Source organism: Haliotis rubra, unplaced genomic scaffold (genome assembly GCF_003918875.1).
Source record: "Haliotis rubra isolate DU_JTF1 unplaced genomic scaffold, ASM391887v1 Scf12, whole genome shotgun sequence".
Taxonomy (NCBI): Eukaryota; Metazoa; Mollusca; class Gastropoda; order Lepetellida; family Haliotidae; genus Haliotis; species Haliotis rubra.
In genome coordinates, this window is record NW_025765114.1 from 1556180 (window position 1) to 1658843 (window position 102664).

The 102664-nt window shown below is 40.4% G+C and overlaps 3 protein-coding genes across 6 annotated transcripts; 2 read left to right on the forward strand and 1 right to left on the reverse strand.

Moving 5' to 3' along the window:
- Positions 1-15454: 15454 nt before the first annotated feature.
- On the forward strand, positions 15455-20212 carry LOC124261967 (kelch-like protein 26). Its single transcript, XM_046696331.1, is given in 6 exon segments — positions 15455-15781; positions 16607-16798; positions 17332-17456; positions 17856-18316; positions 18348-18550; positions 18552-20212. Coding segments are annotated over 5 exon segments (1785 nt in total). The 5' UTR covers positions 15455-15781; positions 16607-16619; the 3' UTR covers positions 19369-20212.
- Positions 20213-27111: 6899 nt separating this feature from the next.
- On the reverse strand, positions 27112-42756 carry LOC124262218 (D-aspartate oxidase-like). Of its 4 annotated transcripts, none has more exons than XM_046696706.1 (12): positions 42498-42756; positions 42152-42251; positions 38352-38564; positions 36143-36254; positions 35949-36028; positions 35690-35755; positions 31555-31609; positions 30056-30157; positions 29753-29823; positions 29203-29320; positions 28466-28564; positions 27112-28094 (listed from the first exon to the last, which is right to left on the reverse strand). In XM_046696706.1, exons 3-12 carry the CDS (start codon positions 38546-38548, stop codon positions 27978-27980), a joined length of 1017 nt encoding a protein of 338 aa, XP_046552662.1. In that variant the 5' UTR covers positions 38549-38564; positions 42152-42251; positions 42498-42756; the 3' UTR covers positions 27112-27977. The 4 variants fall into 4 exon arrangements, with proteins under 4 accessions (XP_046552662.1, XP_046552654.1, XP_046552670.1 ...); XM_046696698.1 differs by having other exon boundaries at positions 42152-42255; XM_046696714.1 differs by lacking the exon at positions 42152-42251 and having other exon boundaries at positions 42512-42756.
- A 713-nt stretch (positions 42757-43469) lies between these two features.
- Positions 43470-82790, forward strand: LOC124262239. The gene is given in 6 exon segments (XM_046696724.1): positions 43470-43766; positions 62796-62943; positions 76933-77137; positions 77640-78467; positions 79190-80498; positions 80500-82790. Coding segments are annotated over 5 exon segments (3549 nt in total). The 5' UTR covers positions 43470-43766; positions 62796-62858; the 3' UTR covers positions 81622-82790.
- Positions 82791-102664: the final 19874 nt, after the last annotated feature.

The following is a 102664-nucleotide window of genomic DNA, read 5'->3' on the forward strand; positions in this document are numbered from 1 at the left end:
ATGTCACGATCTGGCGTTCATATAGTCACATGACATTAAAACGTCCATATAGTCATGTCACAATCTAGCGTTCATACAGTCACGTCACGGTAAAACATCCATATACTCATGTCACGATCTGGCGTTCAAACAGTCACGTCACGGTAAAACATCCATATAGTCATGTCACGATCTGGCGTTCATACAGTCACATCACATTAAAACATCCATATACTCATGTCACGATCTTGCGTTCATACAGTCACATCACATTAAAACATCCATATAGTCATGTCACAGTCTGGCGTTCATACAGTCACATCACATTAAAACATCCATATAGTCATGTCACGATCTAGCCTTCATACAGTCACATGACATTAAAACATCCATATAGTCATGTCACGATCTGGCGTTCATATAGTCACATGACATTAAAACATCCATATAGTCATGTCACAATCTAGCGTTCATACAGTCACGTCACGGTAAAACATCCATATACTCATGTCACGATCTGGCGTTCAAACAGTCACGTCACGGTAAAACATCCATATAGTCATGTCACGATCTAGCGTTCATACAGTCACATCACATTAAAACATCCATATAGTCATGTCACGATCTGGCGTTCATACAGTCACATCACATTAAAACATCCATATAGTCATGTCACAGTCTGGCGTTCATACATTCACATCACAGTAAAACATCCATATAGTCATGTCACGATCTAGCGTTCATACAGTCACATCACATTAAAACATCCATATAGTCATGTCACGATCTAGCATTCATACAGTCACGTCATGGTAAAACATCCATATACTCATGTCACGATCTAGCGTTCATACAGTCTCGTCACGGTAAAACATCCATATAGTCATGTCACGATCTAGCGTTCATACAGTCACATCACAGTAAAACATCCATATAGTCATGTCACAATCTATCGTTCATACAGTCACGTCACGGTAAAACATCCATATAGTCATGTCACGATCTGGCGTTCATACAGTCACATCACATTAAAACATCCATATAGTCATGTCACGATCTAGCCTTCATACAGTCACATCGCATTAAAACATCCATATAGTCATGTCACGATCTGGCCTTCATATAGTCACATCACATTAAAACGTCCATATAGTCATGTCACAATCTAGCGTTCATACAGTCACGTCACGGTAAAACATCCATATACTCATGTCACGATCTAGCGTTCAAACAGTCACGTCACGGTAAAACATCCATATAGTCATGTCACGATCTGGCGTTCATACAGTCACATCGCATTAAAACATCCATATAGTCATGTCACGATCTAGCGTTCATACAGTCACGTCACGGTAAAACATCCATATACTAGTAGTCATGTCACAATCTAGCGTTCATACAGTCACATGACATTAAAACAGCCATATATTCATGTCACGATCTAGCGTTCATACAGTCACATCACATTAAAACATTGATATAGTCATGTCACGATCTAGCGTTCATACAGTCACATCACATTAAAACATCCATATAGTCATGTCACAATCTGGCGTTCATACAGTCACATCACATTGAAACGTCCATATAGTCATGTCACAATCTAGCGTTCATACAGTCACGTCACGGTAAAACATCCATATACTCATGTCACGATCTAGCGTTCAAACAGTCACGTCACGGTAAAACATCCATATAGTCATGTCACGATCTGGCGTTCATACAGTCACATCACATTAAAACATCCATATAGTCATGTCACAATCTAGCGTTCATACAGTCACATCACATTAAAACGTCCATATAGTCATGTCACAATCTAGCGTTCATACAGTCACGTCACTGTAAAACATCCATATACTCATGTCACGATCTAGCGTTCAAACAGTCACGTCACGGTAAAACATCCATATAGTCATGTCACGATCTGGCGTTCATACAGTCACATCACATTAAAACGTCCATATAGTCATGTCACAATCTAGCGTTCATACAGTCACGTCACGGTAAAACATCCATATACTCATGTCACAATCTAGCGTTCATACAGTCACGTCACGGTAAAACATCCATATACTCATGTCACGATCTAGCGTTCAAACAGTCACGTCACGGTAAAACATTCATATAGTCATGTCACGATCTAGCGTTCATACAGTCACATCACATTAAAACATCCATATAGTCATGTCACGATCTAGCGTTCATACAGTCACATCACATTAAAACATTCATATAGTCATGTCACGATCTAGCGTTCATACAGTCACATCACATTAAAAAACATCCATATAGTCATGTCACAATCTGGCGTTCATACAGTCACATCACATTAAAACATCAATATATTCATGTGACAATCTGGCGTTCATACAGTCACATCACATTAAAACATCCATATAGTCATGTCACGATCTAGCGTTCATACAGTCACATCACATTAAAACATCCATATAGTCATGTCACGATCTGGCGTTCATACAGTCACGTCACGGTAAAACATCCATATACTCATGTCACCATCTAGCGTTCATACAGTCACATCACATTAAAACATCCATATAGTCATGTCACAATCTATCGTTCATACAGTCACGTCACGGTAAAACATCCATATAGTCATGTCACGATCTGGCGTTCATACAGTCACATCACATTAAAACATCCATATAGTCATGTCACGATCTAGCCTTCATACAGTCACATCGCATTAAAACATCCATATAGTCATGTCACGATCTGGCGTTCATATAGTCACATCACATTAAAACATCCATATAGTCATGTCCATATAGTCATGTCGCAATCTAGCGTTCATACAGTCACGTCACGGTAAAACATCCATATACTCTTGTCACGATCTAGCGTTCAAACAGTCACGTCACGGTAAAACATCCATATAGTCATGTCACGATCTGGCGTTCATACAGTCACATCACATTAAAACATCCATATAGTCATGTCACGATCTAGCGTTCATACAGTCACGTCACGGTAAAACATCCATGTACTAGTAGTCATCTCACAATCTAGCGTTCATACAGTCACATGACATTAAAACAGCCATATATTCATGTCACGATCTAGCGTTCATACAGTCACATCACATTAAAACGTCCATATAGTCATGTCACAATCTAGCGATCATACAGTCACGTCACGGTAAAACATCCTTATACTCAAGTCACGATCTAGCGTTCAAACAGTCACGTCACGGTAAAACATCCATATAGTCATGTCACGATCTAGCGTTCATACAGTCACATCACATTAAAACGTCCATATAGGCATGTCACAATCTAGCGTTCATACAGTCACGTCACGGTAAAACATCCATATACTCATGTCACAATCTAGCGTTCATACAGTCACGTCACGGTAAAACATCCATATACTCATGTCACGATCTAGCTTTCAAACAGTCACGTCACGGTAAAACATTCATATAGTCATGTCACGATCTAGCGTTCATACAGTCACATCACATTAAAACAGCCATATAGTCATGTCACGATCTGGCGTTCATACAGTCACATCACATTAAAACATCCATATAGTCATAATCACGATCTAGCGTTCATACAGTCATTCACATTAAAACATCAATATATTCATATGACTGTCACGATCTGGCGTTCATACAGTCATCACATTAAAACATCCATATAGTCATGTCACGATCTGGCGTTCATACAGTCACATCACATTAAAACATCCATATAGTCATGTCACGATCTTGCGTTCATACAGTCACGTCACGGTAAAACATCCATATACTCATGTCACCATCTAGCGTTCATACAGTCACATCACATTAAAACATCCATATAGTCATGTCACGATCTAGCGTTCATACAGTCACGTCACGGTAAAACGTCCATATAGTCATGTCACAATCTGGCGTTCATACAGTCACATCACATTAAAACATCCATATAGTCATGTCACAATCTGGCGTTCATACAGTCACACCACATTAAAACATCCATATAGTCATGTCACGATCTAGCGTTCGAACAGTCGCATCTCAAGAAATAATTCATAGTCACATCGCAGTAAAGCATCCGTATATAGTCACATCACAGTAAGCTATCATACAGTTAACATCACAGTAAAGTATTCCTAGTCACCTCAGTAAAACATTGATACGGTTGCGTCTCAGAAAAGCATTCATGGTCACCTTACATTAAAGCATTCATACAATCACCTCAGTAAACTATTCATACTATCACCTCACAATAATTCATCCATACAGTCAGCTCTCAGTAAAGCATTCATAGTTACCGCACAGTAAATCATTTACACAGTTAGGTCACAGTAAAGCATTCATAATCAGTATTATTCACCTCACAAAAATTCATCCATACAGTGACCTCACAGTAAAGCATTCATAGTTACCGCACAATAAATCATTTATACAGTTTAGGTCACAGTAAAGCATTCATAATCAGTATTATTCACCTCGCAATAATTCATCCATACAGTCACCTCACGGTAAAGCATTCATTATCGTTACCACAAAATAGAGCATTACGAGCGTACCTTACACTAAATCATTCATACCGAATTTTTACGTCAACTTCACAGAATAATCTGCAACATTCCTCATACCCTGACACCAGGGTGTTATTTAACCCGTGAAGATCCGGGTTAGAATTGATCTTCAGTAACCGATGCTTGTCATAATTACACTTTATTGCTCAAAGGAACCACCAACGGTGGTACACGAGTTACATTTTACACATAGTTATATAGAAGTTACAGCAAGATGGCAGACACAACATTCAGAAATCTTGACAGTTTTTCAGGACATGTATCTTATTATTCCTAACAGGTTGCTTATATTTTGACATGTTAGGCCATTTGTAATTATAATCACTGATAAAAGTGATTCGCCAATGTTTTACATCTAAATAAATAGTGGAATTCGTCGCCAATTTGTTGAGAGTTACACAATGTACAAAATCTCTTCACGAGGAATGTTCGACCAGCGACCCTGTTCTATAGGCAATTTGTGATTACTTGTTCTAAAATATAGTTAAGGTTTATAAATGTTACCTGTGTCGTAATTAGAGGCTACTAACGGGATCGGATGGTCAGGCTTGCTGACTGGGGTTGAGACATATCATCGTATCCCAATTGCGCAGTACGATGCTCATGCTGTGTATCACTGGATTGTCCGGTCCAAACTCGATTGTTTACAGAGCCGCGGCATATAGCTGGAATATTGCTGATTGCGCCGTAAAACTAAACTCACTCACCCAAGGTGTTATTTCATGTAAATTAATTCACTTTCTTTTATTCGGTTAATTCAGTGGCATTTTATGTAAGTATCAGGTGATGTAAATATCATTTGGTACACTCATGGTTATTTTAGGGAAGCTTTAGAAGTGCGACTTGGAACATGGACTTGGTTCTTCAGCTCTGGTTCCCGACGGAAACTGCAAAGTTGACGACGCACATAGAGCTGAGACCAATTTGGCGCTCTCTCGTTGCTGCAACAACAAATAACATGTGGAAACGGAGCCAAGCAAAATCGGTCCCCTGTTGCACCTCCATTTGAAAACAGTCATTTACTGCTAAATATCGGAAATAGTATGCGAGTTGTCTATTTTGGCCTTCTTCAAAAACCAAGGCTCGCTGAAAACAATGTGTATTCTTAATTAATAGACAGTATATTCCACCCCAAAACTCACTCGCTTGATTTGTTTTGGGTGAAAATCTGTTTTATAAAATCATAATTTTAGATAAACGTTGCGAAGTTCAAGAGGAGTTTCATTTGTTGTGATCATTGCCAAACATACACTGAATGTTAGACGCTGTCAGTGAAATGTAACTCATTTGAGGTTTGCTGCACGGTTGATAACGATTAGGAAAAGGTGCAGCTGGTGTGTACCCTTGAATTTGTATTAAAAATGTATCCACTGAAAAATGTATTTCACGTGTTTGAAAAAAAATAAATATTTGTCATATGTTCACAACACTTTTCAATGGTTTTACGTTATGTAGAACTTTACAGATCGTAAGGGAGGTATAGCTATAATTGGAAACAGTCATCAACCATCCATGCAATAATCAAACCATATTACAAACATCAGAATGCATTTCGCAGTGATTTCCATCTCTCCGATGTTGAACTCTGTATTATGATACTTTATTATATGTTAAAACGTGTTGGCATTATTTGTGCGAACTTGTTTCTATTTAACCTATGTCAGTAACATACGTACTAATACACTGCCCCGTCTAAGTAAACTTAGGCTCAGTATTATCCGTTATACTGCTAGCAGTGTAACGAATAATACTGAGCCTAAGTTTGCTAGCAGTGTAACGAATAATACTGAGCCTAAGTTTACTAGCAGTGTAACCAATAATACGCTGCCAGTTTAAGGTTCACCAAACTCGGTCTGCGCACCTGGCGGGTAAGCGAGAAGGGAGATAAAACAGAAACGCGCTGCTTGTGTTAAATCTAGTCAAAATCGACTTTAATCATTTTCACTTTCTCTAAACACATAATAAACAAATATGTACACATAAAGCCTCAACATGTTCATAGTCACAATACAGAATCGAAATACAATTAAACTGTCAGAGATCAGTCTATCCTTCCTAGTATATTATTATCCTATGTATGAATATATATTGAAATTCAGACATGGCTAATACATATTCTATATAGGTAAAAATAAAACCGTATACCACTTGTAAGTGTTTGGTCAAGCAAGTAATCCCATTTCGTAAGAAATGTCACCAAATGGTTTGTAGTCGTTTATTTATCATAAAGCTTTCGTGATCCTTTAATTAGTATTTGACATAAATATTTTACCCAGGACCCTATGCATCGTCATGCTGTGACGTCATGGCTGATACGGTGTGACCATGCCTGAAGTTGTACTCGGTGACGTTGCTGATACGGTGTGACCATGCCTGAAGTTGTACTCGGTGACGTTGCTGATACGGTGTGACCATGCCTGAAGTTGTACTCGGTGAAGTTGCTGATACGGTGTGACCATGCCTGAAGTTGTATTCGGTGACGTGGCTGATACGGTGTGACCATGCCTGAAGTTGTACTCGGTGACGTTGCTGATACGGTGTGACCATGCCTGAAGTTGTACTCGGTGACGTGGCTGATACGGTGTGACCATGCCTGAAGTTGTACTCGGTGACGTTGCTGATACGGTGTGACCATGCCTGAAGTTGTACTCGGTGACGTTGCTGATACGGTGTGACCATGCCTGAAGTTGTACTCGGTGACGTTGCTGATACGGTGTGACCATGCCTGAAGTTGTACTCGGTGAAGTTGCTGATACGGTGTGACCATGCCTGAAATTGTACTCGGTGACGTGGCTGATACGGTGTGACCATGCCTGAAGTTGTACTCGGTGACGTGGCTGATACGGTGTGACCATGCCTGAAGTTGTACTCGGTGACGTTGCTGATACGGTGTGACCATGCCTGAAGTTGTACTCGGTGAAGTTGCTGATACGGTGTGACCATGCCTGAAGTTGTTACTCGGTGAAGTTGCTGATACGGTGTGACCATGCCTGAAGTTGTACTCGGTGACGTTGCTGATACGGTGTGACCATGCCTGAAGTTGTACTCGGTGACGTTGCTGATACGGTGTGACCATGCCTGAAGTTGTACTCGGTGACGTTGCTGATACGGTGTGACCATGCCTGAAGTTGTACTCGGTCCCATCTCGAGTATCTACATGTCACTGTGATGTAGCTGAAATGTTGCTGTCTGTGGCTTTGTCGCTGAAGCCCTAGATGTACATTGTATATCCACGAACCCTACCATGCCTGTCACCAACAACAATATAACAAGAAACTAAGATACTGAGAAAGTGTAATCCCAAATATAACATATGTAACAATATAACAGTTTGTCGACTGGCAGTAATGTTTGCTCGCTAAGCAGCTATGCGTTTACATATAATCTTACCACGTATACATATTGATATTACAACTGGCAAAAACTTGAAAGGCACACGTGATATTTCTAAGTAACAACTATATACGCAGCTGATATTTACAAGAGCCAAATGTGTGAGAGTAGACTACGGTACTAACAAGCCTACAAACTGATGGAAATGCATCCAGCTTCAGAATATTTGCACATAATTAATCAATTTCTGTACAAAGCGTAACCCTCGCAACACCAGGTCAAGTAAACTAAGTGATAAAAGACAGACAATGTTTCTTGTAGTGTAAGTAAGATACAAATGTGCCCAGCAACGTGCCCTTATTGCATTCACCCAAATATTGAATATGTGAGGTAATGTGAACGCGGTGAGCTGGACGGTCGCTGGTTCAAGGTAGGTATTTATGTGTGTAACCGGTATACTAGGAACAGCCGTGTTTCATGTTGTTATGTAAATATAGCAGTTATATTCTGGATTTACATTTAAGTTGAAGGTGAGTGTAAAGTTATACAGGGAAGATACATCTTTGAAAAGCGTCAATATATGTACTGAATTGCACTGTACGGTGTCGTAGGTATTGTTTTACAGCACCGAGTAAGGTTTATGTAATATTGTGTTATAGATATACCAGAGAATTCGATAACAGCATCATGGCTATGTATAAACGTAAGTTGTTGAACTGCCAAACTTAGTGATATATATGTGATACAAGTAATGTCAGTGATCAAGTATGGCGTTTTGTAACACACACAGAAGGGGTGGGTCAAAGCTTTGTTAATTCTTAAGGTTTAGAGGTGTGAGGAGAGGGGTCGGTTCATAGTTTTAGTTTGTAAGAGTCAGTCGGGTGCTATATATATATTCTTTCAGTATCTCATGTCATCTCCGGCTACGGCTGCCTCCATCACAAGCTACATCCTGCTTCACGTTCCACCCGATACAGACAGGTGCGTTACTGACGACCTATCGTCTTTCACTCTCCAGGGCTGGGGATCTATATCCAGGCCTTTGTCCACATACCCAAGTCTTGTTGTAAACGCCCCACAAATCAGGACTGAATGGATACAAAGTTCCACCAATGAAACCTAGCTAGGACAGTTGCTCTTACTGTCAGCCTCCGGTTTGCCTGCATTATTTGGAGTGGTCCTGTGATGTTATACAGTCCACAAAACAAACAACGAAACAACTATAACTTCACCCGAATAGAGTTTCTTGTTGCATATGCAGATTTCTAAAACGATATATAAATATTGCAGTGAAATATGATGCCAAAGTATATATCCCCTGTGATTTATGTCCGGATCTTGGTGCCGGCAGCACACACGTTGTCATGTGACACAGTGCAGTAGCTGCAGGGCGGGGGATATTGACGAGTGTACAGCCAGTGACAGCACCGGGGCTGGTAACGCTTACAACTGCCATCAAGGTATATACATATATATATACTGTCACTATCAGGGTCTTAGTACTATCCTTGTATATACCACCTGTGAGTGACAGTTTATGGATTGCTCTAGCACATGTAAGTAGCACTGACTGATGGGTATATTGATTACAATTAGTCGCTGGTGGAAAATAAAAGCATCATGCACAACGTGGTAGGTAGCAGGAGAATGTATAGTCTCTTGGTTATTCTGTGTGTTTATGTTTTCATGTCCTGCTGTCGAATCAGTTAATGTTATAGCAATGGGATAAGTAACATCACCTAACAGGCCATTCTTTCCGTTATGCACAACACGCACTGTAGCAGCGGTATGAACATTTGGGAATCGATTCCCAGTCTACAGCATGATAGGCGAGACACAGACATCTTTAACAGACAATATGGCAATAGTTTTACAGATATCAACACTATATAAACCAGCTGTGCACGATCCTAACGAACAAAAGGCCACGCTCTTGTGGATCACTAGTCTCTCCTACAGACCCTAAGACAAACAAACCCAATACAGCCAGATAAAGTTTAGTTTATGTGACATGTCCAGATTGTCACAGTTTCTGAAAATGAAGAGAGTCTCTTCACTCCTTTTAGTATGTTTTATACATATCATTTAGGAATCGTTTTATACATATCATTTAGGAATCGTTTTTATGTAAAGTATGTTTTATACATATCATTTGGGAATCGTTTTATACATATCATTTAGGAATCGTTTTATACATATCATTTAGGAATCGTTTTATACATATCAATTAGGAATCGTTTTATACATATCATTTAGGAATCGTTTTATACATATCAATTAGGAATCGTTTTATACATATCAATTAGGAATCGTTTTATACATATCATTTAGGAATCGTTTTATACATATCATTTAGGAATCGTTTTATACATATCATTTAGGAATCGTTTTTATATAAAGTATGTTTTATACATAGCATTTAGGAATCGTTTTGATGTAAAGTATGTTTTATACATATCATTTAGGAATCGTTTTTATGTAAAGTATGTTTATTTCAGAGACGAGATGCTAGTCCAGGTGATCACAGCACAAGGTAAACTACACATATATCTACAGTAATGGTTTATGAGGGGAAAGTGCCAGGAGGACTGTGTGTTCCCTACTGTTCCTCTGATATAGAGCAGAACACGTTGCTCTGTTTGCAAGTAGCTATATTCACACCTGTATTCATATCTCAGGCCTCTGCACAATAACCCTTTCTGCATGGCTTGTGTTGCCGCGGGCATGATCGGTCCTGGTGCTTCCAGTAGATTAATGCTGGTAGCCATAGGGCGGGATGAATCACCGCGCGGCATGAGGAGATTCCTTTCTTTGTATATATTTTTATGTAGGTATAAAAGTGAATGTCTCAACAACCTACCACTTCTACAAACGTACAGAAAAGAGATTTTAGAATGTGTATGTTGTAACATTTTACAAAACGGACCAGTAACACCTCATGCCACAGTTTATAGTGAATCTAGCCTATATCTAATGTGTAGTGTTGAATACTGATGTAAATACTGTCACTGCATGAAGACGCTCCATGTTACTGTATTTACATAATGTTAGGTACACAAATCGAGCTTCTCAGTAAATGTATTGTTAGGGTTGAGAAATAATAAAGGTAAGAGTAAAAAAAACAAATGATATATGCATTAGGAACTGATGTTTACGTGATCGAGGTATAGACTTAGAATATCACAGTTTATATTTTTGATGCAATTAGAATCAAATATCTCCCAAAGACATGCATTACTAATGTAAATATACCCAAGTAAGAACGGTAATACTATACTATACTTCTGCAATCAACCTATTGAATTAGTTGACCCAAGAAAACAGAAGAACTATTACATTTCTTCCGCCCGAAGTAACTTTTATTTCTTAACAATGGTCTTAAGTGCACAGTCGAAGAAGTAATCTTTTTCGTACGCACTTCTTCTCTCTTGAACACGGAAGTACACTTTCTTCTGTTGAGTCACAATAGCGTGTAATGCAGTTACCTAAATGCAGGTCTTTTCAAAGTAGACTTATCTGATACCTTGTCGTTCTCTTGTGGACATTCATATAAAACAAGACAAGATTTATATAAATTGATTTTCTGCGGCAGCTCTTTTCGTTGCTAGGCACAACCAACACCATAACCAAATATTTATTATTCAATCATTTTTCTGAGTGTAATTTTGTCTCAGTATTATTCTTTTCTTGTCGGACTATTTCAAATATGTATCCAGCTATATGACGAGTTGTCCCTACAGCGGATGTTAGATTGCGTTGATAATTGGTGTAAACGTTGGCGTTTAACTATTAATAAGAAGAAAACTAATGTCGTTCATTACCGACCCCGTTGTTTCAATAGATCACAAGTTGTATTCAAAATTGGTGATGTTACTATTGACTATACCAGTGCGTATAAATATCTGGGTGTATGGTTGCAGGAAAACATTGATACGAACTTTACTGCTAAAGAAATCGCTAAATCTGCTAGTCGAGCACTTGGTGTTATCATGTGTAAATTCAGATCTTGTTGTGGTTTGGCTTATAATGTCTTTAATACTTTATACAATAACCTTGTCCAGCCGATCCTATCCTATGGGTCAGCCATATGGGGTACAAAACAATTCAACTGTATAAACGCAGTACAAAACAAGGCCTGTAGATTCTTCCTGGGCGTTGGCAGTAAGACTCCAAATCTAGCGGTCCGGGGAGAGATGGGTTGGACAACTCCATTTTCTAAACAGAAAATTGAAATTATGCGGTTCTGGAGAAAGCTGTGCTCTACTGAGCAGTCGAGAATACCTAGTGCTGTATGCAGATGGTCTAATACTTTTCGAAAATCCTGGAATAAAATTGTTGTAACTATTCTTAACAAATTGGATCTTCCCGTGGTTGACCTAAGTAATATGTCTAAAATGGACTTTTATTATGCCTCACTGTGGATACGATCATTAGATTGTCAGGACTGGAATAAAGAACTTTGGAACGACCGAGGGAAACCTAACGGGAATAAACTCCGTACTTACAGAAAGTTTAAGAAACTATTAACAGCTGAACCATATGTCACTGAGCTTCTGCCTAGATCTCATGGCAGTACACTTAGCAAGTTACGATGTGGCACCTTACCTCTTGAAATAGAGGTCGGTAGGTTTACACGCCCCAAAACACCTTTAGAGGATAGAATTTGTAAATATTGTGATGGCAATTCGATTGAGGACGAAGTTCACTTTTTGGTCAGCTGTCCACTATATTCAGATTTACGATACGATTTGTGGGAAAATGTACTAAATATTAACCCTTTTTTTTCTCTCTTGCCACCTTCCGACCAGGCCATATATATGCTAGGTAATGTTAAATTAATAAAACCCTTAGCTGCATTAGTTACTATAAAATGTTTAATAGACGTAAACGCACTTTGTAGTCATGTAATTAAATATACCACACTCCACTGTTACTTATAGAATTGTGATATTCTATTCTGTTTTAAGTAGAATGTAGTGGCTTGTGTCTCACAGGCCAGATGTTATATTAAGAGTCTTATGGTACAACATGTTAAACACAAATTATAATACTTTCTTCTCGGTAACCATTTGTAAACGTAGTTTGTAGTCATGTACTTAAATATATATACCACATTCCATTGTTGCTTACAAAGCTGTGATATTTTATTTACTACTATCTGTTTTAGATATAATATAGTGCCTTGTGTCTCATAGGCCATATGGCCGGATGTTATATTTTATTGAATGTTTTTAAGTTTATGTATGTTTTATATATAACATGTGACACAAAAATAAAAATATTTTCTTCTTCTCTTCTATATTGGAACCGTGTACTGGAGCGGCGTTTATATAAGCCACTAGGCTTGTTCGCCTATCCAGGTTTCTGCATTGACGGAATAAAAATATGTTTAAACCATATAAAAACGGGAACAGGTCAAAATGGCCACACGACAAAATGGCCACACTGACCCTAGTCAAAATGGCCACACGAAAAATGGCCATAGAAAAAGTCAAAATGGCCACAAATTATTTTTTTATTTTATAATATGACTGACATTTGTATTATCTGAAAACTTGATGTGTGTTACAGTTACACAAATCATATTTTCAACAAATAACAAATATATTATATATATTATCTTTCTTCATGTACATTTACTTGTTAACTATTTACTTTTACATGACATCCATATAGATAAGTTTTAATTTTTAATACTCATAGCAAATTTTGTTTTATTTGATATCAAGGTGTAAAAATGACAAAAGAATATTAATGAATATTGTTCTTGAAATGCTTTCTTATCTAATACTTTGAGCTGTTTAATTACTCTCGCAATGTTTTCTTACTATATACTTTTAGATGTTATTTGACGACCCTTTGATCACCGGGTAGTTTTTTGATAACATAACAATGAGTAACTGACTTACTTACTGGGTATGTCAATTGACACAACTCAGTGTCATGATACTTTACTATATAATGCTGCAAAGAACTTTGCTGGATATCACTCTCCTCTAACATGGCTGTCAAGCGTGTGAGGTGTACGGGTGTCTTGTAAAAGGCAGTATTTAGTATTATTAATACTGTCTATCTGTATTGTAAAAGTAAATAGTTAAAAAGTGCATGTACATGAAAAAAGAACATACATATACACGATGAAGATAATTAGATCTACCATTTCTGATATGCATGTAACAGTATGACGATCATGACATTTAGTAAACATTGATATTTTCACGCAAATACATTAATCCGACAATTTCATTAATCCGACATATTTCTCTGCAACCACAAGTGTCGGATTAACGAGAGCTGACTGTATATTTGTTATTTGTTGAAAATATGATTTGTGTATGTGTAATAAACATCAAGTTTTTGTCTGATATTACTTCTTTTGTCATTATTACACCTTGATATCAAATAATACAAATGTTAGGCATATTAAAGAATAAAAATAATAATGTGTGGCCATTTTGACTTTTTGCTGTGGCCATTTTGACTAGGGGTTTGTGGCCATTTTGACTTTTTTTGGTGGCCATATTGACTTGGACATTTTGTCGTGTGGCCATTTTGTCTAGGACCCTATAAAAACAATATACACCTCTTTCTCGAATTTCTCAAGAACAGACACAAGTCCAACCGCTGAAAGTACACGTACGGCGCAAATTAGTATTAAGTAGCACTCTGTCACTATTAATTGCGATATTAGTGTATACATCACAGGCGTAGATAAAAGAGAGGGGGTAGCCCTACTGTAATGAATTGATTAAAACCAAATGTATACACAGTTTACAGATATAATACAACACAGAACAAATCAAATCACTATGCCTAAAAGTAAATGTTTTTCAAACAGTGTTTAAACTTTGTCTCTAACATTCTTGTAAATTATTAGTATGTGGGTCTGTGTTCCTGTTAATTTATTGACTAACTGAATACATTGTCATTATATTAATTACACTCCTATTCTTTTTTGTTTCATTTTACATAACACCATTATCACACTGATTTATGTATATAAGAGACCCTCTGTCGCCCACCATCCCGATATTTGTCCCGTATCGGTGGTTTTATAAGTCGACCATGCATGGTAATGGTTGTGTTGACCGAACAATGAACCTGCGTCCGGAGATCACATCTCATTTGCATAAAGCTTCAGGCTTCTTCATCATGTTATTGTATGTTTCAGTCCGACCCTGATCTTATACAACCTGCGTCATCATATACTGCGTGAACATTTAGAATGAAACACGAAGGAAAACGAAAACTGATTATGTTCTGTTTGAGTGTGTCTCCACAAAACAAGTTCATAACTCACTGATGTTCGTATAATAGCTGAACATAACATTCACCCGTATGACAGCGGGTGTTTACTAACTAACTGCTTTTCGCTGTGATTTATTGTGTACATTTTCCAATCGTTTTGAGAAGTCCAAATGGATAAAATGCTAAATCATTCTATCTCACACAAAGCCTTTGTTCGGGTTGCGTGGGAATCAATCGGGTATGAAGCCTACAGAATACACTATTCTTCTTGAAGCCAAGATAACCGCCACTTTATGACTAAGGGAGGTAACTCATACCGGTGTGTAGTTTATCAGCTGTTTCGGGTACCCACAAAAGCGGAAGTTTTATATTTAGTAACACAAGTCACGGCTGAAATTGATCGAAAGGCCACGAAAACAAAGACAGTGTTGTTTGTTTAAAGTGATGAACTCCGCTGATAAACAATAGTGATTGACATCTTCCGATTCTCCTCCGTTTGATCGGTCAGCTCGTTAGTACTGATTGATGTACGTACAGCTGAAGAGACGCGAGCTGCAGGAGGAGATATGCCGCCAGCGGACAATGACACCTGTCATTTTCAATATCTGTTGTGATACACGGAAGTGATTGATCCACGGGATTTATCGAGCATATGAAAATAACAGAGGTAAAAATTACATTACTCGTACTATACCAATATTTGATTGATGGGTGAGGTGTTGTCATGTTCATATCCTGCACCACGCCGAAGTGATGTTTAACACTGTTATTGTGTATCCATGGAATAGCTTTAATAACTTCTGTACACATTGTTTGTAGTGGGCTATATACAGCCAGAAAGAGTGTTCACAACTTGTGGCCATGGTGATAGATATGGAGTTTGAAAATGTTGTCCATGAGATTATATACTTCCTTTTTAAACAGGTAAGATTCTCTTTTACATATGGGAAGTAAAACATTGAGCATGGACATCGGTATTTGCCCCTTTACGGACATAATTAGTGAACGTCATAAGCTGTGTCACATGGAATCTGGAGAGTACGCGTTGGTGCTTCTTGGGGTACTAGTATGTTGTTCAAATACTACCGGTAGCTTATTTCAGAGGCTTCTTTGTCCAGTTTAGTGTTACAACCAAGGACGGTCCTCTAGGCGAAGTGTGGTCAGAGACTGTACCACTGCAGGCGAAGTGTGGTCAGAGACTGTACCACTGCATGTGTGTTGCCGAATGTACACTGTAGCAAGTACTGTACAACACCACATGTCACATAACACCACACTGCTGGCAACCTAATGGACAAGAACACTAAGACATAGATCTAGTTTAATTTGTTTATGCTTGAAAGTTATCAAATTATTTTATTTTTAATTGACAAAAAATGTGCATGTGTTGACGAAATGGCTAAAACAGTGTCTCTCCCAAATCTACAGTATACTCTAATGAGTGGTGTTAGTGTCAAGCAAATCTGAGCATGTGTTTTTTCTTCCGGAACAGGGCTGACAAGACCATGGACGTCATGGACCAGGACCAGTTCCAGTTTGAGGCCACAAATCATGGGGATGTTCTGCTTGCAGGGCTGAGGCACCTGCGAGACAAGCACCAACTGTTTGATGTGACTCTAGTTGTGGACAAACTAGAGTTACCTGCACACAGGGTGGTGCTGGCCTCATGCAGTGACTACTTTAGGTACCTTTTCTACTGTGTTAAGGGACTTGCATGAATCCTCCTGTTGTTTTTCATGATGACTACCCATGTCTTGATCCAATTTGCTGTGATCATTCTGTAGAGGTTCCTGTATTCTCTCGTGCTTGGACATGTACAGTCAGGCTTTAAAAACTTTCATTGTCACTTAAATAAATAAATAAATATTTTGTTCAAATGCAGATAAGATTTCAGATTCACATCATGAATATCCTTGGAATAAATATGATAAGGAGAGACAAAGAAGTCTTAAATGTTATTGAATAGTGGATATTATATATATATTTTTAAAATATCTTTAAACCAAGAAATTGAAGAAACCTGAAAATCACTGATCTTAAGTAAACAGATCAAGCATGGAAACTGATAACAGTTCTCAAAGATGGTTAATTTTGTCTCATTCATTTTGGGGTAAATTTAACACCTTATGTCTAAATTTGTCAAACTGACACTGTTTGTTCATTTGATCAATATCTTTTATATTTATGATTACACTTAAAATCTGTTCTGGTTTTCAGAGCCATGTTCACCGATGGCCTGAAGGAATGCAGACAGCAGCAGGTTGTGTTAAATGGGGTAACTGCTCGTGGAATGAAGAATCTCCTGGACTTCGCTTACACATCAAAGAGTAACATTGATAGTGGTGGGTACTTTCAAGATATTTGGCAATCATTTTCATCAAATTAGTAAATATGTTATAAGTGGATATAGAGTATGCTGTTCTGCTTTAGCTGTTTCCAGATTGTCTTGGTTGCCAGGCTGGAACACAGGCAAAATGAAAAAGTGGAATATTTCAGGCTTATCCAGAAATTTGTTTATCTAACAAACAAAACAATTATTAACAATAGTAAAAACAAGCACATCAGTTGAATACATGTAGGAAGACTTTATCTTGAGTTGTCAATATTTCAGGCAGTTCACCCACTTGGTATAGTTGTATGTTTACCGTCTCCTGTGTTTCACACTCAGGTACTAACTGTTACTCCGAATGTAAGTGGAGTTATGACACCAATCATTAATCAAGTTTTTCACCTTGTTTCAGACAATGTGTCTGATGTGCTGGGTGCAGCAACCCATGTCCAGATTCTACCAGTTATTGATGCATGTGAGGATTTCCTGCGGTCACACTTGTCTCTGGACAACTGTGTGGATGTGGCTAGTGTGGCTGACCTGTACTGTCTGAAGCCCCTGCAGCAACACGTGCAGCAGTTTATCTGCAAACACTGGACCACCTTCACAATGTCCTCCTACTTCCACAGTATGGGCCAGCAGGCACTGGTCAATGTGCTGGCCTCAGGCTTCCCGGTTGACTGCTCCGAGCTTGATGTCCTCCTAGCTGTCCTCAGTTGGGTCAAGTACCGACCAGAGGAGAGACTGACTATGGCTGAGAACATCCTTGCACACATTCAGTTCCATAACATCCCGGAAGAGAGTCTGAAGGATGTGCTGGAGGACCAGGAAGGGAAGGAGGTGATTCTGGCAGTTCCCCTGCTTGGGAAAGATGCAAGCTAGCTTTCAGAAGGAGGCCAGGAATCATGGACTTGACATTGGTGGTTCTACAGTAAGACAGTCTATCAGCACACAGGTTCATGGGATTACAAATATGCGAGGTTTCCATAAAACAGTATTGGTGGCTGGCGGGTTCAGTGCTGATTCAGGAATGACCAATAATATTTGGTATTATCGAGAAGGAACTGACTCGGCATCTTTAAAGTATTTGACCAGAATACCTCACGTACCAGTGTAACTTTGGCATGGCTGTTCTCCACAACCAGCTGTATGTCATTGGTGGATGTTTTAATGATCAATTTGATGAAGTTATTCATCCCTATGGCTTCCGTTATGACCCTTCCAAGAGTGAGTGGGACAGTATAGCTCCAATGAATCATGAACGATGCCGATTTTATCTTGGGGTGACAGAAGGCTATCTTTATGCAATAGGGGGTGACCCACAAGCATCTGATCTTACTCTTGATGGAGCACCCTGTGAACGATATGACCCAGAAACTAATTCCTGGCAGGACATTGAGCCAATGCCTGGCAACCGGACCCAACATGCAGGCATTGCAGTAGGACAGTATTTGTATGTGTCAGGAGGCCAGCAGGAAACAGATGGGGAAATACTGAGTGATCTGCTGAGATATGACACCCACAGTAACACCTGGGACAGGTGCGCCTCACTACAGTCTCCACGTGTTGATCACACCATGGTCTGTTTCAGAGGTGAAGTTTATGTGATTGGAGGTTGGACCTATGACCAAACAAACCACCAAAGAGAGATGGTTTCTTCCATCGACTGTTATCATGCAGACTCTGACTCCTGGCTACAAGTGGCAGCTCTAAATGAAACACGTCTCTATGCAACATACACACTTTTTGACAGCTCAGTCTATGTCATTGGGGGATGGCAAGGGGGAGATTACCGCTGCAAAAGTAACTTTGTGGACTGTTTCGATCTGAAAATGAGACAGTGGAAGGACAAGAAGAAGCAGTCTCTGGAGATATGGGAGCATAATTCATGCAGTTTGTACCTGCCCAAACAGGTACAGCCCTGATCCTGTAACTCACTCCTGGTATCACCCTGCAGTCTGTACATGTCAAACTGGTACAGCCCTGACCCTGTAACTCACGCCTGGCATCTCTCTACAGTCTGTACTGGCCCAACTGGTACATCCCTGACCCTGTAACTCACTCCTGGTATCACCCTGCAGTCTGTACATGTCAAACTGGTACAGCCCTGACCCTGTAACTCACGCCTGGCATCTCCCTGCAGTCTGTACTGGCCCAACTGGTACAGCCCTGACCCTGTAACTCACTCCTGGCATCACCCTGCAGTCTGTACCGGCCCCACTGGTACAGCCCTGACCCTGTAACTCACGCATGGCATCTCCCTGCAGTCTGTACTGGCCCAACTGGTACAGCCCTGACCCTGTAACTCACGCCTGGCATCATCCTGCAGTCTGTACTGGCCCAAACTGGTACAGCCCTGACCCTGTAACTCACTCCTGGCATCTCCCTGCAGTCTGTACCAACCCGAACTGGTACAGCACTGACCCTGTAACTCACTCCTGGCATCACCCTGCAGTCTGTACCAACCCGAACTGGTACAGCACTGACCCTGTAACTCACTCCTGGTATCACCCTGCAGTCTGTACATGTCAAACTGGTACAGTACTGACCCTGTAACTCACTCCTGGTATCATCCTGCAGTCTCTACCGACCCGAACTGGTACAGCCCTGACCCTGTAACTCACGCCTGGCATCTCCCTGCAGTCTGTACTGGCCCAACTGGTACAGCCCTGACCCTGTAACTCACTCCTGGCATCACCCTGCAGTCTGTACCGGCCCAACTGGTACAGCCCTGACCCTGTAACTCACTCCTGGCATCACCCTGCAGTCTGTACTCAAACTGGTACAGCCCTGACCCTGTAACTCACTCCTGGTATCACCCTGCAGTCTGTACCGGCCCAACTGGTACAGCCCTGATCCTGTAACTCACTCCTGGTATCACCCTGCAGTCTGTACCGGCCCAAACTGGTACAGCCCTGACCCTGTAACTCACTCCTAACATCACCCTGCAGTCTGTACTGACCCGAACTGGTACAGCACTGACCCTTTAACTCACTCCTGGCATCATCCTGCAATCTGTACCAGCCCAACTGGTACACCCCTGACCCTGTCACTCACTCCTGGCATCACCCTGCAGTCTGTACCGGCCCAACTGGTACATCCCTGACCCTGTAACTCACTCCTGGTATCATCCTGCAATCTGTACCAGCCCAACTGGTACATCCCTGACCCTGTAACTCACTCCTGGTATCACCCTGCAGTCTGTACATGTCAAACTTGTAGAGCCCTGACCCTGTAACTCACTCCTGGCATCATCCTGCAGTCTGTACCGACCCAACTGGTACAGCCCTGACCCTGTAACTCACTCCTGGTATCACCCTGCAGTCTGTACCGGCCCAAACTGGTACAGCCCTGACCCTGTAACTCACTCCTAACATCACCCTGCAGTCTGTACATGCCCAACTGGTACAGCCCTGACCCTGTAACTCACTCCTGGCATCACCCTGCAGTCTGTACCTGTCCCGAACTGGTACATCCCTGACCCTGTAACTCACTCCTGGTATCACCCTGCAGTCTGTACCGGCCGAACTGGTACATCCCTGACCCTGTAACTCACTCCTGGTATCACCCTGCAGTCTGTACCGGCAAACTGGTACAGCCCTGACCCTGTAACTCACTCCTGGGATCACCCTGCAGTCTGTACATGAACTGGTACAGCCCTGACCCTGTAACTCACTCCTGGTATCACCCTGCAGTCTGTACCGTCCCAACTGGTACATCCCTGACCCTGTAACTCACTCCTGGTATCACCCTGCAGTCTGTACATGTCAAACTGGTACAGCCCTGACCCTGTAACTCACTCCTAACATCACCCTGCAGTCTGTACCGCCCCAACTGGTACATCCCTGACCCTGTAACTCACTCCTGGTATCATCCTGCAGTCTGTACCGGCCCAAACTGGTACAGCCCTGACCCTGTAACTCACTCCTAACATCACCCTGCAGTCTGTACCGGCCCAACTGGTACAGCCCTGACCCTGTAACTCACTCCTGGTATCACCCTGCAGTCTGTACATGTCAAACTGGTACAGCCCTGACCCTGTAACTCACTCCTGGTATCACCCTGCAGTCTGTACATGTCAAACTGGTACAGCCCTGACCCTGTAACTCACTCCTGGTATCACCCTGCAGTCTGTACCTGCCCAAACTGGTACAGCCCTGACCCTGTAACTCACTCCTGGTATCACCCTGCAGTCTGTACATGTCAAACTGGTACAGCCCTGACCCTGTAACTCACTCCTGGTATCACCCTGCAGTCTGTACATGTCAAACTGGTACAGCCCTGACCCTGTAACTCACTCCTGGTATCACCCTGCAGTCTGTACATGTCCTGGTACAGCCCTGACCCTGTAACTCACTCCTGGTATCACCCTGCAGTCTGTACTGGGTACAGCCCTGACCCTGTAACTCACTCCTGGTATCATCCTGCAGTCTGTACCGGCCCAACTGGTACAGCCCTGACCCTGTAACTCACTCCTGGCATCACCCTGCAGTCTGTACCTGCCCAACTGGTACAGCCCTGACCCTGTAACTCACTCCTGGTATCACCCTGCAGTCTGTACATGTCAAACTGGTACAGCCCTGACCCTGTAACTCACTCCTGGTATCACCCTGCAGTCTGTACATGTCAAACTGGTACAGCCCTGACCCTGTAACTCACTCCTGGTATCACCCTGCAGTCTGTACCTGCCCAAACTGGTACAGCCCTGACCCTGTAACTCACTCCTGGCATCACCCTGCAGTCTGTACATGTCAAACTGGTACAGCCCTGACCCTGTAACTCACTCCTGGCATCATCCTGCAGTCTGTACATGTCAAACTGGTACAGCCCTGACCCTGTAACTCACTCCTGGTATCACCCTGCAGTCTGTACATGTCAAACTGGTACAACCCTGACCCTGTAACTCACTCCTGGTATCACCCTGCAGTCTGTACATGTCAAACTAGTACAGCCCTGACCCTGTAACTCACTCCTGGTATCACCCTGCAGTCTGTACATGTCAAACTGGTACAGCCCTGACCCTGTAACTCACTCCTGGCATCACCCTGCAGTCTGTACATGTCAAACTGGTACAGCCCTGACCCTGTAACTCACTCCTGGCATCACCCTGCAGTCTGTACATGTCAAACTGGTACAGCCCTGACCCTGTAACTCACTCCTGGTATCACCCTGCAGTCTGTACATGTCAAACTGGTACAGCCCTGACCCTGTAACTCACTCCTGGCATCACCCTGCAGTCTGTACCATGTCAAACTGGTACAGCCCTGACCCTGTAACTCACTCCTGGTATCACCCTGCAGTCTGTACATGTCAAACTGGTACAGCCCTGACCCTGTAACTCACTCCTGGTATCATCCTGCAGTCTGTACCGACCCAACTGGTACAGCCCTGACCCTGTAACTCACTCCTGGCATCATCCTGCAGTCTGTACCGGCCCAACTGGTACAGCCCTGACCCTGTAACTCACTCCTGGTATCACCCTGCAGTCTGTACATGTCAAACTGGTACAGCCCTGACCCTGTAACTCACTCCTGGTATCACCCTGCAGTCTGTACATGTCAAACTGGTACAGCCCTGACCCTGTAACTCACTCCTGGCATCACCCTGCAATCTGTACTGGCCCAACTGGTACAGCACTGACCCTGTAACTCATCCTGGCATCACCCTGCAGTCTGTACCGGACTGAACTGGTACAGCCCTGACCCTGTAACTCACTTTTGGTCTCACCACACAGAATTAGCAGTAGACAATCCAGTGTTCAGAATCATGGGACGATGTTGTTAGTTACTGTTTGTTTATTGTTTAAGTATTTATGTTTTAATTTATGCCTTAACTGATCTGTTACGGTAACTACTCTGCATGAAGTGTTTTCAAGTTGTTGGGGAACTTCACTATGTTCATGGATGACTTGTCTCATTGCCACTCCACTATGGAAGTGTTCCTGTTACCTCAGCATGCAGGGATACAGAGGTCTGCAGGCATGGACACGACTGCCAGCAGGAACAAGTCTCAGTTTTGATACACAGTTTAGTTTGGAATTTTGATAAACGATTGTGAGATTGATATAATTTTTAATGCATTTTATTATTACATTTTACTTAACCCTGTGTTTTAGAAAAAGCTTTTACCTCAAAGGTAAAACTTACATTTTTATATTTAAGAGTTGTTGGACTGGCTGAGTCAGCAGTTGATAAGTGATACACTTGCTCCTGTGTGTAGGACTTCATTGTGTTACCTCGTCTACATAAAAGTGGTAAAGTGCATCAAATAATGCCATATTTATCCTCATAATGCATCCGACTTGGTATGGAAGGACGTATAATAATCAACACCCTTGTATAGGTCTAATACATGCTATAAGTTACAGCATCACATTCCCTTGAACATACAGCACATAGCTTCTGCTTCAGTATGTATGTAGCCTGTATACTTTAGAGATAATATTGTGTTTTGCTTCACCAAAAGTGTTTTGCAGATAGATAGGAATGGTCCCCATATTGTCCACAAATATAAATGCTGAAAAGGGCAAACGTGATTGGTAGAATTCCACCCAATTCTGCAAATATTCTGACATGATTTATTGTCTTTTTCGGAGAAATGATTTTTTGTAAATGTGTACATGACTGTTGGTTGATTATCAACACATCTTAATACAGTTAAGTCTATTCCATTTGGACATGGAAGGGCAGGTGTTAATCAGCAACAGCTTCAGAATGGTCTGTTTCGCCAGTTGTCAGTGTGTCACAGAACCTGCTTACTTTATGATGGCATGAAACATTGCAAAATATGACAAAACACACAATGAGTTTCTTCATCCGTATGTACCTGAGGACAGTTGATGTGAAGCTGTTTGTCTGCTGAAGATGTATTTCAGTACTTGTGGCAATGCAGAGGAAACTTCTTATTTGATCCCTTCTGTTTCATTGAAGTCAATGATTGGTAGAAATATTCCAACACAACATGGAACTTGTATTGGAATATAGCAGATGTATTTATTTCTTGATTCACATGTGTGTTTATACCTAAGTGATTATCTATCTGCATGCTCAGCTAGGAGAGATGTCTTGTAGTGTTAGTGTCCATGATATCCCAACTAAATGAATGTTGTAGTGTTATGGATTCACCCATGATGCAAGTTGTTTGCACATGGCATAAACTGTATTACCAGTTGAATGGCCGGCCACATTATCGCTTCACTGAGTTAAATAAGAAGGTAATGCTCTAATTTTGTTGCACTCTGGTTGTAGACTCTTATACAGCCATCTGTGGGGGAACAGTGCTAGTTACAACAGCCGCCCATACTGGAGACATTGGATATACTGATTCATTATGAAAGTCCAGTTTATAATCTATTAAACGTTGTTGGAGTGGAGGGGTAGCCTAGCGGTAAAAGCATTCGCTTGACACACTGAAGATCCGGGTTCAGTTCCCATTTCTGGTGTCCCCCGCCGTGATATTGCTGGAATATTGCTGCAACTGCGGTAAAACCATACTCATACCATAACATGACAAGCAAACACTTTAACCACTAAGCTACCCCACTGCCCCCTCAGACCATTAAATGTTGAACGTTTCTTGCTATGTTAATGTTCAGGGAGGATCTTTTGCTTCCTGTTTTACTGAAACAATGAAGTGTAATTTATACTTTACCCTTGAATAAACTGTAACTTCATAACCTGACCAAAATACCAGATAGTGTGCCACCTTGACAGTGGTAATATAGATTATGTCATTGTTACTTGTCCACTACAATAGAGCATGGACATTTCTGTTGTGCTTGTGTTCCCTGTTTACAGTGTAGTGGCATCCTGACTTTGTAACTTATTCATCTCTACATAACCAGAAGCCAGACAAGCTGCTTCAACATCTACATCTAGGTTCATAGTGTTGCCCCTCCAGAATCTATACATGACATCTCACAGAATGTGTTCATCTTCCATTGAAATCCTTTTACAGCTATTTTTCATTAAAATATATTCTCAAATAATTGTCCTTTATTATTTTTCATCTCACCTTGACATGCCACGTTGAGCTTATGTCATGTGCTTTATCCCCCTGGCATGTAAAGCGGGGGATATAGTCAACGCCTGGTCCGTCTGTCCGTCCGTCCGTCCGTAATCATTTTGTTTCCAGAGCATAACTCAAAACCGTTAAATATTTTTCAACAAAAATTGGTAGATATATCAAACTGAACCTTAAGTTGTGCCTTTTGCTATTTGCAGATTTTTGGCATTTTTATTTTGCCCGGTTTCCATGGAAACGATTCGGACTTAGTCCCAAAAGGGAGGGGTGTACAGTGGGTGGAGCATCAGTAGTACGGGCGTAAAGTGGGTGGAGCATCTCAGCACGGAGTTTACAGTAGGTGGAGCTTCAGTAGCACGAGCGTAAAGTGGTAGGAGCATCTCAGCACGGAGTTTACAGTAGGTGGAGCTTCAGTAGCACGAGCGTAAAGTGGGTGGAGCATCAGCAGTACGGAGTGTACAGTTGGTGGAGCAACTCAGCACGGAGTTTACTGTAGGTGGAGCTTCAGTAGCACGAGCGTAAAGTGGGTGGAGCATCTCAGCACGGAGTTTACAGTAGGTGGAGCTTCAGTAGCACGAGCGTAAAGTGGGTGGAGCATCAGCAGCACGGAGTGTACAGTCGGTGGAGCATCTCAGCACGGAGTTTACTGTAGGTGGATTCGATTCGGACTTAGTCCCAAAAGGGAGGGGTGTACAGTGGGTGGAGCATCAGTAGTACGGAGTGTAAAGTGTGTGGAGCATCTCAGCACGGAGTTTACAGTAGGTGGAGCTTCAGTAGCACGAGCGTAAAGTGGGTGGAGCATCAGCAGTACGGAGTGTACAGTCGGTGGAGCAACTCAGCACGGAGTTTACTGTAGGTGGAGCTTCGGTAGCACGAGCGTAAAGTGGGTGGAGCATCAGCAGTACGGAGTGTACAGTTGGTGGAGCAACTCAGCACGGAGTTTACAGTAGGTGGAGCTTCAGTAGCACGAGCGTAAAGTGTGTGGAGCATCTCAGCACGGAGTTTACAGTAGGTGGAGCTTCAGTAGCACGAGCGTAAAGTGGGTGGAGCATCAGCAGCACGGAGTGTACAGTCGGTGGAGCATCAGTAGCACGGAGTTTACTGTAGGTGGAGCTTCGGTAGCACGAGCGTAAAGTGGGTGGAGCATCTCAGCACGGAGTTTACAGTAGGTGGAGCTTCAGTAGCACGAGCGTAAAGTGGGTGGAGCATCTCAGCACGGAGTTTACAGTAGGTGGAGCTTCAGTAGCACGAGCGTAAAGTGGGTGGAGCATCAGCAGTACGGAGTGTACAGTCGGTGGAGCATCAGCACGCACAGGAGGAGCTTTACTGTAGGTGGAGCTTCAGTAGCACGAGCGTAAAGTGGGTGGAGCATCAGCAGTACGGAGTTTACAGTAGGTGGAGCTTCAGTAGCACGAGCGTAAAGTGGGTGGAGCATCAGCAGTACGGTAGGTGGAGCTTCAGAGCGTAAAGTGGGTGGAGCATCAGCAGTCGTAGTGGAGCTTCAGTAGCACGAGCGTAAAGTGGGTGGAACATCAGCAGTTCGTAGCGTACAGTCGGTGGAGCGTAATAATAACAGTATGTACACGTTAAGGTAGGCGTAGCGTCAGTAGTACAGCGTATTCTTTTCAAAAATCATCAAAACAAGGTAGTTTTTCTCATTTTACTAGTGAATCAAAATAACCAGTGAAAATATCCTTCTGAAAATACAACTGTTTCCATTACATCGGCCAGATATGAAGGGTGGTACCAAAATCACGCAGGAGACCACCCACAGACAAACTACAACAGCCAGTACTTATCATGATAATCAAAGTGAAAAAGATATTATACGTAATATATATGCAATAGGGTCAGAGTAATAGAAGCTTCCTTCCAGACAGTTTCGCCATACAGCTGTCAAGGCTGATGTGAATAAGGTGACTGTATGCACCTCGTGTGTAGGGAGTTAAACTATTACAGTTCCAACGAGAACAATATCTGGCATGATAATAAGGTATGAGTTAACAATGCATAATGGTTTCAATGTGCACCAACAACTGCCAGTAAAACATATATACACATACACAGGTGGTTTGTGTTTTTTAAACTATTACAATTGGGAAATATGAAGTTCGAAATCCAAACCCCGCATTATAAATAATAATTACATCATGACATGGGGTCATCCATAAAATGTACAAACTTTCTAGGTACAGTGTATACAAATATCATGTCAATATGTATCCAATTATATTATCCTTGCCCCAGCTTTAATGAAGCGTGCACAACAGTTACAAAGGAATTCATGTAGCGACTATCACCAATACTGTCGGGCATACGCGCGATTACACAGCGCCGGAGTATTGGTGTGAAACTGATAATGATGATCCGTGTCGAGGGTTGTTTCTTACGATTTATAGTTACATTGAACAATCGTGCTGTATCAGACAATGCATCGTTACATTGCATGTCGGGAGTTTGTTCTGCCAACATATCATTAGTCCGGAAAGTGGATCGGGTCTCACAACGCTGGTTAAAGTTTGGAGAGAGATGAACTGTCGACCAACTCTTTCACCATCTGTGCGGCGTCGACGCCAGTTGCCCAGCTCAAGCTGATGCCATTGGCACCATGACCGTAGTTGTGTACCACCTGTTGCACACAATAAGAGATAGTACAGTGGGATTTACCTGATTATATTATACTTCATTCAAACTCTTTAAAATTGAGTTCGCACCTGTAAGTATATAACAGTAATTATTCCTGAATACACACGCTTGATATAATGGTGATTGCAAATATGGTGTACCTTACTCATCATGTATGTCGGTTTGCGAGTAAGTCCTATTTGGGTAACCTGCCGGTTAATATTGAATGAATGATACACGTTGCTTACATTAGTTTGTTTGTTGTAGGGTCTGTTGATATCTACTCACATTCCCATCACAACAATAAACTGCTTCAGTGTGCGTCGATCTGTACATCAATGTTTACTACTGAGAAATACTGTCTCCCGTTCTTACCTTCAGCGTCCTCCCGCCAAGCATCATGTTCTCCTTCTCAACCCTGATGGGAATCCTTGTGGGGCGAAGACCGGCCCACTCGTCGATTACTTTGGCTCCCTTGAAGAACAATTGAGAAAACTTGGATACAGCTGGTGATTCAGACCACGTGTCATCAACGTGGTTGTAAACCTGCCTTAACATGTCAGCGATTTTTAGGGTCCACTTTCAGCTCATTCTTCGTTCAGTCAAAGACATAATAGTCACAAATATCAGATATATGTTCTACTAACCACTACTTCACTACCAGCTTGATGGTATGTTCTACTAACCACTACTTCACTACCAGCTTGATGGTATGTTCTACTAACCACTACTTCACTACCAGCTTGATGGTATGTTCTACTAGCCACCACTTCACTACCAGCTTGATGTTATGTTCTACTAGCCACCACTTCACTACCAGTTTGATGGTATATTCTACTAACCACCATTTCACTACCAGCTTGATGGTATGTTCTACTAGCCACCACTTCACTACCAGCTTGATGGTATGTTCTACTAGCCACCACTTCACTACCAGCTTGATGGTATGTTCTACTAGCCACCACTTCACTATCAGCTTGACAATATTTTTTTTAACTAGCCACCAAAAAGGCGCATTTTCTGTTCAGAACCCACATCCATTTACGTTTGGGAGACAAGACAGGTGGAAGGGATATTGTTAGACGGTGTGATGCAGCCTGTCAGCTTGGTACCTCAAGGCCAGGTATCTTCGCCTTGCCCCTTCTAAGGATGTCCTCCGTCAGGGCTGGATCAATTTCCTCGCTGTAATTCCCCTCCTGTCGACACCCGCCAAGCAGCATGTAGTCAGTGCTGGAACACATCCACGTACTCGTATATCACCAATACCTAGAGGTGGAGGAACACACCCACACGTATATTAATATCTCGGTAAGGAGGAACACGCACACATGTATATCAACATCTGGAGGTGGAAGAACAGGCACACTCGTGTATCAATATCTCGGTAAGGAGGAACACGCACACACGGCTATCAACATCCGGAGGTGTAGGAATACGCACACACGTATATCAATACCTACGTAAGGAGGAACCCGCGCACAATACGCAGACAACGGGGTGCGCACGCACACACAGATGTATACTGAGGGGGTTGGGAACACATACACAATCAAATAAGTACATTCCTGAAAGGTCATCTAGCATGGAAACAGAGAGGGAAAGTGGACTGTTACAAGGGGTAAGACATGACAGGCGTATGTTCAGTGGTATTTCTGCACTTACTGTGGTACTGCATATGTGCTGTAGCCATCATGCTCTATGTAATAGAATCCACGTATCCAGGGAGCTCGCATCTGAAGATATCACCACAGTTAGGTTATATCTCCCGTAAGAGGGAGGTTCTGGCACAGACGTATGAGTGCAACTTCCATACAGTCCATTGTTGTAACGCCACCGTACTGCTATATCTAGCGGACATGGAAGTCAATAAGTCAATACTGTTAATCTAGAAGTGGAAGTATTTCTGAAGTAAAGCAGACCAGACAATTCATATAATACTTAGATAGCCAACGAGTGGTTTCTTACACGGATAAGCTGTCCTCTGATGGGATAAATTGACTCGTCACCTATCAAGTACTTGGCGTTCAGGCCGCAGCAGTTGGCCACTACCTCGTACTGGCCACACAACTGAAACATTGAAGCAGTTGAATACTACACATATATTGCATACCGCACAACTGAAACATTGAAACAGTTGAATACTACACATATATTGCATACCGCACAACTGAAACATTGAAGCAGTTGAATACTACACATATATTGCATACAACTGTTGAATACTACACATATATTGCATATTGAAACAGTTGAATACACATTACATTGCACAAACATTGAAACAGTTGAATACTGCACATACATTGCATACCGCTGCTGAAGCAGTTGAATTGAATACTACACATATATTGCATACCGCACAACTGAAACATTGAAAGTTGAATACATATATTGCATACCGCACAACTGAAACATTGAAACAGTTGAATACTACACATATATTGCATACCGCACAACTGAAACATTGAAACAGTTGAATACTACACATATATTGCATACCGCACAACTGAAACATTGAAGCAGTTGAATACTACACATATATTGCATACCACACAACTGAAACATTGAAACAGTTGAATACTACACATTGAAATTGAATACTACACATATATATTGCCCGCCACACTAACTGCAACATTGAAACAGTTGAATACTCACACACATGCCGCACAACTGAAACATTGAAGCAGTTGAATACTACACATATATTGCATACCGCACAACTGAAACATTGAAACAGTTGAATACTACACATATATTGCATACCGCACAACTGAAACATTGAAGCAGTTGAATACTACACATATATTGCATACCGCAATACTTCACTGCAACTGAAACATTGAAGCAGTTGAATACTACACATATATTGCATACCGCACAACTGAAACATTGAAACAGTTGAATACTACACATACATTGCATACCGCACAACTGAAACATTGAAACAGTTGAATACTACACATATATTGCATACCACACAACTGAAACATTGAAACAGTTGAATACTACACATATATTGCATACCGCACAACTGAAACATTGAAGCAGTTGAATACTACACATATATTGCATAACGCACAACTGAAACATTGAAGCAGTTGAATACTACACATATATTGCATACCGCACAACTGAAACATTGAGGCAGTTGAATACTACACATATATTGCATGCCACACAACTGAAACATTGAAGCAGTTGAATACTACACATATATTGCATACCACACCACTGAAACATTGAAGCAGTTCAGTATGACCGAGTCTGTATGGAACTGTATCGTACTAGGAACATGTCGGAGTCAGTTCTGTATGGACATCAACACGTGTATGTTAAGAAAGACGCTGAACTGCTTCTATACATGACTCCCCTACTGTTTACAAAGAAATGAGATACAATAGTGTCCATATGTACAATTTACATGAAGGAATAAATATATCACATCTTCTCTGATATCTCACCTCTTCCAAAGACGTCAATGTTCTAAATACCACCTGCCCGCCGTTTTCTTTATATCTGAAACAAAAGTACTCTGAACTGGACAGTTGCAAGTATGATCCAGCTACATCAATGTGATTTCCTAACGTTATAACATACAGTATACCTAAATATCATCATACAAGGGTTCTAAACCACGCTATACGTCTTGCACTGCCATCAGTAACTGCGAACAATACACCTCTTGCTTTGGCATACACCCCATCCTGATACCTGCACGGTTTGACGATGGACCCTTTCATACACAGTCAGGCGTGAAGATTTGTACTAAACAGCAGGGATATTATATGTATCAACTACTATAATGACCCCCAGTTAGAGTTGTTCAGCGTTAAATGCTACATGCATGTCAATAAGGATATCATACATTTAACTAAGTAATCGGTGTTACTTATGCAACAGATATACTTATGCCTACGTCTGTGAAGAATATTGAATCAGGTTTTGACACATCTAATAGTTGAATCAGCTTATGATCCACTCCTCCACCAAGCCCAATCTATTGTATAAACATCTCATTGTAACTACATCTCTGGCTTCCATTCACTATCCTTTGTGTACTCACTGGCATCATCAGTTTACTGCTTAGCCAATCATGGCAATTATGTTGTTTCCTTTGTCTATAATGTTGTTACATTGTTATATACAGTATATATATGCAGCTCCTACACTTCATGTATCGCTCTTGCTTGACAACGGTACAAGAATCTGTATCGAAACGTCGCACTCACGAAATAAAGAAGTTGTTATCCATAAAAACTTGTTCTATATTGTTGAATCATTATACATGATTATTACAAATTCCCGACTTGTGCAACTTCTGGAGATAATTCATGTCTCAGGTCTTCATACACAAGGAACTGTAGCAATGCAGGTATTTTGTCTTCAGAAATACAGGACATCACCTTTTTCTGGACGCACCCGTCTGGATCTTTGGACGATTTACTTATTTATCTACTCTGTCAATTCATAGTCTCTAAAACCTCTCACTGTGGTACAAGACTCACAAGCTGGTTTACCTGATTCTACAAACGACACAGACATCAAAATGGTGGTACAAGGCTACTGCTTCATGGTTTGCAAAATACTTGTGGTAAATTTTGTGAAACGGTATAAAATTGTTTCCGGCCAAAGATGTTTTTCGAATTTTGGCATGAAAGTGTTGATGGTAATGATCTTACGAGCCGTTTATTATAGAACTCTTTCGCGATTGATAAGGATGACATTTCAACGTTCACTCCGCAGTTGGGGTGTGCCAAAGTATAAACCTGGCGTCAATGAGGCTGCAAATTTAATATTTTGTCCATACAAATTAACCACTGTAAACTGTGTGGATTACTATTAGTCTCAGCAGTACATAGTTCATATAACGTATCAGAAATTGTGGGAGGCGAAGATTGGGAACAGTCTTATGCCCAAACAATATTTTAAAGCTGGGGTTTTAGGGCCTCATAACAACACCTAGATATGTTAAGGAACTTTAAATGAACATGTTTCAAACACAGCGAGATTTTCGTGTCCCTCAGTACATTAGAATGAATGTGACTGAAACAGTAAAATCTAGTAGTGTTATGGTATATTTATACAAGTTATTATTGATGTAAGCAGAACATCTTCACAGAGAAAACAAGTCGCCTGTTGTTTTGAAAATTCTTACCTAGGTTGGTGTAGCCCACATGACACAACAGATAATAAAATCATGAAGGTATTTCTGAAGAGCAGAGTTTACCAAGGCAACTGGGAATTGCAATATAAAATTGGATCAGAAGGGTCCCCTTCTCAGCAATTATTGAGAATTTTAGGAATATGTTTAATTGGATTTCTAGTATAAACAACCTTGACCAGCTATCAAGTGCTTGGTTTCATTCAAGAGAGACAACTCCGTTAATATTTTTTCATTAGTTTGTGAAGAGTTATTCCCCTTTGTTTACTTGCTAGCAGACGACATTTTCAGTGATCCTCAGTATGGATGATTAAGAGAAGAGGAATTTGATTTTAGAGTTTTATAACAAGGACATCAAATCAGCTAAAGTGATTTCAACAGAACAGGCATCCCTTTGTCCACTGTTTATCGTGTTTTGAAAAATAGTGCAAATGGATATGGCATTGAGCACCAGGGAGGCGCAGGTAGGCCCAGAAAATTGACAGTCGGTGACAGTCGGCGGCTTGGTATTCTTGTTTCTAAAAAACAAACGAAGGAGTTTAGAAAACTTAAGGCTTGATATGATTGATAGAGGAACTGTGGCTGTCTGTAAGGAGACAATTAGAACTGAGCTGCATGCAATGGGTTGGCAGAAAAGTCGAGGAATTCCATAACCGATCATGAAACCTGAACAAAAGGAGCGAAGATTGAACTGGTGCTTACAGCATAGACATTTTAACTGGGACAATGTGATTTTCTCAGATGAAAGTTCTTTGTGGCTGTTTCCTAATACACTGAAATTCTGGACCAAACAAACTGAAAAACCTTTGTATCAGCGCCCAAAGTACAGTCCGAAAATTAACGTGTGGGGTGGCATATCTGTGTTAGGGGCAACGCCCCTCTGTGTATTTGAAGGGAATATGAACAGTGAGCGGTACACAGATATTTTCGAGGGACATTTACTTCCATCTGCTCACGTGTTCTATGGAAATGTTTTGATTTTCCAGCAGGACGACGACCCAAAACATCGTTCAAAGCATTCACAGGCCTGGTTTCGGACCCCAAATATGACATTATTAGATTGGCCAAGCTATAGCCCTGACCTAAATCCAATAGAAAATGTTTGGAGACTTATGAAGGAAAGTGTCAATAAGATAAATCTGACAAATATTGCTGAAATGAAAGAAGAGGTGGTCCGATATTGGGACAGCATGGACCACGACTTTCTAACTTCTTTGATCAGTAGTATGCCCCGCCGCATTGAAGCCTGCATTGCTGCCCATGGTGACTTGACAAAATACTAACTGTTCACCTGTCTTTGAATCTGGAGTTATGTTCTGCTAATATTTACATTTAATACGTGAGTAATGAGTGAAAAACATTTAAAAATTACAATCTTTAAATTCTCAATAATTTCTGGTTGTACTGTATATTGGCCTTCATAATGAGGTCCACCTTGGTCTTCTAATACCTCGTTATCATGCTGCCGTCAGTTAGCGGCCAGAAAGAATTTGTATAAAATATTTTAGGTGACGATTGATCTTACTTCTTAATGCTTCACATACGTTTCTGCTATTCTTATTCATATATTTCATCTTCCCTGCTATTTTCAGAGGCAAAAGCTACTGTGACATGTAAGACGTTTACGACGTAAACGATGTCATCCGGATCTTCCAACAACACTGTACGAACTCGGATACGAAGGATCTTACCCAGGACATCCATTGACGTTTAATGGCTTTAGTGAGGCGAAGGTGCAAGGCCGACAATAATGCTCAAGGTGGACACACTCGCTACTGGATGTGTGAACTTGCTTTGAACCTGGTGTTATGACTCATGTGCACTGTTTGATCGTTACCATACCTTGAAACATTTGTCTTTCCATGCAATTAACATTGCATGCTTAACGCCGTTTGTTTGTTTTTATATGTCACAATAACTACTGCCTTTGAATATATGTTTTCTATTTGGGTTACCGGATAGTTCCGAACGTTTAGACCGCCTATTCTAGTGGGCTTATTTACACCATCTTCTTACTCCCATTGCAGATTCTCATTGCATCTTGCTCTGATTGGAAACAAGACGTGGATGGGAATATTACAGTAGATTTTAGTTCACACCCGTTTGTCGTTGATCAGTTACTGCCTTAATCTGGAAGAACGGGGTCTTTCTAAATAACAGTGATGTCCATTGTGTTTGCTTTGTTTGGTGTTTGCAGGACATCGGTCTGTAAATAACCGAGTCTGGACCAGATTTACTGTGACAGGTATTCTGTGCGAAGCCCCAGGCCATCTGGTGCACTCGTCAAACCATAAATATACAAAGTTTCATATCCATTATCGTTGCCTGCTTCAAGCATAAATGGCTGGAGACCTGTTTTAACACGGACTCGGTGCAGAGGTATATATCCTGCTGCAACAGTTCCTATCTAAATTCTTGTGTCTGACTGCACTCACTTCTTCATAAGCCATGGTAGGTACTTCTTGGGCTCCGTCACGACAGTTGTGATGTTATACCCGTGTCTGAAATATACACTGAGTCATGTACAATCAGGGAGTGATTTGCAATAATTAACTTTGAAAATATAACTGAAATTGAATGAAAATATTTTCATCTTTTCATGTGTGTTACAGTGCTCCTTGGTCGGATTGTAACAATGTGTCTAACTTAATTTATTGCAAGAAACTGTTTACCTGTGGAAGACAAAATACTTACTTCTGATTCGAGTTCAAACGCTGAAGTTCATCTCGGGACAGCTTATGGTACGAGAAGATCACCTCGTTCAAAAACTGAGGCTGGAAATGAAAACATCATTAACGATACTGAGTGAAGCTGAAGCGCTGATATAGTTTTTTAAAAGGTTTCCATGACATTTTTAGTGACTATATTGCACAAACGTATTAACATACCTCTTCCGTATCCTGCAGCACGAATCCATTGGTGACGTTGTTTCCAGACGATGATGCCTCCGAAGACAAAGCCAGACTAGAGAAGTGTTTCCAAGAGATCTTTGACCATCGTCTGTCAATGCAATAAAATGTTGTCTATACTACAGACATCCAGTCTACTTGTCCAACAATAAGTGCTTTGTCCATTACATAAGCTAGACACAAGGTCTGACTTCCGGTCTGGGTAATGTTTTCAGGATTTTTTCTGATGTCCTTGAATATGCATCCTGTGCCTCCTTGTTGGTAAGATAAATTGCAAAGGAAATAGGTGAGGGTGAATAACTTCACTGTACACGGAATTACAAAACAAAACATATCATGAGGAATAGTGGTGAATCTAAAAGAATATATATATGTTCATTTCTCGCAGCTCTCGTCTGGCATGTCAGTATCAATATCCATGTATCTACCTACATGTCTTTTATCTTAAAACGTTGAAAACAGATATCATAGCTATATCTCACCTAACATGACCATATTGGTTGTCTTTATACATTCCGGGGCAAAAGAAATGATTTTTAAAATGATAATTTGCGTTTGGACTTTGAGTATTTATGGCTAGAAACATTCAACAAGAACCCAGAAAAGTGAACTTATTCACGATAGTTTCGTGCAAGTGCACACATGACACACGTGACAAACATTCGGTATAAAAGCACGTGAAAATGTTTATGGACATCCACATTTTACGATTACATTTGCGACCAGGCCGAGATTATCGCAAGAAGAGAGAGAAAGGGCAATTGGCATGATCCAGCTTGGCGCTATCCACAATCACGTCCCCAGGATCTTCGGTTGTAGCCGACTTACAATAACCAGGCTGATTACCCGTTACAGACAGACAGGCAGGACACAGGACAGGCCAAGGAATGGCAGACCTCGGGTTACGACCCCAGCTGACGACCGTTACTTGCGTACCCTGCGATTCCTCACTGTGACATCATCAGCATCGACTGCGCTGGGTCATCGTATCAGCCGAAGGACGGTGTCCAGGAGACTTCGTCAGCATGGTATCCGAGCCTACATCGACGTCGACGTCGACGTGTGAGATGGGCACGTATCGTTTAAGGTTGGCAGCGCAGACAATGGGACAGAATCTTGTTTACTGATGAGAGCAGATACCTCCTGAACAGACCTGACGGCAGGACACGAGTGCATCGACGCAGAGGAGAGCGGACGGCACGTTGCTGCGTGCAGGAGGTTGAGCCGTGGTGGCGTTATGGTGTGGGGAGGGATATGTGGTGACAGAAAGACAGATCTGGTCGTGTCGATGGGAATGTGAATGGGCAGCGTTATATCGACCAAGTCCTTCGGCCAGTTGTTCTACCCTTCCTACAACAGAATCCAAGAACCGTATTTCAACAGGACAACGCCCCATGTCACACAGCTCAACGTGTTCAAGGCTTTCTCAACGCCAACAACGTTGTTTGTCCTGCCATGGCCATCACGCACTCCGGATCTTTCAACCATTGAGCATTTGTGGGACCATCTTGAGAGACAGATTCGTGCCAGACAGGTGGTCCCAGTGAACAGACAAACCCTTATCCAAGCTTTGAGGGAGGAGTGAAACAGGATACCTCCTCATTTGATCAGACGTCTCACCTCATCTGTTCGACGTCGTGTTAGAGCCTACATCGATGCCGGTGGTGACCACACTCGCTATTGACTCGCAGGAGTGTCTCTGTGTCACAGACATTGACGTATCTCATCTTACTGAAGTGATCGAATACAGGAATATTATGTGGGTTTTTGCAATTATCTCAAACAGTTATTGACCTCGATTAATGAATTTGATTTTCCATGCTCCTCGCCTATTTGCCTACAACATTGATTTTCTGTTTATCTTTTGTCATCTTTTATTAATTAGCCTCAATAATATGGTATCGTTTCTTTTGCCCCTGAGAGTATATGTTACAGGTCAAACACATGGAGGCAGCAAATCAAAAAAGAAAGAGCTGTTACAATAGCCCGTCTGTTTGGTGAGACAGGGTCATTCAGACATATTCGAGTATGCATTTAAAATGGGTCATTGAAAAGTCTTTATATATCTCTATATTGTTTATACTAAAGGGACATTAAAACTCAAAATTCAGAATATCATTGCTCCCAATGTTGCCTTGAGTGATTAGCTGATAGTAGGACCAAGTGATAAGACACAGCTTATACTCACTTCAACGTATCAACAGGGACGCCTTTGATGTGACCAAGGTTGGGCCTGAAGAGGCCACCAGCTCCGGCGCTGGTTGTATCATTACCAAACTTATTGGCTATGATAGTGATCTGAACAGCCGGAATCAATCTCTGTATGTTAATGGCAGTGGACAATCCAACTATTCCCGCCCCTACGACGCAAACACGAACCATCATGGACGCTTCCGGAGACCTGTATGGGAATTAAATTATCAAGTCATTAAATATTATTTTATCCATATCACTTGTCAGTAATAATCATAATTATACATACACGCGCGCTTCTTTCATTAACGTGTCTTGCCTTGCTTCTTATACTGCTACATGTGTGCGTCAATGGTTCTTATATTCTCTGTCCTTGCTGTCTGGTATTGTGATAAATATCCCCGGCCTTGCGTTTTTGTGTTGCAACATTTGTTCATTATACTTTCTTGTATCGATACATTTGTGTGCGTCAGTGGTTCTCGCATTGCTACATGTGACCATCCTTACTTTCTTGTATTACTACATGTGTCCATCCTTACTTTCTTGTATTACTACGTGTCCCTCCTTATTTTCTTGTATTACTACATGTGTCCATCCTTACTTTCATGTATTACTACGTACATGTGTCAATCCTTACTTTCTTGTATTACTACATGTGTCCATCCTTACTTTCTTGTATTACTACATGTGTCCATTCTTACTTTCTTTTATTGCTACATGTGTCAATTCTTACTTTCTTGTATTACTACATGTGTCCATCCTTACTTTCTTGTATTACTACATGTGTCCATCATTACTTTCTTGTATTACTACGTGTCCCATAACTACATGTGTCCATCCTTACTTGCTTGTAATTCTACATGTGTTCATCCTTACTTTCTTGTATTACTACATGTGTTTATCCTTACTTTATTGGATTACTACACGTGTCCATCCTTACGTTCTTGTATTGCTACATGTGTCCATCCTTACTTTATTAGATTACTACACGTGTCCATCCTTACTTTCTTGTATTACTACATGTGTTCATCCTTACTTTATTGGATTACTACACGTGTCCATCCTTACTTGCTTGTATTACTACATTTGTCCTCCTTACTTTATTGGATTACTACACGTGTCCATCCTTACTTGCTTGTATTACTACATTTGTCCATCCTTACGTTCTTGCATTTCTACATGTGTCCATCCTTACGTTCTTGCATTTCTACATGTGTCCATCCTTACTCTCTTGTATTTCTACAGGTGTCCATCCTTACTTTCTTCTATTGCTAAATGTGTCCATCCTTACTTTCTTGTATTTCTACATGTGTCCATTCTTACTTTCTTGTATTTTTACATGTGTCCATCCTTACCTTCTTGTATTGCAACATTTGTCCCTCCTTACCTTCTTTTATTTCTACATGTGTCCATCCTTACTTTCTTCTATTGCTAAATGTGTCTGTTTCTGCTTTCTTGCTTTTCTACATATGCGCCTGCCCTTGCTTTCTGATATTGCGACATATATGTCTGTCCTTGCTTTCTTGTATTGCAACGTGTGTCCCTGGCTGCGTTCTCGCATTGCTATAAATGTGTTGATCCTTGCTTTTTTGTATTGCAACGTGTGTCCCTGGCTGCGTTCTCGCATTGCTATAAATGTGTTTATATCCTTGCTTTCTTGTATTGCAACATGTGTCCCTGGCTGCGTTCTCGCATTGCTATAAATGTGTAGATCCTTGCTTTCTTGTATTGCAACATGTGTCCCTGGCTCAGTTCTCGCATTGCTGTAAATGTGTTTATATCCTTGCTTTCTTGTATTGCAACACGTGTCCCTGGCTGCGTTCTCGCATTGCTATAAATGTGTAGATCCTTGCTTTCTTGTATTGCAACGTGTGTCCCTGGCTGCGTTCTCGCATTGCTATAAATGTGTTGATCCTTGCTTTCTTGTATTGCAACATGTGTCCCTGGCTGCGTTCTCGCATTGCTATAAATGTGTTGATCCTTTGCAACATGTGCTTTCTTGTAGATCCTTGCTTTCTTGTATTGCAACGGGTGTCCCTGGCTGCGTTGTGTCCTGGCTGTTCTCGCATTGCAACATGTGTCCCTGGCTGCGTTCTCGCATTGCTATACATGTGTAGATCCTTGCTTTCTTGTATTGCAACGGGTGTCCCTGGCTGCGTTCTCGCATTGCTTTAAATGTGTTTATATCCTTGCTTCCTTGTATTGCAACGTGTGTCCCTGGCTGCGTTCTCGCATTGCTATAAATGTGTAGATCCTTGCTTTCTTGTATTGCAACATGTGTCCCTGGCTGCGTTCTCGCATTGCTGCAAATGTGTAGATCCTTGCTTTCTTGTATTGCAACATGTGTCCCTGGCTGCGTTCTCGCATTGCTATAAATGTGTAGATCCTTGCTTTCTTGTATTGCAACGTGTGTCCCTGGCTGCGTTCTCGCATTGCTATAAATGTGTTTATCCTTGCTTTCTTGCATTGCAACGTGTGTCCCTGGCTCAGTTCTCGCATTGCTATAAATGTGTTTATATCCTTGCTTTCTTGTATTGCAACGTGTGTCCCTGGCTGCGTTCTCGCATTGCTATAAATGTGTTTATATCCTTGCTTTCTTGTATTGCAACGTGTGTCCCTGGCTGCGTTCTCGCATTGCTATAATGTGTTTATATCCTTGCTTTCTTGTATTGCAACATGTGTCCCTGGCTGCGTTCTCGCATTGCTATAAATGTGTTGATCCTTGCTTTCTTGTATTGCAACATGTGTCCCTGGCTGCGTTCTCGCATTGCTATAAATGTGTTTATATCCTTGCTTTCTTGTATTGCGAAATATCTGTCTTTCCTTGCTTTGCCAATATGTGTGTGTTGTAACCGAACTGTTTATCCAGGTTTGATTGAACAGATTTTCAATAATGTGACGGCACGTTAGCTTGTAGTGATGCCAGTTTGAGATGCTGCTGGTGATGACAAACCTAGAAACCTGGTGATGCATTAAAACTATGTGATCATTCAGGGATCCCAGTTGTTTCATTGAGCTGTGATTATGTCGTCTTGTGCCAAAAACATTCATTGACTTGTAAACAAATTGTGTCATTTTGCATCGAGGCGGGTTATAAGGGGTTTATTCTCCTGCTCACAAAGCCATGCGCTGCCTGTTTTCTTGTTGGCTGGTTAGAATGGAATCCTTCTCCAACTTGAATTTTATCAAGATCACGTGAACCAATTAAATTTCAAAATTCAGCCACGTAGTTAGGAAAAGTAGTTTGCGGGAGGAAAAACGTCATCCCACTCACATGACGATTCCTAAAATCTACTGTCCCATGGCAGATGTAAATGTTACATGACAGAGCATTTCATGTTGGTGAAACATATATATCCACGGAGACCCCTGGCTGACGTTACTTGAATTGACTTGTTTGTCTGTACACAACGGTTGACCTACATCATCCGGTGGTGGCCTAGTCACCTATATATTGACTTAACTCCACCAGCCCACATCCACAAACATACTCTCTTTCTCTCTCGCTCGCTCTCTCTCTCTCACACACACACACACACATACGCGCGCCCTCACACACACTCACGCACACACACACACATACTAACTAACTAATCACTCATACATACTTCAGTAAAAAAATCATTAAATTTTACAAAGCAGTGTGTTACGGCATATGACATGAAAATATAATCCACAACAGACATAGATTTTTCCAAACAGTGTCTAATGTCATATTTCTTCCGACTAATGTTCGTATCTAAGTTGGGAGAGAGGTGGTAGCTAGGTGGGTGAATCAAGTGCCTCAGTACATACGTGTGGTCCTCCTGACACCGTGCCGGCGAGTGTCGTCATATCACGGGTAAATGCCAGCTGACTGCATGACCTACTTCATGTTTCTGCTTTGAAAGGTCGGCTGTCTTAGAAATACTTTTAGAATTCAGTTTAGTACGGTTTTATTATCATGGAGCGGACACATTAATTAATGATTATGCAATATTAGCAATCAACACTCATAAGGGAAAATCAGCAAAGGGAGATAACTGGAATAGATAACCAGTGGTAACAAAAACTCTCATCACAGTGTCTTAGAGGTACAACATGCAACATTAAGAACACATATAGATGCATTATATGACGACTCCAATCATCCATCACCTACCTGTATCTACATACAGAGTAACTCCACTATCACATCGGACATTCTCACAGACACTGGGCCGTTAGTGGAACTGTTCCTGTAAGAAATGAGGTATCTTTAACCAATGTCATATTTCATGATGGAGCGAACACCAGATCTTCATATGGCTTTATGTATATAGTTTACAACTACGACACACACGCGTTGCCTATGTCAACGTTTGTGACTGGTTGATACAGAAACGGATTGCAGTGAAGCTTTCATTTCCTTGTGGCGTTTAGCAAGGGAGGCAACTGGGGTTAGATCGGAGAGGAAATCAATATCGGCATGGTTTGAAAAATATTAAGTGGCAAACGAGTATGTATATATATACAATCATGTGTTATTACCAGTATATGCCCATGGGAAATACAATCATGTGTCATTGCCAGTATACGCCCATGGGAAATACAATCATATGTGTTATTACCAGTATACACATAGGGGAAATACAATCATGTATTATTACCAGTATACGCCCATATGAAATACAATGATTCGTTATTACCCGTTCACACACGGGGGAAATACAATCACGTGTTATTACCAATATACGCCCATGGGAAATACAAGCATGTGTAAGTACCAGTATATAACCATGCGTATATCGTTGGGCAATATAAACATGTATATATGTTATGGGGGAAATGTATTAAAAGTGTGAACTACGCGTGCTACGTTCAGTAACACTAAAGATACGCAACAGTTGATAATATATAGTTAATGGCCATGTGTCAGTTATAGTTTAACAGTTATTGAAAATGATAGCAGTAGAGATAACTGATATATGCATATGAAATTGCCAGTGCGTGATTTGAAATACATGTGAACTACACAATAACAGCCAGTCACTGGGTCTGCCTCAACACCAGCCATTGTGGACGGTGGGACGTGGAAATCACGAAGTTAAAGGTGGGCCACATTACCATAGAGTCTTATATTCCTTCAACATCGCTGTACTTGTGCTGGGTTTAATTATGAGTAAAGAACGACAGACGGACCATCTGTACACCTGATGGAGGCCAACCTGTTCGTCCGGATGTAGGTGGTCATTCACCTTTAGACGAGATCAATACGTCCACGGTATAATATTGCCTGGACTTATTGACCTAGGTCAAGCGTGAATGTGTGGATCATGGTGTTATTGTCCTCGGATGACTGAAAAGGGGAAAATCGCCCTACACGTATATCAGCAGATCGTTCCTCACATCGGGCAGTCAGCCATGTACCAGATACTTCAAGCATCATTCGGTAAGGGTATCTTAATTATTATCAGTAATAATGTGTCGTACAAATTCTCATTTCAAGCTCCTTCAAACGAGTCGATGTAGTCATCAAATAGCAAGGTGTAAATGTTTCGCTAGGGTGCTACTTTCTAAAGCGATGATTTCGGGGTTCTAATGGCAGTGTGCAGCATACGATCTGAGGATAAAACATAACGTGTTACAATAATCACTGATACCTCATCATTTCCGTTTTCACATGAACCGTCTGTTCCGCCCTTAAAAGTTACACCAGCTGGTTCCTATTCTATGAGAACAAAAACGTATCTTCACATACTAGTATATGGAATGAAGTGAACCTGCTCAGGTCGTTGCTAGGCAACCAGCTCGAGTATCTGCAGCCCATACTCCATGGATGTATATGGGCTAGATGCTACACAGAGTTGTCAGAGCGGCGCCAAGAGTACTGTCCGTTCAGTGAAACTGAAACGTGACTGCATAAACAATTTTACAGAACATGTTTTCCCAAAATAAACTGCCGTCTTAGGATATGACTATTTCTTATTCAATCCATTGTTTAAATCGGTTAGAAAACATTCATTCATGGGCATCTGCCCCGTCCCTCATTAAATCTAGTATTCCCAGAAATTATCGAGAAAGGTGTTCGGCAAATATCTAATACGTGTATATAAACTATAGAAGTTTTACTTAAATGAATATGTTGAGATATGATTCTTACAGTCGAAGTGTCTTTTCAGTACTTGTGAGACGTCCTTGCCCTGCAATAGTTACAGGACAGAATACGCCTATAAGTACACTACCGATCAAAGTTTGTAGGAAATCATGTGACAGCGTATCCCAAAATTCGACCACTTCTTTCTTCATATCTTCAATATTTCTAAGTCCTTTTTGGTTTATTTTGTCCTTCATTAGTCCCAACACATTCTCAATAGGGATAAGATCTGGGCTGTAGCTGGGCCTGTCTAAAACTTGAACATTTTCGTCCCACAACCGCTGTTTTGTGTAACCCGCAGTGTGTTTGGGTCGTTATCATGCTGGAAAATCCAATTATCTTCATTCAGTGTTCGGGCCATTGGAAGGAGGTGATCATTGAAGATGTCAACGTATCGGTCCTACCTCAAAATTCTAGTGAAAATACTCAACGGCATCACTCCACGGGATGATATCCCACCCCACATGTGAAATTTTGGGCTACGTGTATATGGTTTCGGCGTTGGTAGATAGGTTTCACGGTATATTTTGTACACTCTTTTACACAGTTCGGGAAAAGCCAGACACAACTTTCATCAGAAAAGAGAACATTATCCCAATTTTGGTCTTCGTAAGCCCTACACCAGTTTAAACGTCTCTCATTTTGTGCATCTTTCAGCAATGGTGAGGGAATTCCGCGCTTTTTCACCCAATTAAGTCTTTGTAATTCTTGTCTAAGGGTTTCATTATATACCTGAGGACCTCTTCTATTAGTCATCTCATTTCTGATATTCTCAACGCCTTTCAATTTTCCCTACCCACAATCTAACTAAGTCGCCGGCAATCCGTAGTACTGAACTTCCTTGGCCTCCTTGCCCATGTCTTGTGCTCAGTCCCAACTCCTGACTGAATATTCTTCAAAGTTCTGTGTTCTGTAGACAGAGGAATGTCGTGTCCTCCAGCTTTTGCATTAGTCACACACCTTTCAAAATCATCGAGAAGCAGCATTCCTTTCTCTTCTTCTGTCGAGGCTGCCATACAAACAAAATTAAAGACGTCGTCTGCTACAGCAGGGGAGATAACTCTTGATGTAGTAAGGTTCATTCTTAAGCCTACAAGAGTTGTCTCCAATAATGAGTACCTTACTACGTAATTAAATGTAACATCTATTTTAGAATTCTGTTATTGGTATTAGGAAACAAAGATTTATCTCAATAATTTCTGGGAAACTGTGTAGACCTCAATTGCAAAAGCATCGAACGATATACTCAATCTATCTTTTGTACTGTTTGATACAATGGAAGTAAGCTGATGTTTGACCCTTGTTTTTCACCAGCTATTTACCCGTCACCAGCTATTTACAGTATAATTGATTTGCCTTCGTATGTGATTGTGACGGGGGCCACAGGTGGGACAGGAAACACTCACCTTTTCGCGCCGGAACACCTAGTATTATCACTATCTGACCGTAATTCACACACCAATGATAAGTTGGACAGTGTCGACGAATCACATTGAAAGGTCTGCATTAATATAATCAGTCCAATAAGATATTCAACTAATTACTGCTTTTACGCCCAATTACGATTCAATTTGAATGACAAGGTATACGTTTCGTACGACGCACAGGTGTTCGTAAAATCATGATACCTACGTTGTTGACAGTTATAATACCGTTTCATGTATCTCGATCTTCATACATATGCATGAGCATCACTAATCCCACAATAGTAGCACGCGTGATTGTGAATACTGGTCTAACAAGCACAGGCCGTGGTGTCATGTCAGAAACATCCCACCTCATTCGCATACCTAAAACACCAGGTAAGTTTATGTATGCTAGCGGGTTATTTATATGGTCCGAGACTGGATTAGATTGTACAGACTGATTGGACAGATGAGGAAAATGTCTGAATAGCATCATTTCATTTCATCTTGCTAGTGCCGAATGTTGTTGTAGTGCGTTGAACTTAAAAGGGGGTTTCTTTCCAGAACGGGATCCTTCCTGGCGAATCAGTAATTGGGTAGTTAGGCCTACCTCCCTTTTTTAAAACATATCATAAAGCAGCGAGGTTTTGCGATGGACTAGTGCACAGAAAGATGCAGAGAAAACACTTACCCTACTCTTTAATGCTTTTCATAATTAGGATGACCCTCCGCGGGTCATTATACCATTTATTCATGAACCTCCCTCAATAGACAAACTGCAAAAGCACTTGACATTGTACTATAAACATTCAAATTTATCATGACCTTATCATAGCTTCCCACCCGTAACTTAGTCTGAGGTGAAACATATACATGAAGATCGACACGCACTTCACTGATATAGACTCAATAACAAATGACAAAGTAAATAGTTTCTTTTGTTGAGCAGAGTGAAAACGTCCATACGAATGAAATACCGAATACATTACTTTCTCTGATATCGGTTCATATCGTCAAGTATTCAAATATTTGTGTAGGACATACATACATCTATGAATGTATATATTATTTGTAAATATTTTCAAACTACTCTAATACTTTGAAGAGACGTGTCCTCTGTGAACTATCCATGTGATGTTACATGTCAGATCCAGTGGTTCAAATGTTTGGTTGGATGTAGTCGTGACGCACTTGCAGTTGTCGTTAAAGAGGTCGGGGTCAAAGGAGAAATTTGCACTTTGCAGCCATCGTCGCCAAAAGCGATTAACCGTCTCTGTTGACCAGACATGCACGAATGATGCGTCAGACGAATCTACCAATGTCATCTTGTCTCAGGTTGTCCAATTTATTCGTGTGAGCAGCACCGAGGTTAGTGAGAGTCATGACAGGATGTTTAGTTTGACATTCACGTCTGTCAATGACGTCCCAGACATGGTCAATGGATCAAAGGTCAGGCCCAAGTACTTACCATGGCATGACATCGATATCTTGCTGTTGGAGAAATTACTTCACAATCAATGATATTATGTTCCAACCTTTTGGCATAACTACGACCTTAAAGACAGTGAGTGAGTGAGTGAGCGAACGCTTTACCACCAGGCTACCCCACCGCCCCTCCTTAAAGACAGAAGGGTTATTATCAAACATTGGTATGATATGGGTCTGTTCTGTGCAAGTAACCAGTATATTGACATTTTAAGCTCTCAACAGTACCTACAATATTAGTGGAACCTTTTAACACAACCACCGATTGCTTTACTGTATACCTTCCAGTTGGGAATATTGCCTCAATGAAAATTCAGTCATATGGATTAAAAATATATGTGTCACAATCTTGAAAGATCAACCGTTGCCCTGCACGTTGTGCCGATATCCCCACGTGTGGTGCAAGGGACAAGATGGACAGTTAGTCACTCATTGTGAAACCACCCATTCCAGAACTCAAATAGCCATGCTGCACGACGTTAACATTCGTAAAACGATCATTAGCACGTGTCCAAACTCGATTCCTTCGGTCATGAAGGTCGATAATTAACCTTGATTCGAAAGAGAACCCTGACATTAGCCCATCGTCGATATCTCAGTGCTATCGTTCCCATGGCCAATGACGCCTCTGATTCCAATGACGTGTAGTAAGTTGTGGGATTGCATGGCACCAGTGCATATACGTATGCGCGCCGCCTGAGCAGAGGCGTATCCAGGTTTTGGGGGGAAGTCCAAAAGTTCGGGGAAAATGATCCTCAGGGAAAAAACATTCGTCTGCAATCGATTTCTTAATGCTATCGTTCTGACTATTTTGTCCTGGGTGGGAGTTGCTGACTTTGGGCTTTCAGAGCGGCGGCGATCATGGACGTTCTGTATTTTTTGGATAGATAAATGATAGATAAAAAAACAGGCAGCTATGGGGCAACAATGTCCACCTGCAACATGCCTATGGCACATGAACGTCCAGCGGATTGCAAAGGACGGACAATCAATGCTGATCATTCCTTAAATGTGAGAAATAAAGCGTATTTGAGTGTTTGGTTCCAAGAAAAGAACCTAATGTGAGTGACAATGGTAAATCTGACTGACCACCCAGCTGCACGTGATGTCCGGGGTCACATGCTTCATGACTGTCACAATCTCCTAGCTGTTTCTTTGACTGATTTTTTCGGAAATGCCGTATAGTCTTGCCACATAAATAAGGTTCTTTCACCGACAGACTTTGGTGTATGTTCCTGTAGTTTCAACTCAAAACAAAATACCTCGTTTATAAAATATACATGTATTTATCTGTTATTGTGTAAAGATCAGTGAAAATGCTATCAACGACTAATTACCCTGCGCCAAGATAAGACGCCTACAGACATCGATCAAACATTTTACCAAATACATTTACGCAATCGTAACAAGAAATACGTACGTCGTTCCTTAAAATGATAAGATGTAGAATCTTTAGTCGAGATAAACATACAGTCATTAACAAAAGTCATCTCATTTGTTAGTTCTTCCATTAACATTTCCGCAAAGAATTCTCTCCTAACCTGGACGTGTAATCAGTATAATTATCAATCAGCACCTATATGCTTTATCTATCAGCCCCTATATGCTTTATCTATCAGTACCTATATGCTTTATCTATCAGTACCTATATACCTTATCTATCACCACCTATATGCTTTATCTATCAGTACCTATATGCTTTATCTATCAGTACCTATATGCTTTATCTATCAGTACCTATATGCTTTATCAATCAGCACCTATATGCTTTATCTATCAGTACCTATATGCTTTATCTATCAGTACCTATATGCTTTATCTATCAGCACCTATATGCTTTATCAATCAGCACCTATATGCTTTATCTATCAGTACCTATATGCTTTATCTATCAGCACCTATATGCTTTATCTATCAGTACCTATATGCTTTATCTATCAGTACCTATATGCTTTATCTATCAGCACCTATATGCTTTATCTATCAGTACCTATATGCTTTATCAATCAGCACCTATATGCTTTATCTATCAGTACCTATATGCTTTATCTATCAGTACCTATATGCTTTATCTATCAGCACCTATATGCTTTATCAATCAGCACCTATATACTCCATCTATCAGTACCTATATGCTTTATCTATCAGTACATATATACTTTATCTATCAACACCTATATGCTTTATCTATCAGCACCTATATGCTTTATCTACCAGTACCTATATACCTTATCTATCAGTACATATATGCTTTATCTATCACCACCTATATGCTTTATCTATCAGTACCTATATGCTTTATCTATCAGTACCTATATGCTTTATCTATCAGTACCTACATGCTTTATCTATCAGTACCTATATACCTTATCTATCAGTACCTATATACCTTTATCTTTTATCTATCAGTACCTATATGCTTTTATCTATCAGCACCTTATGCTTTATCTATCAGCACCTATATGCTTTATCTATCAGTACCTATATGCTTTATCTATCAGTACCTATATGCTTTATCTATCAGTACCTATATCTATCAGCTTTATGTTTTATCTATCAGCACCCATATGCTTTTATCAATCAGTACCTATATGCTTTATCTATCAGTACCTATATGCTTTATCTATCAGTACCTATATGTTTTATCTATCAGTACCTATATGTTTTATCTATCAGCACCTATATGCTTTTATCTATCAGCACCTATATGCTTTATCTATCAGTACCTATATGCTTTTATCTATCAGTACCTATATGCTTTATCTATCAGTACCTATATGCTTTATCTATCAGTACCTATATGCTTTATCTATCAGCACCTATATGCTTTATCTATCAGTACCTATATGCTTTATCTATCAGTACCTATATGCTTTATCTATCAGTACCTATATGCTTTATCTATCAGTACCTATATGCTTTATCTATCAGTACCTATATGCTTTATCTATCAGTACCTATATGCTTTTATCTATCAGTACCTATATGCTTTATCTATCAGTACCTATATGCTTTATCTATCAGTACCTATATGCTTTTATCTATCAGTACCTATATGCTTTATCTATCAGTACCTATATGCTTTATCTATCAGCACCTATATGCTTTATCTATCAGTACCTATATGCTTTATCTATCAGTACCTATATGCTTTATCTATCAGTACCTATATGCTTTATCTATCAGTACCTATATGCTTTATCTATCAGTACCTATATGCTTTATCTATCAGTACCTATATGCTTTATCTATCAGTACCTATATGCTTTTATCTATCAGTACCTATATGTACTTTATCTATCTGATAGCACCTATAAGCTTTATCTATCAGTACCTATATGTTTTATCTATCAGTACCTATATGCTTTATCTATCAATACCTATATGCTTTATCTATCAGTACCTATATGCTTTATCTATCAGTACCTATATGCTTTATCTATCAGTACCTATATGCTTTATCTATCAGTACCTATATGCTTTATCTGATAGCACCTATAAGCTTTATCTATCAGTACCTATATGCTTTATCTATCAGTACCTATATGCTTTATCTATCACCACCTATATGCTTTATCTATCAGTACCTATATACCTTATCTATCAGTACCTATATGCTTTATCTATCAGTACCTATATGCTTTATCTATCAGTACCTATATGCTTTATCTATCAGTACCTATATGCTTTATCTATCAGCACATATATGCTTTATCTATCAGTACCTATATACCTTATCTATCAGTACCTATATGCTTTATCTATCAGTACCTATATGTTTTATCTATCAGTACCTATATGCTTTATCTATCAGTACCTATATGCTTTATCTATCAGCACATATATGCTTTATCTATCAGTACCTATATACCTTATCTATCAGTACCTATATGCTTTATCTATCAGTACCTATATGCTTTATCTATCAGTACCTATATGCTTTATCTATCAGCACATATATGTTTTATCTATCAGTACCTATATGCTTTATCTATCATTACCTACATACTTTATCTATCAGTACCTATATGCTCTATCTATCAGTACCTCTATACTTTATCTATCAGTACCTATATGCTTTATCTGTCAGTACCTCTATGCTTTATCTATCATTACCTACATACTTTATCTATCAGTACCTATATGCTTTATCTACCAGTACCTATATACTTTATCTATCAGTACCTATATGCTTTATCTGTCAGTACCTATATGCTCTATGTAGGTGTTATGGTACCTGTAAGAACCTTCAAGTTCAGTGTATGCAGAAAGGAAAATACATCAACAAAGAAGCATACATTTGTCGAACAGAAAATATACTGCAGTTAGTTCTTCTGTGAATTTGCTATATAAACTTAGAAAAAACGTTCCTTTTGCCTTGTCATAATTCCACCTGATATCCTTCCTGTAGATGATATCCTTTTACCTGACACAGGCAAAGACTTGAGATTTAGGAAAAGATTAGAATAAACCTAATAGTCCATGTTTCAGACAGGTGGAAAATGTGTTTACTGTTCCCACAGTGAAGGAAACAGATCATTTTCTGTAGTATTTAAACAGGAGACATTCTACTTTTCGTGCGTTCATTATTATATATACGCGGTTAGTGATGTTATGTTTGCTATTTAATATTTAGAGGATTCGTTGCTAGATATAAACAACCATTTGGCATCGAATTAGATCTGTGTACACTGTATAAACGACTGCATTCAAATGTTAAGCATATAGATCTATAATAATTATTATATATACTCCTGATCATTTTAAGCAGTTATCTGACCAGTTATTTGTCTCAAATAATTATACTGAAACTGCTGTGAACGTCATATTAGCAATCATAAGTGCATTGCTCAGATGGGGAGTAGAAATTGGCTTGGCTGTTTGCTGTTTGCGTAAGTACATAGCACTGTGCGAAGCTTTGCCTGCAGGTAAACGGCCTTCAACCGTCCTTGACATCTGACCTTTCTTACCGTATGTTGAGTGGAAACTGGAAATCCGTGTCGCCGGGTTTTAGGGTCAAGTCGCGTCATATCTAGGACACTCGTCGTTCACTGTTGCAGACGGTTGTCCCCCCATAACCCTCACTAGTGTATCGAAGGCCAGGTGAGTCCAGTCGTTTGCTCGTGTTGTGCCTAAGCTATTTGAACGAGAGAACGAGAGTTTTGTCAGTGAAATTGTTCATTTGTCGATTCATGGCTTATCAGATGGTTTACAGAATGTTGTATCACCAACACACCGAATCTTTTGAGAAAAAAATGGTTACACGGGTTCATGCATACTTTGATAGAGTTGTATCAGTGCCCCATAGGTTATTAGCATAAGATCCTGCTTGGCCATCACTTGGAATTGATGGGAATATCTTATTGACATCACTTATTAGATCTGTACGCTTAAAAACATGGTCGTGTCATCATCATTATCATCATCATCATGGTTTACAGTTAATCAACCTGCCAACATATGCATTTGGTGAGGTGAAATTTGGTTTTAGTCTGTTCAAGATCATTGCTTGCTCACGCACATGTGGTTGTGTAAGTATGTTGCTGTAGGTGAGGACTTAATTGTGATTACCATGGTTACATGCACAAATACACTCAATCTTCCCCAACCCCCTGCTTGTGTAGCAAGTTTTAGAATTAGTGATTAGTCATGAATGCAAATGATTGTGCAGTCATTTAACCACTGGGGTTTTCTAAGATATCAGTTGTAATCATTGTTCTAAAGAGGAGCAGAGCCAGGTGAGCTTTGAAGGATTAAGAAATAATTGAGAAGTAATAAAAACATTACACTTGAATGTGTCACAGTGTATGTGTAATACTGATTTCACAAAAATCATGTTAATGTTCATGTATTTCCCATGGTCTCGGGCCGCCTCCGTGGTGTAGTGGTTAGAGTGTCCGCCAGAGAGCGGAAGGTCGTGGGTTCGATCCCCGACCGCGTCATACCAAAAGACGTTAAAATATGGTACTTGTTGGTCCCTGCCTGGCACTCGGCATTAATGGGTACAACAAGGACTGGTTGGCTCGGAGTCAGTATACTTTGTCTGAGTGGGGTATTCATGCTTCACTGCGGCATGGTATCTCAATGAGCTAGCACTATAAAACCAGCTTAAGTCTGGGCTAGTACAAGCAGCGGCACATACACATACACTCACATGCACGTCGTCATATGAGCGGAATATTCTCAAGCACGATGTTAAACCCAATTTCACCTCACCTCACCTCTCACCACAGAAATAAAGAATTCTAAAGAATTTCTGTAATCGCGGTTTGACACATATTTGGATGATAATCATGCAATATGAAAATGTTGAAGTTCAACATCACATATCTTACAAGTATCAGGTAGCACATGGTGAGAATCATCAATATTTGTAACTGAACTAAAATGTGGCCTTATTTTTACCTCGTTTGGCAAAATAACAGACACTTGTGAGACACTTGAATTTGAAACCACATTATTTCATAATTGTGTACTTCTAAATCTGCTCTGTTTAAAACTCAATGAATCACAAAAAATAGACCTCAATTCCCCTCCCTTCTAACTGTAGCACAAAAACTATCTATCAGCATATCCAATGATTTTATAAACGTATCTTGATTTGTTTCAGTGAAATGTAGAACATCAAATTCAGAAACATCTTCAGTTATTTTGGTTTCTTCATATCTCAGACTTCTTATGTTTAAATGAAATATTGTATGAACTGTTTGTGAGGCATTCTAGAAGTTGCAAGTAATAGGACTGATAAGTCTTCATGGATGATCATTTCTGATCATTACAATAGTAAGATTACCACCACATATGCTGGTTTACTGTTTAAATATACATAAACTCAGATACAATACTGAACAAGCAATGGATACAAGGATCAGTTCGTGGACATTTTGGAAATATTTATAAGAATAACAAAGAGACAACAAGCATGCAAATTTTCGGCACTTGTGGTAAGTAGGACTGTGATTGAATTGACACAGACATAACGAAGCTGTGTATAGCATTATATACTTCATGAATTACATTTGGCAACATCAATGACAAGTACTAAGAGATACGATGGGTTTACTGTGTTGACGATTTCCCTACATTGTGGAGAACAGGGATATTGTGTGGCAAACAGCAGGTACAGCATTTCTTTCGGGAGGTAACTGGGACAGTTGATTGATTATGAAACTCTGGTGCATGAGTAAAGACAGTGTGCTCTAGTAATGAACAATTAAGCAAATCAATGTATACACATATTGAGATAGAATACTAAGTGCAGTGAGTACTATGTACAGTGGAGTATGTGAGTGAGTGAGCGAGTTGAGTTTTACGCCGCACTCAGCAATATTCCAGCTATATGGCAGCGGTCTGCAATAATCGAGTCTGGACCAGACAATCCAGTGATCAACAGCATGAGCATCGATCTGCGCAATTGGGAACCGATGACATGTGTCAACCAAGTCAGCAAGCCTGACCACCCGATCCCGTTAGTCGCCTCTTACGACAAGCATGGGTTACTGAAGATCAATATTCTAACCCGGACCTTCACAGGTAGTGAAGTATGTATTCACTATGTAAGGATATGAGTACTATGTACAGTGAAGTATGTATTCACTATGTAAGGATATGAGTACTATGTACAGTGAAGTATGTATTCACTATGTAAGGATATGAGTACTATGTACAGTGAAGTATGTATTCACTATGTATTCACTATGGATATGAGTACTATGTACAGTGAAGTATGTATTCACTATGTAACGGATATGAGTACTATGTACAGTGAAGTATGTATTCACTATGTAAGGATATGAGTACTATGTACAGTGAAGTATGTATTCACTATGTAAGGATATGAGTACTATGTACAGTGAAGTATGTATTCACTATGTAAGGATATGAGTACTATGTACAGTGAAGTATGTATTCACTATGTAAGGATATGAGTACTATGTACAGTGAAGTATGTGTTCACTATGTACGGATATGAGTACTATGTACAGTGAAGTATGTGTTCACTATGTATGGATATGAGTACCCACAAACATAAGTCAGGCCTGTGTATGACAGCCACACATTGCTTGATGTCTGTGTTGAGTGTGTACACAACAGTTTGTCATATGACAAAGTAAGTGACTTCCATATGTACATACAAATCAGCAGCATATATGTATGTGTACAGAAGTCATGGGAATGTCATCATAGTTACTAGGGCTGTAACGATGCATCAAACTATTGATGGATTGCAATTGTTGTGTCTCCGATAGCAATTAATCGATGGTAGAAACGAAAAACTATTGATGCATTGATAGTATGTGTGACTATCGATAGTTTAGTAATTGACTTCCGTTGATAAATGTGCAGCGCAAAATACAGGATGTTTGGGTGCAGACTTGCAGCTTCAATGAGTTTATGTTTTAATTGTTTACTTGATCTGAGTTTCAAGTTTCTTGTCAGTTATTAAAAGAGACTAAAGCTACTTCAACTTGTTTTTATGTCATATAAACTATACATTCATTTGGCGAATGACTTCAGATGAGACAATTCCAGGAGAAAAAAACTATTGCAATAGTATTGCAATAGTTGGTCGCAGTAGACTATCTCTATCACAATAGTATGTTGTAATAGACTATCGCTATCGCAATAGTTGTTTCCCCCTCAATAGTCACCCTTAGTAATTACTGCTGATGCTGTAGATGTAGGCTGAATGGTTCTGGTCAGTCCAACACATGGCTGAAACACGCCGGAGTTGTCGTTGCTGTGTACTTCACTGTGAAATTCACAATACACAATGGCCATGGTGCTCCTCACTAACTTCTTACCTCAATATGTTATATCTCGTATCTAGAGGGGGGAAAAATATCTCATATCACCAGTGGCACAAGTATTGCAACAGTGCAAAAACAGTTATAATGAATCATACTTGATACTGTAAATATATTGCAACCTATAAGGAAGAAAGTTTACTGGATGTTGAATGAGTTGCACAAAGGCCGGTTGTATCTCAAAGATTATTTATTCGTTGAGAGGTCTGCATGTTGAGTACTGTTGACAAACTGGTAGAAAGTAAAAGACGGAATCGTATGAAAACACAAATTCCACTTAATGCGGAATATTGTATATTACATGCAGGATACTGTTACAGATGTGAGCTTCTTTATCATGAGGACCACAAGGTTTAGTGCTACAGTATTGTGTCATCAGATTAAAATAGGTGCCCTAAGCCAGGAATTAGAAATAATCTTCCAGGTCTACTCACACCTGACCAAATCATAATCTTTAATGCCAAGACATAAAACATTGTATTGTATTCCAAATGAATTGTTTGTAATCATCAATATTGAAAGACAAGTTTAGACTAGCCAGTTTATAACGTCTTGAGGCTGAATATGATAGTTATGAACCAGGATTGTTTTACTTAAATAATGGTTTGTTTAATATGAAATACTGAAAAAGTTTCAAAATCACAGGTTCTATGCAACCATGGCTTTGTATGGTAGGGTCTTAAAGGAGAATACGAGTGAATTGCAATAATTTGCTTGGTGAAAGAAAAAGTCATCAGAAACATATTCCCAAATTTTCAATTAAAAATTATGAATAATTATGTTTTAATCGCGAAAACAGTTCTGTAAATCTCAGCTTCGGCCATTATGCATATTTCGCTGGAACCCACGTGACCTTTCCGCTCGTGACATCAAATGTGCCTGGAGTCCGCCATATTGCCAAAGACCAAGCGCTACAGTAGTACAAATCGTGTTGTTTCTGTCGTTTTTTTAAATAGTACGATGGTGTATTGCATTGCCTGGGGATGCAGGGCATCATCGAACATGGGAAAGAACCACCATTTCTTCTGTTTTCCAAGTGAAATGACAGATTTCGGCAGGAGAAATGCGCCGATCATTCTGAGTCGGACGCATATGAAAGAGACATACACGCATGGGGTATGGAAATCCCCAAACTAGGCTGAAGAAGGAAAGAGTATCCACGAGATTCATTTATACTCCATCATTCCCTGTAACAACTTACTGTCAGTGGTATTTTAAACATAAATTTAATCAAGTCCGGTTGCCAGTCGAATTGCCCCCGCTACAAAATGCCCCAGTGGGGTAGTCAAAATGCCCCAATTTATTTAAAATGAATAAATATAGGCATAAATGCATAGTTTTGTCAACTTTGATATTATGTTCTTCATATATAAGTATATACATAGTTATGAGTTTACTAATGAAACATTTATCAGAAATATTACTTCCTAAAAACTTTTATATGAAGAACATAATATCATAATAAGTTGACAAAAACTATTTACGGCATATATTCAATCATAAATAAATTTGAACAAATTAGAATGAATGACCAAATTTGTTAGGGCATTTTGTAGCTGGGGCAGTTCGACTGGTACATATGAGATATATATTATATAAATCAGTAAGTGATTTCACATGAGCTTGAAAATGTTTCGCTATAACGTTCTTTTCAGTTTGGAGCCCTAAATGATGCAGTCAACTCGAAACATTGCCGAATACAACGGCAAATCATGAAGTACATGTTGCTTTCATTGTTTTCCATTTTGTCCAATTACGCACATCGGCATCAGATTCGCTATTTGTCAGTAGTGTGTGCCGTGAAAGTTGTTCTGTATTCTCATTGGCTGACAAGATGTCATTCTAAGGCTATGACTGAGTACCATAACTATTTCCATAACCAAACAATCGGGAAACATAAGTTGTCCTGACCAGTATTTTATAATTCACCAGTTTTCGGGGAATAACTTATCTGCATCACGTATATTATCTCTGCTCGACCAGGCTGGGATCTTGTATCGAGATTTGATACGTTATTAATGAGAACTAGGATCCTAAATTTTTTCTACAAAATATTTCCAGTGTAATTTTTGAAGCAGATAATTTTTATTTTCCCTCGTCTGAAGCATAATTATTTTGTTTTTAAATCCCAGACACCCTACAGTCACCCATTTGACACAAGATGAACTGTAATCACATTTTTTTAAAATAATTCTTAGTGACTGGTCATATATTTATAGGGGTGAGTTTGCTGGCTGGAACTGTATGACATTTTGCTGACAAATAGTAATCTTGTTAAATGATATGGTCTATTTTTAAATTTATTTTGCCTCCGTTTCGCTTGATTCTTCTTCTTCATCTTCAGTGGAAGATTGTTTTGCAAGATGTAAAATCGGATCGTATTGATACGTCTAACATCCATTTCAGAAATGACATCAGGAACATCTTTTACTGCTTCAGAATCCACAGACACTGTTAAGTTGTGACGTAAAATAAAAGAGAAAGCCATCAGCAACAGGCACTTATGACGTCATGTCACATGATACCCCCTCTGCTCATTAACTGTCGGGTGATTCCGTAATAGGGGGAAATACGAGTACGTTTTTGTGTTTTTATTGCTATTTTACAAACTTTTTGTTCAATTTTAATCACGGAATGTGACTTTTAGAATATCCTTAACAATATATCAAAAGTTTTATTTTCGTTCGTATTCTCCTTTGATATTTTGTTTTGATTTCTAGGTATACATGTCATTTTTGTTTTATTTGTTTTCATAGTACATATTTATTTCCAACATAGCATAGGGTACAAAATAAAAGTAGAATATTAGGGTTTTACAGTGTTCATGGTCTGTGATAAGAACATGTTTTCGTCCACTAGAAAGTTCTGATAACTTGTGAGATGTATTTTGAAATCAGTGTCATTCATAATTCACAATTCTCTGTTCCTCATAATTTTACGAAACAACTGTCAGAGAGTTTGTGTTCAAAGCAGGCGCATGTAAAAATCATTACTTCTGACAAAAACTTCTCTTAAATCAGTTGCTTCCAGAATTTCAATACTACTATCTATCCTTCAAAACCTAAATTAGGTGATAATTATCATCTATGATGATGATTTGCTGATTTAATGTGCACTTCCCAACATAATAGGTATTTCGCATACAGGCCATTTAGTGTTCGAAAGAAGGTTGATTTGACCAAAAGATACGGCAACCTGAAGGGGGCGTTAGGGTTGCATAATTAAATTTGTATGAATTTTGAAATTTGACATAGTGGTAGGGGCGCTGAAGTATGTTTGGTTTGGTTGGTATTTGTTTTTTGTTTTGTGTTTGTTTGTTTTGTTTTTGTTTTAGGTTATGTTGTTAGGATTTGATGCTAGTTGGTTGTGTGGGATTATATACAACCCAGAAGGCCAGTTTTGACTAGAAATATACATAAGGCTTTAAAGGTTTGAGTGTTGTGAAGTGGGGTTAGGAGTGTTTGTGGTGTTGGGTATGTGTTGTACGTGAGGAAATGCTACAAAGTGTTACACGTGTATGTTATAAATGCTGTAGCTTGTGTAGTAGAGTCTATGACAAGCAACATTTGTTCATGTATTCCATGTGTCCAGTGTCAGCACAGCTGGCAATACATTGCATGGTATTATGTAAAATGTGACAGACCCAGATGGTATGCAGCCTGCCCACTTACTGTCTGTCCCACCTTCACTCCCACTGGCTAACAGGAGCTGTGCTGTACGTCTACATGGAAACATAGGCAGCTGGAAGTAATGCTAATGATAACAATGTACGTACAGGAGAAAACATCCTCTGCTGCCATGTCAGGCGTTATAAGGTTAACCATCACAGTACCATCTCACCCTTACTAAATGACCAGTCACCTGTGTTGAACAGTCAGTAAGGAGACACCAGGCATGGTACGTTTACTTCAGTGTAGGGACAAAGCATTAAAAACAGTCAGAAGGCAATCTGTGGAACATGGCCTCCCATCCAACTATTCTCTGTGACTAGCTCTGCTTGACCTAAACCCGTGACCTGCACCTCCTGTGTACAGGATAGTGTGCCAACATTCGGTCAAGTATTGGTGCATATATGTAATTACCTGTAGCTAGTTTAGGTCTGTGGTGATTGCAGGATATTGTTTTAAGAACCAGTTCAACTAATTTAGGTAGATTCTAAATATATCAAGACTACTTGTTCACAGGAATAGTTTAATACAAACAGTAACATATCTTTCTATTTAGGCATTTAAATAGATAACAATGATAGATTAATGAGCTGGCATTGTGGGACCTGGTGATTTTTCATACTTTACACAGGAGTTTAAGTATGTTGATGACATCATCATATACAATAACGAAATGAGATACACAGTAGAGAGAAAACATGCTTCAGCATTGTGTTCAACAAACTATTCAAGTCCAATGTCTACAATCACCACATGAAAGATGTTTCTGACTTAGATGTAGTCAGGGTTTGGGTGTAGAATATGTATGTTTTAAAAGTTAAACTGTTATTGACATCTGTTTTGCTTCCCTATTTATGTGTTTGCCTCACTGTGGGTTAGGTTGGACAGTTCCTAGACAAAGCCACCAAAGAAGGTAGCAAGTCACTGGGTGTTTGCTTGTCTGTAAGGCATGTAATCAGTATCCTGTTTGTGAATGTACTACAGCATGATGTTGTAAGGAGGATGCTGGGTCCTGGTACATGTGGGGCATAGTCTCCTAAACCAATAGCCTTTGAGATGTTACAGTAGTCACTGATATTGTCAGGTAAATATTGAGTAGGCTGATGACTCCGGTGAAAATGCCCAGCAGGACATGAGTTCAAGACTTCACATACAATATGAACTAATGTAGCTTGTTTAATCACACTTTCCCTGTCCTTGGACACAGATGAAATAGTTTGTGAAAGTATCTGCTATTAAAAATGAAGATGTTTGAAATCAGTATCTTCCTTGTCAATCTCAGAAATAGATACATTGGCATCTAAATGTTGTTTTTAGTTACATTTACACTTTTGTATCAAAGGAATGTGTGTGTTATGTGTTTCAGCATTAGTGAGTAGTGATTAACACAACCAATACGATGGAGGGCACTCAGTACATAGTAGTGTAGTGTATTAGTGGAAGTTATGTCTAATGAATTTTAGTGGCAGCAAATGAAGCACTCATAAAATGTCATTTGTAGATTGTGTCTAAAATGATCATACAATACTTACTGAATAACCTAAACATATTATAGTTTGTAAACGTGGCAGTGTTTATTCTACACTCATTACTTTTCACAGAACCATTTTGAAATCTGTAACTAAAACATGCAGTTTATTTTTAAGCTTGAGATGTGGAATCTGAACTCCAACTTGAGAGGTAGTCATGGTTTTGATGATACCACTTTTGGTAACTGAAGTTGGTGTTGTGCCATGGCATCAGTGAGCAAAATAATAAATTAAGAAACTTCTAGAATATTTGATTAGGAAGGAACTTTAGGATGGTTCAGCTTTGGTATTGCTTTGTAAAGAGAAGTCAGACTGAGAGAAATAATATGAGGAAATTGGAATTATCACTGGCTGGACCCAGGTTCAAACATGCAGAGGTGTCAAACAATCTTGATGAAAAGTTATCTCACCTTACTTCAGAACGAAAGATTGAATTCATGAGTATTGATTTGTTTCCCAATTTACATCAGCTACATTAGAACATAGGAGTAGATGATGCATTGCCTGTGAAACAGTATCCCCATCTCATGAACCCACTCAGATGGAGAATCTCAGAAAACAAGTCAAATATAATCAGTTGAGATGACCCGACCCCAACGATCGTATGCGACACCCGTGCAGGTTTTGCTTTTGAGATGAACCTTCCTATCTGTTTCTTTTTATAGTGACAGACTCCATGGTAGTCTATTACAAATTGGGCATTTAAAAAGTGTCCTTTGTAATACAATATCAATGCACACTAATTTGCATAAAGCCATGGTCTGTTCCAAATAAATCGTTTTGGACTCAGAAAAAACCCGCATTGCTCATTTCTGCACTAATCTCTCCTCAGGAAAGTCCTTTTTCTATGTTTCCAATGTCCCTACCACTGAGACTGTACTTAGGTCGAACTTAGTTTAACAGATATATCACACTTGCACACACCAGCTACATAAATTGTAGAGATAAATGAGAAAATACATTTTTTTTCTATTTCCGACAGTACTTTAAATACAGCCTTACAGTAGAGTATACTGAACTAGACATCATCTTGAGCCCTGTGATCAAGTTCTTAGAAAACTACATAATGTCAGGAGATAAAAATTCTGTGTTTTGTTAGGTAGAGCTAGGTCAGCTGTAGATTAACATGCTCTAAATTGAATGGAACGTGTTGCAGATAGGACAGTCACCGGTACTCAACATGAGTCAATTTTGGTTGCAATAATAATAAACATATGCCTCGCCTATTATTGAGCATGCATATCATCATCATCATCATCATCATCATCATCATCATCATGTTTCCACATGGCTTGGTGGTGGTTTCTGCTGCTACAAGTCGTGCCGCAGCCAAGGCAGGTAGTGACGACAACAGTCAACACTGCTCCTTTTAGATACACAATCACCTGATTTTAAATATTTAGTTTGCTTTTGTTTTGTTCTGTTTTAGTTTAAACCATATGCTACTCAAAACCCTGCCCAAGAACCTACTGGAAACTGAAGAGCGATCAAAATGAGGAACTTGACTGGTCTTCTCCGAGGGGCCCGTTTCCTTGGTAGCCGAGCGTCCAGACAGGGTCCAAGACATCGCATACCAGGTGGGTTTTCAACTTACTCTCAGTGAAAGGGAAAGTGAATGTTATCTGCTGAGTCCTCATAGTCAGCCAGGTCACACATTGTAGTTAACTGATTCACACAGTCAGCCAGGTCACACAATGTAGTTAACTGATTCACACAGTCAGCCAGGTCACACATTGTAGTTAACTGATTCACACAGTCAGCCAGGTCACACATTGTAGTTAACTGATTCACACAATCAGCCAGGTCACACATTGTAGTTAACTGATTCACACAGTCAGCCAGGTCACACATTGTAGTTAACTGATTCACACAGTCAGCCAGGTCACACATTGTAGTTAACTGATTCACACAGTCAGCCAGGTCACACATTGTAGTTAACTGATTCACACAGTCAGCCAGGTCACACATTGTAGTTAACTGATTCACACAGTCAGCCAGGTCACACATTGTAGTTAACTGATTCACACAGTCAGCCAGGTCACACATTGTAGTTAACTGATTCACACAGTCAGCCAGGTCACACAATGTAGTTAACTGATTCACACAGTCAGCCAGGTCACACATTGTAGTTAACTGATTCACACAGCAGTCAGCCAGGTCACACATTGTAGTTAACTGATTCACACAGTCACACAGTCAGCCAGGTCACACATTGTAGTTAACTGATTCACACAGTCAGCCAGGTCACACATTGTAGTTAACTGATTCACACAGTCAGCCAGGTCACACACTGTAGTTAACTGATTCACACAGTCAGCCAGGTCACACATTGTAGTTAACTGATTCACACAGTCAGCCAGGTCACATTGTAGTTAACTGATTCACACAGTCAGCCAGGTCACACATTGTAGTTAACTGATTCACACAATCAGCCAGGTCACACATTGTAGTTAACTGATTCACACAATCAGCCAGGTCACACATTGTAGTTAACTGATTCACACAATCAGCCAGGTCACACATTGTAGTTAACTGATTCACACAGTCAGCCAGGTCACACATTGTAGTTAACTGATTCACACAATCAGCCAGGTCACACATTGTAGTTAACTGATTCACACAGTCAGCCAGGTCACACATTGTAGTTAACTGATTCACACAGTCAGCCAGGTCACACATTGTAGTTAACTGATTCACACAGTCAGCCAGGTCACACATTGTAGTCACGTTTTTCTCACAATCAGCCAGGTCACACATTGTAGTTAACTGATTCACACAGTCAGCCAGGTCACACATTGTAGTTAACTGATTCACACAACCAGCCAGGTCACACATTGTAGTTAACTGATTCATACAGTCAGCCAGGTCACACATTGTAGTTAACTGATTCACACAGTCAGCCAGGTCACACATTGTAGTTAACTGATTCACACAGTCAGCCAGGTCACACATTGTAGTTAACTGATTCACACAGTCGGCCAGGTCACACATTGTAGTTAACTGATTCACACAATCAGCCAGGTCACACATTGTAGTTAACTGATTCACACAGTCAGCCAGGTCACACATTGTAGTTAACTGATTCACACAGTCAGCCAGGTCACACATTGTAGTCACGTTTTTCTCACAATCAGCCAGGTCACACATTGTAGTTAACTGATTCACACAGTCAGCCAGGTCACATTGTAGTTAACTGATTCACACAGTCAGCCAGGTCACACATTGTAGTTAACTGATTCACACAGTCAGCCAGGTCACACATTGTAGTTAACTGATTCACACAGTCAGCCAGGTCACACATTGTAGTTAACTGATTCACACAGTCAGCCAGGTCACACATTGTAGTCACGCTTTTCTCACAATCAGCCAGGTCACATTGTAGTCACGTGCAATTCTCACAGTCAGCCAGGTCACACACTGTAGTCAATGCAATTCACACAATCAGCCAGGTCACAACATTTTAGTCTCCTGAGTCACACAACCAGCCAAGTCACACATTGTAGTCACTTGATTCACACAGTCAGCCAGGTCACACATTGTAGTTAACTGATTCACACAGTCAGCCAGGTCACACATTGTAGTTAACTGATTCACACAGTCAGCCAGGTCACACATTGTAGTTAACTGATTCACACAGTCAGCCAGGTCACACATTGTAGTTAACTGATTCACACAGTCAGCCAGGTCACACATTGTAGTTAACTGATTCACACAGTCAGCCAGGTCACACATTGTAGTTAACTGATTCACACAGTCAGCCAGGTCACACATTGTAGTTAACTGATTCACACATAGTCGGCCAGGTCACACACTGTAGTTAACTGATTCACACAGTCAGCCAGGTCACACATTGTAGTTAACTGATTCACACAGTCAGCCAGGTCACACATTGTAGTTAACTGATTCACAAATCAGCCAGGTCACACATTGTAGTCACGTGAATTCTCACAATCAGCCAGGTCACACATTGTAGTCAATGCATTTCTCACAATCAGCCAGGTCACACATTGTAGTTAACTGATTCACACAATCAGCCAGGTCACACATTGTAGTTAACTGATTCACACAGTCAGCCAGGTCACACATTGTAGTTAACTGATTCACAACAATCGCCAGGTCACACATTGTAGTTAACTGATTCACACAGTCAGCCAGGTCACATTGTAGTTAACTGATTCACACAGTCAGCCAGGTCACACATTGTAGTTAACTGATTCACACAATCAGCCAGGTCACACATTGTAGTTAACTGATTCACACAGTCAGCCAGGTCACACATTGCAGTTAACTGATTCACACAGTCGGCCAGGTCACACATTGTAGTTAACTGATTCACACAGTCAGCCAGGTCACACATTGTAGTTAACTGATTCACACAATCAGCCAGGTCACACATTGTAGTTAACTGATTCACACAGTCAGCCAGGTCACACATTGTAGTTAACTGATTCACACAGTCAGCCAGGTCACACATTGTAGTAGTTAACTGATTCACACAGTCAGCCAGGTCACACATTGTAGTTAACTGATTCACATACAGTCAGCCAGGTCACACATTGTAGTTAACTGATTCACACAGTCAGCCAGGTCACATTGTAGTTAACTGATTCACACAGTCAGCCAGGTCACATTGTAGTTAACTGATTCACACAGTCGGCCAGGTCACACACTGTAGTTAACTGATTCACACAGTCAGCCAGGTCACATTGTAGTTAACTGATTCACACAGTCAGCCAGGTCACACATTGTAGTTAACTGATTCACACAATCAGCCAGGTCACACATTGTAGTCACGTAATTCTCACAATCAGCCAGGTCACACATTGTAGTCACGTATTCTCACAGTCGGCCAGGTCACACATTGTAGTTAACTGATTCACACAATCAGCCAGGTCACACATTGTAGTTAACTGATTCACACAGTCGGCCAGGTCACACATTGTAGTTAACTGATTCACACAGTCAGCCAGGTCACACACTGTAGTTACGTAATTCTCACAATCAGCCAGGTCACACATTGTAGTCACGCAATTCTCACAATCAGCCAGGTCACACACACCGTAGTCACGTAATTCACACAGTCAGCCAGGTCACCACATTTTGGTCTCCTGAGTCACACAAACCAGCCAAGTCACACACATTGTAGTCACTTGATTCACACAGTCAGCCAGGTCACACATTGTAGTTAACTGATTCACACAGTCAGCCAGGTCACACATTGTAGTTAACTGATTCACACAGTCAGCCAGGTCACATTTATTGTAGTTAACTGATTCACACAGTCAGCCAGGTCACACATTGTAGTTAACTGATTCACACAGTCAGCCAGGTCACATTGTAGTTAACTGATTCACACAGTCAGCCAGGTCACACATTGTAGTTAACTGATTCACACAATCAGCCAGGTCACACATTGTAGTTAACTGATTCACACAGTCAGCCAGGTCACACATTGTAGTTAACTGATTCACACAGTCAGCCAGGTCACACATTGTAGTTAACTGATTCACGCACAGTCAGCCAGGTCACATTGTAGTTAACTGATTCACACAGTCAGCCAGGTCACACATTGTAGTTAACTGATTCACACAGTCAGCCAGGTCACACATTGTAGTTAACTGATTCACACAGTCAGCCAGGTCACACACATAGTAGATTAACTGATTCACACAGTCAGCCAGGTCACACATTGTAGTTAACTGATTCACACAGTCAGCCAGGTCACACACTGTAGTTAACTGATTCACACAGTCAGCCAGGTCACACATTGTAGTTAACTGATTCACACAGTCAGCCAGGTCGCATTGTAGTTAACTGATTCACACAGTCAGCCAGGTCACACATTGTAGTTAACTGATTCACACAATCAGCCAGGTCACACATTGTAGTTAACTGATTCACACAATCAGCCAGGTCACATTGTAGTTAACTGATTCACACAATCAGCCAGGTCACATTGTAGTTAACTGATTCACACAGTCGGCCAGGTCACACATTGTAGTTAACTGATTCACACAATCAGCCAGGTCATTACATTGTAGTTAACTGATTCACACAGTCAGCCAGGTCACATTGTAGTTAACTGATTCACACAGTCAGCCAGGTCACACATTGTAGTTAACTGATTCACACAGTCAGCCAGGTCACACATTGTAGTCACGTTTTTCTCACAATCAGCCAGGTCACACATTGTAGTTAACTGATTCATACAGTCAGCCAGGTCACACATTGTAGTTAACTGATTCACACAACCAGCCAGGTCACACATTGTAGTTAACTGATTCATACAGTCAGCCAGGTCACACATTGTAGTTAACTGATTCACACAGTCAGCCAGGTCACACATTGTAGTTAACTGATTCACACAGTCAGCCAGGTCACACATTGTAGTTAACTGATTCACACAGTCGGCCAGGTCACACATTGTAGTTAACTGATTCACACAATCAGCCAGGTCACACATTGTAGTTAACTGATTCACACAGTCAGCCAGGTCACACATTGTAGTTAACTGATTCACACAGTCAGCCAGGTCACACATTGTAGTCACGTTTTTCTCACAATCAGCCAGGTCACACATTGTAGTTAACTGATTCACACAGTCAGCCAGGTCACACATTGTAGTTAACTGATTCACACAGTCAGCCAGGTCACACATTGTAGTTAACTGATTCACACAGTCAGCCAGGTCACACATTGTAGTTAACTGATTCACACAGTCAGCCAGGTCACACATTGTAGTTAACTGATTCACACAGTCAGCCAGGTCACACATTGTAGTCACGTTTTTCTCACAATCAGCCAGGTCACACATTGTAGTCACGTAATTCTCACAGTCAGCCAGGTCACACACTGTAGTCACGTAATTCACACAATCAGCCAGGTCACAACATTTTAGTCTCCTGAGTCACACAACCAGCCAAGTCACACATTGTAGTCACTTGATTCACACAGTCAGCCAGGTCACACATTGTAGTTAACTGATTCACACAGTCAGCCAGGTCACACATTGTAGTTAACTGATTCACACAGTCAGCCAGGTCACACATTGTAGTTAACTGATTCACACAGTCAGCCAGGTCACACATTGTAGTTAACTGATTCACACAGTCAGCCAGGTCACACATTGTAGTTAACTGATTCACACAGTCAGCCAGGTCACACATTGTAGTTAACTGATTCACACAGTCAGCCAGGTCACACATTGTAGTTAACTGATTCACACAGTCGGCCAGGTCACACACTGTAGTTAACTGATTCACACAGTCAGCCAGGTCACACATTGTAGTTAACTGATTCACACAGTCAGCCAGGTCACACATTGTAGTTAACTGATTCACACAATCAGCCAGGTCACACATTGTAGTCACGTAATTCTCACAATCAGCCAGGTCACACATTGTAGTCACGTAATTCTCACAATCAGCCAGGTCACACATTGTAGTTAACTGATTCACACAATCAGCCAGGTCACACATTGTAGTTAACTGATTCACACAGTCAGCCAGGTCACACATTGTAGTTAACTGATTCACACAATCGGCCAGGTCACACATTGTAGTTAACTGATTCACACAGTCAGCCAGGTCACACATTGTAGTTAACTGATTCACACAGTCAGCCAGGTCACACATTGTAGTTAACTGATTCACACAATCAGCCAGGTCACACATTGTAGTTAACTGATTCACACAGTCAGCCAGGTCACACATTGTAGTTAACTGATTCACACAGTCAGCCAGGTCACACATTGTAGTTAACTGATTCACACAGTCAGCCAGGTCACACATTGTAGTTAACTGATTCACACAATCAGCCAGGTCACACATTGTAGTTAACTGATTCACACAGTCAGCCAGGTCACACATTGTAGTTAACTGATTCACACAGTCAGTCAGGTCCAGTAGTCACTGATTCACACAGTCAGCCAGGTCAACTGATTCACTGATTCACACAGTCAGCCAGGTCACACATTGTAGTTAACTGATTCACACAGTCAGCCAGGTCACACATTGTAGTTAACTGATTCACACAGTCAGCCAGGTCACACATTGTAGTTAACTGATTCACACAGTCAGCCAGGTCACACATTGTAGTTAACTGATTCACACAGTCGGCCAGGTCACACACTGTAGTTAACTGATTCACACAGTCAGCCAGGTCACACATTGTAGTTAACTGATTCACACAGTCAGCCAGGTCACACATTGTAGTTAACTGATTCACACAATCAGCCAGGTCACACATTGTAGTCAATGTGATTCTCACAATCAGCCAGGTCACACATTGTAGTCAACTGCAATTCTCACAATCAGCCAGGTCACATTGTAGTTAACTGATTCACACAATCAGCCAGGTCACACATTGTAGTTAACTGATTCACACAGTCGGCCAGGTCACACATTGTAGTTAACTGATTCACACAGTCAGCCAGGTCACACACTGTAGTTACGTAATTCTCACAATCAGCCAGGTCACACATTGTAGTCACGTAATTCTCACAATCAGCCAGGTCACACACTGTAGTCACGTAATTCACACAATCAGCCAGGTCACCACATTTTAGTCTCCTGAGTCACACAACCAGCCAAGTCACACATTGTAGTCACTTGATTCACACAGTCAGCCAGGTCACACATTGTAGTTAACTGATTCACACAGTCAGCCAGGTCACACATTGTAGTTAACTGATTCACACAGTCAGCCAGGTCACACATTGTAGTTAACTGATTCACACAGTCAGCCAGGTCACACATTGTAGTTAACTGATTCACACAGTCAGCCAGGTCACGCATTGTAGTTAACTGATTCACACAGTCAGCCAGGTCACACATTGTAGTTAACTGATTCACACAATCAGCCAGGTCACACATTGTAGTTAACTGATTCACACAGTCAGCCAGGTCACACATTGTAGTTAACTGATTCACACAATCAGCCAGGTCACATTGTAGTTAACTGATTCACACAGTCAGCCAGGTCACACATTGTAGTTAACTGATTCACACAGTCAGCCAGGTCACACATTGTAGTTAACTGATTCACACAATCAGCCAGGTCACACATTGTAGTTAACTGATTCACACAGTCAGCCAGGTCACACATTGTAGTTAACTGATTCACACAGTCAGCCAGGTCACACATTGTAGTTAACTGATTCACACAGTCAGCCAGGTCACATTTGTAGTTAACTGATTCACACAATCAGCCAGGTCACACATTGTAGTTAACTGATTCACACAGTCAGCCAGGTCACACATTGTAGCTAACTGATTCACACAGTCAGCCAGGTCACACATTGTAGTTAACTGATTCACAGTCAGCCATGTCACACACTGTAGTTAACTGATTCACAGTCGGCCAGGTCACACATTGTAGTTAACTGATTCACACAGTCAGCCAGGTCACACATTGTAGTTAACTGATTCACACAGTCAGCCAGGTCACACATTGTAGTTACGTAATTCTCACAATCAGCCAGGTCACACATTGTAGTCACGTAATTCTCACAATCAGCCAGGTCACACACTGTAGTCACGTAATTCACACAATCAACTGATTCACACAGTCAGCCAGGTCACACATTGTAGTTAACTGATTCACACAGTCAGCCAGGTCACACATTGTAGTTAACTGATTCACACAGTCAGCCAGGTCACACATTGTAGTTAACTGATTCACACAGTCAGCCAGGTCACACATTGTAGCTAACTGATTCACACAGTCAGCCAGGTCACACATTGTAGTTAACTGATTCACACAGTCAGCCAGGTCACACATTGTAGTTAACTGATTCACACAGTCAGCCAGGTCACACATTGTAGTTAACTGATTCACACAGTCAGCCAGGTCACACATTGTAGTTAACTGATTCACACAGTCAGCCAGGTCACACACTGTAGTTAACTGATTCACACAGTCAGCCAGGACACACACTGTAGTTAACTGATTCACACAGTCAGCCAGGTCACACACTGTAGTTAACTGATTCATACAGTCAGCCAGGTCACACATTGTAGTTAACTGATTCACACAGTCAGCCAGGTCACACATTGTAGTTAACTGATTCACACAATCAGCCAGGTCACACATTGTAGTTAACTGATTCACACAGTCAGCCAGGTCACACATTGTAGTTAACTGATTCACACAATCAGCCAGGTCACACATTGTAGTTAACTGATTCACAGTCAGTCAGGTCAGGTCACACATTGTAGTTAACTGATTCACACAGTCAGCCAGGTCACACATGTAGTTAACTGATTCACACAGTCAGCCAGGTCACACATTGTAGTTAACTGATTCACACAGTCAGCCAGGTCACACATTGTAGTTAACTGATTCACACAGTCGGCCAGGTCACACATTGTAGTTAACTGATTCACACAGTCAGCCAGGTCACACATTGTAGTTAACTGATTCACACAATCAGCCAGGTCACACATTGTAGTTAACTGATTCACACAGTCGAAGCCAGGTCACACATTGTAGTTAACTGATTCACACAATCAGCCAGGTCACACATTGTAGTTAACTGATTCACACAGTCAGCCAGGTCACACATTGTAGTTAACTGATTCACACAGTCAGCCAGGTCACACATTGTAGTTAACTGATTCACACAGTCAGCCAGGTCACACATTGTAGTTAACTGATTCACACAGTCAGCCAGGTCACACATTGTAGTTAACTGATTCACACAGTCAGCCAGGTCACACATTGTAGTTAACTGATTCACACAGTCAGCCAGGTCACACATTGTAGTCACGTAATTCTCACAATCAGCCAGGTCACACATTGTAGTCACGTAATTCTCACAATCAGCCAGGTCACACACTGTAGTCACGTAATTCACACAATCAGCCAGGTCACAACATTTTAGTCTCCTGAGTCACACAACCAGCCAAGTCACACATTGTAGTCACTTGATTCACACAGTCAGCCAGGTCACACATTGTAGTTAACTGATTCACACAATCAGCCAGGTCACGCAATGTAGCCTCCTGATTCACACAATCAGCCATAGTACTGGCATAGATACTACTAAATAAAAATGCATATCTGCAAATGGTCACATGTTTATTAGTGTTGCACCGATCATTCAAATAATCAGTTTATTGATCATTTGACAATAAAATTTCGATTATCGATTTAAAAACATTACAATCGATAACACTGTACACCATCTTCAAGAATAACATAAACGATTGGTGTGTACATGAAAGATTTGTAAATACCTCCTAGTAGGCTCGTCATCGCAGCCGTAATACAGGAAGTCAAGTCTATTTATAGCTTGCGGGGGAGCAGTCGTTTTCTTCTTGTGGGGGCAGTGGCTTGCAGTGTAATAACAGTTTTAGCGTGGATACATATATTATTTAGACCCATGTTTAATTGCATGTTTAAATATGCAAGCATTGACGACGGTTTCGTAAATGTAGTATGTTATGAAAATGTGGCTTTGAAAACAATATATACTCCTGAGAGATATAACATGTGCTCGAAACAAGCAGTTTGATTAGCTGGGCAGACTGTCAACAAAATGCCTGCTTTCCCGCACATGCGTTCGCTTCGAGAAAACATTTTGTATTTGTGAAAGGCTCAATTCTCGTCGAATTCACGAACAAGGTTGGAAATGGATAGCTTTATTGATACTTGTCACATCTACTCTTAGATCTATAGCCGTTCTATTCTGATTTCTGCATCGAAGTCTACATGTACATCTTGAGTTCAACTTCTCAATTTTCACACACACAAATAATTGACGTACGTATCATTTAACTGTAAATAGTGTTATCTAAATTCATATTGTCAAATGCTCCAAGATTTTCAATATCCTTTCGTCGAAGTGTTTAATCCATTTCTAAGAAGAATGGGTTACGATCTCGTGTCATATGACAGATCTTAATTACAAGCGATCTTGTAGCAGTTGTCTCATCCAGCTGGTCTTGTGTTCATAAATCCATATATACTTGTAGTCGATCATTTATCGACAATTGATCAACAGAAGACATCGATAATCGATTATAGCTTAGAGGTTGATTCCCAACACTAATATTTATGCATGTAAGTTTGAGTGATACAGGACAGCGATAAAGAAAACACTGATGAACATGTATTGTCCAGTGGAAGTAGGGGAGGGACGTAACAAATGACTTGTGCAGTAAGGTAAAGGTCACAGGGCAGTCAATATCTTGTGTGACCGCCATCAGCATCAATGGTTGCCTGGCATTGGCGTCCCATAGTTTCGATCAGATTCTGGATGAACTGTCAAGGAATATTCTGATATTCTTCCCGCAAAGCCAGAAACAGAGCAGCTGAGGTCTGCAGCTGATCATGCTGTCTCACACGTCGATCTAGTTCATCCCACAAATGTTCAATTGGGAGCAGATCTGGTGAACAGGAGAGCCATTCACGAACCTGAACGTTGAGTTGAGCAAGGGTGATTGCTGTATGCGGTTGAGCATTGTCATGTGGGAAAATGAAGTTCTGACGGTTCGTGAATGGAATGACATGAGGCCTGATGATTTCTTCACAGTAACGTTGAGCTGCATGATTGCCTTAGACGTGAATAAGATCGGTTCCTCCACTGTATTAAATGCCTGCCCAAACCATAACACTACTGCCACCAAATCTGTCCACTTCCTGTATGCCATCTTGACACATATGCTCTTCTGTCATGATGCCTGAGCATATACCGAGCACATACATAAGTTCTCCACCTTGTAATGGCCACTGGAGATGGTTTCGACACCACTGTCTACATTGTTGATGTCATGTCTACATTGTTGATGTCATGTAAGGATAGGTCCCTGCAAAGGTTTGATAGGACGAATACCAGCGTCACGAAGGCGGTTCCTGACAGTTTGGTCCAAGATTGTTCGGGGTATGGTCACCCGGAGTCTTCCTGGCCGAGAATGATCACATGTTGTTCCATGCTGCTGGTGCTGATGCCAAAACCTTCCTATGGTACCCTGGGACACATTAAATTACCATGCAACCGCTGACTGCGAATCGCCAGCTTCCAAATGACCAATCGCAGTGTTTTGCTGAGCACAATGTCTAGATTTATGTTTGTCACCTGCTGCTAAAACAATCAGACCCCCTGGTTTTTATTGCAAATGTTGCACGGATCGTGCATGCCAAAGAAAGCTCATGAATCACATCACATTCATGCTTTATTACCTTTATTGAGAAAAACAGGTTTGGTTACGTTTTGGTGACAGGTTTTTAATGGCAATGGATTCAAACTTGGAGGGAACGTTCACTGATAACGACATACTGATTAGACACACACTTATGATTCATTTTCAAAACATTACATGGAAAAATACTGGCTGTGCATATGTTTATTTAGTAGTATGTATGAGAGAGATTAAGAACAGTCTAATGACATCTGCCAACTGTTTGTCACACAGAAAGTTGTGGTAGTGAATTTCATATGAATGATACATCATGTAATATTGTACAGCCTAATGAAAACGATACAAGACTTAGCCTTATGGTTAGAGACACACCTACGTACAAATACTGCTGACTCACCTGAATGGTAGATTAGAAAACAACAAGCTTGAATGACAATGTTGTAAGTGATATACAGGTCATGTTAGCATAGCAAGATTGTGTTGTTCAGAAGGAATCTCTTGTCATTCTCGATTACTCAGCATGGAAATTTCCAGATGGACATGCTGGTCCAGTGTTTTAGTAATGACCCTGATAACTCTTGACTTTTGTGAAACTTAGCAAGGTCAAGGTCCCTACAGGGGAGAACATATGTAGATATTACTGTCACAGCTGTCCATGTTGCAGACATTTAGGTGCTGTTTGAACAGTTGTCAACTACTTCAATCCACCAATATCGTACCTCATCTTAATGGACCCATGAACAAGTGTCATGGAAAGTCATCTGCTCATCTACTTTCTCGACTGAATACAGAGTTTTTGTAGATGTTCTTATTATACAGGAATTTAAGAATTTAGTTTCAAGATATCTAACTTTAATTATCTTCTAACTGGTCAAGAAAACACAAAAAGGGGTTACAATTATGTTTGCTGATATATATTGTTCTAGATGTATTTAGTTGATGTTGATTTCCTACAGAGAAAAATGAATACTCATTAAAGACGGCAAATCACACACTCTGTAATTGACTTCCAGGCCAAACATATTCCATATAAGTTGTGGCTGAGAAATTTGTTATCTGCTGTTAACTTTTGTTCTAATTTTGTGATTAAGCCTGTCCGAAAATATTACTCTTTACAAAGCTACTATGTTGTGTTTTACTAACCCTTTCAATCTTAAACTACAGAGAGGGACGGTGGGGTAGCCTAGTGGTTAAGGCGTTTGCTCGTCACGGGAAGACCCGGGTTCGATTCTCCACATGGGCACAATGTGTACAGCACATTTGTGGTATTGTGGTGCCATGATATTGCTGGAATATTGCTAAAAGCGGTGTAAAACTAAAGACAGAGGATTAAGTAGTTTGTTAGATGGACAATTGAGTAGTTTGTTAGATAAATGAGTAGTTTGTAAGATGATTGAGTAATTTGTGAGATGAATTAGTAGTTTGTAAGACAATTGAGTATTTTCTAAGATGATTGAGTGGTTTCTAAGATGATTGAGTAGTTGGTGAGATAAATTAGTAGTTTATTAGATGGGTGATTGAGTAGTTTGTAAGATGATTGAGTGGTTTCTAAGATGATTGAGTAGTTTGTAAGATGATTGAGTAGTTGGTGAGATAAATTAGTAGTTTGTTAGATAGGTGATTGAGTAGTTTCTAAGATGATTGAGTAGTTTCTAAGATGACAGAGTAGTTGGTGAGATAAATTAGTAGTTTGTTAGATAGGTGATTGAGTAGTTTCTAAGATGATTGAGTAGTTTCTAAGATGATTGAGTAGTTGGTGAGATAAATTAGTAGTTTAATAGATGGGTGATTGAGTAGTTTGTAAGATGATTGAGTGGTTTCTAAGATGATTGAGTAGTTGGTGAGATAAATTAGTAGTTTGTTAGATGGGTGATTGAGTAGTTTCTAAGATGATTGAGTAGTTTCTAAGATGATTGAGTAGTTTCTAAGATGATTGCGTAGTTGGTGAGATAAATTAGTAGTTTGTTAAATGGGTGATTGAGTAGTTTCTAAGATGATTGAGTGGTTTCTAAGATGACTGAGTAGTTGGTGAGATAAATTAGTAGTTTGTTAGATAGGTGATTGAGTAGTTTGTCAGACAAATGAGTATTTTCTTTGACATATTATATATATGTACATATTATGTTATGTGGAAAGCCATGGTTAATTTTGAAGTAATTAGATACCCAATTTTTTCAAGCATTCTTCATTGTCATTTTTTTTGTAGAGAAGGATTCTTTCCAAATTAAACCAGATGCATATCAACATTGTGATTGAAAATAAGTACTGACAGTACATTACTGTTATGGAGCATATTTTTATTAACATATACATTTTAGGTGCTCTTCGGGCAGGTTTTAAACTGAAAAAAAATAGTCAAGTCAAGCGACAACAAAGTTTTGTGAACAAGATGAGATATTAAATTGAATTTTATATCTTTTTCAGCATGTCTATCCCAACTATCTACCATTTGTTACCAAGGGCAACAAGAAAAATCTACAAAACGAGAGTTCCTTCAAGAAACCATAAAGAGTGTCTCACATCGCAAGAGCAATATGAAGAAGGCCAAGTTGGTGATTTTCGACAAAGACGGGACTCTTATCTGCTTCCATACCATGTGGACACCATGGGCAAAAAGTCTAGCAGCAAAGTATGTATTTGCATACTTGTTGGTTTTGTTAGGCATTTCAAATATGTTTTGCTCCCCCGTGTTGTGTGGTTTTAGAGCTGTTTTGATAACTGTGATTGACAGGGATTGTGTGAAGGTTATGTCTGTCAGAGTCTAGAGCAATTCCTCAGGACTGGTTGTTGCTTTTATTATTGTTTTTTTCCCCACGTCTACCCAGATGTTAAATGCTAAATGGGAAGCTTTGTCAGGTAATCTGTGTGATGTTACCACTAATTATGTCTGTTATAAATTCATTAACTGACCATCAAGTGAATGATGACAAACATGGGTTAAGCAAGGGAGTAGTAATCAGTGTATTGCATGCAATTTTAATTTCCTAAAAAGACTTAATGGTCAACGCTATTTTGAGGATATGAAAGGAACTTAATTGTTGCATAAGAAATACATGTACGCATTTTAGTGTGCATTCACCATCTGCCAGATGTTATTCGTCAGCCTAAATTAAGTATTTGTTTTCTTGTAGTATGGCTAAGTCCAGTGGCCTTGACATTGAGGAGAAGATATTTGATACCCTTGGCTTCTGCCACAAGTCAAATCGAGTCCTACCTGGACTCCTTGCAGAAAAAACCACACCAGAGATAGCAGTGGAACTGGAGAAGGTGCTTGTTGGAGAAGGCCTGTCTCTTGAAAGAGCCAGGGAAGTGATCAAGGAAAGCTGGCTGGAGGGAGATGTAGGAAACCCTGATGTCTTGAGGACAACCACAGACCTCAGAACCCTGTTTAGGATCCTTAAGAGCAATGGGATGAAGATTGCCATCTGCACATCAGATAACCGTGCAGGTACATTGAGCACCCTCAGTCAACTGGGCCTCAATGACTATGTTGACTGTGTTGTCTGTGGAGATGACCCTAACATGCAGCCCAAGCCCAATCCCCACAATGCCTGGAAGATCTGCGAGGCGGTTGGTGTTGATCCATCAGACACAGTGATGGTGGGAGATACAGTTGCAGATGTTGGGATGGGAAGGAATGCCAACCTGGGCTGGAGCGTTGGTGTTTTGAGTGGAGTGTGTGGTACTGAGGAACTCCTGGCTCTCTCAGACCATGTGGTCAAGAATGTGAAGGATCTTCTGCCACTCATCCTGCCATATGACAGGTGGAAGGAGTACTATGCCTACTCTGCCAATGATCGCATTCTGATTGAGCCACACTCCCTGGAAGAAGCATGCAGAGATGTTAGCGATCGCAAAGTGGACAAGAAGAAAATGGACCTGGTCATCTTTGACATTCATGGTACACTGTTGTGTACACACAGTAGACACACAGAATGGCTTGAGAGATTAACAGAAAGGTGGGAACTATTTATGGTTTTCTATGTTCTTTAAGAGAAAAATGAGTGTAAAAACATTTAACAGTGTTACTAGCTTAAAGAATCCACTGGTCAAAGACTGGTTATCATTCTTCCAGCACAAGAACATGATATTGAACTGCAGGTTGTAAATTGTTGTGACACCAAAGGCTATGTGATAATGATGACAACCACCCTAATTACAGCCACAGGGTACCTACATAGACAGAGGTTTCCCATCATGAGTGACTTTGATAACTAATGACAGATGCCTTCAAGTACTAGTAACTACTTGTGTAAAGATCGTTAGCCATGGTAGTTGAGGTTAAGATATTTGTGGACTCTAAATTGCATTTGGTTTACCAGTTATAACTGGTGGCTGATGTCTAGATGATAGTTATGATATTGGACTGAATTTAGATCAGTGTCCAGGGAGTCAGCATCATATGATAAGGGTAATAATTTTTGCACATGTGCATGAGTTCGTTTATTTGTAAACCTGCTACATTTGAAGGTATTTCATGAAAAAAGGAGAACAGTGAATTAGAATTGATCTCCTTTTATTTTAGTGATATTTTTTTTTTTAAATCAGTATATCTTTCAATGATCAATATGATTGCAATGATCAATATTCAACAAAAACTATCTTTTGTGATTTATATAATATATTTATGTCATCTGTGCAATATGAAAATAAGTACAACACCAAACTTCTTTCATTTCAGGCTTGAACAAATCACAGGCATGAAGCTGGCCAATAAGGTGTTTGATGTGATGGGCGCATGCCAAAGTTCAAGGAAACTACAGAGTGGGGTGCTTGCTGAAGGCTCCTGGCACGAGGTGAAATCTGCTCTTGTCAAGTTTCTGACATCAGAAGGCTTTTACTATGAAGAAGCTATCCTTATCATGAATCAAGCTTGGCAGGACAGTGAGGTCATCTTGAATACCAAACCAAAATCACTTGATAAAGATGTGAAAGAAGTCTTTAAGAACCTCAAGCTAAGTGGTGTGAAGGTTGCTATTTGCACTGGGTCATCTCGCGAGACTGCCATCCGTGATCTCATGGGACTTGACGTGCTCAATTATGTCGACATGATGGTTTGTGGGGATGACCCCCATAGTCAGCCCAAACCTTCTGCACACAATCTCAAACTTATCTGTGATGAGCTAAAGGTCGATCCCTCTTCTGTATGTGTCGTTGGGGATACAGTGTCAGATCTACATATGGGATCATTAGCCAATGTTGCCTCAAAGATCGGAGTCTTGTCAGGAGTTGGATCACATTCCGATCTGAAACCTCATGCTGACTTGTTAGTTGATGTGGTGAGTGAGATCCTGCCCCATGTTGTGTCCAGTGGAGTTTCTGGGGTGAAAGGGTCTGGAGGTTCCACTGGCAGAAGACTCTTTAGTACCTCAGTGAACTCTTCACCTTTCACCCAAATCAGGAGAAACCTGAGTAGAGTTGCTGCCCTAAGGCTAAAAGCCTCAGAAGATAAACTCACAACCTATGACTATGTCATTGTAGGTGCAGGATCTGCTGGCTGTGTTCTAGCCAACAGACTCAGTAAAGATCCTAATAACAGAGTCCTTCTATTGGAAGCTGGACCAAAGGATAACAGTTGGAAAATACATATGCCAGCAGCTTTAATGTATAACCTCTGTGATGATCAGTATAACTGGTACTACATGACAGAGCCAGAGAAGGCTATGAACAACAGAGTCATGTACTGGCCTAGAGGCAGAGTATGGGGTGGATCATCCTCACTCAATGCCATGGTTTATATAAGAGGACATGCCTTCGACTATGACCGTTGGGAGAGGGAAGGAGCAGCTGGCTGGTCCTACGCTAATTGTCTCCCTTACTTCCGCAAATCACAAACTCATGAACTCGGACCTGATGACTACCGAGGAGGAGATGGACCACTTCATGTATCCAGAGGGAAAAGCAATAATCCTCTGTTCCAAGCCTTCACTGATGCTGGAGTTCAGGCAGGGTACCCATTTACAGATGACATGAATGGTTTTCAGCAGGAAGGGGGTTGGATTCATGGATATGACTATTCATAAAGGTAAGAGGTGGAGTGCAGCTTCTGCATACCTCAGACCAGTTCTATACCGAGACAATCTGTATACTGAGACGGGAGCAATGACAACAAAGATTGTTTTCGAAAATAACAGAGCAGTTGGTCTGGAGTACAAGCAGGGAGGGATCATGAAAGAAGTGAGGGCTGAAAAGGAAGTTATACTCAGTGGAGGAGCTATCAACTCTCCTCAGCTGTTGATGATCTCAGGGATTGGCAATGCTGATGAACTGAGGGAACTGGACATTCCAGTTGTAGCAAATCTTCCTGGAGTAGGGGAAAATCTTCAGGACCATCTGGAAATATATGTACAGCAGGAGTGTACAAAGAAGATTACGTTGTACTCAGCACAATGGAAGTTTCCACACAACATGATTAGGATAGGTTTACAGTGGTTCACCACAAACACTGGGGATGGAGCATCAACCCATCTTGAAACTGGTGGATTTATCCGCAGTCGGCCAGGGATTGAACATCCAGACATTCAGTATCACTTCCTGCCTTCAACTGTCAATGACCATGGTAGGAAGATTGGACCTTGCCATGCTTTCCAAGCTCATGTGGGAACTATGAGACCAACAAGTAGAGGCTTTTTAAAACTGAAATCCAAAGATCCAGCACAGCACCCAAGGATTGTTGCTAACTATCTGAGCACACATGAAGACATTGTTGATATGAGGAATGGAATAAAACTGACCAGAGAGATCTTTTCCCAAAAGGCGTTTAATGAGTTCAGAGGTCCTGAGATAGCGCCAGGATATAACATTACTAGTGACAAAGATCTTGATGCATTTGTTCGTAAAATGGCAGACAGTGCTTACCATCCTTCCTGCACATGTAAGATGGGTTCAGCAAGTGACCCAATGGCTGTTGTTGATCCTTCAGCTAAAGTGATTGGTGTTGATGGACTCAGGGTTGTTGATGCCTCCATAATGCCCAGTGTGGTTAGTGGCAATCTCAATGGACCGACAATCATGGTTGCTGAGAAGTGTGCAGACATTATCCTTGGACAAAAGCCATTACCCGAATCCACAGCTCCTGTGTATACGCCGACCACCTTGGAAACGCAACGGTAATCTTGACTCTTGACAGTGTGCTGACATGTGGCAATATTGATTAAGTGTGTCATACTGACGTTGTTGTTCTGCTGGTACCTGGAGAGAGATCACTGCACCCAGACATATCTGGCCGTTTGAATTTGTTTGTTAGCATATATATACATTTATATGCACATGCAAATGTTTTGACTGCTGTTTGTTTGCGAATGATAGATAAGTCGCATGTTTACAGATATTTTGAAGAGGTTCTTTTCCATTTAAGACAAATTTCTTCTTTACGTTTGTTCAGAAATGTTAGTCTAGACATCATGTTTCTTTGCAAGTTGACATTCATAGCCCAGGTTATCCTAACCCCCATACTATTACATAGACTTATGCCAGTCATATCCCTAGGATGGCTTTGTGGGATACGGCCCTGTACTCTCTGTCTTCATCATGAAGTCAGAATGCAAGTTCTGGTAGCTCTTTAGCCATGGTTATGTCACCAGATTTTTTAAATATGTCACCTTTTCACTACTATTTCATGACTATGGATCAGCAACCTCAGTAATATTTTTTATTACAATATTGTCTGGTGAAGGTTTGTTTCTTCATTTGTTACACTTTTAGTCACATTCACCTACATTGTTATTCTTTCCTTTGATATCAGTAGTATCGTGGTATCTCAGAATTTGTTATTTCTCAGTTAATTTTTAGTTAAATGTGTCAAATGTGAAGAGGTCCCACTGACACTTGTTACATTACTATGATACATATCTGGTTGTATTCCTCTCAAGGATGGGTTTCCAGTACTGTGAAAGCTTCAGTGGGGACTGAGTGGTTAAAAGTGTGATTGATGTGATCATTCTTCAATGTGTGTGTGTGTTCAGGTGAGTGTACCAGAGATTGCTTGTTGGATTATCTTGTGTTCTTTGTGATGTAGTTTCACTGACTCATTCAGTTCCCTAAGGGATATGGACCAAATGTTTACATGTTAGTCGTGTTCAAAATGACATCTGAAGAAAGATGAGAGATTTGTATCAAATCTTTAACATTGTTAAGACATACCGTATCACATGAAGTCTCTGATAGATCTCTGTTGACATGTTTAGATCACTCCTAACAAGATCAAATGGAGTCAGAAAATTTCTTTCAGAATGAAACATTGCTATCTTATTTTCAGTAATGAATAAATATGTTAACCCTTAGTGTTTGAAGTATTTTTTTATGTATCATATTACCATTCAGGTAACATAGACCTCTCAATGGGTGCTAAGGGTCAGCTTATACTAGAAATTGTGTCCATCTGAAAAGCTGAAAACAATATTGGGTGAAGACATGTTTAGTGAACAGAAGTTTGTTTTGTGCCTCACAATGCCAACTAACATGTCGCCCATCAGAATGAGAATATCACTTTTATCATGGCCTGCTGCAGGACATGAGATCAGTTCTTCTACCTCTACTGATCCCAACCCAAATCAGGATTGAGTTACGATGGCCTCTGTGATCAGAGATGAGAGATAACATGCCATCAAAGTAGAAGCATTAACACCACTGGTGTTTCTGTGTGTGATCGCAGTCATACAAGTGATGTGAAGATTGACGTCAAGGACTAACCTGGCCCACCCTGCCCACCAGCGACATAAGAGTAGATGACAAACAATTCTTTACGTGGAATGCTGCTTTTACACACACATACACGCCATGATGTTGCCAACGTCTAACGTGTGGATGAAAGTTACCCAAATATGGTTGGTGTTAAAATGGCAAAATGTTCATTTCCACATCCAGGCTTTCCTTACAGCTCCAAGCAGCATACACAAGCGCGCATACACATACGCACATGGGTGGTGGTGGTGGAATTGGGTTTAACGTCATGCTTGAGAATATTTCGCTCATATGACGACGTGCATGCGTGTGTATGTGCGGCTGCTTGTACTAGCCCAGACTTAAGCTGGTTTTATAGTGCTAGCCCACTGAGATACCAAGCCGCAGTGAAGCATGAATACCCCACTCAGACACATTATACTGACTCCAAGCCGACCAGTCCTTGTTGTACCCATTAATGCCGAGCGCCAGGCAGGGACCAACAAGTACCATATTTTAACGTCTTTTGGTATGACGTGGTCGGGGATCGAACCCGCGACCTTCCACACTTGGGGCGGACGCTCTAGTCACTACACCACGGAGGCGGTACGCACATGAGTCTTTCCCGTGCAGAGCTACTCTGTACTGGGTGATACCTTCCATCAGTGACTGTTGCCATATGACCATCATCCTTGACACATTTTTATGTGTATATGTAGTTTAAGTGAACTACATACATGAAATATCATCACCGTCACGTTTTATGTGTATGTATTAATTATACTTATAGTTTTTTCAGTTGAACTGGAACACATGGATCATGTGATCAGGGCTTTGGTCATAACAGTAACACTCACTCTCATTGTGGACATTGTTTTTATGGACAGTGTGTCTCAGTACACGGTGATCAACCACAGGTGCCAGGGATCGCACACACATCAATGCAATACTTTCCCTATAACCCAGGTATATACACGTTCACCAGTGTAAGAGAATAGCATTAATTCATTTTGATGACATAACCTGCCAGATAAGACCACAGAAGAATGTACCATGAACTGTAAATACCACGGGAAGGAGTCTTCAAAACTATTATTTTCCCATAATGGCACAGTCGAAAAGGAGAACATTGCTGTCCATTGATTACCCTTACCCTATCGTACATCGGTTTCTATAAGATCAGAATCCAATGCTGATGGGTTAGAATGTTGACAGTACATCACCCATCGCAGGGGCGAATACAGCTTCTTGAGAGAGGAGGGTGGGTCGGGGCGTGCACACTTCATTTTCACCCGTTTTCAATCGTCATTTAATAAACCTGGGGGCACCCCGCCTCTGGATCCGCCTATGCATCGGTCTCCCCATCGGTCGACGGAGTATTCCCGCAATATCACGGTGGAGGTCACCAGGAATGCGCCTTTGACGGTCAGGCAGCATGCGTTGCTCGGGATACTTTCTTACCCTCGATCCCCGCTGAAATGAACTGTATGTAAGAAAGCAGCGTCACTATACAAATACTCCAACCATACCATTACTTTTGTAGTTAAGCACAAGCAGATGATGAATGATACATTGTGATGTCCCTCGATAAAAATTCCTCGGCTGAGCCGTATCTCAATTCTCATTCTTTATCATGGAGGTGGGTGACTAAGATTTCTGCTAGGGTCAAGGAGGCAGATTGTATTGGGTGCCCCAACGTTCGTTGTTCCAGCTATCAGCTTTGGAACACGTGTATGCAAATGAACTTTGAAACCGTGGAACGTTGTGCAGACTTTGGTCCTTCAGGATGATGACACGTCAGTTTTTAAGATATAGAATGCCTACACAAAAACAATACCCACGTACCCAAGATATTAACATAGGATTTGTTTTTAATTACTTCTGAACTTGTTCATTGTGATGCACTTTGTTACATTACGCTATTGTATCAAACATGTATTGATCGCAATGCAGTTAAACGTTTTAATCTTCTCTGTTTGATTACTCGGAATTCGCTCCTCTAAGATTTGGTCCGTAGTTCATTATGGTGTTTTCCAGGTACTACCTTTTTCAAACTCTTTACAGACATGTATACACATATTAAGTTTAGTCTTCGCATGTATATTTCCATACAAAATGAAATAGTGTAAATGTTTTCTCAGATTGTCTGTATTGAAATGATATAATGGAGAAATCAAATTATAATTAAGAACCTCCTTTATTGAACTGATTGGGTGTACCTGTCTGAATGGCCACAAATGCGATCGTTGTATTGGTGATATTATGCGTGTGTGTGCGCGCGTATGCGTGTGTGTAAAGTAACTTAGTGTGTTGGTCTGAAAATCACATCAGTCATATGCCCACTTAATAGATCTTCAAATGTCTTTTGCCTGTTGACCAATCCATACTTTCTTTCAGTGAAATTCAATACTGTTTAAACTTTAAAGTATGATGTATAAGTATATCTCTTATAATAAACATGGCTGAACGTAGCTCATCCGCTCATCCCACTTGGGAGTGACAGCCCCTGGAGTGTCATGTTTGTTTGACATACTTTGTAAGATCAAGGTTACCCTGCGTACTTTCGGAGATGGCACCATCTCCATTTCACACAGGTGACTTTAAAGATTAAGATACGCTTGTTGTACAGTTAATACCCTCCGCAACCTTTGTCGACAGTCTGATAATCGTCACAAACTGTGGAATGTCCAGGGCGCGCCGACTTGCTCCCTGCTTATATACATATGGGAATTAACTAAGCCACAACCGTATTTTCACAGACTGAGCAACTTTAGTGAACTATTGCATAAAATATGTCAAAGATTTCCATATCATATGGATGTTGGAGTGAAAAGGAAGGGTTGAGGAGAAACAGAGCCAAGATTTCAATGACATGATCTGGTTTATTTGAAGATGGTACAGATTTGGAAAATACCATCATTTCATGAAAAAACATTACGAATTTCACTTTGCTTGTAGTGTCGGTACCATGCACACATCTTGTTCACGGAATTGCAAGTCCAAATACTGACTTTCCATCAGTGTATTGTGTATCCACCCTGCACCCGAACAATTCATTCAAGCCGCCTCTTCATTCCTTGGATCAATCTCCGGATCTGATTCTCACCCTGTTCCATTACTCATGCAAAGCAGCAGTCACTTCGTGTAGAGTCTGGACAGATAATTATGTCTGTCTGTCGATCACGACTGCCTAAAATGTCCCAGAGATGCTCAATGGGATTGAGATCTGGACACGTGGCTGGCCACGGGATGGCCTCGGCAGCATTCTGTTGTAATAACTGGCTGACAGCAGGTGATCCGTGAGGCATTGTCTTCCATAAAGATGGGTCTTGTGGATAGAGGATGGTTATCAAAATGTGGGGCAACAGCCCACTCAAGGATCTGTTGATACCCACTAACGGCCCATTAAGGTTACCATAATGTGTTATGATGTGGGAGCGATCACCTGCCGTAGGAGAAGTGATTTGGTGATGATCCAGGGCAACCTGACAGCTCAACGGTACTGTGACGAAATCATACGCCCACGCCTCCTTCCAATCATTGATCGCCAGAGGGAGTTGTTTCAACAGGACAATGCCAGGCCCCACACAGCACGTCACACTAGAGACTTCCTCCAGAACCACAACATCGACACCTGGCCCTCAAGATCACCGGAATTAAACCCGATCGAACATCTGTGGGATGCCCTGGACAGACGGGTGCGACGCCGTAACCCTCAGCCCCAGACACTTCAGCGACTCGCACAAGCACTACAGGCAGAGTGGGCTCGATTGGGCAACACGAGATTCTGAGACTTATTCGTTCGATGCCGAGGCGATGCCGTGCAGTTCTGAATGCCCACGGTGGTCACACGAGGTATTGACTTCAGCGCCACCACACGTCTCCATGTGACACTCAAACTAACTTTTCTCGAGTTGGTGCCAAAGACAGATAAGTCTGCATTCCCAGTGTGCAATTTCGCTATATTTCATTGACTCATAAAGTATACAAGATGTTTCAAAATAAACATAAAAATACAGTTGAAATTCCTATATGCGTTTCTTTTTTGGGAGAGTATATTAATGCTGCAGACAATGAATTGCTCACTAACGCAAAATCTAATGATTGCAACAAAACCAAATTTTACACAGTCACATGAAATCGACAGACCAACTCTGATGATTTGTCCCATAATTTTGGACACCCGAATACAAAAGTTGTATTACAAACTATCATTATTTTGTTGTCACTTTTCGCTATTTTTTACGAGGGGGGGACCACTTCCAGGTAATCCACACGCGTGTGTAGTGAAATTTCAAAATCAAATGCAAAATTCTGTTCTTACAAGGTGGTGTTTTTATTATGATTGTACCGTTTTGCTAACATGTTTTTCAATCCAACTTGACAGTTATTACCAACATCACTGTGTTTCATGATGAAAAAGCATATCGACCAAGCGTACCTAAAAATACAGACGTGGTAAAAGGTTCCGTATTACGTCGACATTTGTGAAAATGAAAATGCACGTGCATATCGTGACAACCCTACCAATGAAAGCGAGTCCCAAACTCGCCTGAAATCATTCTTGTGTTAACACAAGCGCCATACCACGATTACGAGAGATCAGAGGAACTAAGCCTTGGGACGATTGCAAGTCCAGATTGCACGAAGGGTAGCCAATCATTTTAATGTTCATGTTAGGACAATCTACTGACTGCAGGAACGGTATCAAGCCAGTAACAGCATCCAAGACCGTTCACGCAGTGGACGACCAGCAGTAACATCACAACGTCAAGACCGACAGATTGTGTGCAACCATCTGCAGGATCGCCCCACCAGAGCGACGGAAACAGCACGCCAGACCATTGGGACTCACAACAGACCCATTAGTGTCTATACAGTGCGTCGACGTTTACGCGAAAGAAACCACTGCTATCACAGACCATATCGTGGTCTTGCGCTCACTGCTCGTTACCACCAAAACCGACTGCAATGGGCAACTCAGCATCGCAATTGACGTTATCGACAATGGAGAACTGTGTTTTTTTCTGATGAAAGCCGATATTGAGTTTCGACAGCCGATGGCAGAGTGAGAGTATGGCCAAGCCGTGTGGAACGGTTTTCCAATGCGTCAATTGTTGAACGAGACTCGTGGGGTGGTCCAAGCATCATGGTGTGAGGTGCAATCGGTCTGAACCAGAGAGTTGGCCCCGTGGTTGGTGTTCCAGAATCACGGTCAAGGACGAAGAAATGGCGTGACAGCTGCTCGCTATACTGACCACGTCATAAGAACCCACGTTGTACCACATTTTGGACGTCACAGAAATCACATCTTCCAGCAAGACAACGCTTGTGCTCACACTGCCAGAGCAACACTGGACTTCCTAAGACAACATGGCATCCCAACCCTACAATGGCCTGCACTCAGTCCGGATTTAAGGCCAATAGAACACATTTGGGACCAGATTCAAAGAAGACTAAATGACCTCCACCCAAGGCCGACAACTGCGGCTGGACTCGATCAGGCATTTCGCAGAGTATAGACCCAAGTGCCTATGGCCTTCATCAACCGGCCTATTCATTCCAGACGACGCAACGCCGCCATAGATGCCCATGGAGGCCACACACGATACTGACTTTGAGGTATCTTAGTGGTACCATTTTTGGTGAATTTGCTTGTGTGAACTCTAAATGTGATTCCCGAAAATGTGTTAACCATGGGTGTCAAGTTTGAACACAATCCTCCATTTTGATTGTTAATTAGAGCGAATTAAAATGTGTGGTTTAAGAAACCTCTATCGGTGTGGCCTTTCTTTTGCGGTTCAGTATATGAAGGCAGTATTTCCCTTTATTTAAAGGAAATTATTCTACGTGAGTAAGAAGTGTGATTTATGATGCTTATCCACTGGATCCCATGTTTTCTCCCACAGAAATCGGTAGTGTTGGACCTTATCGTGGTATAGGGAGTCCAGTCTATGTTTTTCCATACACTGCCAACACAACACAACGTCATTCTTTATTGAAATATTGTAACCTTGTAATGTTTATACTGCCCTCTTATTAATTGTACAACACACAATCAAGTTCAGCGTCACAGAAATGCACACATGTACAATAGAGCATTATATTACCTAAATACTGCTTTACTGTGTCACAAATCTTTGCCGCCGAAGACCCGGGTTCGATTCCCCACATGGGTACAATATGTGAAGCCCATTTCGGGTGTCCCCCGCCGTGATATTGCTGGAATATTGCTAAAAGCGGCGTAAAACCATACTCACTCACTCACTCACAAATCTTTGCCCATCTTTTAAACAAAAACACAAAACAACCCCAAACAAATAATCAAAATTACGAACATGTAATATATGTAACGGGATAAAATTAACTCGAAATTTCAAAGGAATAGACAAATAAATGACATGTCGAAATAGTTTGTTTAAGAAAAACTGAATTATGTATATATTTTATGCATTGACCTTTCGTCCATTCTAGACTCAACCAGAAGTATTTGTCTGTGTTCGGTCCGGCCTGACCCTGACACAGCAAATAATACTCCTGATACTATAGGGTATAGGAAATATAGCATCACTGCTTTTTAAATACCACGATCTTTGACACTAATTACTGTAAATATATCTGATAATACATGTCTCCTGGTGGCCAAGAAAAAGAACCACTTGAGGGACAAAACACATGAAATTAGGTCGGGGAGGAACAATTATGTCTGAGTGAACTGTTCAGCACTGGTTTTGGAAGGATTTTACTAACGCATTGATAAAAACGCCATAGCCGTTATAAGGACAAAGATTGGTTTGTATAAGGCGGATAATACAAAATGGTCATAGGATTAGTGACTGTATCTTTATATAGTGTGAGGATAACGAAGCACGTGTGCTTGTGTGCATCTCCCGTGGAAGGTCAACTAGTCGTCCATTGATGTGTAGACACACATGTGAACGAACGACCTATTCGTTCATAATTTCTTGCTAACAGGTGAGAGGGGGTGGGGGCAATTTTGTACATAACAATATACATGTAATGCAATAAATATCATGTGTAACATAGGGTCATTGGGGGTCATTGATTTTCTACATGACTTATTTTGCACATACAATATAGGGGGAGGTAAAAAACACTTTGTATATGCTTCTCCTCCATAAACCTGATGTCTACGGGAAACATAAAGACTTTTAAACAAATCGGAAACCATGATATCTCAGTAACGTTTGGAAGCTACCCAATTAAATACACATTATTAATATTTTGCAATGTAATTGCTATTATGCATGCATGAATCTATACCCAAAGTCGTAAGTATGTTGTATGGGCCCGAGGCCTTATAAATGATGAATAAATTCTGTCTCTCTGTCTGTAGTATTACAAGATAAGCTCTCAGTTGGCTTACTAACACAGTTTAGTAAGACGTGCCTCCTCTGAAATAGTCTTTACAAACATCGTACACACGTTCTACACTCTACTGTTTTGTGTTTGCTTCACATCTGTCACATCTCCTCCACATGCTCGGTGCTCTCTGTGCTCCTCCACCGCTCTCCTACCATAGAGACCGCCTCCGTAGAGCGTCCGCCCGGAGAGCGGAAAGGTCGCAGGTTCGATCCCCGACCGCGTCATACCAAACGACGTTAAAATATGGCACTTGTTGGTCCCTGTCTGGCGCTCGGCATTAATGGGTACAACAAGGACTGGTCGGCTCGGAGTCAGTATAATGTGTCTGAGTGGGGTATTCATGCTTCACTGCGGCTTGGTATCTCAGTGGGCTAGCACTATAAAACCAGCTTCAGTCTGGGCTAGTACCGGCAGCCGCACATACACATACACACGCATGCACGTCGTCATATGAGCGACATATTCTCAAGCACGACGTTAAACCCAATTTCACCTCACCTCACCCTACTGTAGCTTGGTAGCGGACACCTAAGAATAACTTATTTTCCCGGATAATATGCAGCTTCGTTCAGCGTTAGATTTCACAAAATCCTTACCCGAGTGAGGCAGTGAGTGAGTGAGCGTGTTTAGTTTTACGCCGCACTCAGCAATATCCCATCTATATGGCAGTGGTCTGTAAATAATTGAGTCTGGACCAGACAACCCAGTGATCAAAAGCATGAGCATCGAAATCCTTACCCGACATTAATAAAAACATCAAGCTGCTGCTGCTACTGGATAACTTCCCGGCGAAAGTCTGATGAAATCTTGAAGCATATGAAGACAACGGCCATAAGAGGAATTTCCTTGCCAGGTGAGTGTACAGCGTCTGTTCTAAATCGACATGTTCAAGAGACTCTGTTCGATGTGTTTAGCTACGTTTATTGAACTAAAGCGAGTTTCTGAAGACCTGCATCGTGGACAGAAGGAGAAGCCGAGTCAGGAAATACTGATGAGTGTCCGTTTGCACAAAGCCAATGAAGTTACGACCACCTAAGGCTTACGGAGCCCTGTGTTAGCGGCGGCTTACTAGCCCTATTTCGACTTCACAATATCAGTTTGAGTTGTGTTTTGTATTTGTTTAAGAAAGGTCCTTTTCATATTTACAACTGACAGACAGTCATGAGTAAAACATTGAATCAAATTGAATGAAGATGTGGATTGTATCACTTTAACTATATTACCAACTGTCTGGTTACATGGCCTGGTGTCTGGCCACATTTTGGGGAGGGAGAAGCTAAGGTGAGGTGAAATGTGGTTTAACGTTGTACTTGAGAATATTTCGCTCATATGACAACGAGCATGCGTGTGTATGTGTGGCTGCTTGTACTAGCCCAGCTGGTTTTATTTATAGTGCTAGCTCACTGAGATACCATGCCGCAGTGAAGCATGAATACCCCACTCAGACACATTATACTGACTCCGAGCCGACCAGTCCTTGTTGTACCCATTAATGCCGAGCGCCAGGCAGGCACCAACAAGTACGATATGTCTTTTGGTATGATGCGGCCGGGGATCAAACCTGCGACCTTCCGCTCTCCGGGTCGACGCTCTAACACCTACACTACGGAGGCGGTCGGCAGGGAGAAGTACATCTTGAGCCGAAGGTTGACTGCAAACAGGGCCCCGTTCCTCAAAGCGATCGTAGCGCTACGACAGTCGTTAAAGTATGGGAGTTACGATCACCTTAGCGCTACGATCGCTTTGAGGAACGGGGCCCTGAACAGGAAGAAAGGATTTGAGGATTTTTATCTCAGGACTGATGCCTAAAGGAGAAGGGAGGAGAGATTTTACCTCACATCTCCTGTTACTGGACAATCGCCTTTAGAACATAAACTTGTTTTCTCAGCCGGCTGGAACTAGCATCACAATATAATAATTTATCTTTACTGAATGCACACTGCGGTGCATCGTAGGACAGTGAACGTGTATGTCCCAGTGAATTCACTGAAAATGTTTGTAAACTGCTTGCCACTGATGTAGTTTGTTGTCAAAAGTCCTAGGTACCCAGGAAGACACCTGTTGAATGAAAACTGAAATACTACTTACAGTGGTCTAATTATATACAATTCACTTCTGCTGCATGTGTCTTGGAATCGATGGGGATAATGACCGGGATCTGGTTGCATCTTTCTGAGGAAATAATTTAGTAAACCGTTGAGATATGAAAGGCAACTGTAATCAGGGAGACAGCTGACAATAAGCTACTGGGATAGGAACATGGTTACCTAGACATTACTGAAGGCCATCTGTTCACAACACAATGATATTTAAGGTTGGTTGAACGACAGGCTCCATTTTAGGTAATATTCTACATGCGAAGATATTTATATTAAACCTGTAATTTTCCCTTTCCCATTGAAATAAACTACCTTTATATATAGGCCAGTATTATGTTTGGGATTCCTATACGTTGGTTTCATAAAGTGGATAAATGTTTCTGTTGTTGAATAGCATGAGTAATATGGACGTATTACGCTTTCCTAGATGTTAGTAATATTTATTATCATATACATTCAACGCCCATAACCTATTTTTCCTCAAATCAAATTAACAGTATATCTCATCATGGTCTTCCATTGTCAATATATCTAAAACGTTAACTCACTACCATTTAATATACTGAGGTATACTTTATGTTCAGCATGGCTGAACACTGATCATCATTTATATTCTAGTAGGAGAACTTGAACATTCCAAGGATGAATTTCAGGATCGATATATATATATATATATATATATATATATATATACAGTATCGCAAAAGCCCATAGTATCAGTATTTTATCATTAATAATTTACCATTAACAATACCAAAAACAGGAACTCATCCAAATCTCAATTTAACTTACTATCTGAATAAACAGAGCCCCAACGAACAAATAAATAACGATAAACTGTAGTTTATTTAGAGCAGCAAGGGTGGCAAAAAACTTACTCATTTTGTAGACTATAGTCGAATGACGTTAACAAATATGGTCATTCTTTCAGATTCTACCTAACAATCCTCAAGAAATCCCATAAATACCAATACCTGAGCACAATGTGAATATCTGGTGTCACCCGTGAAGATCCGTGTTAGAACTGGTCTTCAGCAACCCATGCTTGCCGTAAGAGGCGATTAATGGGATCGGGTGGTCAGGCTCGCTGAATTCATTGACACATGACATCGTATCCCAATTGTGCAGATCGATGTTCATGCTGTCGATCACTGGATTGTCTGGTCCAGACTCGATTATTTACAGACCGCCGCCATATAGCTGCAGTAGTGCCGAATGCGGCGTTAAGCAAAAACAATATCTGGTGTAACCTCCGCCGACTGCCAGAACATCTCTGTCTCTTCTCCTCATTGACGGTATCAGACGTTTGAATTTGGCGGTCGCGTTCGGTTCTTGATGGTGCCTTTTGTCAATACACAAGGACTTTGTACTGGAGGATCTCTCTGGCGTATTGTGCGACCCATAATGCCCAAAACATGATTCAGACCAGGGTGCCGTTGTACAAAACAACCTTAGCGCTAAGGCTACCTTAAGTCTACGTTAATGAATGGGAGTTACGGTAACCTTAGCGCTAAGATCGCTTTGTACAACGGCACCCAGGGCCTCTTTTCACAAAGCACTAAGGTAACCTTAGTGCAGTGTAACCTTAGTGCAGTGTTAAAGAATGGGAGTTAAGGTTAACCTTAGTAAAGGTTGCTTCGTGAAAGGAGCCCCAGGACTCTCGGTTAATAGCTAAGGTAGAGTTGCTAGCGTCTCTTGACAGAAGGAATCATCAACGGCACGTGCCTGATGTGGCCTAGCATTGTCGTCCCTGCAGACGACTTTTGTTCAGAGGATGGCCATCGAAACTTGATACAACAACCCTGTATAGGATGTCAGTGATGTACCGTTGTCCATTCAGATTACGACTGTTCGTGACAAGTTTGAAGTTTACAGTCACGTGAGCCTAGAGGGGCACTCCCCCACCTAACGGCCCTTGCTCAAAGATTTTCCTTGTGTACATACAATATGTTTGCAGCGCCAAACTAGAGCTTCTTCTATCAGTCATGACCAAAATCGACTTTCGTCAGACCAGTGGTTCCTTCCCCGTCAAATTCCAGTGGCGTCGAGCTTGACACCAATATAGTCGCGCTGTTTTTGTGCTCTGGGATAACAACGGACGTCGGACACGGTCGAGTTGAAGCGACTTCGGACCATTCTGTTGGACAAATACCGATGTTGAACACGCCACTTGACATCACTGGATGAAGTCTTGTAATTCTGAGAATAGCTGTATCCTCGCAAGTTGAACCAACCAAAACCTTTCCGGAGCATATGTTGAAGGCACTATCCTGATCTACGTTGTTAAGTGTACTTCGGATGCAAGCGAGGCATATCAAAGGCAAGGTCCGCATACTTTGCTTGCTAATCATGTTGCTGTCAAAAGGGATAGAAAATCCAATAACAATATTCAATTAAATGGTTTTTATCAAAAAGGGCAAGATCAGGTTTGTTGGCAGGAATTTTCCTCAGGTTGTATATGGGCCTAATCCAAAGAAAGAAAGCCTAATTTTCCATGACGCCATGGACATGTTGAAGGTCGTACTTTGGATGTTCCTCGGAGTGACAGCATACATGGCGAAGACGGTAGTTGAGCCAGCGAGCCATGCCGTCATGCCGTTTAAGATATGTTGTTTGTGCCATGCAAGGGCTTCCCCTGACAAGGTGTTGAACAGTCTGGAATGTCCTTGCAAAGTCGACATTTCATGTTAATATATTCTTTAAGAATCACATTTTGGCGACTGCGAGATGGAAGTGACTGGTCCTGGGCAGTGTCAACACGTGGTATATGGTCGACTGGGGAATTAGCTCATGTTTAAGATGAAGTTTACATTCAATACGTTGACAAGACGAAGGAATACGTTGAGCTCAAACTTCTTTAGTTACATGACAAACAAATGCACAAGACATAAATGAGGTGAGCGGAGTACCTGCTCAACCCCAAGGTTTCCTACGAGCGGCATTATCCTGCTCCTGGTCGTCCCAACACGCAGACAGTTGGCATCCCGGACTTGTACCCCGTTTTTCAATCTACATGTTGATGTGAGCATATATATCTACAGTTTTTGACAACAATGGACGGGCGATGACTGAACAATGGACAGATAGAGAAACAATAACACTTTCTTGACCAGTTGATGTGATGGCAGACACGGTCAAGGGGGGTTTACCAATTAAGGTTATAAATGTCTTATACAGTAATTAATTGCCTGACAAGTCAATGTACAATGCGGAAGTGATAATGATTACATAGAATACAGATTAGCATCATATAAATAATTACAATAAAGTCTCACATGTCTTGAGTACATGTTTTTTTACTTTTTAAATATTTGGACGATGGCTGTCCTGGATTAGTCCCTATAACAGCAGCAAAAACGAAAGCCCTCAGTTTCACATTTAAGACCAGCCGACTTCATCCAGGCGAAGGAGTCGGTGGGATTTCTCTTCTGTTGTAGTTCGCTGTGCGTGAAGGTCTTGTCGCACATGTCACATTCGTACACAATCCCGGTGTGTGTCTTCAGATGCTGACTGAGGCTGTCCTTGGAGGTGAACTCCTTCCCACAAGCATGACACTTCATCTTCTCTCTAGAAACAGCTGCATCATCTCCATCTCCTGAACCACCTGCATGGGAGCTGAGGTGAGACGAGAGCTCACTCTTACACTCGAACATATATACATATATACACGATGCAGTGGTTTCTCATCGAGGTTTTGCATAAATGACCGACTCTGGGCTGACTTGGTGAAGGACTTCACCTGGTTTACTCCCATGCAAGCGTACCGTCCAGATTACGTCGCCATCATCAAAATCAACATCAAATTTGAGATTCTGTCCAACAACATTGGTGGAATTCCTTGCTTTCATCATCAAACCTCGTGAGGACGATAGTGGTGGGCTATGTTTTTGTGTTTTTTTGGATTTTTTATTGAGCCTCGGTAACCACGGGTTTACATAAACCATACAAGTCCACGTGGTCAGGGACTACTGGTTTATAGCCTTAAACTTTTACCAATTATATTTTCTATTGTAAATCTATCATGAGTGCTTCTACATACATAAACTTTACATATATATCATTCCAGAGCATATTACAAATCTACAATGAAAAGCTTCATAGAAACTTTGATATTAGTATAGTGCGACCTTTACATAGAGTATTTTACATCCAAATTTAAAAACTCAAATATTTACCAATTATAATGTTATTGTAAATCTAACATGAGTGCTTCTAAATACATAAACTTTACCTTTGAATATTTATATATTTCAAGAGCATATTTCAAATCTATAATGAAATGTTTTATAGAAACTTTGATATCAGTATAGTGAGATTTATATATAAAGTATTTTAAATGCATATTTAAAACGTAAATATAGGGTCAAAGTGATCTGTTGAACCGTACAAGAGGGATTCTATAGAAAATTGTTGCTGTGAATACTTAGAAAGAAACTTTACATAATCATTAATCATTGAAGTAATATTTTTACAATTATAGAAATAATGGGAAACGTCCTCCAAAGTTTTACAGTCGTCACATTCTGGTGATTCACTAAAGTGAAGTGAATGGGGTGAATGTTAATTTGACAGACTGGCAAAATGATTTTATTTTTGAGAGAGATATTACAGAAGTAGAACTGAAAGCAAGCTTGCAATTGAAAAGTAATAAATCTCCAGGATCCGATGGTATATCAGCAGAATTTTATCAGTTGTTCTGGGAGGATATTAAAGTCCCATTTATAAAGAATTTACAGCATACTTTTCAAGTAGGAACCATGACTGTTTCACAGAAGAGAGGAATTATTACATTGCTGGATAAACGAGGCAAACATCCCTTGCTAATTGAAAACAAAAGACCATTTACTCTGCTGAATGTTGACTATAAGATAATTGCCAAAGCTTTAGGTAATAGATTAAAAAGAGTGCTCCCAGAGTGTCCTGCCCAGACAGGATTTGTGAAAGGTAGATATATAGGAGAGAATATTAGATTTTTATTAGATTTATTGGAAATGAATGAAGTCTGAGATGTTGGTTTTATTGTTTCACTAGATTTCCAAAAGGCAATTGACTCCATTGAGTGGGATTATATGTTAAAATGTTTTAAAAATTCAATTTTAGTGACAATGTTTAAATGGATTTCAGTTTTGTATGAAAAGCCTCAAAGTTGTGTTGTTAACAAAGGCAGGGCAACCAATTGGTTTCAGTTGTTCAAAGGTGTAAGACAGGGATGGCCCTTAAGCCCTTATATTTTTATCATTTGCTCCGAAATCATAAATATGAAAATCAGGAAAAATTTAGATTTTCAAGGGGTCAGAATTAGGAGAAAGAAGTGAAAGGCATTTATTTTGCAGATGATACCAACTTGACATTAAAAAATATACACTCAGTAGCAAAAGCTGTTGAATTTTACAACAGATCTGAAAAAATAACAGGCCTTAAGATAAATGTAAAGAAAAGTAATGTTATGCCTATACAGAACAGTCCAATATCGTGTGGTATAAAAGCTTTAGACATTGTTTATAGTGGCATTTAATGTTTAGGTATCCAATTGTTTAGAAATAATGATACTTAGCCACAGAAAATCTCAAACCCCAAATTTTGAAAATAAGAAAACGATTCCAAATTTGGTCATCAAGATTTTTATCAATTTTTGGAAGAATGTTGCTTTCTAAAGGGGAAGGTTGTTCAAGGCTCATATACCAAAGAAGTATGATGCAGGCTCCAGCAAGTTTGTGTAAAGAAATCAATGTGGAATTGTTTAGATTTATTTGGAATTATAAGAATGAAAAAGTGAAAAGAACAACAATGCTAAATGTAAAAGAACTAGGGGGAGCTTCAGCTTTGGATTTTGCCAGTATGAGTAAGGCACTCTGTTTGGCATGGAAACCAAAATATTATTCCACTGATGGAAGCTGGAAATTGTTTTGAGATAAAGGTTTGATAAATGTAGGAGGGTTATCTTTTATTCTAAAATGTAATTATGACCTAAGAAAAATGCATATATTTGCACATATTTCTGATATTTGGAGAGAAAATCACCCACAGGAAACTAAGTACACTTGGAGAAAAAATAATACTATTCAATCTTGGGTTGATTTTTTTATTGTTACCAAATCTGTAGGATGTAGATGTGTTAACTCAAACATCATTCCAAGCATAAAATCAGATCACAAAATTGTTTTGCTAGAAATAGGTAAAGATAGACATTTTGCACCAAATGTTTGGAAAATGAATAATTCGTGTCTTTTAGATGAGGAGTACAGGAATAAAATTAAGGAATTTCTGAAACCTTTTAGTCAGGAAGTATCAGTAAATCCACATGTGGATTGGGAGTGGATCAAGTATTAAAATGATGCAGATTTCGACAGACCATTCTAAAAAGAAAATATATGAAATCAATAGAAATGAAAGAGACTTGATAAGAACATTAGCAATATTGGACTGTCAGTTGTCAGATGGTGAGAATGATAAAGTAGAACGACAATATCTGGAAGCTAAGAATGAGTTTGAAGATATTTATGTTAAAAAGGCTAAAGGTGCTTTTATAAGATCAATAACTAAATGGTTTGAGGAAGGAGAAAAAAGTACTAGATATTTTTACAATTTGGAAAAGCAGAATAAATATAAAATGCACATTTCTTAGATTGTAACAGAAAATGATGAAGTTGTTACAGATGAAATAAGAATTTTGCAACAGAAAGAATCCTTTTATAAACATGTGTATTCCCAAAGTGAAAGGCCAGTAGAATCTGATTTTAATGATTTCTTTAATGTGGTGGGCTATGTTATCAGACATGATCATCCTGGTCAGGCTGTCAAGACTCTGGATGTTTTGTTTTGTCCAATCAACTCCTTCAAAGAAGTAGGAAAGGAGTGGCACGGCAAAGAATTGGTGGCTTTGATCTTGTTTTAAACATTTAGCTCTGAGCTCCAGATTTTCTTAAAGCGAGATTTATACTCGGCCCGAATGTTGTCTTGTATTTGGGTATTCTGGAGCTTGTCTCGAACTTGCATTCCAAGATTCCAAGGTCTGATCTTCCACAAGATGCTCAATAACCCTCCCCTTTGTAACTTGACCGATCCCTCATCAGTTACCTTGCCACGTTTCAGATTAAGAGTATTGCATTTGTCGAGTCAAATGTCAAACCAATATCTGGACACGGGGAAACCGTTTTGTTTTTGTGTTTAGATTAGTATATCCGTGGCAAGTAGCTCGATGTCATCCATTTTAAGGAGATGAGTAAATGGTGTTGGGGATCTGCGCTGACGAGGTCCGGGATGGTAACCCTCCTCTTTATTAAGCAGAAAGGTCAAGGTATTTAAAGACAAACAAAGAAGCAAAGGACTAAAGGGGTCACGATTCCACAGTGCCATTGATTACACAATGATGACTCTTGTATAGAACCCCTACTTGGGCAGAAACAGAGTAAGTGTATACACTGCTGAAGACTCTTGTATCGAACCCCTACATAGGCAGAAAATGAGTAAGTGGTGTGCGGTGGTGTGTGGTCTTGTGCATAGAGCCCAGGTCACAAATCAATCGAAATTAAGCAACATTGGTCACGGAGAGATCTTGGGTGGGTGACCGTGTTCAGCAGCTTGACGACTGAGAGTTTCTGGGACTTCAGTCCTGTCCCACAACGAGGGTGGTCTCATCGTAGTGAGTGAGTTTGTTCATAATTGCCCCAGCAGATATTGGTATCCGGTGGGATACGCCAGATTACTATTAACCACCATAGGTTTGTTTCATGATTTGATCTCCTTAGTTCCAGGGGGCGGGCGATGGCCTAGTGGTCTTGGCGTTTGATTGCTCGTCGCACCGAGGGCCTGAGTTCGGCTCCCCACGTGGGTGCGGCGTGTGGAGCCTATTTCTGGTGTCTCCCCGCTCGTGTTGCGGCGTCGAGCTAAAACTCACTCAATCACTCACCTACTCACTTCTTAGTTCTTGTCTTAACCATGGGGGAGGCAGAACCTTCTGCTCCTTCAGAGAAATTGCTCGTGGCAACCACGGAATTTTCTTTGTTCTTAGTTTCTTTATTACCTTATGTTATAATAAAACAAAAAAACACTTTCACTTGGATACAGAAACACCATTTACGCCCAGGCAAGTTACGATTACTCTAATATTCTTTAACTATGGATACAAATAACAAAATTAGCATAGTTTCAGGTAACTGTAGAGGAGTAGCTGAAAAAGGTAAACGTAAAGAAGTCATGAATTTATATAGAAAAAAGAAATTCTCAATCATATGTTTACAGGACATACATATTTCTGCAGAGTATGAGAACACAATGAGAAATGAATGGGGTTTAGAATGTGTCATTGCTCCATATAAGTCAAACTTAAGAGGTGTTGCCATTCTTCTAAATAATAATTTTGAATATGAAATACACAATGTTTCTAAAGACGAATGTTTCTATAACTGTTGATGACATAAGATTAACCCTTACAAATGTATATGGACCGAACTCTGATGGTCCTTCCTTTTATATATCTCTATTTGATAAGATTGTAAATATGGGTAACGATTCAATTGCAGTATGTGGAGATTGGAATCTTGTCTTAGACCCCTCCATGGACCTTGAAAACTATCAACACATTAATAACCCACAGGCTCGTAAGACTGTCTTGGACCAAATAGACAATTTAAACTTAATAGACGCATGGAGAGAGTTAAACCCTAAAACAAAAAAGTATACATTGTGGAAAGAGAATCCTCGCCAACAAGCCAGATTAGATTTGTTCTTGGTAACTGAAGACCTCTTTAACATAAATAGTAATATATCCATCATACCTGGTTATAAAAGTGACCATTCTGTTGTAACGTTATCTTTTACAACACAAAAAAATAAGGAAAAGGGAAGCGGCTATTGGAAGTTTAACACATCATTATTGAGACGAGAGGAATATATAACACTAGTAATTGACTTACTTAATGAAACAAAACGAGAATACGCAGACCCTACATATTCAGATGAAGAATTAAACGAGATTAATGATGAACACTTACGTTTGACTATCAGTGACATTCTATTTTTAGAGACATTTTTAATAAAACTTAGAGGAAAATCCATCTCATACTCTTCATATCTTAAGAAAAGCAGAACTGCAAAATATAAAGAACTAAAGGAGAATATATGTCATATAGAAGATGAAATAAGAAGTAACTTCCAAAACGTTAATGAAACACTTCTTGCTGATTTATCTAAAAGTAAAAATGAATTGGAAAAAATAAAAGAAGAAGAAATAAAAGGAATCCAAGTTAGAAATAGAATCCAGTGGTATTAAGGGGGATAAACCTACAAATTATTTTTGTCATTTAGAAAATAGAAAGTATACAACTTATTAACTCCCTTATTATTGATAATGGTGAAGAAATAGCAGATGGACGAGAAATAATAGTGGAACAAAAGCGATTCTATGAAAACCTGTATAAATCAAATTGTGACATAGATGAAGACATTAAAGCTGTATTCGAACATATTGCTACTCCTTCTTTAAATAAAGAACAGTCAAATGAACTAGAGCGCGATATTAGTGTTGAAGAACTTTTGCATGATGTTAAATCAATGAAAAATAACAAAAATTCAGGTTTAGATGGCTTCCCTATCGAATTCTTCAAATTTTTCTGGAAAAATCTGAAAATTTGGATTCACCAATATATAAAAGAAACTTTCAACCAGAATTCTATGACTACGACAATGAATAGAGGAGTAATTACATGTATCCCTAAGCCAGGTAAGGATAGAAGATACCTAAAGAATTGGCGACCTATCTCTCTCCTAAACGCATTGTATAAAGTTATAAGTACTTGTATAACAAACAGGATTAAATAAACTTTGAATTTTCTTATAAACGAAAATAAAACAGGATTCATTCCAGGAAGATGCATTACGGAAAACATTAGACTTCTTTATGACATTATGTTTGAAACTAAAAGGCAAAACATAAAAGGTTTACTAATCTTAATTGACTTTGAAAAAGCTTTCGACACCGTGTCAAAATTATTCATTAAGATGGTCCTAGA

Coding starts and splice junctions, on each gene's coding strand:
- LOC124262218 (XM_046696714.1), bottom strand. CDS start 38,548: ATGATGGTTCGTGTTTGCGTCGTAGGGGCGGGAATAGTTGGATTGTCC. Junction 36,255..38,351: donor GTCCCTGTTGATACGTTGAA/GTGAGTATAAGC, acceptor TTGCATTGACAG/ACGATGGTCAAAGATCTCTT. Junction 29,824..30,055: donor TCAGAGGACAGCTTATCCGT/GTAAGAAACCAC, acceptor TGATATCTTCAG/ATGCGAGCTCCCTGGATACG.